This window comes from Salvelinus sp. IW2-2015, linkage group LG5 (genome assembly GCF_002910315.2).
Source record: "Salvelinus sp. IW2-2015 linkage group LG5, ASM291031v2, whole genome shotgun sequence".
Lineage (NCBI taxonomy): Eukaryota > Metazoa > Chordata > Actinopteri > Salmoniformes > Salmonidae > Salvelinus > Salvelinus sp. IW2-2015.
The window spans coordinates 1,608,174-1,718,900 of record NC_036844.1 but is presented as its reverse complement, the minus strand read 5'-3'; the positions used below and the strand labels follow the sequence as shown (position 1 = coordinate 1,718,900).

Here is a 110,727-nt window from a genome sequence, read left to right as displayed (position 1 = left end):
ATCTTTCTTTTGGTATTTTTCAAAGTCAGTAGAAAGGCCTCTTTAGTGTCCTAAGTTTTCATAACTGTGACCTTAATTGCCTACCGTCTGTAAGCTGTTAGTGCCTAACGAGCCTTCCATAGGTTCATGTTCATTAATTGTTTATGGTTCATTGAACATGCATTGGAAACAGTGTTTAAACCCTATACAATGAAGATCTGTGAAGTTATTTGGATTTTTACGAATTATATTTGAAATTTTCTATACGGCTCCCCTTTTCCCGAGGGATCCGTATGTCCTCCACAACGGGCTCGTCAGAGTCGTGAAAGAAGAAAAAGGATTCTGCTCGTGTGGTGAATCAAATCAAATTAGATTTCAATGGTCCATCACCCCAAGGACATCCAACCAACTTGACACAGCTGTAGGAAGCATAGAGCAACACAATATTATGAAGGTGTTCATAATGTTTGGTATATCCAGTGTTTTCATATAGAGTGTATTGTATTGGGGGCACATATTTTACCTTGGAACATGTTTTAAAACCCACATTTAATGTAAATGTCAATTAAATATGAACAAATATGAATCATTGTTAATGTTTACACAATTTTCCATATCATGAATAAATACAGATATTGATACTTCTACTATTACGTGGGAAACTTTTATTTTTAACATTTTCGAAATTCCGTGATCTGTCTTAGTGTTGCTGACGAGACGATGGTTGAAAAAGCGCGACAGCTATTTCATTCCGGGAGGTTGGCCCCGTTTTCGATCCAGTTCTAGAAAGCTACCCAAGCTCACATCACAGTAGAGGTAAGCGTGCTATTTAGAACTGTTATTTTGCACATGGTGGGTTTGAATAAAAACGGCTTCATTAACTTGCACTTTCTGCTTTTAAAGTAACTTGTGTAGGCTCTACTATCTAGCATTTCGTCACTCACAGCTAGCCTCACCATCCCCCTGCTAACTAGCAAGCTACTTGCATCGTAGCTACTTGCATCGACAACATAACTGTCAGGGCACCGTCATCTCCTCCCCGTTTGAAAACAAGCTTGCATATCTTATTGAGCCAAAACCTTATTATTGGAGGAGGCTAGTTAACTAGCTACATTAGCTGAGCCATAAACCATCTCTGGCTAAGTCAACAAGCTTCCTTGCGCTGACTTTGACAGCGCGAGGTCACACAACCACCCATTCAACAGCAAAATGTGCAGCTATTACATTTTTATAAATCAATGGCCCATTTTAATACATGGTAGTATATTCTGTCGAAGGCAGCCATATGTTGTCGGCCATAGCCGAAGGACCCGCCCGGCATCACGGCAATATGATAGTGGAATCACAGACGGAACTGCTAAGAAGGGTTAGTTATTGAATCAATAGGACCCCGGAGGGGTTGTGGTATATAGCCGTGGTTTATTGGCTAAGGGCTWTTCTTAAGCACGAGGCAACGGTGAGTATATTGGCCATTTACCCCTCCCAGGTCCCGTATTGATATTATAAACTGGATACCAACTTAATTATAGCARTAAAAATACATGTTTTGTCATACCCGTGATATACCACAACTGTCAGCCAATCAGCATTCAGAGCTCGAACCACCATTATAAACTGGGAAGGTTGAGCCCTGAATGCTGATTGGCTGACAGCCGTGGTATATCAGACCATATACCATGGGTATGCCAATATCAGACCATATACGGTGGGTATGCCAAACCATTTATTTTTACGGCTCTAATTACGTTGGTAACCAGTTTATAATAGCAATAAGGCACCTCGGGGTTTGTGATATATGGTCGATATACCACAGCTAAGGGCTGTGTCCAGGCATTCCGAGTTGCTTCGTGCATAAGAACAGCCCTTAGGGCCTTATTGCTTAAATATATTTGGTGGAATGCCATTGAACAAATTACCAGTGTGTTGTGAACAGCATTAGCAACAATAGTGGAATGGTGGTTCGCCTTCAAAATAACGGTCCCCATTGAAACTGATGCTAATGGAAAAAATTGTGAAACGTGCCACAATTGGACTAGATAATGTATAGGGCTGACTCCATTTAGTCAACTGGTCGATTGTTTGGTTGATAGGCTGTTGGTCGGCCGATATTTCTTTAGTTGAGCAGCCGTATTTATTTATTTGTCATGGTGTACAAGACACCGGTCTGTTTCGCGACAGTCTCAGTGGACTAATCCATTGCGTAGGCCACGGGGATGGCACAGTCCATCACTCTAAGACATGAAATTGTGAAATTGAAATTGTATATGGTTATATTATGGGAAAATAATTGTGCAACAGTAATAAATCAAATATTATTTTATAACAAATGCTCTTTCTCCCGCGTTGGATATGGTTGCTGTCCATGGTTCTGAAACAATCTTCGGTGCGCCGTAGAATTGGCTCCTTTCCCTATATTGCAATGTACATAATAGCAAAATTAACCAGCATATTGGGATTGAGAACAATGCGGCGGATGTCTTCTTCAATATAAGACGTTTTAGGTTGTAGTTATTATAGGAATTATAGGACTATTTCTCTCTATACCATTTGTATTTCATATACCTTTGACTATAGGATGTTCTTATAGGCACTTTAGTATTTCCAGCCTAATCTCGGGAGTTGATGGGCTTGAAGTCATAAACAGAGCTGTGCATCAAGCATTGCTAAGAGCTGCTGGCAAACGCAGTAAAGTGCTGTTTGAATGAATGCTTACGAGCCTGTTGCTGCCTACCACCGCTCAGTCAGACTGCTCAAACATCAAATCAAATCAAATTTATTTGTCACATACCACATGGTTAGCAGATGTTAATGCGAGTGTAGCGAAATGCTTGTGCTTCTAGTTCCGACAATGCAGTAATAACAACAAGTAATCTAACCTAACAATTTCCACAATACTACTTATACACACAAGTGTAAAGGATAAAGAATATTACATAGAAGATAATGAATGAGTGATGGTACAGATGGCATAGGCAAGATGCAGTAGATGGATAGGTGTACAGTCTATACATATGTAGATGAGTAATGTAGGGTAATGTAAACCATAAAGTGGCAATAGTTTAAAGTGGCTAGTGTATTACATAAAGATAGCAAGATGCAGTGGATGATATACAGTACAGTATATACATATACATATGAGATGAGTAATGTAGGGTATGAAACCTTATATTTAAGTGGCATTGTTTAAAGTGGCTAGTGATACATTTTTACATAATTTCCATCAATTCCCATTATTAAAGTGGCGGAGTTGAGTCAGTATGTTGGCAGCGGCCACTAAATGTTAGTGGTGCTGTTTAACAGTCTGATGGCCTTGAGATAGAAGCTGTTTTTCAGTCTCTCGGTCCCTGCTTTGATGCACCTGTACTGACCTCGCCTTCTGGATGATAGCGGGGTGAACAGGCAGTGGCTCGGGTGGTTGTTGTCCTTGTGACTTTATGGCCTTCCTGTGACATCGGGTGGTGTAGGTGTCCTGGAGGGCAGTTAGTTTGCCCCCGTGATGCGTTGTGCAGACCTCACTACCCTCTGGAGAGCCTTACGGTTGTAGGCGGAGCAGTTGCCGTACCAGTGGGTGATACAGCCCGACAGGATGCTCTCGATTGTGCATCTGTAGAAGTTTGTGAGTGCTTTTGGTGACAAGCCGAATTTCTTCAGCCTCCTGAGGTTGAAGAGGCGCTGCTGCGCCTTCTTCACAACGCTGTCTGTGTGGGTGGACCAATTCAGTTTGTCCGTGATGTGTACACCGAGGAACTTAACTTTCCACCTTCTCCACTACTGTCCCGTCGATGTGGATAGGGGGTGCTCCCTCTGCTGTTCCTGAAGTCCACAATCATCTCCATTGTTTTGTTGACGTTGAGTGTGAGGTTATTTTCCTGACACACACTCCGAGGGCCCTCAACTCCTCCCTGTAGGCCGTCTCGTCGTTGTTGGTAATCAAGCCTACCACTGTAGTGTCGTCCGCAAACTTGATGATGAGTTGGAGGCGTGCATGGCCACGCAGTCGGGGGGAACAGGGAGTACAGGAGAGGGCTCAGAACGCACCCTTGTGGGGCCCCAGTGTTGAGGATCAGCGGGGTGGAGATGTTGTTACCTACCCTCACCACCTGGGGCGGCGCGTCAGGAAGTCCAGGACCCAGTTGCACAGGGCGGGTCGAGACCCAGGGTCTCGAGCTTGATGACGAGTTTGGAGGGTACTATGGTGTTAAATGCGAGCTGTAGTCGATGAACAGCATTCTCACAATAGGTATTCCTCTTGTCCAGATGGTTTAGGGCAGTGTGCAGTGTGGTTGCGATTGCGTCTTCTGTGGACCTATTGGGTCGGTAACAAATTGGAGTGGGTCTAGGGACAGGTAGGGTGGAGGTGATATGGTCCTTGACTAGTCTCTCAAAGCACTTCATGATGACGGAAGTTTTAGACAGGAAACAATGTGGCCCTCTTGAAGCATGTGGGAACAGCAGACTGGGATAAGGATTGATTGAATATGTCCGTAAAACACCAGCAGCTGGTCTGCGCATGCTCTGAGGAGCGGGCTGGGAATGCCGTCTGGGCCTGCAGCCTTGCGAGGGTTAATCGACGTTTAAATGTTTTACTCACCTCGGCTGCAGTGAAGGAGAGCCCGCAGGTTTTGGGAGCGGGCCGTGTCAGTGGCACTGTATTGTCCTCAAAGCGAGCAAAAAMGTTATTTAGTCTGTCTGGGAGCAAGACATCCTGGTCTGCGACGGGGCTGGTTTTCTTTTTGTAATCCGTGATTGACTGTAGACCCTGCCACATACCTCTTGTGTCTGAGCTGTTGAATTGCGACTACTTTGTCTCTATACTGGTACTTAGCTTGTTTGATTGCCTTGCGGAGGGAATAGCTACACTGTTTGTATTCTGTCATGTTTCCGGTCACCTTGCCCTGGTTAAAAGCAGTGGTTCGCGCTTTCAGTTTCACGCGAATGCTGCCATCAATCCACGGTTTCTGGTTTGGGAATGTTTTAATCGTTGCTGTGGGTACGACATCGTCAATGCACTTTCTAATGAACTCGCTCACCGAATCAGCATATTCGTCAATGTTGTTGTTGGACGCAATGCGGAACATATCCCAATACACGTGATCGAAGCAGTCTTGAAGCGTGGAATCAGATTGGTCGGACCAGCGTTGAACAGACCTGAGCGCGGGAGCTTGCTGTTTTAGTTTCTGGTTGTAGGCTGGAAGCAACAAAATGGAGTCGTGGTCAGCTTTTCCGAAAGGAGGGCGGGGGGCTCTATCAAATATCAAATACTTAATTATAATATAATAAACACAGAAATACGAGCCTTTGGTCATTAATATGGTCAAATCTGGAAACTATAATTTCGAAAACAAAACATTTATTCTTTCCGGGAAATACGGAAACGTTCCGTATTTTATAGAACGGGTGGCAACCCTAAGTCTAAATATTGCTGTTACATTGCACAACCTTCAATGTTATGTCATAATTTTGTAAAATTCTGGCAAATTAGTTCACAGTTCACAACGAGCCAGGYGGCCCAAACTGTAGCATATTCCCTGACTCTGCTTGCACTGAACGCAAGAGAAGTGACACAATTACCCTAGTTAATATTGCCTGCTAACATGAATTTCTTTTAACTAAATATGCAGGTTGAAAAAATATATACTTCTGTGTATTGATTTTAATAAAGGCATTAATGTTTATGGTTAGGTACATTTGTGCAAAGATTGTGCTTTTTTCGGCAATGCGCTTTTGTTAAATCATCATCCGTTTGGCAAAGTTGAAGTAGGATGTGATTCGATGATAAATTAATAGGCACCGCGTTGATTATATGGAACACAGGAAAAGCTAGTTAACTACACATGGGTGATGATATTAAAGGTAAAAAAAAAAAAATATTACTAGGTTAATAACTAGTGATTGTGAAGATTGTTTTTTATAAGATAAGTTTAATGCTAGCTAGCAATTTATCTTGGCTCCTTGCAGCCACAAGGTCCTTTTGACGCTGTACTCGCATAACAGGTGGTCAGCCTGCCACGCAGTTTCCTCGTGGATTGCAATGTAATCGGCCATAATCGGCGTCCAAAAAGGCGATTTAACGATTATGAAAACTTTAAATCGGCCCTAAATAATCGGCCATGCCGATTGTCGACCTCTAAACCAAGCTCGAGTTATCAGTGTAGCCCTGTTATCGCCTGGACTTGTTGAAATATCTCCACGCCTAAAAAAAAAACATCCAGGCTTCGTCATAACTGTTCATTTATTGGAATAATTTTTTATTTTATTTTTAATAATCCCGTCTGAATCGTCCTCTGGAATAACGGACATTCTGGGGTAATAATTACATAACCAACGTTCTCTAGTAATTCTAGTCCCATGCGAATAGAGCTTAGCTAAATTGTCAAACCCCAACTTAATTAGATCTATAATCAGTAGCCTAACTGTTACATGTGCCTGGCTTTATAAATCATCCATATGTCTACAGAAACAAAACAGATCTTGCTTCTGTTGCCTGTTTGAGTGTTTGTTTAAAACCTCTTAAGGATCGGACCCTTTTTTTCAATTTTCGCCTAAAATGACATGCCCAAATCTAACTGCCTGTAGCTCAGGAAGGATATGCATATTCTTGATACCATTTGAAAGGAAATGGAAATGTGAAATTAATGTAGGAGAATGTAACACATTAGATCTGCTGAAAGATGGAACAAAAAAATGCATGTTTCTTCTTTGTATTATCTTTGAAATGCAAGAGAAAGGCCACAATGTATTGTACAGTTTAGGCGCAATTTAGATTTTGACCATTAGATGGCAGCAGTGTATGTGCAAAGTTTTAGACTGATCCAATGAACCATTGCGTTTCTATTCAAAATGTTGTATCAAGTCTGCCCAAATGTGCCTATTTGGTTTATTTGTAGCCTACTGATTCCGTGAGCACCAAGCCTCATGCAACGGCAAAACGTCAGATAAAGCAATTTCACAGATTTGGCTGTTTTTAATCTTTGCTATGCTATAATAAAGGCTTTACAATTGTTTTTCGTTAGAACAGACAGGTATTACTTATCATTTATTTAATGTTGTTTACACTGTTCCAAACAGGCATGGCAGTCAAATAATATTGTAATCTAACAGCACCTGTTTGTCTCTCACAGCCTAATATGCACGCAGCTCTCGCTCCTATTCCCTCCTTTGTCTTGATCTCCTTCTTGTTATTATTATGATTATCGTTATAATAAGTGATGTCGTTATCATTAGGAGGCTTTGTATAGTATCCTTGTATAACCACCATCGAGCTGTAGGCCTAAGAACACATCCTGTTTAGTCTTAATACCGTAACTTACTTAGGCCTATATTCGTTCATGCCATCACACAGCATACGAGACATTCATGCTTTGAAACGCAATCAAGCATTTTAGTTGTCAAATTTCATAAAAGGGAGCTTTGAACAATTAGCCTGAACAATAAATAAACTGCAATTCACGAATGCATGCAACAGTTTTTAATCTGCTGTAATTTTTCTTTTAACGGGAAAACCAATAAAAAATATAAAAAATGCAGTTTAAACGTTAAGCAAAATTGTCAATTTGTCACATCCCTTACTGTATAGCCTAACCTATGGATTGTGCACACATGAAATGGGGTATCAGCCTACTCCGTGACACTCACAGAACACAACTGTGAATAGTTTACACAAATATTAGTGTCTTATAATGTGTACACAGAATCCATAGGTTAGGCTGTACATTGCAATATGAATGTTCAATACACAGGTTGACTGGTGAGCTTAATGTTGCAACTCTTTGCTTTATAAATGTGCAATAACCATAAACCACAATTTATATAAGGAATTGGCAACTCGTTCTCATTCTGAGAAATAAGCTAGTCCACTTGATTTCAACATGTAGACAGGCTGGCATGTTGTTCAAACAGTTGGAGACTAGAGTTGGGCAGTATCCAGATTTTCAGACAATCAACCTGGCATATACAGTATTAATAAAGAAATTGCAAAGACAGGCAATTCAGCTCATAAAATTATACATATATAGATAGAAGCTTCCGAATTTTATTTTTGATGAGTTTAGACATTTACAAGCGAATGTGAATCAGACACGTGCAAATGAACAAAGTTTTGGCACATTCTGCTGAAGGAAGAACAGTACAGGCTCTGAAGCACGCTGTGTCTGTGGAGTCTGGAGTTGCTAGGGCAGGGTTCTCCAACCTTTTCTAGCATGAGAGCTATTCAATTTTTTTTTTAAAACATGTCGTGAGCTACTCATTTTTTCCCTAGCTTTCAAATAGGCACATTCTTCTCTTCTCCTGCAACTCTTCCCCAGGTCCTTCGTGCACTACTTTCTCTTTTACACAAGGTTTCTGCCAATATACCTGGTAAAATAATGGTTAATAAACAACTCTAAGGGGAGCCTTATAAAATCAGATGTTTTTTCTCTCCAAAATTACATGTGTTTTTCAGTTAAGTATCACGGTATGCAAAAAGGTTATTTGACGGTATTTTGGGGTTTTTGAATAAGAAATGTTCTAAATTTGCTTTATCCATTCTGTTGTATACTGTTCTATTCAACTTCAATGGGCAAACAATCTAGGCCTTATTTTTAACCAAATGTTGCAATTGCGATTTGACTTGCGATTTAGAGAAAAACACTTGGGTGAATTGTTGGAATCATGGAAATAGAATGATTATTCAAATTTTTTAGTTAGAATATGATAGTGGGCACTTTGAATACAGTGTTTGACATGACAACAAATTAAAAATGTCAGGGAGGAGTTATTGTGAGAGGGTAGAAAACGAGGCCGCATTAGCGGCTAACAAGATTTAGGCCCAACTTGCTAATAAAATACCAACTAGCTGTTTGCAGATGTAAGAAACACAAACTAATAGTGTAGTTATAGAACGCTAGTGGATTTATATTAAGAAGSAAAGTGAAAATCAACATTGTTGCATGTGCATTGTTGCATTTGGGCTCCCGAGTGGCGCAGCGGTCTAAGGCACTGCATCTCAGTGCTAGAGCCATCACTACAGACCCTATGCACAGATCTGAAAGGATTGTAGAAGAGCAACATGGCGGAAGGAAGCTCAATGCTTCAATGCTTCTGGTGGAGCAATCCCAATGCTTCTGTCTGTCCCTATCTCTTCAATGATGTAGTCACTGGACAGATAGCTATTGGAAGGGGTCAGGAAGGAGCCAAAATGAACTCATTTCATTAGCACCTTGTGCATATGTCAAGGTAGTTCATCCACCATCCTTAGTCTGACCGATATGGGATTTTTGGATCCGATTTTGGAGTGGAAATATTCACCAATAACCAATATTTGCTGATTATTTGTTATTATTGTAGCTGGAATAAAACATTAAAAAAATGTATTGGTATTTAGCTATATTTTCATCAATTGTAGGACTGTAGCCACTGAATTCTGATAGTTGTCACTTGAAAGTGAATGGTTCTTACTATCCGGAATCCTTGGGACGTCCCTACCCCGTTTACATTTTAAATGGTGAGGGTTAAGGTTTGGGTTAGGTTAAGGTTAGCTAGCTAGCACTCATGATGGAAATGAGGGAGGCAAAATGTGAATTTGGACCAGTCACTGACTAGTGACAAGCCATACATCAAAATTATTGGGCTCCCGAGTGGTGCAGCAGTCTAAGGCACTGCATCTCAGTGCTAGAGGCATCACTACAGACCCTGGTTTGATCCCGGGCTGTATCACAACTGGCCGTGATTGGGAGTCCCATAGGGCGGCGCACAATTGGCCCAGTGTCGTTAGGGTTTGGCCGGGGTAGGCTGTCATTGTAAAATAAGAATTTGTTCTTAACTGACTTGCATAGTTAAATTAAGGTTAAATAAATGAATAAAAACGTAGCTACAAAGCGCTACTTTTTAACCTGCTATTTTTTTTTATGTCTCTGAAAACATTTGAATGACAGAGGTTGAGGAATAGACTTTGCAAAGAGCAAATTTAACACACCAGATTTGCGGGCTTCACTAATGGGCTGTAACGTTAACGTAACCACAGAGTTGAATGGCACTTGCTTTACATTTGGGCATAGCATCCATTGTTTGAGCTGGCAAGCTTTTATCTACTCAACACTCCCCGTAGAAGCAGTAACAGTTTAGTTCATAGTAGTTCTTTCCTCTCCGACTGGTGTAGTTGCATTGGGTGATCGTGTCCAGTCTTGCTATAGCGCCAAGGCAAAATAGGCTAATAGCCATGTAAAGAGCGCCCTCTTCAGACAAATAATGAAATGCCCCAAAAAATGTCAAATTCATTGAACACATTTTTTTCAGAGCGTTTTCCCCGCATCTTATATTGGTCCTTTTCGGTGGATTAAATGATGACGCAAATACATTCTTAAAAGGCTAATATCTGGCGAATTATTTTTTAAATGTACTATTTTTTTTCAATTTATTTTTAGTATTTAATTATTATTATTWTTTTTTAACTATATATATTTTTAATATCGGTCAACCGATAAATCGGTTGGGCTTTAATGCACAGAAATTGGTATTTTCTAAGCCCATCGACCCACCACCACCCACTTCCCTTCATAGCTGTTGCACATTGTGTTTCTACTGATGGTTGACAGTTTGGGTGTGGCTCGACATCAAACTGCTCCAACCATAAGACTTTTAAACACTGACGTTCCTCCTGGCATGTCTGTGTTTTACATTATTGCTGGTGTGTGTGTTTATGTTTTGCATTCTTGATGGGATCAAAAACAAGGTTGAGGTCATCACTGGTGTCACCAGAGGGAAGGAGTAGGGCTGTTGCAGTGACTGTATTACCACCACACCGGCAGTCATGAGTCATGACCGCAGTTAAACTCCACGTGACCGTTGAGTCATGGTAATCTCTTTTTATGCACTCTGGACATGCTTTGGTAGTACCCAACTTGCTAATGACCATCAGGCCCTAATGGCCTGGTACTCAGGGCTCTATTGTCCCTCTAACCACTCTAACATCAATGCAAATGAAATAGATAATTACATGAAACACTTATCATCGAAACAGTATCCTGCTTTTAAAACTCACCTCAATGTGATGATCAATTTGAAGAAAGAAGTTCAACAGCAGGTTGAAACTGAGTGTAAAACATGGTCATTGTGGATGTTTCAAAGCCTAACACAACGGAGAGCGATTTCTAAGGTGGTGATTAGTTCAAAACACCATACACATATTAGAGCTTATGCATAGGCTTAAGAATGACACAAATATTAATTTCCACAAAGTTTGCTGCTTCAGTGTCTTTAGATATTTTTGTCAGATGTTACTATGGAATACTGAAGTATAATTACAAGCATTTCATAAGTGTCAAAGGCTTTTATTGACAATTACATGACGTTGATGCAAAGAGTCAATATTTGCAGGTTTGACCCTTCTTTTTCAAGACCTCTGCAATCTGCCCTGGCATGCTGTCAATTAACTTCTGGGCCACATCCTGACTGATGGCAGCCCATTCTTGCATAATCAATGCTTGGAGTTTGTCATAATTTGTGTGTTTTTGTTTGTCCACCCGCCTCTTGAGGATTGACCACAAGTTCTCAATGGGATTAAGGTCTGGGGAGTTTCCTGGCCATGGACCCAAAATATCGATGTTTTGTTCCCAGAGCCCACCTTAGTTATCACTTTCACCTTATGGCAAGGGGCTCCATCATGCTGGAAAAGGCATTGTTCATCACCAAACTGTTCCTGGATGGTTGGGAGAAGTTGCTCTCGGGGGATGTGTTGGTACCCATTCTTTATTCATGGCTGTGTTCTTAGGCAAAATTGTGAGTGAGCCCACTCCCTTGGCTGAGAAGCAACCCCACACATGAATGGTCTCAGGATGCTTTACTGTTGGCATGACACAGGACTGATGGTAGCGCTCACCTTGTCTTCTCCGGACAAGCTTTTTTTCCGGATGCCCCAAACGATCGGAAAGGGGATTCATCAGAGAAAATGACTTTACCCCAGTCCTCAGCAGTCCAATTCCTGTACCTTTTGCAGAATAGCAGTCTGTTCCTGATGTTTTTCCTGGAGAGAAGTGGCTTCTTTGCTGCCCTTCTTGACACCAGGCCATCCTCCAAAAGTCTTCACCTCACTGTGCGTGCAGATGCACTCACACCTACCTGCTGCTATTCCTGAGCAAGCTCTGTACTGGTGGTGCCCCGATCCTGCAGCTGAATCAACTTTAGGAGACGGTCCTGGCGCTTGCTGGACTTTCTTGGGCGCCCTGAAGCCGCCTTCACAACAATTGAACCGCTCTCCTTGAAGTTCTTGATGATCCGATAAATGGTTGATTTAGGTGAAATCTTACTGGCAGCAATATCCTTGCCTGTGAAGCCCTTTTTGTGCAAAGCAATGATGACGGCACGTGTTTCCTTGCAGGTAACCATGATTGACAGAGGAAGAACAATAGTCTGATGCGTGAAAATATGATCACCTGATGAGAGAACAGCTGTGCAGCCTGAGGCGAGCTTTTATTACGACTTTTTCAACTCATCAATAGCATATAGTCGCATCATTTAGCCCATTATATGTTTTGATTTCTAAGACATTCTAAGGTTTGTATCATTCACAACTAAAGTTGCCAAATAACTCTTAAATATAGTAAATGGGACCCGTTTCAAATGATACATATTATGCTCAGCATAGCCACTTCATAAGGTAAAAATATCCTTTCTATTTCATTCAGCAAAGTTTAGTTCTATTCTTCTAACTATGAAATGTATATAAAATAATGGCACAGGACTTATAAGCATATCTTGTCTGCTAAATGAACAAGCCTACAGCCTATGGCATGGAACATAGCCAGATAACATACGGTAGGCCAACACATTCTGTTATTCGGAAATACATTTTCTTCATATCATGTTTCTTTAGACCTGACATAAATAAATAATGGATGTCTTGTGATGTATATTAAATTGATTTATTAGACTGTTAAATGTAGATGTTCCAAAGGTGCGCATCAGTGGCTTGTATGCATGGAGGCCTGGAGATGTTAATTAAAGGTCGACACACTGAGGAGTCTCCCTTTTCTGGTTGTCATGACAATGCTGTTACCCTGGCCTCTGTCCTGTCAGGCTGCTGGCTGACTGTCCTAACTCACCTTACACTTTGGGCATGCACACTCGACACAAAGCAAATAACGGACACTTTGTCATGTGACTGAATTCATATTCTTCTAATGCATCACAATTGTCTTTTATCATAATGTCAAGTTATGTTAATTGAATGATCTATTTTTGAATGATTTGAAAGTAACCCATTGATCTGACATGAAACTGTGGTGTATGCTCACTGTTGTGTACTTTAGCACAGACATCTGTCATCATGTCCCAGTTTATTAAAACAAAACTGAAGTTAACGTGTGTCACTACTATGTGTGTGTGCGTGGTGTGCGCATTGCTGTTTGTTTTCCTATCAGAAGGGTGTGCTGGGGTGTTCATCGAAGTTTCTAGAATGCTGAGAGTAGTCAGGGGGACTGTTTGAGAGAAAGGAGGCCATGAGGAGCGAGGGCGGGAGGGAGAGGGAAAGACGCAAGGGCTGGGCGTTATCTTGGCTTGCTCCCGACACGGCCGAGCCACTGCAGGGGCAATGCGTCTGTCTGCTCTGCAGAGAGCGGAAGAGAGAGAGAGAGCGAGAGAGAATAAGAGGCGGTCAGTTTCTCATTCTTCCTTTATCAGTTGAGATTTGTATCTGGAGCCTAGACCGCAGTGACTGCTGCTGGCTTCATGGCCACCATGGAAATCCAAGACCTAGGGCAACAGCGTCTGCCTAGGGAGACGATGGCCACCACCTCTCCTCAGGTACTGATAGGACATAGCAAAGACAGTTGGACAGAACAAGGCTCTGGATAAGGAGCCTAGAATACCTTGACTCGCTGCTTATAACTAACGTTGGGTTTCAGTTTGCTGGTTAGCCTATGTCCTGTCATTTTGAGAATTTCTAATTGAGTATCTGGATATGGTGGACTGTTAATCTAACTCTGGTTAGTTGATTGGTTTTATTTTCATGGTAATTAGTCACTGAATTCCGGCATGCGTTTACTGCATGCGTTGTTTGTGTGTAAGAAAATGTTTTTTTGTCTTGAAGGACTGGGTTAATTTGGTAATTTGATTGGTTTTAACTGGACTCCATGGTAATTGAATCACTGAATTCAGGCCTGTGTACTGTATGCGTTGTGCGACTGGATTTGTGTGCGGTTGCGTTCATGAAACCGAGGGTTTGTGTTACTTGAACTGAGCTGGATTAAATTAATGTCACTGACCGTTATTTATGAAAAATAATACATGCAAGAGAATCAGGTTTGCATTTGGCATGGTAAACCTCCACAGATGTCAAATCTTTTGACACAGGCTTTCCAATGCGTCATTGACTGGATGACAGCCATTTTGATTTAGCCTAATCCAGACATGATTGTTTTGGTAATGTTCCAGAGTAGGATTTGGGACTTGTATGACTGTTGTGTGGTGATTTGTGAAAAAAAGATGAACAATAGAGCTCAATATTTTGTCATGTAGCCTAATCTCAGTCTTGTAGATAGTTTTAACAGTGGATGGTTGGTTTGGGAATGAACTCGAATCCCCCCTTGGGCATGCTGTCGATCGGCCAGGACTCCGAGGGAGCTGTAAGAGGTCAAGGTTCACTCAAGAGGGAAGGGAACTGAAGCATTGTTGGGCCCATATCCTTTTCCTTTCTGCTGCGCTGCTTTTCCTCTTTGCACCCGCAGCTGGAATGTGTATCGTTCTATATGATTTCAATCACTTTCTGACTGCACCCCTTTTGATTTGAATAACACCTTTCAAACATGTTTGCCTATAGTAAAAGTGGTCACGGAGTTACATTTCATGAAGCATTCAGGAGATAGAGGTGCTCAAAGTTGACCAATTTTGCGCACCCCACCCTTCCATGAGACTTCCAATGTGTTCATCACTGAGAAAAATAAACGGTTGAGTTTGATATCATTTGAAAGCTTACAAATATGGTTGTCAAACTATTCTATAATTTCTTGAAAAGTTAATGAAGAAATTGACATCAAGTTTTAATGTCTAAAAATGCAGGGTGTCATTTAAATCATAGAAATATAATTCATAGAATGGACTTAACCCTGCAATGTAGCTGGTTACACCATTTTGACATTTACATTTAGTTGAATCGTCAACATGCAATTACTACCAGTAAAATGGCCGCCGGTCCACCCTCCCTCGAATGTCAACTTGAATGGGTATGTCTATTCTACTATCTGTATTTCTATGATTCAATASGTTTCCTGTGGAAGATTGACAGTTCCATTTATAACAGTGGATATTCCCACTCAAGTCAACATTGTTTGTGTGGACCTCCAACCATTTTTGTGGTACCATTTGAAAGTTGAAATTTCAACTTTATTCACATTTTAGTACAGTGGTGGAACAAACTTTCCCCTTAAAGTCAAAGTCAGGACAGCGGAGTCCCTGCCCATCTTTCGAAAACGTCTGAAACCTTACCGATTTGATTAGTAACTTAAATAACTCTCACGGCGCCTCCAACGACATAAAATGTACATATGATTGTGACGTTGTCTCACCTAGCTATCTTAAGATAAATGCACTAATTGTAAGTCGCTCTGGATAAGAGCATTGCTGAATGACTAAAATGTCAATATTTATCAGCCAAAACATGACACCCTGTATTGAAGTATGCGGTGTCTCCACCAATGGCAGGCACAACACAAACACCTCGGATGATGTAAAATAGGGTCTAAGCAAAAAATATTTTTAATGCAAACATTTTTTTCAATAAATCAGTTTGACAACCTTTGTAAGCTTTCAAATGACAAACTCAACCGTTGATCTTTTTCAGTGATGAAGACATGGCTGTCTCGTGTTAGGCTGCGGTATGCAAAATGGGTTTACTTTGAGTACCTTGTTTTGGCATTCAGGTCCAAAAAGTCCCTTCTGACCACTTCTAACATGGGTAAACATGTATGGAAGGTTTMGTTCAAATTTAAGAGGGGTGCAGTCAAAGTGATTGAAATCATATGGAACGACCTATGTACCAAAGATGATACAGTATGAAGATGGGCAGAATCTGCTTCTCCGATAGAAATCCCTGATCACGCTTGTAGGTGATGTCATGGCAATGTTAGCTCATTCGCAGAAACGTGTTCTAACGACCGGTTCATGCTGAACTGCGCATTTGAAAGCCTTCAAATCAAAGGCACTCCTTTGACATAAAGTTGTTTTTGATGAAAACGTKTTGGTCACTTTCASAAGGTTGTAGTAATGACAGTTTCAGCTACTTAAGACATTGGCTCCAATTTTTAGGTTTTGTATTTAGATGTTGAGAAAGTTACCTAAGGACACATTTTTCACTTCTCCCATTGGCTTGCGAAACCCCAAGTCTGCCGAGTCTGCTTTGCAAGCATTCCTGGAAGTCTCGCGATGTTGCACCTCTGGGTTTAGAAACTCTGCCTGTACTGTGGGAGCGCCCTACCGTTTCCTGTAAATTCTTCCGGCCAGCATCCTCCCAGTTTGGAATATGTTAGTGAGAAGCTATGTTTCCATGGGAACCAGGAAGGGGCTGTTATGTGACTTCATCGGTTTTCCACTGTCTCTCAGGAYTCCCTTTGGGAATGAGACTGGGCCTTTAGGATAGAGTGCTCTACTACTCTACCGAATGGTGCTTTTCTGAGTTCATTTGGCAAGGGTTCTTGTGTTGGACTGTTTATTCTCAAGGTTACACCCAAGCTTAACTTCATTCCTCATTCTGTAATCAAATCATTTGGACAAGTCAGGCCTACATTGTCAAGAATTAAGAAAAAAAAAGATTTTCCATAACCTGGACCTCAGGTGGAAATTTGAACATATAAGGTAGGGATGTCAAAGTGAAACTGTGAAAACAACTTTTTTTTCTCGGTAGAATCCTTATTTGTTCTCCATCAAATCAAAATGTATTAATTTATGCCAGGAAGCCAGCGAGGACTTCGCAGCGCTCAAATTCATTATCTAGGTCGTGGTACTATGTGTGGCAGTAATTCTAATGGAGCAAATCGATACACCTCGCCTCCCCTCCTTCTCATTCAATCACTTTTTTGCATTCTCTCTCCGTAGAGCGATTTCTCGCTGCATACTTGGGCAGCGATGGGAGCCACACAGGGCTCTAAAAATATCTCTGGCCTCCTCAAATGGAATCTGTGGCATGTCTTTTATGAGGAAGACCTGATTTTAAAATGTTGAGAGGGTGGGAATAGATACTGTATTGTCAAAGCATCGCCGCCGTGGTGGGAATATGAGACTCAATTTWWWTTTTTTTCTCCCCAATTTTGTGATATCCAATTAGTAGTTAGACTTGTCTAATCGCTGCAACTCTCGTACAGATTCGGGAGAGGAGAAGGTCGAGAGTCATGCATCATCCGAAACACTGCTTCTTGACACATTGCTCGCTTAACCCGGAAGCCAGCCGCACCAATGTCTCGGAGGAAACACCGTACATCTAGCGACCGAAGTCAGTGTGCATGCGCCCGGCCCGCCACAAGGATTTGCTAGAGCGCGATGGGACAAGSACATCCCGGCCGGCCAAACCCTCCCCGGACCCGGACGATGCTGGGCCAATTGTGCGCCGCCTCATGGGTCTCCTGGCAACGGCCGGCTGCGACTGAGCCTGGGATCAAACCCGGGTCTGTAGTGACGCCTCTAGCACTTCAATGCAGTGCCTTAGACCGCTGCGCCACTCGAGAGGCTCAGACATCTCTATAATACAGAGATAATAGCCAAACCTCATTTGGAGACTTGCTCCTTCCTTGTCTGCTGTCCTCCATTACTAGGAGAAAGATCATATCACTCTAGACCAGATATAGCCCATTCCACCATCTTGTCCTCACCCCAACCCCTTTTCAGCAAGCTGTTTAAGCCTGCCCGATCATATCTTTTATATAATATGCCTTCATAACATTAGCTATGTCTGAAAAGGTAGTGTGTGTGGTGGTTACTTCAGTGACGAAGAGCTATGGCAGACAGTAACTATGTGAAAATATTTGCTTTTGAGTTAATGTTATGAGGAATAGCAAAATAATAGGCTATTCGTTTAGGATAATGCTGATTCCCTTCATTCAGGCCCCGGAGTGAATGGCTGCCGTTTCACGGGCTCCTAACCAATTGTGCTATTTTTATATAATTTTTCCGTATTCTTTAACTTATTTTGTGTTTCTGCTACCGTCTCTTATGACGGAAAATAGCTGCTGGATATCAGAACAGCAATTACTGTTAAAACTTATTCCACACACAGAGACGCATACAAAGCTCTCCCTCGCCCTCCATTTGGCAKATCTGACCATAATTCTATCCTCCTGATTCCTGCTTACAAGCAAAAACTAAAGCAGGACGTACCAGTGACTCCCTCAATACGGAAGTGGTCAGATGACGCTGATGCTACGCTACAGAACTGTTTTGCTTGMACAGACTGGAATATGTTCCGGGATTCATCCAATTGCATTGAGGAGTATACCACCTCAGTCACCGGCTTCATCAAGAAGTACATTGACGATGTYGTCCCCACGGTGACCATATGTACACATCCCAACTAGAAGCCATGGATTACAGGCAACATCTGCACTGAGCTAAAGGCTAGAGCTGCCTCTCAAGGAGTGGGGGACTAATCCGGACACTTATAAGAAATCCCGCTATGCCCTCAAATGAACCACCAAACAGGCAAAGCRTCAATACAGGACTAAGATTGAATCCTACTACACCGGCTCTGATGCTCGTCGGATGTGGCAGGACTTGCAAACTATTACTGACTACAAAGGGAAACCCAGCCGCGAGCTGCCCAGTGACACGAGCCTACCAGACAGGGTAAATACCTTTTTTTTTTATGCTCGCTTCGAGGCAAGCAACACTAAAGCATGCATGAGAGCRCCAGCTGTTCCGGACGACTGTGAYCATGCTCTYCGTAGCCGATGTGAGCAAGACCTTTAAACAGGTCAACATTCACAAGGCAGCGGGGCCAGACGGATTACCAGGAYGTGTACTCAGAGCATGCACGGACCAACTGGCAAGTGTCTTCACTGACATTTTCAACCTCTACCTGACCAAGTCTGTAATACCTACATGTTTCAAGCAGACCACCATAGTCCCTGTTCCCAAGAACGCCTAACCTGCYTAAATGACTACTGCCCCGAAGCACTCAGGTCGGTAGCCATRAAGTGCTTTGAAGGCTGTTCATGGCTCACAACACCATAATGCCGGAAACCCTAGACCCACTCCAATTCGCATACTGCCCCAACAGATCCACAGATGACTCAATTTCAATCGCACTCCACACTGCCCTTTCCMACCTGGATAAAAGGAACTCCTACGTGAGAATGCTGTTCMTTGACTACAGCTCAGCRTTCAACACCATAGTGCCSACAAAGCTCATCACTAATCTAAGGACCCTGGGACTAAACACCTCCCTCTGCACTGGATCCTGGACTTCCTGACGGGCTGCCCCCRGGTGGTAAGGGTAGGCAACAACACATCCACCACGCTGATCCTCAACATGGGGGCCCCTCAGGTGTGCGTGCTCAGTCCCCTCCTGTACTCCCTGTTCACCCATGACTGCGTGACCAAGCACGACTCCAACACCGTCAAGTTTGCTGACGACACAACGGTGGTAGGCCTGATCACCGTCAACGATAAGACGGCCTATAGGGAGGAGGTCAGAGACCTGGCAGTGTGGTGCCTGGACAACAACCTCTCCCTCAACGTGAGCAAAACGAAGGAGTTGATCGTGAACTACAGGAAAAGGAGGGCCGGACACGCCCCCATTCACATTGACGGGGCTGTAGTGGAGCGGGTCGAGAGTTTCAAGTTCCTTGGTGTCCAACAAACTATCATGGTCCAAACACACCAAGACAGTCGTTTAGAGGGCACGAGGAGACGGAAAAGATTTGGCATGGGTCCCAAGATCCTCAAAGTGCTACAGCTGCACCATCGAGAGCATTCTGACTGGTTGCATCACCGCTTGGTATGGCAACTGTTTGGCATCCGACCGTAATGCGCTGTGTAGGGTAGTGTGTACAGCCCAGTACAACACTGGGGCTAAGCTTCCTCCCAGTAAGATCTCTATACTAGGAGGTGTCAATGGAAGGCCCAAAAAATTGTCAAAGACTCCAGTCACCCAAGTCAGACTTTTCTCTCTGCTACCGCTCGGCAAGCGGTACCGGAGCGCCAAGTCTAGGTCCAAAAGGCTCCTTAACAGCTTCTACCCACCCCAAGTCATAAGACTGCTGAACAATTAATCAAATTGCCATCTGAAGTATTTGTATTGTTKTTACACTGCTGCTTCTCACTGTTAATATCTATGCATAGTCACTTTACCCCTACCTAAATGTACAAATTACCTCGACTAATCTGTACCCCTGCATATTTACTCAGTACCGGTACCCCCTGTATATAGCCTCGTTATTGTTATTTCATTGTAACTTTTAAAAAAACCATTTAATTTAGTAAATATTTTCTTAACTCTATTTTCTTAACTGCATTGGGMTTGTAAGCATTTCACTCTAAGGTCTACCTACACCTGTTGTATTCGGCGCATGTGACAAATAMAATTTGATTTGCAATGAAAAACACAGAAGTTGAATGCACCTCTGCTAAATKACTGAAGGGGAGGACTGAGGGAACGAAGAGGCTTCTAGAGAACCTTGAAACAGCTAAGATTACATAACGCTTCAAGTGTGCCGGCCTGTGCTTGAGTACTGACATAATGTCTTTGTTTTTCAAAAGATGTCTTATGAACTTGGTACTGAAGTGGCAATTTAGCCTAGCTACCAGTGTCAGTATTTAACCCATACATCTCTCCTGGTATCTAGGCCTATAGTTAGCAAGACGATCATGTGGTCTAGTACTGTGTGTTTAGTGGCCTCACCACAACAGGATGTGGGTCCACCACCTCAATAAACAACCTCTSTATGTGTACAGTAGGCCAGTCCTAAACACTGTTAGTTTGAAGTCTTAACCACCATGGAGCGTTTTTAAAATAAATTGCTGCTTGCACGGTTTAGAAATCAGGTGGTTGGACTTTGACTAACCTATCGCCATGCGGATGGAATTTGTGCATGGTGTTTCTCATAGTCTCCTCCTCTTAACACTAAAATGGAATGTGCTTGTTGGAGAGAGAGCAAGGGTTACATAAACAGTGAGCTTCTAGGAAGTCTTCCGCTCTGCTGTTTAGTAGTGGTGTGTGGGAGGTGGTTGAGGGAGTTGAGGAGGGAAAGTGTCATAGAGAGGGAGGTGGTAGATGGTGTTGGTGTTATCTACCATTCACACCATTCGGARTCGAGTGCTATCTGCTATTGCAGAAGCACTGTGCTAGAGGGCCTTCTGGCGGTCGAAGATACAACCTGTACTATGAAATGGCCTCCTCCCTCCACAAGTTAATTCATGTAAATCGATAAATACTACCAAATGTATTTTGGTCTGTAATGTAACCATTTACTTGACACCTGGAACTGCACACAGATTCAATTGACTTTTAAGCCACTCGTCRAGAGGCCAAACTCTTTGCAGGTTGTGTGTTTTCAAGTTTACACCAAAGCAGCGAATTTTACAGATATTGTTTTGCGTCACTCCTTCTACAATAACGTTGGCGCATTGTGTCAAAGAGCAGCACAGTCTCTCCCAGAAGAGACCGGTGCCCCAAAGACACATGTTCCAAAGGCTGTTTTCTCATTGGTCCAGAGAGCTGTCCCTCAGCACAGTTAGCAGACTAGTCAAGAAGTGTGTGCATTTATACTCTCAGGCAGATATCAGAGCAGAAYGGGTCGCGGTTAGCTAAATTCTGGGATGATTTAAGCCATCAGTGAATTGGGACTGATGTGGGGGGGATATTAACTAGTCGGTTGGTTTTTTACAGAAAATGGGCCAATGTAGAGAGGCTAGTAATCAGCTTAGTCAGACTCTTGTTGTTTTTCACAATCTAGTCAGTTATTTCTGCCATTTCTATCTCTATGTAGCTGTATTTGTTTCGATGGCAGTGGCAATGCACTCCCAAGAGCTATTCAGAACAATCACCAGTTTCCTATGTTAGCGCTGGTGGTGTCTCCTCCGTGGGTTAGCTTAATGGTGTGATGGATGGATGGAGGTTGTTTTGGGAGAAATGGAATCAGGCAACAAACTGGTCTGTTGTGTGTTGAGGAGAGCTAGCCAGCCCAGAAGCCCCTTTGTGGACCAGACCAGGCAGTTTTTCCTGGATCTGCTGAATGGAAAGCCACCATACTGCTGACACCACTAATCCTACTGTCAGATATGGACCATTTCACTCTTTCACCTTCCATCTATTTCTCATCCCTCTTTCTCTCGGTCTGAATGGGAGCTGTGCTGGCTGTGCTCTAACAGTGGGCCTCTCATCTGGTCTAGCAGTCGTCCCCCGTCCCCATTTGACTGATTGACTGTCAGTGATATTTTGTCTTTGTCTCTCTGTGTGTTCCCCTTTGCTCATGGTGTTCACTGACAGATCAATGTTCTGTCCCTCCTTAATGTGATATGTTGACAATAAACAGAATTCAGTGAAACGTGAATCCTAATTACTTTCRTTGTCTTATTCATGTCTGTTGTGAGACACCATATCTGTATCTTTAATTATGGAAGCAGTTGAGAACAAGCTGGAAGTAAAATGGTTAAGACTATTTATTTTGAGAATGTCTTAAGCCAGTGTATGAAAGCGGTATGAGATGGTCTATTGGAACTGGGTGAGAGATTCATGCTCACACAGTCCTGACCTGAGATGAAGGGGGCTGTGAGTTTTCTAGCTATGGTGTTCAGCTGGACTGGCCTCCCTCCACCATGGCCTGGTCAGGGTGTATAAGAGGTCACAGTGACCTGATAAGCCACAGTGTAGGTAACGCCGCCCTGAGAAAGACTCCAGATTTAGGGCTGGGGCGACATAGAATGAATTTGAATTTACAGTACCAGTCAAAAGTTTAGAGACACCTACTCATTCAAGGGTTTTTCTTAAATAGTAAAAGTTTCTACATTGTAGAATAGTGATGACGTAAAAAAAGTGTTACCTGTTAGTGATCCCTTCGCGCGCCAATCCCTTTAGCGGGATCGATTTGACARCATCCAGTGAAATTGCAGAGCGCCAAATTCAAACTACAGAAATATMAATATTCAAGATYCACGAAAATATARGTGTAATACATCAAAATAAAGCTTAACTTCTTGTTAATCCAGCCGCAGTGTCAGATTTCAAAAAGGCTTTATGGCGAAAGCAGACCATGCGATTATCTGACAACAGCGCCCCGCATACAAACACATGAAAATCATTTTCAACCAGGCAGGTGGCGACACAAAAGTCAGAAATAACGATATAATAAAYGCCTTACCTTTGAAGATCTTCTGTTGGYACTCCAAAATGTCCCAGAAACATCACAAATGGTCCTTTTGTTCGATAATGTCCTTCTTTATATCCCCAAAATGTCAATTTATTTGGCACGTTTGATTMAAAAATAAACTGGTTCCAACTCGCCCAACATGACTACAAAGTATCTAATAAGTTACTTGTAAACTTGGTCCAAACATTTCAAACAACGTTCCTAATCCAACCTCGGGTATCCTAAAACAAAAATAATCAATACAATTTAAGACGGGGTAAACTGTTTCCWATACCGGATAAAAACAACGTGAAGCGCGTTCCAGTTCACACGCACCAAACAGTAGAGTCCACATGGAGTGACACTTACAAAGAACAGCCAYGCTTCTTCATTTCTCAAAAGAAAAACATCAACCAATTACTAACGACTGTTGACATCTAGTGGAAGCCATAGGAACTGCAACCAGGTTCCTATTAAATASGGCTTCTTATAGAAAACCATTAGGAAATACTATGACCTCAATTTTTTCCCCCCCTGGATGGTTTGTCCTCAGGGTTTTGCCTGCCAAATCAGTTCTGTTATACTCACATACATTATTGTAACAGTTTTAGAAACTTCAGTGTTTTCCATCCAATGCTACCTTGCTATAATTATATGCATATCCTAGCTTCTGGGCCTGAGTAACAGGCAGTTTACTTTGGGCACGCTTTTCATCCGGACGTGAAAATACTGCCCCCTATCCCTAAGAAGTAAAAAAATAATTTAAAAAATCTAAATATATTTGAGATTCTTCAAAGTAGCCACTCTTTGCCTTGATGACAGCTTTGCACACTCTTGGCATTCTCTCAACCAGCTTCATGACATAGTCACCTGAAATGCATTTCAATTAACAGGTGTGCCTTAAGTTAATTTGCGGATTTTTTTCCTTAATGCGTTTGATCCAATCAGTTGTGTTGTGACAAGGTAGGGTTGGTATACAGATAGTCCTATTTGGTAAAAGACCATGTCCATATTATGCAAAAAAAAGCTCAAAAAGCAGAAACGACAGTCCATCATTACTTTAAGACGTGAAGGTCAGACAATCCTGAAAATATCAAGAACTTTGAAAGTTTCTTCAAGTGCAGTCACAAAAACCATCAAGCACTATGATGAAACTGGCTCTCATGAGGACCGCCACAGGAAAGGAAGACCCAGAGTTACTTCTGCTGCTGAGGATAAGTTCACGACGAAGCCTACAAGGTACGGTTGGAACCAATGTTTCTTAGCTAGCTACTTTAGCTAGCTACTTTACAGTGGTATACTTTAGCTAGTTAGCTAGCTACTTTTTATAAATGGGGTTTCAATGCTCACATGGCTTTCTCCTAGACTGCTACGAGATCCCATTAGGATGCAGTACCACCGTGACCACACAGATTCTTATTCACAGTACTCTGGCCAAATAGCAACACGTTCCTTACACCATCTCTCTGCTCTCTCTGTTGTCCCCAGGACCGTCCAACCTGCAGGGCAAGGTCCAGAAGCACCAGGCCTTCGAGGCGGAGCTGTCAGCCAACCAGAGCCGCATCGATGCTCTGCAGAAGTCTGGCCAGGAGCTCCTAGACGGGAAGCACTACGCCGCCGACGGAGGTGTCTGTACGCATGGACGAGGTCAGCTCCCAGTGGAAGAAGCTGCTGGAGGCCACCGAACTCAAAGGTGGAGACGACGAGAGTGGAGGAGAGGTGAAAGTTCGGATGAAGTGTGTGGCTATTATTATAGCCGATCGCCATTTTGTGTTTCCCTCAAGTGGAGGTAGTACAACAAATGCGGCAATGCTAGTGAATAGACGCGGTAAAAGGTCAATGGAATGCAGATCGTGGAGGATATATGAAGGACGCCAAGATTGGTGCACATTCAACAAGTCTGATCTAACAAAGTGTTATTTGTCAAATCCGTCGTGATTGATGCCTTGTAACACGCCCACAATGTGGTTATTAAAATCTGGTTTGGATATATTTGGCTGGTTTTATCTGCATAACATTTTAGAAGTAGTCACTTTTCAGGTTTAGAAGAAGTGACTGCTAAATGCTAACACTCGTTCGTATAGCTGGTAGCATAGGTAGCTAAGCTCTTAAGAGTGTTCGGCAGTAACCGAACGTTTGCTGGTTCGAATCCCCGAGCTGGCAAGGTGGAAATCTGCCATTCTTCCCTTGAGCAAGGCAGTTAACCTCCATTAACAACTGCTCCCCGGGTGCCGGTGACATGGATGTCGATTTAAGGCAGCCCCCCGCACCTCTCTGTATTCAGAGCGGTTGGGTTAAATGCAGGAGACCCATTTTTGTTGAATGCATTCAGTTGTGCAACTGACTAGGTATCCCTCTTTCCCATAGCTAGCTTAGAGAAATCGGTGGTGGTAAGTCGCTTTTAACTAATGCAGTTGATTGGTGACGATGACATGAACATGTATTGGGGTTGACATCCATACAAGCATTTACTCCGATTGTTACCTCATATTGTGAAATACACATATTAACAATAGCCTATATGTAGGCTCATTTTTCTGGGGGGGCAATGAGGAGATTTGGATCTTTCCCCACACATTTCCATGGCATTTACATTATTTTGACGAGTTTCATTGACTTCTACCGCATCTATTGGAGAGTAAGCGTTTCAAAGTGAAGGTGCTTTTGTTATCTTGTAATGTGGCTAGCTGTTAGTTACTAGACAAGGTCATTTTGGTGCCCAAGATTTGAAACGAAACCTTTGAATCCGTTTAAGGAGGAAGGGTATTTCTATCTTAATTTCAACACTCCTAACCTCTCCTCACAATGCTCTTCCTCTCCCCAGGCATAAGCTGCGCGAGGCAACCAGCAGCAGCAGTTCAACAGAAACGTGGAGGACATTGAGCTGTGGCTGTATGAGGTCGAGGGCCACTGGCGTCAGATGACTAGGCAAGGATCTGACCAGCGTCCGAACCTGCAGAAGAAGCATGCCCTGCTGGGAGGCTGACGTGGCTGCCCACCAGGTAAAGGGCTTGTTTGACATTGCCAGTCGACAGTGCAGGCAACTGCTGACTGATCTACACGTCGCCTTGCATCATATATAGCTCTTATTATAATTTGTAGGTCAGTAAGTCACAATTTACCCATGATGCACCACAGTTTTGATCTGCTCGAACGCGCTCAGTGACTTCCATATCACCACAAGATAACTGACTGACAGCTACCAGGTAACTGGAGAACAACATCACCAGTAAGCCTCCAGGTCAGATGTTTTCAGACCCAAAAGTGAACTACTTAGACACTGTTGCATTTACCTCTGGGACCAGCTGCTAGACAGTGTATTCTCTCATAAGAATCCCATCCATGCCTGGTGGTTTCAAGCGACAGCTGATCTGTGTGTCTTTGATTGTCAGGCACAAATAAACTCAGATTCTATGCATGGGAGCTGCCCACTCCAAGTAGCCTCCATAGCCTGGTTGCAGTGACATAATTATGGTCTATAATATTCAGGCATTCAAATAGTTGTGTTGACTTATGCGGTCTGGCTGCGCACAAGGTAGAACTGGCTGACTGACTTAAGGCGTCGGCATGATTTGGTTCGGCTGACACCTAGGCAGACTGAAATAAGTGTGCCGCAAACTCCCTTAAAATGACCTTCCCTTTAAAAACGAGAAAAAGCGTCAATAGTACTGTTTCTTCGTCTTGAGACGCCACAGCGTCTCATTCATTGACGTTTTTGGGAGAGGAGATCTTTGTCGCACATTTTACAGCTATGATGGGTATAGTATTTCTCAATTGAAAACAGTTGCATGAGAACGATTAGTCTATCGTTGAATGTCAACATGCTTCATTGAAGTATCCCTACTGTTGACAATCACCGACGAAGGGATGTAGACTTCTGCTACATACTTCGGCATCCCTCAAGAAAAAAAATGTAGTGTGCGAGAACAGCTGAGAAAACCCTTGCCGAAGACCAAAACGTCACAATGTCGTATGCTATATGCATGACCTGTTTCAGATCGGAAGCCTTAACTGCCACCAGGTAGTTAGTTGGCTGACTGACTTTCCTCTCTCTCCAGGACCGCATCGATGGCATCACCATTCAGGCGCGTCAGTTCCAGGAAGCCGGTCACTTTGACGGCGACAACATCAAGCGCAAGCAGGAGGCGCTGGTGGCGCGCTACGATGCCCTCCGCGACCCCATGGCCGCCCGCAAGCAGAAGCTGTCAGACTCCCTGCGGTTGCAGCAGCTCTTCAGGGACGTGGAGGACGAGGAGACTGGGTCCGGGAGAAGGAGCCAATCGCCGCCTCCACCAACCGGGGAAAAGACTGATCGGCGTCCAAAACTTGCTGAAGAAGCACCAGGCCCTGCAGGCGGAGATCGCCGGCCATGAGCCCCGCATCAAGGCCGTCACCCAGAAAGGAGAGGCTATGGTGGAGGAAGGTGAGTTGTTTCGTAGAACGTGCATAGGCCCTACTGTCACCTCTTTTCAACTGTTCACCTTTCACTATCTAGCAGGTTTGGGTCGATTTTAATTCAGTTATTATAGTTTACTTCCTGAATTGACTGAATTGAAACGAATTGTCCAAAACCCTTTCACCATGATGCCAATGGTGACTTTAAAACAGTTAGAGTTTAATGGCTGTGATAGGAGAAAACAGGATGGTTGAACATTGTAGTTACTCCACAATACTAATCTAATTGACAGAGTGAAAAAGGAAGCCTGTCCAAAAAAATGTATCCTGTTTGCAACAAGGCACTAAAAGTAATACATTCAAACATTTGTTAGGTTTGGGGAAAATCCAATACAAAACATTACTGAGTACCACTGTTCATATTTTTAAGCATAGTGGTGGCAGTATAATGTTTATGGTGTATGCTTGTAATTGTTAAGGACTGAGGAGTTTTTCAGGATAAAAAGAAACTGAACAGAACAAGCAGCATGGCGAAATTCTGGAGGAGAACCTGGTTCAGTCTGCTTTCATGGAGACACTGGAGAGGAATTCGCCTTTTTAGCAGGACAAAACCCTAAAACACAAGGGTAAATCTACACTGGAGTTGCTTACCAAGAAGACAGTGAATGTTCCTGAGTGACCGAGTTACAGTTTTGACTTAAATCTGCTTGAAAATCTATGGCAAGCAGTGGCGATTTTAGCATGTAAATCTTTGATGGGGCAATATATAAAAAAATTTTGATGCATGCCAGCAAATCCACTAAACATAATTAATTGCACTATAACGGTGACAAACGGTGGCCTACAAAATGTTAAGGCCTACATAAAGCTGTCCCAATAGCAAAGTCCCAACAGCAGTCCCAACAGCAGAGCTTTCTTTTTCAGCACCATGGAGTGAATCCTTACCACCGCTAACACTGGCTATCAGCGGAGCCTTGTCTGGCAGCGAAACAGTTATTAACCTCATTTATTGCCTTTAAAAAAAACATAGTTTATGCCTCTGACTTAAACAAATGTGGTTTTTACTGACAATTGAGATTGAGAGTTTTTTTTTTGTTCTTTTTACTATATACAGTGGGGAGAACAAGTATTTGATACACTGCCGATTTTGCCGATTTTCCTATTACAAAAGCATGTAGAGGTCTGTAATTTTTATCATAGGTACACTTCACTGTGAGAGACGGAATCTAAAACAAAATCCAGAAAATCACATTGTATGATTTTTAAGTAATTCATTTGCATTTTATTGCATGACATAAGTATTTGATCACCTCCCAACCAGTAAGAATTCCGTCTCTCACAGATCTGTTAGTTTTTCTTTAAGAAGCCCTCCTGTTCTCCACTCATTACCTGTATTAACTGCACTGTTTGACTCGTTACCTGTATAAAAGACACCTGTTCCACACACTCAATCAAACAGACTCCAACCTCTCCACAATGGCCAAGACCAGAGAGCTGTGTAAGGACATCAGGGATAAATTGTAGACCTGCACAAGGCTGGGATGGGCTACAGGCAATAGGCAAGCAGCTTGGTGAGAAGGCAACAACTGTTGCGCAATTATTAGAAAATAGAAGAAAATAGAAGAAGTTCAAGATGATGGTCAATCACCTCGGTCTGGGGCTCCATGCAAGATCTCACCTCGTGGGGCATCATGATCATGAGGAAGGTGAGGGACAGCAGAACTACACGGCAGGACCTGGTCAATGACCTGAAGAGAGCTGGGACACAGTCTCCAAGAAACCATTAGTACACACTACGCCGTCATGGATTAAAATCCTGCAGCGCACACCAAGGTCCCCTGCTCAAGCAGTGCGCATGTCCAGGCCCGTCTGAAGTTTGCCAATGACCATCTGGATGATCCAGAGGAGGAATGGGAAAGGTCATGGGTTGATGATTAAAAAATAGAGCTTTTTGGTCTAAACTCCACTCGCCGTGTTTGGAGGAAGAAGAAGGATGAGTACAACCCCAAGAAACACCATCCCAACCGTGAAGCATGGAGGTGGAAACATCATTCTTTGGGGATGCCTTTTCTGCAAAGGGGACAGGAGACTGCACCGTATTAAAGGGGGGATGGATGGGGCCATGTATTGCGAGATCTTAGCCCAACCCTCCTTCCCTCAGTAGAGCATTGATGATGGGTCGTGGCTGGGTCTTCCAGCATGACAACGACCCGAAACACACAGCCAGGGCAACTAAAGGAGTGGCTCCGTAAGAAGTATCTCAAGGTCCTGGAGTGGCCTAGCCAGTCTCCAGACCTGAACCCAATAGAAAATCTTTGGAGGGAGCTGAAAGTCGTATTGCCCAGCGACAGCCCCGAAACCTGAAGGATCTGGAGAAGGTCTGTATGGAGGAGTGGGCCAAAATCCTGCTGCAGTGTGTGCAAACCTGGTCAAGAACTACAGGAAACGTAATGATCTCTGTAATTGCAAACAAAGGATTCTGTACCAAATATTAAGTTCTGCTTTTCTGATGTATCAAAATATTGTCATGCACATAAAATGCTAATTAATTACTTAAAAATCATACAATGTGATTTTCGGGATTTTTGTTTTTAGATTCCGTCTCTCACAGTTGAAGTGTACCTATGATAAAAATTACAGACCTCTACATGACTTTGTAAGTAGGAAAATCTGCAAAATCGGCAGTGTAATCAAATACTTGTTCTCCCACTGTATATATGTGTATTATGTGTATATATATAATAGTGAAGAAATCTAAACTGAATAATTAACCAAAGAAGTGTTCCAACAAATCAACACACACACACACACACACACACACACACACACACACACACACATCTACTGGAGGCCATGGCCTAAACCATGTCTACAGGACCCTAATAGACAACATGGCCTTACCCTAAATCATGTCCAACAGGAGACCATTGCCATAGGACCCTAAAGACAACCTATCCTAAACATTAGCCTCCCTAAACCATGTGTACAGGATCCTACTAGATAACCTATCCTAATCCAAAGCCGTGTTTAACAGGAGGCCATGGCCACCTCGGAGGAGCTGGGCCAGGACTTGGAGCATGTGGAGGTGCTCCAGAAGAAGTTTGAGGAGTTCCAGACGGACCTGGCGGCTCACGAGGAGCGTGTGAACGAAGTGAACCAGCTAGCGGGCAAGCTGAGCCAGGAGTCTCACCCCGAGGCGGAGCTCATCGTCCGCAAGCAGGAGGAGGTGAACGCCGCCTGGCAGAGGCTCAAGGGCCTGGCGCAGCAGAGGCAGGGCAGGCTGTTTGGAGCCGCCGAGGTGCAGCGCTTCAACAGGTATGTCCAGGACGGACTGTTGTGTATGTTTGGGTGTGAGTGTTTTGGAGTGTGGGTGTCTGTGATAGAGAAGCCACAAAAGACCTGAGAGAATCAAGAAATGTTGATTTCTGACTGGGTGTATGTGCTATGTGGCCTCCAGGGATGTGGACGAGACCATCAGCTGGATCAAGGAGAAGGAGCAGCTCATGGCGTCCGATGACTTTGGCCGGGACCTGGCCAGCGTTCAGGCCCTGCTGCGCAAGCACGAGGGTCTGGAGAGAGACCTGGCTGCCCTGGAGGACAAGGTCAACACTCTGGGGGGAGAGGCTGAACGTCTGCAGCAGACCCATCCCCAGAACGCTTCCCAGATCCACCTGAAGAGGGACGAGCTCATCACCAACTGGGAGCAGATCCGCACGCTGGCCGCTGAGCGCCACGCCCACCTCAACGACTCCTACAGGTTGGTACCACTCTGGCTGCCCTAACAGCGAACACTGTAGCTTTACTGTGTCAACACCGTAACGATACTATGTCACTACCATACCGTTATTGTAACACCACTGTGCTCAACACAGCGACCACCCAACAATAGCATGGTCAAACAACTCCTATATCAGCCATTGGGCCCTGTTTAGTTGAAAGTATGTAGAACCCTCTCTGACTGTCTGTGTGTTTGSCCCCCTGCAGGCTGCAGCGCTACACTGCAGACTTCCGTGACCTGACCAGCTGGGTGACGGAGATGAAGGCCCTGATCAACGCTGACGAGCTGGCCAATGACGTGGCCGGAGCCGAGGCTCTCCTTGACCGCCACCAGGAGCACAAGGTACAGAAACACACTGAAATTAATTAACTTTATTTTAGCAGTTGAAAAGTACATTTTCTTAGATCTTCAATCGGTGATGCACGTTTTTCCTCCAGTGTTGCTGATGTTTACTGTGTGTGTGTGATCCTTAGGGTGAGATTGATGCCCATGAGGACAGCTTCAAAGCCACGGACGAAGCCGGTCAGGCCCTGCTCAACACCGGACACTACGCCTTAGAGGAGGTCAAGGAGAAGGTAGGACTGGTCTTTCTGTCTCCCGTTGTTTCTGTCCTTGGTTTTGGCTTCATACTTTTAACATGGATTTCCACACAGATTCATTGATCCTCCTTTTACCTTGTTTATTTTTATGTGTAGCTGGGTGTCCTGACTGAAGAGAAGGAGTCTCTGCTGGAGCTGTGGGAGGTGCGCAGGCAGCAGTACGAGCAGTGCATGGACCTGCARCTCTTCTACAGGGACACAGAGCAGGTCGACAACTGGATGAGCAAGCAAGAGGTATATCCATCCACACACAATAATAATAAACAATATACTCACCCAAAAATTATTCTCAAATGGTGGGGTGTGTGATCCTAATAAGTAAGTATGCTTTTTTGTGTATGTCCAGGCTTTCCTTCTGAACGAGGACCTTGGTGACTCTCTGGACAGCGTGGAGGCCTTGCTTAAGAAACACGAGGACTTTGAGAAGTCCCTCAGCGCCCAGGAGGAGAAGATCACTGTGAGTACCTGTCCTAGCCATAACCATAGATCTAGAATCCGCTTTCATTCCTCAAATCTTAAACTTAACCACTGACCTCTTTCTCTTTAGGCCCTGGATGAATTTGCCACCAAACTGATCCAGAACAACCACTATGCCAAGGAGGATGTTGCTACTCGTAGAGATGCTGTAAGTACAGACAGGAAACATTCTGCACATACACATGAATACGAWAAGGACCGTAATGTGTCCTATGTTTGCAGCACTTTGAACTCTGTCTGTTTATATCATATTCTGGGTGTTAGGGATGACATTTTATACACATCTGTGTTTCCCCCTGTAGCTGCTGAGCCGCCGCAACGCCCTGCACGAGCGTGCTCAGTCACGCCGCGCCGCTCTGGAGGACTCCTTCCACCTGCAGCAGTTCTTCCGTGACTCGGACGAACTCAAGAGCTGGATCAATGAGAAGATGAAGACGGCCACCGACGAAGCCTACAAGGTAYGGTTGGAACCAATGTTTCTTAGCTAGCTACTTTAGCTAGCTACTTTACAGTGGTATACTTTAGCTAGTTAGCTAGCTACTTTTATAATGGGGTTTCAATGCTCAACATGGCTTTCTCCTAGACTGCTACGAGATCCCATTAGGATGCAGTACCACCGTGAACCACACAGATTCTTATTCACAGTACTCTGGCCAAATAGCAACACGTTCCTTACACCATCTCTCTGCTCTCTCTGTTGTCCCCAGGACCCGTCCAACCTGCAGGGCAAGGTCCAGAAGCACCAGGCCTTCGAGGCGGAGCTGTCAGCCAACCAGAGCCGCATCGATGCTCTGCAGAAGTCTGGCCAGGAGCTCCTAGACGGGAAGCACTACGCCGCCGACGAGGTGTCTGTACGCATGGACGAGGTCAGCTCCCAGTGGAAGAAGCTGCTGGAGGCCACCGAACTCAAAGGTGAGACGACGAGAGTGGAGGAGAGGTGAAGTTCGGATGAAGTGTGTGGCTATTATTATAGCGATCGCCATTTTGTGTTTCCCTCAAGTGGAGGTAGTACAAAATGGCGGCAATGCTAGTGAATAGACGCGGTAAAAAGGTCAATGGAATGCAGATCGTGGAGGATATATGAAGGACGCCAGATTGGTGCACATTCAACAAGTCTGATCTAACAAAGTGSTTATTTGTCAAATCCGTCGTGATTGATGCCTTGTAACACGCCCACAATGTGGTTAYTAAAATCTGGTTTGGATATATTTGGCTGGTTTATCTGCATAACATTTTAGAAGTAGTCACTTTTCAGGTTTAGAAGAAGTGACTGCTAAATGCTAACACTCGTTCGTATAGCTGGTAGCATAGGTAGCTAAGCTCTTAAGAGTGTTCGGCCAGTAACCGAACGTTTGCTGGTTCGAATCCCCGAGCTGGCAAGGTGGAAAAATCTGCCATTCTTCCCTTGAGCAAGGCAGTTAACCTCCATTAACAACTGCTCCCCGGGTGCCGGTGACATGGATGTCGATTTAAGGCAGCCCCCCGCACCTCTCTGATTCAGAGCGGTTGGGTTAAATGCAGGAGACCCATTTTTGGTTGAATGCATTCAGTTGTGCAACTGACTAGGTATCCCTCTTTCCCATAGCTAGCTTAGAGAAATCGGTGGTGGTAAGTCGCTTTTAACTAATGCAGTTGATTGGTGACGATGACATGAACATGTATTGGGGTTGACATCCATACAAGCATTATACTCCGATTGTTACCTCATATTGTGAAATACACATATTAACAATAGCCTATATGTAGGCTCATTTTTCTGGGGGGGCAATGAGGAGATTTGGGATCTTTCCCACACACATTTCCATGGCATTTACATTATTTTGRACGAGTTTCATTGACTTCTACCGCATCTATTGGAGAGTARCGTTTCAAAGTGAAGGTGCTTTTGTTATCTTGTAATGTGGCTAGCTGTTAGTTACTAGACAAGGTCATTTTGGTGCCCCAAGATTTGAAACAGAACCTTTGAATCCGTTTAAGGAGGAAGGGTATTTCTATCTTAATTTCAACCACTCCTAAACCTCTCCTCACCATGCTCTCCTCTCCCCCAGGCATCAAGCTGCGCGAGGCCAACCAGCAGCAGCAGTTCAACAGAAACGTGGAGGACATTGAGCTGTGGCTGTATGAGGTCGAGGGCCACCTGGCGTCAGATGACTACGGCAAGGATCTGACCAGCGTCCAGAACCTGCAGAAGAAGCATGCCCTGCTGGAGGCTGACGTGGCTGCCCACCAGGTAAAGGGCTTGTTTGACATTGCAGTCGACAGTGCAGGCAACTGCTGACTGATCTACACGTCGCCTTGCATCATATATAGCTACTTATTATAATTTGTAGGTCAGTAAGTCACAATTTACCCATGATGCACCACAGTTTTGATCTGCTCGAACGCGCTCAGTGACTTCCATATCACCACAAGATAACTGACTGACAGCTACCAGGTAACTGGAGAACAACATCACCAGTAGCCTCCAGGTCAGATGTTTTCAGACCCAAAAAGTGAACTACTTAGACACTGTTGCATTTACCTCTGGGACCAGCTGCTAGACAGTGTATCTCCTCATAAGAATCCCATCCATGCCTGGTGGTTTCAAGCGACAGCTGATCTGTGTGTCTTTGATTGTCAGGCACAAATAAACTCAGATTCTATGCATGGGAGCTGCCACTCCAAGTAGCCTCCATAGCCTGGTTGCAGTGACATCATTATGGTCTATAATATTCAGGCATTCAAATAGTTGTGTTGACTTATGCGGTCTGGCTGCGCACAAGGTAAGACTGGCTGACTGACTTAAGGCGTCGGCATGATTTGGTTCGGCTGACACCTAGGCAGACTGAAATAGTGTGCTCGCAAACTCCCTTAAAATGACCTTCCCTTTAAAAACGAGAAAAGCGTCAATAGTACTGTTTCTTCGTCTTGAGACGCCACAGCGTCTCATTCATTGACGTTTTTGGAGAGGAGATCTTTGTCGCACAATTTTACAGCTATGATGGGTATAGTATTTCTCAATTGAAAACAGTTGCATGAGAACGATTAGTCTATCGTTGAATGTCAACATGCTTCATTGAAGTATCCCTACTGTTGACCAATCACCGACGAAGGGATGTAGACTTCTGCTACATACTTCGGCATCCCTCAAGAAAAAAATGTAGTGTGCGAGAACAGCTGAGAAAACCCTTGCCGAAGACCAAAACGTCACAATGTCGTCATGCTATATGCATGAACTGTTTCAGATCGGAAGCCTTAACTGCCACCAGGTAGTTAGTTGGCTGACTGACTTTCCCTCTCTCTCCAGGACCGCATCGATGGCATCACCATTCAGGCGCGTCAGTTCCAGGAAGCCGGTCACTTTGACGGCGACAACATCAAGCGCAAGCAGGAGGCGCTGGTGGCGCGCTACGATGCCCTCCGCGACCCCATGGCCGCCCGCAAGCAGAAGCTGTCAGACTCCCTGCGGTTGCAGCAGCTCTTCAGGGACGTGGAGGACGAGGAGACCTGGGTCCGGGAGAAGGAGCCAATCGCCGCCTCCACCAACCGGGGAAAAGACCTGATCGGCGTCCAAAACTTGCTGAAGAAGCACCAGGCCCTGCAGGCGGAGATCGCCGGCCATGAGCCCCGCATCAAGGCCGTCACCCAGAAAGGAGAGGCTATGGTGGAGGAAGGTGAGTTGTTTCGTAGAAACGTGCATAGGCCCTACTGTCACCTCTTTTCAACTGTTCACCTTTTCACTATCTAGCAGGTTTGGGTCGATTTTAATTCAGTTATTATAGTTTACTTCCTGAATTGACTGAATTGAAACGAATTGTCCAAACCCTTTCACCATGATGCCAATGGTGACTTTAAAACAGTTAGAGTTTAATGGCTGTGATAGGAGAAAACAGGATGGTTGAACATTGTAGTTACTCCACAATACTAATCTAATTGACAGAGTGAAAAAAGGAAGCCTGTCCAAAAAAATGTATCCTGTTTGCAACAAGGCACTAAAGTAATACATTCAAACATTTGTTAGGTTTGGGGAAAATCCAATACAAAACATTACTGAGTACCACTGTTCATATTTTTAAGCATAGTGGTGGCAGTATAATGTTATGGGTATGCTTGTAATTGTTAAGGACTGAGGAGTTTTTCAGGATAAAAAAGAAACTGAACAGAACAAAGCACTGGCGAAATTCTGGAGGAGAACCTGGTTCAGTCTGCTTTCATGGAGACACTGGGAGAGGAATTCGCCTTTTAGCAGGACAAAACCCTAAAACACAAGGGTAAATCTACACTGGAGTTGCTTACCAAGAAGACAGTGAATGTTCCTGAGTGACCGAGTTACAGTTTTGACTTAAATCTGCTTGAAAATCTATGGCAAGCAGTGGCGATTTTAGCATGTAAATCTTGATGGGGCAAATATAAAAAAAAATTTTTAGATGCATGCCAGCAAATCCACTAAACAATACATTAATTGCACTATAACGGTGACAAACGGTGCCTACAAAATGTTAAGGCCTACATAAAGCTGTCCCAATAGCAAAGTCCCAACAGCAGTCCCAACAGCAGAGCTTTCTTTTCAGCACCATGGAGTGAATCCTTACCACCGCTACACCTGGCTATCAGCGGAGCCTTGTCTGGCAGCGAAACAGTTCATTCAACCTCATTTATTGCCTTTAAAAAAAACATAGTTTATGCCTGCCTGACTTAAACAAATGTGGTTTTTACTGACAATTGAGATTGAGAGTTTTTTTTTTTGTCTTTTTACTATATACAGTGGGGAGAACAAGTATTTGATACACTGCCAATTTTGCAGGTTTTCCTACTTAGAAAGCATGTAGAGGTCTGTAATTTTTATCATAGGTACACTTCAACTGTGAGAGACGGAAAATCGTAAAACAAAAATCCAGAAAATCACATGGTATATTTTTAAGTAATTCATTTGCATTTTATTGCATGACATAAGTATTTGATCACCTACCAACCAGTAAGTTCGCTCTCTCACAGATCTGTTAGTTTTTCTTAAGAAGCCCTCCTGTTCTCCACTCATAACCTGTATTAACTGCACTGTTTGAACTCGTTACCTGTATAAAGACACCTGTCCACACACTCAATCAAACAGACTCCAACCTCTCCACAATGGCCAAGACCAGAGAGCTGTGTAAGGACATCAGGGATAAAATTGTAGACCTGCTCAAGGCTGGGATGGCTACAGGACAATAGGCAAGCAGCTTGGTGAGAAGGCAACAACTGTTGGCGCAATTATTAGAAAATAGAAGAAAATGAAGAAGTTCAAGATGATGGTCAATCACCTCGGTCTGGGGCTCCATGCAAGATCTCACCTCGTGGGGCATCAATGATCATGAGGAAGGTGAGGGATCAGCCCAGAACTACACGGCAGGACCTGGTCAATGACCTGAAGAGAGCTGGGACCACAGTCTCAAAGAAAACCATTAGTAACACACTACGCCGTCATGGATTAAAATCCTGCAGCCACACAAGGTCCCCTGCTCAAGCAGGCGCATGTCCAGGCCCGTTCTGAAGTTTGCCAATGACCATCTGGATGATCCAGAGGAGGAATGGGAGAAGGTCATGTGGTCTGATGATTCAAAAATAGAGCTTTTTGGTCTAAACTCCACTCGCCGTGTTTGGAGGAAGAAGAAGGATGAGTACACCCCAAGAACACCATCCCAACCGTGAAGCATGGAGGTGGAAACATCATTCTTTGGGGATGCTTTTCTGCAAAGGGGACAGGACGACTGCACCGTATTAAGGGGAGGATGGATGGGGCCATGTATTGCGAGATCTTAGCCAACAACCTCCTTCCCTCAGTAAGAGCATTGATGATGGGTCGTGGCTGGGTCTTCCAGCATGACAACGACCCGAAACACACAGCCAGGGCAACAAAGGAGTGGCTCCGTAAGAAGTATCTCAAGGTCCTGGAGTGGCCTAGCCAGTCTCCAGACCTGAACCCAATAGAAAATCTTTGGAGGGAGCTGAAAGTCCGTATTGCCCAGCGACAGCCCCGAAACCTGAAGGATCTGGAGAAGGTCTGTATGGAGGAGTGGGCCAAAATCCCTGCTGCAGTGTGTGCAAACCTGGTCAAGAACTACAGGAAACGTAATGATCTCTGTAATTGCAAACAAAGGATTCTGTACCAAATATTAAGTTCTGCTTTTCTGATGTATCAAATACTTATGTCATGCAATAAAATGCTAATTAATTACTTAAAAATCATACAATGTGATTTTCGGGATTTTTGTTTTAGATTCCGTCTCTCACAGTTGAAGTGTACCTATGATAAAAATTACAGACCTCTACATCTTTGTAAGTAGGAAAATCTGCAAAATCGGCAGTGTATCAAATACTTGTTCTCCCCACTGTATATATGTGTATATATGTGTATATATATAATAGTGAAGAAATCTAAACTGAAATAATAACCAAAGAAGTGTTCAACAAATCAAAATATATTTTAGATTCTTCAAATTGGCCACCCTTTGCATGGACAACAGCTTTGCTCACTCTTCGCATTCTCTCAATCAGCTTCCTGAGGTAGTCAACTGGAATGCCTTTCAATTATCAGTTGTGCCTTGTTAAAAGTTCATTTGTGATATTTCTTTCCTTAATGCGTTTGAGCCAATCAGTTGTGTTGTGACAAGTTAGGGGTGGTATACAGAAGATAGCCCTATTTGGTAAAATACTAAGTCCATATTATGGCAACAAAAGCTCAAAAAAGCAGAAACAACAGTCCATCAATACTTTAAGACATGAAGGTCAGTCAATCTGGAAAATGTCAAGAACGTCAAGAAGTTTCTTCAAGTCCAGTCGCAAAAAGCATCAAACGCTATGATGAAATTGGCTCTCATGAGGACTGCCACAGGAAAGGAAGACCCAGAGTTACCTCTGCTGCAGAGGATAAGTTCATTAGAGTTGCCAGCCTCAGAAATTGCAGCCCAAATAAATGCTTCACAGAGTTCAAGTAACAGACACATCTCAACATCAACTGTTCAGAGGAGACTGTGTGAATCAGGCCTTCATGGTTGAATTGCTGCAAAGAAACCACTACTAAAGGACAACAACAAGAAGAGACTTGCTTGGGCCAAGAAACACGAGCAGTAGACATTAGACCAGTGAAAATCTGTCCTTTTGGTCTGATAAGAACAAATTTTGAGATTTTTGGTTCCAACCGCTGTGTCTTTGTGAGACGCAGAGAAGGTGAACGGATTATCTCCGCCTGTGTGGTTCCCACCGTGAAGCATGGAGGAGGAGGTGTGGGGGTGCTTTGCTGGTGACACTGTTAGTGTTTCATTTAGAATTCAAGGCACACTTAACCAGCATGGCTACCACAGCATTCTTCAGCGATACGTCATCCCGTCTGGTTTGGGCTTAGTCCCACTATCATTTGTTTTTCAACATGACAATGACCTAACACACCTCCAGGCTGTGTAAGGGCTATTTGACCAAGGAGAGTGATGGAGTGCTGCATCAGATGGCATGGCATCCACAATCACCTGAACTCAACCCAATTGAGATGGTTTGGGTTGGACCGCAGAGTGAAGGAAAAGTAGCCAACAAGTGCTCAGCATATGTGGTAACTCCTTCAAGACTGTTGGAAAAGCATTCCAGGTGAAGCTGGTTGAGAGAATGCCTAGAGTGTGCAACGCTGTCATCAAGGCAAAGGGTGGCTACTTTGAAGAACCTAAAATATATTTTGATTTATTTAACACTTTTTTGGTTACTMCATGATCCCATATGTGTTATTTCAGAGTGTTGATGTCTTCACTATTATTCTACAATGTAGGAAATAGTACAAATAAAGAAAAACCCTTGAATGAGTAGGTGTGTCCAAACTTTTGACTGGTACTGTATTTGTTTAGCACTTTTGAAATGTACAGCGACAGAATTCAGAACATTGGCTGTTCTTACAGTATTCTCCCGTTCAACTGTAGGATAAAAAAAGGGGCCATATAACCAGACAATGAAAGCTCTTACAATATTCAATGATTTCTCTAAAACAGGCTATAGGCTACATGTGCACCACCAAGTCAGAACAGAAGTCTAAGTTTTGAGGGGGAAAGGGACAAAACCCTAATAGTGAGGCACATGGGCAACTAACAGCTTACTGCACAACGTACGCTTAGTATTTCTTTCTTAGCTACAGTATACATATCTCCCTGGTATATTACATCATTTATGCTGCACCACACAATACATTTTTGGACTCCCCTTGTTGTGCTGTGCTCACTTGAACAGGAAGGTGGTGTGGTGGTCCTTCACATTTTGTCATCATGGTCTGACATTCTGTGGATTTATGGTGCTTTCAAGACAACTGGGAACTCAGGGAAAAAAACAAGGTTGAATCATGACGTCAGTGATCTTCAGGTCGGAGCTCTAGAAAGAGGCCCGAGTTCCCGAATTCTGAGTTGGATGAAACTTTTTTTTCCCCAGTCGGAGCTCTGAGTTTCCAGTTGTTTTGAACACGGCAGAAGTCATGTTGGATTGACAGCACGGCCAATGTATTCAACCCTTTCTGGCCCATGGTGTTGCATGTGAATGTGTATCCTTTTTAAGCTTGGAATAGATATCCTTAAACCCAGAATTTGACCACAGACCCACTCCATTGAATAGCAGGCTAGTGATTGCTTTGCAATGCTTCCAGTTAGCCACTGATTCCTTCCAAACCACTCACTGTTGAATTTGCTATTTCCAACTTATTGTGTAATGTAATGGCTGATGAGCACCGACGATACGTTTTATGTAATATTACAGGGATTCAAAAGAATTTGCCAGAAGATTGCCAACTTGTTTCATGATGACTGCATGTCTAGCTTGCTAGCTAAGATTTTGAAAGTATGACGTTAAMATGATCAGTCCAATCAAAGCTATGGTAGATATAACATGATTTGACGTCCATTTGATCTGTGGCCAATGACCTTAAGCGTTCTTGGATGGGCACTTCTAATGTAAATCTATGGCAGGCAGCACCCAAGTGGCTTGAATTTTCAAGCTCTCCCAGTAGATTTTGTGGTGATGTAGTGTCCTCATGAGTGGCACAACTGGAGAACATGACCAATCCCTACACTCCGTATTTTCCACTGGCTGCCCCACCACCACAGAAAGCACTGAGCTAGGCTGAAACACCTGCATTTTGGAGATGCCTTACTCAAGAAAGCAAAAAAGAGACCATGTTTGTATGCGTCTTTATTGACTCAAAGATTTTATTTATTTATTATTATTTGTTTGCTGAACAGGTGGGGCTCAAAACAGGTGGGCTGCCACCAATGGCAAGACCTGAAAAGGGTTGTCTAACAATGATCAACAACCAATTTAACCGAGCTTGAAGAATTTTGAAAAGATTCATGGGCAAATGTTGTACACACCAGGTGTGAAAAGCTCTTTTTAGAAATTGACCCAGAAAGACTCACGGCTGTAATCGCTGCCAAAGGTATTGACTCAGGGCTGTGAATACTTATCTAATAAAGATGTTTTATTTTTCATAAATGTTTTACAAATGTTAGTTGTTGACCAATCCATTTTAATCCCACTTTGTGACACAACAAAATGTGGAAAAAGTCTAGGGGTGTGAATACGTTCTTAAGGCGCTGCAAATAAACAACCCCCCCCTCTCCCTGTGGTCCTCACCAGGCCACTTTGCTGGGGAGGAGGTTAAGGTGAAGCTGGGGGAGCTGAACGGCCGCTGGGACACCCTTAAAGGCAAGGCCGGGCAGCGCAGGCAGGACCTGGAGGACTCACTGCAGGCACAGCAGTACTTCGCCGACGCCAACGAGGCAGAGTCCTGGATGAGGGAGAAAGAGCCCATCGTGAGCAGTCCCGACTACGGCAAGGATGAGGATTCGGCTGAGGCCCTGCTGAAGAAGCACGAAGCCCTGATGTCTGACCTSAGTGCTTATGGCAGCAGCATCCAGGCTTTGAAGGAGCAGGCCCAATCCTGCAGGGTAAGTCTCGAACCCACATTGCATCTTTAGTCTTATCGTGAAATGAATGTGCACCATTTTACAACTTTTATAAATGCCTAAACTAGCTAGCTAACATTCTATGAACAATTCAACTATTTTCCCGTCTTTGCAAACATCTGAGAACCAGAGTACCAACAAATCAGTCATTTCTTTACTACTCCTGGTCTATTATAGACACAAACGGATATTTTCATGTTGCTATTGTCTAGATTGCACCTTTTAAGACTTTTTTCCTTTCCACCTGCAGCAACAAGTTGCGCCCACCGATGATGAGACTGGCAAGGAGCTGGTGCTGGCCCTCTATGACTACCAGGAGAAGAGCCCCCGTGAGGTCACCATGAAGAAGGGAGACATCCTCACCCTGCTCAACAGCACCAACAAGGTGTGTGTGTGTGTGTACAAACAAATTGTATAACAAAAGAAAGTTACCATCTTAGCGAGATGAACAAAAGCCTTGCTCCAAGCAGGGCCAGGTCCACAAATAACTGCTGCTAGYCCATACCCATGATCAGGCACTTGATGTAGAACGGAAATAATYTGATAGGTATAAGCAAGATAGTATGAACTGAATGGGATGCATGTTCATCGCTTATGGGAGACAAAAATAACATGTTTGTCTTGTGTGTCTTCTCTCCTGACCTCTCTCGCCTGCTGAAGGACTGGTGGAAGGTGGAGGTGAACGACCGCCAGGGCTTTGTGCCCGCAGCCTACGTCAAGAAGCTAGACCCCACCCAGTCCTCCTCCAGGGAGAACCTGCTGGACGAGCAGGGCAGCATCGGCCTCCGCCAGGACCAGATCGAGAACCAGTAAGGGCCTCCTTCTACCTAACCCACTTTCTACCTAACCCTTTGCCACTGTAATTTCTGACTTCTGCTCTTACATGCCCCAGTACTCATCTTCAGTACACACCTGTAGTTCTTTACCACCTTTTTACCTCTAACTTAGAACTTAACCTGTTGACCCGACTGGTTTGATTAACTGTTTTTTAAAAACAAATGTACGTTCCTATCTTAGCCTAGCTAATTAACAATTAACCTCTTCAATATCCCAGTTTCTCTCTCTCTCTCCCCCTCCCTCAAATTTTCGGTCTGTTTTTCTTAGTCTCCCTTTAGTCTCTTCCTTATCATAACAGTCCAGTGAGCCAGTAGCACTTCAACTTTTCTGTCACTAACGGCCTTGCCTTTGTCTCTCTGTCTGTTTCTCTGTTTCCCACCCTAACTGCTAATGCCTGCCCGCGCATGTCATGTTTGTGACTGAGTAGGCCGGGGGCAAAGGAGACGTGCAGTGTGTCTGTACGCATGAAGCAGGTGGAGGAACTGTGAGTAGGACCAGCGTGTCCCTCTAGGTGTCGTGTTTGTGAAGCCACCACGCATTCCCACGAGCAACGCAGCCATTGCCATTCCTGCCAGTCCCTCAATCAATACCCATTTCAATGTCGTGGACCTTGTGACTGGTTCCAGTGCTCGCTCTCTCTCTCTCAACACAAAGGGGATTCTAAAATCTCCATCTTKTAATTTTAGGTACGGCACTCTCCTGGAGCTGGGCGAGAAGCGCAAGGACATGCTAGAAAAGAGCTGCAAGAAGTTCATGCTGTTCCGCGAGGCTAACGAACTGCAGCAGTGGATCAACGAGAAGGAGGGCGCCCTCACCAACGAGGAGGTGGGCTCCGACCTGGAGCAGGTGGAGGTGCTGCAGAAGAAGTTTGACGACTTCCAGAAGGTACGCCGCACACAACGTGCCTGCCGGGGAGTAGGAGAGGGCACTAGCTGACTTACTGTACGTCATCCTTTTAGGCTTTAGTAGTGATGAGGGGAAAAATCGATACAGTAGAGTATCAGAATATATCGTCAAAAATATTATTGCAAGTATCGATTCTCTGCTAGATGGGTAATACATATCGTATCGGGACCTATAGTTGAAGTTTGGAAGAGTCATTAAAACTCGTTTTTCAACCACTCCACAAATTTCTTGTTAACAAACTATAGTTTTGGCAAGTCGGTTAGGACATCTACTTTGAGCATGACACAATTAATTTTTCCAACAATTGTTTACAGACAGATTGTCACTTATAATTCACTGTATCACAATTCCAGTGGGTCAGAAGTACATACACTAAGTTGACTGTGCCTTTAAACAGCTGACAGGCTAATTGACATCATTTGAGTCAATTGGAGGTGTACCTGTGGATGTATTTCAAGGCCTACCTTCAAACTCAGTGCCTCTTTGCTTGACATCATGGGAAAATCAAAATAAATCAACAAAGACCTCAGAAAAMAAATTGTAGACCTCCACAAGACTGGTTCATCCTTAGGCGCAATTTCCAAACKCCTGAAGGTACCACGTTCATCTGTACAAACAATAGTATGCAACACCATGGGACCATGCAGCCGCCATACCGCCCAGGAAGGAGACACGTTCTGTCTCCTAGAGATGAACGTACTTTGGTGTGAAAAGTGCAATCAATCCCAGAACAACAGCAAATGCCCTCGTGAAGATGCTGGAGGAAACGGGTACAAAAGTATCTATATCCACAGTAAAACGAGTCCTATATCAAATCAAATGTATTTATATAGCCCTTCGATCAGCTGATATCTCAAAGTGCTGTACAGAAACCCAGCCTAAAACCCCAAACGGCAAGCAATGCAGGTGTAGAAGGACGGTGGCTAGGAAAAACTCCCTAGAAAGGCCAGAACCTAGAAAGAAACCTAGAGAGGAACCAGGCTATGAGGGGTGGCCAGTCCTCTTCTGGCTGTGCTTTGTGGAGATTATAACAGAACATGGCCAAGATATTCAAATGTTCATAGATGACCAGCATGGTCAAATAATAATAACCACAGTAGTTGTTGAGGGTGCAACAGGTCAGCACCTCAGGAGTAAATGTCAGTTGGCTTTTCATAGCCGATCATTGAGAGTATCTCTACCGCTYCTGCTGTCTCTAGAGAGTTGAAAACAGCAGGTCTGGGACAGGTAGCATGTCCGGTGAACAGGTCAGGGTTCCATAGCCGTAAGCAGAACAGTTGAAACTGGAGCAGCAGCACGGCCAGGTGGACTGTCATCATGCCAAGTAGTCCTGAGGCATGGTCCTAGGGCTCAGGTCCTCAGAGAGAGAGAGAGCGATAATTAGAGAGAGCATACTTAAATTCACACAGGACACCGGATAAGACAGGAGAAATACTCCAGATATAACAGACTGACCCTAGCACCCCGACACATAAACTACTGCAGCATAAATACTGGAGGCTGAGACAGGAGGGGTCAGGAGACACTGTGGCCCCATCCGATGATACCCCCTTGACAGGGCCAAACAGGCAGGATATAACCCCACCCACTTTSCCAAAGCACAGCCCCCACATCACTAGAGGGATATCTTCAACCACCAACTTACCATCCTGAGACAAGGCCAAGTATAGCCCACAAAGATCTCCACCACGGCACAACTCAAGGGGGGGCGCCAACCCAGACAGGAAGACCACGTCAGTGACTCAACCCACTCAAGTGACGCACCCCTCCTAGGGACGGCATGGAAGAGCACCATTAAGCCAGTGACTCAGCCCCTGTAATAGGGTTAGAGGCAGAGAATCCCAGTGGAGAGAGGGGAACCGGCCAGGCAGAGACAGCAAGGGCGGTTCGTTGCTCCAGTGCCTTTCCGTTCACCTTCACACTCCTGGGCCAGACTACACTCAATCATAGGACCTGTGAGTCTTCAATAAAGACTTAGTTGAGACCGAGTCTGCGTCTCTCACATGGGTAGGCAGACCATTCCATAAAAATGTAGCTCTATAGGAGAAAGATCTGCCTCCAACTTTTTGCTTCGAAATTCTAGGGACAATTAGGAGGCCTGCGTCTTGTGACCGTAGCGTACGTGTAGGTATGTACGGCAGGACCACATCGGAAAGATGGGTAGGAGCAAGCCCAACAAGCATCTCTGTTTTGTCTGAGTTTAAAAGTAGAACGTTTGCAGCCATCCACCTCCTTATGTTTGAAAAACAGGCTTCCATTCCAGCGAGGGCAATTTTGTGCTTCACCATGTTTCATTGAAATGCACAGCTGTGTGTCATCCGCATAGCAGTGAAAGTTAACATTGTTTTCGAATTACATCCCCAAGAGGTAATATATATATATATATATCTATATATATATATATAGTGAAAACAATAGTGGTCCTAAAACGGAACCTTGAGGAACACCGAAATGTACAGTTGATTTGTCAGAGGACAAACCATCCACAGAGACAAACTGATATCTTTCCGACAGATAAGATCTAAACCAGGCCAGAACTTGTCAGTGTAGACCAATTTAGGTTTCCAATCTCTGCAAAAGAATGTGGTGATCGATGGTATCAAAAGCACCCTAACGTGTAGGAGCACGAGGACAGATGCAGAGCCTCGGTCTGACGCCATTAAAAGGTCATTTACCACCTTCACAAGTGCAGTCTCAGTGCTATGATGGGGTCTTAAACCAGACTGAAGCATTTCGTATACATTGTTTGTCTTCAGGAAGGCAGTGAGTTGCTGCAGCTTTTTCATTTTTTTTGAGAGGAATGACAGATTCGATATAGGCTGATAGTTTTTATTTTATTTTTTCTGGGTCAAGGTTTGGCTTATTCAAGAGAGGCTTTATTATTGCCACTTTTAGTGAGTTTGGTACACATTTGGTGGATAGAGAGCAGTTTTATTATGTTCAACATAGGAGGGTCAAGCACAGGAAGCAGCTCTTTCAGTAGTTTAGTTGGATTAGGGTCCAGTATGCAGCTTGAAGGTTTAGAGGCCATTATTATTTTCATCATTGTGTCAAGAGATTTAGTACTAAAACACTTAAGTGTCTCCCTTGATCCTAGGTCCTGGCAGAGCTGTGCAGACTCAGGACAACTGAGCTTTGGAGGAATACGTAGATTTAAATAGGAGTCCGTAATTTGCTTTCAAATGATCATGGTCTTTTCCTCGAAGTTCATGAATTTATCACTGCTGAAGTGAAAGCCATCCTCTCTTGAGGAATGCTGCTTTTTAGTTAACTTTGCGACAGTATCAAAAATAAATTTTGGATTGTTCTTATTTTCCTCAATTAAGTTGGAAAAATAGGATGATTGAGCAGCAGTGAGGGTTCTTTGATACTGCTCGGTACCGTCTTTCCAAGCTAGTCGGAAGACTTCCAGTTTGGTGTGGCGCCATTTCCGTTCCAATTTTCKGGAAGCTTGCTTCAGAGCTTGGGTATTTTCTCTATACCAGGGAGCTAGTTTCTTATGACAAATGTTTTTAGGGGTGTGACTGCACCTAGGGTATTGCGCAAGATTAAATTGAGTTCCTCAGTTAGGTGATTAACTGATTTTTGTCCTCTGATGTCCTTGGGTAGGTAGAGGGAGTCTGGAAGGACATCAAGGAAACTTTGGGTTGTCTGAGAATTTATAGCACGACTTTTGATGATCCTTGGTTGGGGTCTGAGCAGATTATTTGTTGCGATTGCAAACATAATAAAATGGTGGTCCAATAGTTCAGGATTATGAGGAAAAACATTAAGATCCACAACATTTATTCCATGGGACAAAACTAGGTCCAGAGTATGACTGACTGTGGTAGTGAGTATGTCCGGAGACATGTTGGTCAAAACCCACTGAGTCGATGATGGCTCCGAAAGCCTTTTGGAGTGGGTCTGTGGACTTTTCCATGTGAATATTAAAGTCACCAAAAATGTGAATATTATCTGCTATGACTACAAGGTCCGATAGGAATTCAGGGAACTCAGTGAGGAATGCTGTATATGGCCCAGGAGGCCTTTAAACAGTAGCTATAAAAAGTGATTGAGTAGGCTGCATAGATTTCATGACTAGAAGCTCAAAAGACAAAAACATAATAAAATTTACGACATAACCTGAAAGGCTGCTCAGCAAGGAAGAAGCCACTGCTCCAAAACCGCCATAAAAAGCCAGACTACGGTTTGCAACTGCACATGGGGACAAAGATTGTACTTTTTGGAGAAATGTCCTCTGGTCTGATGAAACAAAAATAGAACTGTTTGGCCATAATGACCATCGTTATGTTTGGAGGAAAAAGGGGGAGGCTTGCAAGCCGAAGAACACCATCTCACCATCTCTCCTGCTTTGCTGCAGGAGGGACTGGTGCAAATGACAGCAAATGTCATCATGAGGAGGGAAAAGTATGTGGATATATTGAAGCAACATCTCGAGACATCAGTCAGGAAGTTAAAGCTTGGTGGCAAATGGGTCTTCCAAATGGACAATGACCCCAAGCATACTTMCAAAGTTGTGGCAAAATGGCTTCAGGACAACAAAGTCATGGTATTGGAGTGGCCATCATAAAACCCTGACCTCAATCCCATAGAAAATTTGTGGGCAGAACTGAATAAGCGTGTGCGAGMAAGGAGGCCTAAAAACCTGACTCAGTTACACCAGCTGTCAGGAGGAATGGGCTAAAATTCACCCAGGTTATTGTGGGAAGCTTGTGGAAGGCTACCCAAAATGTTTGACCCAAGTTAAACAATTTAAAGGCAATGCTACCAACTTCTGAGTGTATGTAAACTTCTGACCCACTGGGAATGTGATGAAAGAAATAAAAGCTGAAATAAATCATTCTCAACTATTATTCTGACATTTCACATTCTCTTTAAATAAAGTGGTGATCCTAACTGACCTAAGACAGGGAATTTTTACTCTGCTTAAATGTCAGGTATTGTGAAACTGAGTTTAAATGTATTTGGCTAAGGTGTATGTAAACTTACGACTTCAACTGTAAGTATTGTGATAATATCCTATTGTGGGGACCCTGGCAATTCCTAGCCCTAGGCTAGTGAACCAAAAAGCATTAAAAAAGCCTGTTAGTTGAACTCTGTTTAAAGTGCACTCCACTTGTAAGAGACAAGTTAGTGGTTGTAGGATATACAGTGCATTTGGAAAGTATTTAGACACCTAGGCTTTTTCCATATTTTGTTATGTTACAGCCTTAGTCTTAAATGTATTTCAATCGTTTTTTCCCCTTATTAATCGACACATAATACCCCATAATGACAAAGCAAAAACTTWTTTTTTTGCCAATGTATTGCAAATTCTGAAAACTGATACGACATTTACATAAGTATTCAGACCATTTACTAAGTACTTTGAAGCACCTTTGGAAGCTTTTACAGCCTTGAGTCTTGGGTATTACGCTACAAGCTTGGCACACCTGTATTTGGGGAGTTTCTCCCATTCTTCTCTTCAGATCATCTCAAGCTCAGGTTGGATGGAGATCATCGCTGCACAGCTATTTTCAGGTCTCTTCAGAGATGTTCAATCGGGTTCAAGTCCGGGCTCTGGCTGGGCCACTCAAGGACATTCAGAGACTTGTCCCGAAGCCATTCCTGCATTGTCTTGGATGTGTGCTTAGGGTTGTTGTCCTGTTGGAAGGTGAACCTTCGCCCCCAGTCTGATGTCCTGAGCGCTCTGGAGCAGGTTTTAATCAAGGATCTCTCTGTACTTTACTCCGTTCATCTTTGCATCAATCCTGACTAGTCTCCCAGTCCCTGCCACTGAAAAACATCCCAACAGAATAAGGCTGTAACGTATCAAATTTGGAAAAATTCAAGGTGTCTGAATACTTTCTGAATGCACTGTACTATATTTTAGACAGTTTGAGGGTATTTTCGCATAAGAATCCCATCCATGCCTGGTAGTTCCTAGCAACCGTTAGACTGCTGATCTGTGAGTATTTGTGCCGGTCAATCATAAAAACTAAAATGTTATGTATGGGAGCTGAATGCCGCCGGAGGAGATGGCTGACTTTTTATGGGCTCCTAACCAATTGTGCTATTGGTATTTTTTCACATTATTTGTAACTTATGTTGTGCATACTGTTTCTGCCACTGTCTCTTATGACCGAAAAGAGCTTATGGATATCAGTACTGTGATTACTCACCTCGATCTGGACGAAGATTTTTTTCTTTAACGAGTCAGACGCGAAAAATTTACTTCAGACACTGGACAAGGCCCAAATCCCCATAATTGGCATGAAGAAGAGAGATATCGGGGATGTTGGTCGGGGTGCTTTGTAAGGATCCGATGGCGAGTGGGTAATCCGTTTCTACCATCAGTCCTATTAGCCAACGTGCAACCATTGGATATTAAAATGGATGCACTCCGATCAAGACTACCCAACCAATGGGACATTAAACTGTAATATCTTATGTTTCACCGAGTCGTGGCTGAACGACGACATGGATAACATACAGCTGGCTGAGTTTTCCGTGCATCGGCAAGATAGAACAGCTGCCTCCGGTAAAGACAAGGGGTGGCGGTTTGTGTCTATTTGTAAATAACAGCTGGTGCACGAAGTCTAATATTATACAGGTCAACATTCACAAGGCCGCAGGGCCAGACGGATTACCAGGACGTGTACTCCGAGCATGCGCTGATCAAGTGTCTTCACTGACATTTTCAACCTGTCCCTGACCGAGTCTGTAATACCAACATGTTTCAAGCAGACCACCATAGTCTCCATGCCCAAGAACAACAAGATAACCTGCCTAAATGACTACTGACCCGTAGCACTCACATCTGTAGCCATGAAGTGCTTTGAAAGGCTGGTCATGGCTCACTTCAACACCATTATCCCAATTGCACTCCAAACTTCCCTTTCCCACCTTGTCAAAAGGAACACCTACATGAGAATGCTATTCGTTGACTACAGCTCAGCGTTCAACACCATAGTTCCCTCAAAGCTCATCACTAAGCTAAGGACCCTGGGACTAAACACCTCCCTCTGCAACTGGATCCTGGACTTCCTGACGGGCCGCCCCCAGGTGGTAAGGGTAGGTAACAACACATCTGTCACGCTGTTTCTCAACACGGGGGCCCCTTGGGGGTGCGTGCTCAGTCTCCTCCTGTACTCCGTTCACCCATGGCCAAGCAAGACTCCAACACCAAGTTTCTGACGACACAACAGTGGTAGGCCTGATCACCAACAACGATGAGACAGCCTATAGGGAGGAGGTCAGAGATCTGGCACTGTGGTGCCAGTATAACAACCTCCCCCTCAATGTGATCAAGACAAAGATGATTGTGTACTACAGGAAAAGGAGGGCTGAGCACACCCCCATTCTCAGCAATGGGATTGTAGTGGAGCAGGTGGAGAGCATCAAGTTCCTTGGTGTCCACATCACCAACAAACTGTCATGGTCCAAACATACCAAGACAATCTTGAAGAGGGCATGACAATGCCTATTGCCCCTCAGGAGACTGAAAAGATTTGGCATGGGTCCTCAGAGCCTCAAAGTTATACAGCTGCACCATCGAGAGCATCCTGACTGGTCGCATCACTGCCTGGTATGACAACTGCTCGACCTCTGACGGCAAAGCACTTTACCTAGATGTACACTACCTTTCACAAGTTTGGGGTCAATCTTCCCTGAGCCTGTTCACTGTATGATGTTGAGACTGGTGTTTTGCGGGTACTATTTAATGAAGCTGCCAGTTGAGAATTTGTGAGGCATCTCTTTCTCAAACTAGACACTAATGTACTTGTCCTCTTGCTCAGTTGTTTACCGAGGCCTCCCACTCTATTCTGGTTAGAGCCAGTTTGCGCTGTTCTGTGAAGGGAGTAGTACATAGCGCTGTACAAGATCTTCAGTTTCTTGGAATTTTCTCGCATGGAATAGCCTTCATTTCTCAGAACAAGAATAGACTGACGAGTTGTAATCAAACCCACAAATGCTGATGCGCCAGATACTCAAATAGGCTGAGGAAGGCCAGTTTTTCAGCTGTGCTAACATAATTGCAAAAGTGTTTTCTTATGATCAATTAGCCTTTTTAAAATGATAAACTTGGATTAGCTGTTTCCAGCTACAACATTAACAATGTCTACACTGTATTTCTGATCAATTTGATGTTATTTTAATGGACAAAAATGTTGCTTTTCTTTCAAAAACAAGGACATTTTTAAGTCACMCCAAACTTTTGAACGGTAGTGTACATATTACCGAAATTACCTCGACTAGCCTGTGCCCCCGCACATTGACTCTGTACCGGTACCACCTGTATTGAGCCTCGCTATTATTATTTTATTGTTGCTCTTTAATTATTTGCTTTTGTTTATTTTAGTAAATACTTTCTTAACCAACAATGCMGTTTTAGGAAAAATAAATGAYAAGGGCTTGCCAGTAAGCATTTCACTGTACACCTGTTGTATTTGGCGCACGTGACAAATAAAATTTGATTTGACTCCAATTAGCTTCCATATTCCGGTTGCAGAGCCATTAATAACGTGTGCATACTAGACCACATGGGAATGTGACGTGCACTGCAGTCCTTCTTAGTTTATACCATACCCATCTCGACCAGTACCTTGGTGAATAAAATGTGTGTGAGTTGTGTAGTGACGGTCTTTCTTCTCCTTGCGTGTCCACCAGGACCTGAAGGCCAACGAGTCTCGTCTGAGGGACATCAACAAGGTGGCATCTGAGCTGGAGTCTGAGGGCCTAATGGCAGAGGAGGCACACATGGTCCAAGCTCAGGTAATGTAGCCCGCTAATGCAGAGATATGTCATATTTCATTGGTCAAAGATGAAAGCCTATAAAGCAATTGTTATTGCGTCAGTATTTGTGTGAAATTATTTTACATTGTTTGAAATATAGCAAAGGTATTCACTTTCCAGGGATACCAGTGTAAAACATTTTTAGCATAACTTTTCTTTTTTTCTCCAGGAACAAGTAATGGTGGGTTCCGTTCCTGGCAAGGTAAAGACGACTCCTGAGTTTCAATACATTTTGATTTCGTTAACAGTATAATGTATCTAGAATGTTTATTTCTGTCACGTATGTAACCCAAATTCCCCTCTTTGTTCCAACAGGATGATACCGACTCCAAAAATGCTTCACCATGGAAGGTAAGAAAGTCTTGACCAATCAACATAGTCTCATGGATATCCAAACAAAGCATTTTGTCTCACAAACTATATCCTTTTAGTCTGACCATGTCTTTTTTTTTTTTCTTCCTCCATATAAGATTGGACAGCATGTAGCTTGTCAATCTGGACTTGTTGTCATTTGAACCTGAGCATGATTGAACTGCATTGGGGTTTTGACACTGTCAAAAATATTTGAATGAATTTGAATCTTGGATTCATGCCCACTAGTTCAGCCCTGTTCATAGGACCTTGCATCAGTTAATGTAAGACATACTTGTTAACAAACAAGAGATAAACAAATGAATGAAAGACCTGGCACTTACCACTCACCATTCAATATATTCTAAGTACTCTACTGTTCACTAGCTACTCTAGTGAACCTGTTTACTTGTTTACTCTAGCTACTTGTTTATAAGGTATTAGTTTCATTGGGTAAACAAAAATGTTAAAGGTAATTTTGACCTTTCTCATTACTGCTAAAACAGGTGAAAACACATATCAGACACATGTTGACACACCCATAGATGGATTTAGCTAGAAGACGGTATTATATGCATCTTTGTTGACGCAGCCTACACATAAACCCAATTATTAACTTTTGCCTTGAGCTGTAGTAACTTAGTCAGCGCTTAAGTTTCCGTCTCCACTGCATGTACGGTGATGGTGGTCCTTTTGGTGGTTTTTGGCCTGCTGGTCTTCTATCGTCATGTTGATGTCTTTTGGGCAACAGTGTAAAGACATGGTCTGTCTTTACCCCCTGCTGTGCTAATATAGTTCCTCTCTTGACTGGTGTGGTGTTTTTGTCCCAATCCCCCTACCTTCCTCCTCCCTTTTCCTGTCCTCCCTTTGTGCTATTTTTTCACCTTTGATTGTAGAATGTACGCGTGGCTGTTCAAACGACGGCTAACTTTAATACTATCAAGGTAAGCTTTTTAAAGACTAGCCCCCCCCAAATCCCGCCCTCCTCCTCCCTCGCATTTATGTCCTCCTGGCTTGTCTCAAACCTGCATCGTGCACGTTCTGGAGACTAACCCTTTCATCAACGTGGTCATCCTTTGGTTCCATTGTCTTGTTCATCATCGGTCTGGACTCTGTCTACAGTCCTTGCGTTGTATTTTTGTTCTCATCATGTTGCCGATGTCATTGGATGGCCTTGTCCCTCATTCCTGTTTTCATTTGTCTCATCCCGCTCTCCTTTAACCATTATTTGTTTTCGAAATGAAGGATGGCTGGTACAAAAGGCATTGAAATATGCCTCAACACCATATTTTGTTACCCTAGCGTTTTGCCATTCCTTTCTCCATTGTTTCTCCATCCTGTGTATCGTCATTGACATTCATCCATCTCCCAGTCTGACTTTTCTTGTTCCTCGTTACCAACCCCTTTTATCCAACCGCCTCCTTTTACACCAGTCTGTCTGTCAAACACACATGGAGCACAACCTGAATCAATSAGCACTTTACTGATTCACAATTTATATTCACAACTGATATCAGTTTAAGACCCTCATTGCTCAAGATTACCAGGATTGGGCTCCATTCCACTGGACTCCATTGTAACTCAGTCAATTCAGAGAAGAGTTAATTTATTAGATGAATTTTAAGTCATTTTGTTTTGATTCATTGAGTTGAAATGGAATTTATCCCAACCTGGAAGGATATGCAACCATGAGTCTATATATCAAATAATATCCTGAAAATAAGTCATTTATCAATTAATTAAAACATTTTTAATTTAAATCTGCTAAATTGGAGCACTGGGTTCAAGTAACCTTGGCAAAGGCCTCATGGGAGTTAATTGTATCCCGGAGAAGCTCTGTCTAGCTCTGTGATTGGGTGATAACGGTGGTGTGTTTGTAGGAGCTGAACAACCGCTGGAGGTCCCTGCAGCAGCTGGCTGAGGAGAGAAGCAACATGCTGGGGAGTGCCCATGAGGTGCAGAGGTTCCACAGGTACACACAACACACATCCACAGAAGGCATTTGAAGTGCACATACACACTACGTTCAAACAGATGCAGAGAAAACTTGCGCATTAAAGTCTTTACACACACATCTGTGTTTAAGGTGACACATGTATTAGCCTATGTAGGTTCCTGATGAAGACCAAGAACACCTCAAAGAGAAAGTTGGTGGACATTAATATTTTAACACACTGAACAAAATGGCTGGTGTGAAATGAAAAACTAAATGGCTGCTTGTTTTCTTCAGGGATGCGGATGAGACCAAGGAGTGGATCGAGGAGAAGAACCAGGCCCTGAACACAGACAACTACGGCCACGACCTGGCTAGCGTTCAGGCTCTGCAGCGCAAACATGAGGGCTTTGAGAGAGACCTGGCCGCCTTGGGAGACAAGGTGAGCGGAAACACACACACACACACACACACACACACACACACACACACACACACACACACACACACACACTTTCAGTTGCCATTTAGATCAGCGGATGGTCAGTATTGATCAAAGTCTTGAAGATGAGGTGAGCAGAAACACACGCGCATGCATTTATCTACTGTGTCGATCGTCCTTCTTCAAGAAGATACTGCGTCTCAGTAAGAGCAGGGCCGTCCAAACACACAGGGACTGAAAAAAGGTTGAAGAATGTAATAACCCTTAGCGGATCTTTGCCTTCCTGTTCCAGGTGAAGTCTCTGGGGGAGACGGCGGAGCGTCTGATCCAGTCCCACCCGGAGGCTGTGGACGACATCCAGGAGAAGTGCACAGAGCTCAACACGGCCTGGAGCAGCCTAGTGGCGCGTGCCGACCAGCGCAAGGACAAGCTGGGCAACTCCCACGACCTGCAGCGCTTCCTCTCCGACTTCAGGGACCTGATGTCCTGGATTAACGGCATCCGAAGCTTGGTCTCCTCAGAGGAACTGGCCAAAGATGTGACCGGGGCTGAGGCCCTGCTGGAGAGACACCAGGTACTGGTATATGAGCACACATAGATGCACACACAAGCACTTGTACCGTCCATCCCCTGTATCTTGTGGACACACCAGGTGAACCCGATTCCACATATGGACACACACAAACATCTAGTCCATCCAATATACACCTGTAATCTTACCATCCTCTCTCCCTCTTTCCAGGAGCACCGTACTGAGATCGACGCCCGTGCGGGCACCTTCCAGGCCTTTGAGCAGTTTGGCCAGCAGCTGTTGGCACGCGGCCACTACGCCAGTCCGGAGATCCAGCAGAAGCTGGAGGCCCTGGACCACGAGAGGGCCGACCTGGAGAAGGCCTGGGTCCAGAGACGCATGATGCTCGACCAGTGCCTGGAGCTCCAGGTTGGAGACAAACATGCGCGCGCACACAGACACAGACAGACACATTCATTCAATCATTAACACTGTAGAACAAACTATGAAATGGTGCTTGGCTCCATACAGGGACACAGCACACACACCAAGCTCGCAAATCGGCAATGTTTGACCGTAATTGAACTATAACTTAATTTAAGTAAATGAAATTACACAGCATAAAACCTCAATAAAAATATATTTTTTAAATGATGCAGTCTTAGAAACCCCCCTGTTGCTTACCTTCTGGGGCACGAAAGGGTGGCAGATCATTCCTTAAGCCTTGCAAAAACAAACACCTCGTCTCAGTGGCTTTTGGTTATTTAAACTTAAGGACATGTTGGTGTGTCTACGTTAGTTTAGGTTCCTTTGCTCCAGACTTGACAGTGTGCCTTTGATGAACTAGGCCTAATCTAGTTTGTGTGCTGCCAACCCATGGAATAAAAGTGTAATAATTATACTACACACAACCTCGAGACGACGTCAATTACTAGCCTAGCCAGTATACAACTTATCCTAGTGAGTAATATCTCTCCTCTCCTCCCTCAGCTGTTCAACCGTGACTGTGAGCAGGCTGAGAACTGGATGGCAGCGCGCGAGGCCTTCCTGGCCAGCGACGACAAGGGCGACTCCCTGGACAGCGTGGAGGCCCTCATCAAGAAACACGAGGACTTTGACAAGGCCATCAATGTGCAGGAGGAGAAGATCGCTGCCCTGCAGTCCTTTGCTGACCAGCTGGTCGGCGCTGACCACTACGCCAAGCCTGAGATCTTCAAACGTCGCAACGAAGTCCTGGACAGGTCACTCTAGCTTTCTCTTTAGATGACCATCTGTGCAACTTTGCATGTGCGTATCTGTTAGCGTTATTCCGTTACCATGGAATTGGCCACTGAGACTTTAAAATATATGGTTTGTTAAACTTTGAAATCAATTGTTTTTGTTTGGCATACTTTTTAAAGTCTCGGCGTAATTCCATTACCATGGAATTGCCATAGTGTAACTGCCTGCCCTAGTGTAACTGTGCCTGCCTGCGTTTGTCCTCCCGGTCTGTAGGTGGCGCCGTCTGAAGGCCCAGATGATTGAGAAGCGTTCCAAGCTGGGCGAGTCCCAGACCCTGCAGCAGTTCAGCCGTGATGTGGATGAGATTGAGGCCTGGATCAGCGAGAAGCTGCAGACGGCCACCGACGAGTCCTACAAGGACCCCACCAACATCCAGGTACAGGATTGGCTAAGATAATCACAATGACGGGCTCCATCCTTGGAGTTTCAAGGCTGAACCATAGATATGGATTGTGGGCACACTTGCCACAAAAGACAGATAGCAATCGGTAGCGCCATGGAGGGCATTCAGCATGGGACGTACACCCTCTAACCATCTCTATGGGCTTCCCCTAAGCCCCCTAACCACTGATCTAGGGTCAGTTTACCCTAACCCATAACCATTAGTAGGATAACAAATATCTGATCCTCTGTCAGTGGTTAGGGGCAACTTTTTTACTTAAAAAAAWAAAATCTTGTCAGATGAAATACTTTGACTTGATCAAAAGATCATGATCAAATAATGACTTGAAACACCCTTTTTTCAGAATTTCTGGTGACCCCACCCCATATCTAATGGTTTAACCTTAAAATTGATAAATGTCGATTTTTACATCAACGAATAACCTTGAATTCATAATTAAAACCAATAAATACATTTACTCAAAAAAAAACAAAAAAAAAAGATCTTTCTCAAACATTTGTATGTTGCCATAATTCTGTACTGTAATAAAAAAAAAAAAATGTTGGCAACCCCACTGTAATTCCTCCACAACCTGGCCTATAAGGCATTTTATTTTGGTTTCAAAAGATGGTAAACCGATTTTGGGGGAGGGTGGGTGAGTGTTTTGTTAATATAAGTTAAATTACATCTAACTTGTCAGTGGTTTCAATACTGCAGTTTAATACTGTGTAAATGTATTGTTGCTCCCTGTTAATGACTACAATGCCCCCTTACCTGTACCTACTGAACCAACCCCCATGTGTGTCTATATGGGACTGAATCTCTCCTCTGTTTTTGTCTCGTTTATAGTTGTCCAAGCTGCTGGTAAGTTGAGTAGTGTGTCTGCTAAACTAACACCCAAAGTAGGTTTTCTGTCGCCTTGTCTGTTGTAGACACGTGTGTAGAATGCCATCCCGTATTTTACGTGTTCATCTGCACTCGCAAGTGCCCGCTTTTTTTTGTTGTTGTATGGGTTTCATACATGTCTTCATTTTACCCCATCTTGTGCCATCAATGCACATGTTTGTATATGACTGCAGTTGTTTCCATTTTAGCAAATGTCACTTCTTTTTGTTGCTGGTTGTGGCTTCTATATTTTTTTTTGTTTGTCTGGGGTTAGGTCATCTTCAAACTTGCTCCACATATTGTTGCTTAAAAAAAAAAAAAAAAAAAAATTGTCCTATAAATCTTGCCAAATGTATTTAGACATGAGAAAGAGAGAGATTGATGTGCCTTGCCTTTTTGTAAGCTCGCCGCATTCATGGTTGTAACCAAAAACCACACTTTAGCCGCAAACACAGTGACATCGAGGATAGCGCCGACACCTCGCATAAGTGTTTGTCTGCTCTCTACCTCTCTCAATCTCCAGTTATGTAAAAACAAAGTGTGGAATTAGTTTTTAAAAGACCCTCTCATCTGGTAGGTATCTTCAAAAACATATTTTGTCGCGGCCCCGTTGTGGATCCGTTCCATCTCCATTTTGTTTGTCACCTTGGTGTGTCTTGTCCGACACATTGTCTGTCCTCATTTGGTGGTGTTTTTTTTTTACCTTGTCAGAATTACATGGCCAGTATTGAATAGAGGAGAATCATAGCCAATTTTGAGTCCTTGAGAGACTTTTTACAACTGGAAAATGTAGCATTGGTTTCATCAACTGCATACACGTATCAACTGCGTTTTGGCCATTTGCTGGTGGAAAGTTACTTTAGGACATCATACATGACAATGACATTAATGCATGCTAATAGTTAACTAACGAGATAACCAGCCAAAACCACACTTTTTTTGAACTGGCTATCTAGTTAGTCTGTTTTACCTGCTGAGCAATTTACTCTCTAGCGTGCTTTTTCTCTCCTGTGGCAACGGCCCACTAGCACACACCATTACTTTTTCATGATTTTCATTGCTGACCAAAAATGATCTATAACTGGGCAAATAACTCACTAGCTATTATTATCAACAAATGTGCAAACGCATCTAAGCTCGCTTTGATCTCAAAAACATATCTCGTGAATGCATGATTGAAAGACTGCTCGTGCCTGTCAATGCAGGCCTACAATAATTATACTCCAATGCGATCTGCAGAGATTGGGAGGACAATGAGCAAAACATCGTATCCAGTTATGATCAGAGTAGCCTAATTGTTTGATATTGTGACTTTTTTAATTTATTTTTTCTGTATTTTTTTATACTTGTTCAAACTGAAATCTATAATCTGCTAGTCCAACATTTTATTTTACTTGCCCCAGGCAAGCGGACAAGCGTTAATGTCGAGCCCTGCATAATCAATAGCCCCAAATAGGAGATATTCACTCTCCAGTCACAAACATAAACATGTGTGAAAAAGGACTGACACTTATGAAGCGTATTGTAAAAAGTGCCATTCTAATATATACAGTGCCTTCGGAAAGTATTCAGACCCCTTGACTTTCTCCACATTGTTACTTTACAGCCTTATTATAAAATGAATTAAAAAAAATATATATATAATCCTCAGCAATCTACACACAATACCCCATAATGATGAAGTGAAATAGGTTTTTAGAAATGTTTGCAAATTTATTACAAATAAAATAAACCAGGCCCTGTATTCAGACCCTCTGCTAACAGACTCAAAATTGAACTCAGGTGCATGTATCCTTGATGTTTCTGCAACTTGATTTGAGTCCACCTGTGGTAAATTCAATTGATTGGACATGATTTGGAATTGCACACACCTGTCTATATAAGGTCCCACAGTTGTCAGAGCAAAAACCAATTCAAAGTAATTGTCCGTAGAGCTCTGAGACARGATTGTGTCGAGGCACAGATCTGGGGAAGGGTACCAAAGCATTACTGCAGCATCGAAGGTCCCCAAGAACACAGTGGCCTTAATCATTCTTAAATTGAAGAAGTTTGGAACCACCAAGACTCTTCCTAGAGCCGGCCAAACTGAGCGATCGGGGAGAAAGGCCTTGGTCAGGGAGGTGACCAAGAACCCGATGGTCACTCTGACATAGCTCTAGAGTTCCTCTGTGGAGATGGGAGAACCTTCCAGAAGGACAACCATTTCTGCAGCACGCTACCAATCAGGCCTTTATGGTAGAGTGGCCAGACGCAAGGACTGTGAGACTAGTCAGGATCGAGGCAAAGGTGAACGGAACAAAGTACAGAGAGATCCTTGATGAAAACCTGCTATGGAGCGCTCAGGACATCAGACTGGGGCGAAAGTTAACCTTCCAACAGGACAACAACCCTAAGCACACATCCAAGACAACGCACGAATGGCTCCGGGACAAGTCTCAATGTCCTTGAGTGGCCCAGCCAGAGCCCGGACTTGAACCCGAACGAACATCTCTGGAGAGACCTGAAAATAGCTGTGCAGTAACGCTCCCCATCCAACCTGACAGAACTTGAGAGGATCTGCAGAGAAGAATGGGAGAAACTCCCTAAATACAGGTGTGCCAAGCTTGTGGTGTCATACCCAAGAAGACTCAAGGTTGTAATTGCTGCCAAAGGTGCTTCATCAAAGTACTGAATAAAGGGTCTGAATACTTATGTAAATGTTGAAATAAAATAAAAAATGTTTTGTTTTGTCATTATGGGGTGTTGTGTGTAGATTGATGAGCGGGGGGAAAAAACAATTGAATCCATTGAAGAATAAGGCTGTAACGTAACAAAGTGGTAAAAGTCAAGGTGTCTGAATACTTTCCAAATTCACTGTATACTTTGCCTCTTTATTTGAATGCACTTATTCTATAGAAGAGCATCTGCTAAATGACTAAATTGCCTTTTCAATTGTACATCAACCCTTACCAAACACGTATCTAAGTAGCCTACCGGATTGTGTTTTCACACAATCCAAGGGAAGATGTCACCCATCCAGCACCAACCCACTGGCTCTCTATACACCATGGTTCTCACTCCCTTGTTCTCCCCCGTCTCTTCCCTCCTTCCCCTGCCTGCGCTCACAGAGTAAGCACCAGAAGCACCAGGCCTTTGAGGCAGAGCTGCACGCCAACGCAGACCGCATCCGTGGGGTCATTGACACAGGAAACGCCCTCATCCAGAGAGGGGCCTGCGCCGGCAGTGAGGACGCAGTTCAGGTACCCACACAGTTTTTAAACATCTTACTTGTCCTATACACACATTATAATTGTAAGTATAAAAATGTTCTTTACATACAAAGCCACTTCAAGAACAAAAGCCTTTGAGAAAAACACGGTGATCACATTGCAAACAAATGTTAAATACATTATCTTTCTATGCCATTCAAGCAACGTGAACTGATTATTGCCTAGTTCAACATCTACTGTTTTTGTCAGTAGTTCAAAACAGGGTATCAAACCTGTGCATGTGTTCTTTAGTCGCGTCTCGGTGCCCTGGATGAGCAGTGGCAGTTCCTGGTGAACAAGTCAGCAGAGAAGAGCCAGAAGCTCAAGGAAGCCAACAAGCAGCAGAACTTCAACACTGGCATCAAGGACTTTGACTTCTGGCTATCTGAGGTAAAAACAAATGAGAATAAAATAATTAAAAAATCTAGATGTAAAAATTTGATCACTTTTGTGAAAGGTTCCCATCCACCACACAATTCTCAAAAGTTAAAGATGCTGATATTTGGTTTATCATGAAATCATGTACTGAAAACCCTGATGTTTAATAGGATTTATCTGAGACCTGCACAGATAGTCAGTAAGATTAGAAAAGGAGAGGTTTGATTTGCTGAACAGACACCCAAAAAGACCACCTCTGAGTTTGTTTCCAGCCATTTAGTTAATGTTAGACGGATTTTAAATGGGCTTAAAATAGTTGGATTTGACACGTTAACTTGTTCACCTTGTGCTATTGAAAAAATAAAAGATGCTGAGAAATAATTTTGGGGAAAATGCTCTCTGAAAACAAAGACGATGAACTACCGTTCACTAAATTATTTTTGTTTCCTCTCTTGTTTTTCTCTGCAGGTCGAGGCCCTTCTTGCGTCTGAAGACTATGGCAAAGACCTGGCCTCAGTCAACAACCTGCTGAAGAAACACCAGCTTCTGGAAGCCGACATCTCTGCTCATGAGGTAATGTATCCTATGTCCACATATCTCACTGTTGAACTACAGCCACCACCATCATGGGACTGAGCTTCTTCAGTTGGACCAGGGGAAGGCCTCGTCTGAAAATGGCTGAATGATAGTCTGGCCTCAGCTGGGGTCCTTGATGTACTTAATGTGAGAAATGCTATATGTGAAATCCGTTATCTATACACTTCCGTGTTAAATGATAACTGGCTGAAGGTGACACTGCCTCAGTTTGGTTCGACATTGAAACCTCTGGTCAAGCGTCGCCTATTGAACTTATCATTCTTACATAACGTCTGTCTTTTAATGTTTTTTGTACAAATCACTAACGATATCCACCAGTACGGGCTTGTGCTTTGCGTTGAATGTCTTTCCGTCTGTATACAGGATCGCCTGAAGGACCTGAACGGCCAGGCCGACAGTCTAACGGCCAGCACAGCCTTCGACCCCACCCAGGTCAAGGACAAGCGCAACGCCGTCAACGGACGCTTCGCCAAGATCAAGAGCATGGCTGCCGGCCGCCGCGCCAAGCTCAACGAGTCTCACCGCCTGCACCAGTTCTTCAGGGACCTGGACGATGAGGAGTCTTGGATAAAGTAAGAGCGCCCCCTGGAGTTGTGGAGGAATGGATGCAAGACAATGTCTTGGAGGGTTGTTGGTGTTGAGACATTGAGGTAAATTACTAACACACTCGCTCTCTTTTTTTCTTTCTCTCTTCGTCTCTTTAATCCCCATTCAGAGAAAAGAAATTGCTAGTGAGTTCGGAAGACTATGGACGTGATTTGACAGGAGTGCAGAATCTGAGGAAGAAACACAAGAGGCTGGAGGCTGAGCTGGGGGCCCACGAGCCAGCCATCCAGTCTGTGCAGGACACTGGGAAGAAGCTGTCTGATGACAACACCATCGGCCAGGAGGAGATAGAGCAGAGGCTGGGCCAGTTTGAGGAGCACTGGACGGAGCTGAAGGACCTGGCTGCAGCAAGGTGAGACTGGACACACACACAGGTACATTTTGATACACATACACTAACACACACACATTCTGACTAACGCGCACACATTCTGACACACACATTCTGATACTATCGCAATACTGGTATCGTCCCAGCACAATCTGATACAAACACAAATGAACATGCACACCACACACAGGTGAAACACCATTATCTTAGGCATTCATTGATAATGTTTTTTTTTTTGTATGTGTGATCAGGGGACAGAGGCTGGAGGAGTCGCTGGAATACCAGCAGTTTGTTGCGAATGTTGAAGAGGAGGAAGCCTGGATTAACGAGAAGCTGAATCTGGTGGGAAGCGAAGACTACGGGGATACCCTGGCCGCCGTGCAGGGCCTGTTGAAGAAGCATGAGGCGTTTGAGACTGACTTCACCGTGCACAGGGACAGAGTGAATGATGTGTGTTCCAACGGAGACGAGCTCATCAACAAGGTACGTCTCAGCCAAACACGGACCGTACAAATTATATGTTATGACTAAGAGACCAGGTACCAACTGAACGTGTTGACACTTTTTTTTAAACAATTTACACTTTCACTAGACTGGCTGTTGTCCCAGACTGATTTTAAATGCATATTGTGTTTTCTGTGTCCCTGTCCCTCAATTAGAACAACCACCACGTGGACAGCATCTCAGCCAAGATGACGTCCCTGCGGGGCAAGGTGTCTGAGCTGGAGAGGGCCGCTGCCATGAGGAAAGCCAAGCTGGACGAGAACTCTGCCTTCCTGCAGTTCAACTGGAAGGCCGACGTKGTGGAGTCCTGGATCGGTACGCGAGGGGGGGTTCTCAACAATACTGTTGTGTTGAGTCTTTAAGCTCATCAGTCTCTTGAGGGTGAACTAACTCGAAGTCTTCACAAAAGATGAAAGGATGTGTGTTTGAGTGCATCATTCAATCTGTACGGTCTGGTTGTTTGTGCAGGTGAGAAGGAGAACAGCCTGAAGACTGATGACTACGGACGAGATCTCTCCTCTGTGCAGACGTTGCTCACTAAGCAGGTACGGTGTAGCAATGTGTATCTCCCAAATGAGTGATGCCACGGCCGCCATTTTCTGCCAGAAAGCTCACCACGCATCACCTAGACACATTCTCCCGTGCCTCATGTTCCTTCTTCCCTCCTCGGGTCTACAGGAGACGTTTGACGCTGGTCTTCAGGCCTTCCAGCAGGAGGGCATAACCAACATCACGGCCCTCAAGGACCAGCTGCTGGCGGCCAAGCACGTCCAGTCCAAGGCCATTGAGGCCCGCCACGCCGCCCTCATGAAGCGCTGGAACCAGCTGCTAGACAACTCACAGGCTCGCAAGAAGAAGCTGCTGGAGGCCCAGGATCACTTCAGGAAGGTAGGATATCTTAATGACTACAATTCATAGATTTTTAACATTGGTGTTCATATTATGGTCCATCAAACCTCACTGAATCGAACCCCCCCCCCCCCCCAGGTGGAAGACCTGTTCCTGACCTTTGCCAAGAAGGCATCGGCCTTCAATAGCTGGTTTGAGAATGCAGAGGAGGACCTGACGGACCCGGTGCGCTGCAACTCGCTGGAGGAGATCCGGGCTCTGCGCGACGCCCACGAGGCCTTCCGCTCGTCGCTGAGCTCGGCGCAGGCCGACTTCAACCAGCTGGCCGAGCTGGACCGGCAGATTAAGAGTTACCAGGTGGTGTCCAACCCCTACACCTGGTTCACCATGGAGGCCCTGGAGGAGACCTGGAGAAACCTGCAGAAGATCATCAAGGTGATGAGGGAAGAGGGGTGGGAGGTAGCCTGGTCCCAGATCTGTTTGTGCTGTATCGCCAACAGGGTGGGAAATTAACACTTGTCAAATGTGGGTAGATTTTCAGTAGCCACTTTGGCGGGTGATCACATAGAGCATTTGGGAAACTTTTATTTTAATACAGGGGGGAATCTGCATTTTGTCTGGGAAGCACTTCATCCATTCATCCATCCATCCATCTATATAGGAACGAGAGCTAGAGTTGCAGAAGGAGCAGAGGAGGCAGGAGGAGAACGACAAGCTGCGGCAGGAGTTTGCGCAGCATGCCAACGCATTCCACCAGTGGCTGCAGGAGACCAGGTAGRGTCTGGATCTGTTGTGCTAGGAAGGCAGTGCACTCGCCATTTGATATATTGGTATATTCTAGGAATAGGATGGGAGACTGTTAATATCATTCCATTTTAAAATCCAAATAAATGTACATGCATCACCTTACCCAATAAGAAATCAATGGAGCTACCTGGACTTTAAATGTGCATGCSCTCAGAAATGTATGTCCTGTCTTTCTCTGCCACTGTTGTTCTCTGGCCATAGAGAACATGGTGCTATTCATCGGAGCGACGAGTGAACAGTTGCAGATAGATTTGTATGAAACTGACGTGATACTCTACTCCACCAGAGACATTTTTTTTTGTCTATTGTACACAACACACTTCTGTCTGCAATGCTCTGAATGTTTTTCCTCACTGAATAGGCCACAGGCAAAGCATGATTTGTGTATTTTGGGTTGTGGGTGGATGGGGAGCACTGTTACAACTTCTACACAACCACACAAGTGATCTGTGAATGTTTCAAACTGAAAACGGATCGTACTGAGGATGTACCTGTGCTCACACTGTATTTCTGTGTGTGTTAGAGGGCAATCACGCAATGACCATTGTGTCCCTGCCTAGTGTTTCTAACCATTGTCTCTTTCTCTCCCCCCCACACCCCTTTCCCACTTTTTCCCTCTCTTGCTGCTACCTCGCTGATGCTTGGGAATCACTTCGCTTATCAGGACATATCTTCTGGATGGGTTAATATCACATTTTATTGTCTCGTGTGTGTGTGTGTGTGTGTGTGTGTGTGTGTGTGTGGGGTCAAATCAATATAATGCGAAGATGATGAAATCAAGATCTGAAAGATGGGTAGATTGGAGTGATGGCGCTTTCCACAAATCAGGTTTGTTGATGAGCCACTGCAGGTTTGGTATCAAGTCGGTGGCAAAATGTTGCATCATACATGTTGTTTACATAGAACCACCAGGTAACTGTCACCACGTGAAGAAATTGAAGGTAAAACTGGACCACTTTCACTTTAGGGAATCTATATTTTGTGTATGCCTTGTCCTTTTTTGTAAAATGTTTTCATCTTTGAATAATTTCCTTGTGTATGGTGCTCCCTTTTCTTATCTATTATTATTTACTCTCTTTTTATATCCTCCTTCTCTGAATAGCATAGCTTATCGACGGGTTGTCCGTGTCTTTCAGTATGAAGTCAGTGATGATCTTTCCGAAAGGTCTTTTCCTTTCTCCTTTTTCTCCTATCATTACTTCCATCATGCACTCTGGATTGCGTGTCTTCATGCTCTTTTAAAACCCACCATTTGGGCTCGGTGTGCTCAGTTTCATCTCTACTAACTTGACTGCAATGTAGCTCGCTGAAACGAAGATCAACCTCATTGGTCTGCATACTCTTTTCAAGTCTGACTACATTGAGCACTGTTTTTAAAGGAGTGACTTTCACCTACTTTTGGGGATTTTTTTTATTTCACCAAATTCAGGGGTGGAAACTGCAAAACGTGTTTTTGGACACTACTTGAAACATTAATTTCTTTCTGAGCTGAATTTGTTACTTCATTCGCAACAGATTCAGAGTAAAATGTTGTTTCCAGCCCTGTGCACTGTAGCCCTAACCTCCATGGTATAGATTACCACAGCTATCAGTTGGCTTCTTTGGCATGGATTGATTGGCTTTGTGCAAAGGCCAGTGTATTTTGGGATTTCTTGTAGTTTTTCTTCGTACTTTTTGAGTCATTTTCCCACCATTTGAGGTAAGTCCAGTGACATTTCTAGGGAAATGGATGGCTTTGAACATTTTGAGTGTAAGGAAACGGTTGTTCTTTTTACTACTGTTTTGTACTTCTGTTTCCCTACTTTTTTTAATTTACCAAATGTTTCCAGCCTTATGTTCTCTGAAATTTGAAGATGGTTTCATAAAAACATTTACTTTGCTTCTTTACAAAAGTCATCGGTTATTTGTTTCAATTAGTAAATTACAAGATTTGTTTGGAATCTCTTGAAACGCCACTGGTATATTCAAATGTATGAATTTGATCTTATTCATAGAGTAGGAATGAAGTTGGATCTGTGGTTAAGAACCCAAGGGTTCCTACCAGTGGTGGAAAAAGTACTCAATTGTCATACTTGAGTAAAAGTAAAGATATATATTTTTTATAGAAAATGACTCAAGTGAAAGTCACCCAGTAAAATACGACTTGAGTAAAAGTCTAAAAGTGTTGAGTTTTAAATATACTTAAGTATCAGAAGTAAATTCAATTGCTAAATATACTTAAGTATCAAAAGTAAAAGTATAAACCATTTCAAATTCCTTATATTAAGCAATCCAGACGACACAAATGTATTTTTTTTTACGAATAGCCAGGGGCACACTCCAACACTCAGACATAATTTACAAACCAAGCATTTGTGTTTAGTGAGTCCGCCAGATCAGAGGCAGTAGGGATGACCAGGGATGTTCTCTTGTGAATTGGACCATTTTCCTGTCAAAATGTAACAAGTACTTTTGGGTGTCAGGGGAAAATGTATGGAGGAAAAAGTACATTATTTTTATTTTTGAATGTAGTAAAGTAAAGTACAGATACCCAAAATAAATCTACTTAAGTAGTACTTTATTTTTACTTAAGTACTTTACACTACTGGTTCCTACTACCAAATTGGTGCGTGTGCATTTGTCTGAGACTGCGTGTGTGACTGACTGGATCACCTGATCTTGATGGCTATGGCATGTTGTTTATCCCAATATTTCATCAGCCTAGAATTCTCCTCTCCCCTGACACTTGTGTATATATATCTAGGTCCTGTATGGTAGAAGAGTCCGGAACCTTGGAATCACAGCTTGAGGCAACCAAGGTAAGAAAGAAACCCTTGTCATTTATGCTGTAGACAATCATTTTGGCGATTTCATTGCATAGCCTCACCTGTGTGTCACTCGCACTCTGTAGCGTAAGCACCAGGAGATCCGGGCCATGCGCAGCCAGCTGAAGAAGATAGAGGACTTGGGAGCGGCCATGGAGGAAGCCCTGATCCTGGACAACAAGTACACAGAACACAGCACGGTGGGCCTGGCCCAGCAGTGGGACCAGCTAGACCAACTAGGCATGAGGATGCAGCACAACCTGGAGCAGCAGATCCAGGCTAGGTCAGAGAGAGGGAGACGCACACACACACACAAAAACATTCTTAYACACTACACTCCCATGTTGATAGCCCTTATAGATGTTCAAGCAGTAAACCTATTTTGGCCAAAGCGTTCCTTCATTCCTAATCTGGTCATATCTGTTTCACTGCAGGAACACCACTGGAGTGACAGAGGATGCCCTGAAGGAGTTCAGCATGATGTTCAAGTGAGTGGCGGCCATTTTCACTGTACCTTTTGGTCATACCAAGTAGCTTAGGTGAAGGAACAAGACAGTGTAGGGGGGAAAAGGAGCTTGCAAGGCTGAAATGCAAAGAAGCTCTCCCTTTGCGCTTAGTTAGGTGAAGGAACTTAATAACCTCAACCATTTTCTCTTTCCCTTTGCTCCCCAGGCATTTTGACAAAGAGAAGTCTGGCCGTTTAAACCATCAGGAGTTCAAGTCGTGTCTGCGCTCGCTGGGTTACGACCTGCCAATGGTGGAAGAGGGAGAACCAGACCCCGAGTTTGAGTCCATCCTCGACACGGTCGATCCCAACAGGTCAGGAACCCGAGCTCTATTCAGATTCAGTCAACTTTACTTGGGGGTTTTCATCAAGCCAATCACTTGTTGGAATACTATTTGAAAAACTATTATTTTGTTCGATAAATTCCGTCGTTATATCTCCAAAATGTCCATTTATTTGGCGCGTTTGATTCAGAAAAACACTGGTTCCAACTCGCGCAACATCTAATAAGTTACCTGTAATCTTGATCCAAACATTTCAAACAACTTTCCTAATACAACTTTAGGTATTTTTTTACGTAAATAATCAATCAAATTTAAGACGGGATAAACTGTGTTCAATACCGGACGAAAACAAAGTGGAGCGAGCTTTCAGGTCGCGCTCCCCAATCACAACAGTACACTAGACTCGACCCTCGTTCTGAACAGCCGTACTTCTTTATTACTCAAAAGAAAAACATCAACCAATTTCTAAAGACTGTTGATATCCAGTGGAAGCGATAGGAACTGCAAGCAAGTGCCTTAGAAATCTAGATCCACATCGAAAACACTGTCACCTCAACAAACAAAAAAATCCTGGATGGTTTGTGCTCGGGGTTTCGCCTGTCAAATAAGTTCTGTTATACTCAGACATAATTCTAACAGTTTTAGAAACTTTAGAGTGTTTTCTATCCAAATCTACCAATTATATGCATATCCTAGCTTCTGGGCCTGAGTAGCAGGCAGTTTACTTTGGGAACGCTTTTCATACAAAATTCAGAATGCTGCCCCCTATCCTAAAAAAGTTCAACCTTCCCAAGAATGTTACTTTATTATTACTCAGAATGGGTGTGTTAGTGGTTTTGATATTTCTTTGATTCTTTGGGTTGTGGTTTTGATATTTCTTTGATTCTTTGGGTTATGGCTTCCTTTCTTCTGCTGCTTTATTATGGCTAACTGGTTTTGTGTGTGTGTGTGTTCCAGGGATGGCAACGTGTCCTTGCAGGAGTACATGGCTTTCATGATCAGCCGCGAAACAGAGAACGTAAAGTCCAGCGAGGAGATTGAGAGCGCCTTCCGAGCCCTCAGCGTCGATGCCAAGCCCTACGTCACCAAGGAGGAGCTCTACCAGGTACTTATACGTCAACCTTCCTTACACCACATTCTGACTCCAGGCTGTTTCTCAGTCACAGTGGCTATGGAAAAGAGGCTATTGAATAGGACCAGCATATTCATTATGAATATGAGCTGCAGCCATAAAAGTTGTGCATTTATAAATGGCTCTTAAATAACTTAAAAGTGCATAAAACCTCTGAGTGAAGAAATACCTGCCCATCTCCTAACTTACAATCTCTTCTTGTTGCTCCCCTTTTTTTAGAACCTGAGCAAGGAACAGGCAGACTACTGCATCTCGCACATGAAGCCCTACCTAGACAGCAAGGGCCGGGAAATGCCCTCTGCCTTCGACTTTGTTGAATTCACCCGCTCGCTTTTCGTCAACTGATCCCTTGCCTGCCAGTAACCAATCGGGATGCGTTTGCCGCACACACACAAATACACGTCTGAAACGGCATGATTCTGACACTTGAATACTCCATAGTTATATCTCTCACTCTTTGTGCTTCGCTGCCTAGTGAATCTGTCTGCATTTGAATGTTTTAGTGCTTTCGCTGGATTTAATAACCCATAGACGGTCTGCTGTAACATCACAATAAGGACTGTTGTGTGCTTAATAAACGCTACTGGTTAGAACTGGAAACGTCTTCTCTGTACCTTTTTATTACAACATGAATTCACTTTTGTTTTAGTTCAGTGTAACAACCAATGGAGATCTGAATAACCAGTCTTCAGTACCTATGAAGTAATAAATAAATACACATTTTGATGTTTCACCATCTCAAAAGCATTTTAACTCATTTAACCAGGAAAAGCCCATTGAGACCCAGTCTCTTTTTCAAGGGAGACCTGGCCAAGAAGGCAGAAACAATCAAACATGATCCAGCCTAAAAAAAAACATTTACACTATTCCATCAAAAAAATGTATTCATTCAGTGGCACTAACATATCTAGTTGTAGACTATTCCATGCCTCTGGTGCACAAGACGAGAACGCAGTCTTGCCTAATACTGTAAATGTCCTGGGGAATATAAGCAACCAGCTAGCAGACCGGGTATGGTAACTGCTGGTGGTGAAGGAGACCAGACCACCGAGGGAGTTTACCCAAAAGGGTTTTGTAGATGAACGTGTACAAATGTAGCTTTCTGTGCATATAAAGTGAAGTCCAACCCACCACTTGGTACAAGGTGCAATGGTGGGTGAGTGACTTGGCATTTGTAATAAAGCGCAAGGATGCATGATAAACAGTCCAGTCTCTGTAAGACAGCCCACCTGCATATACAACAAGTCACCATATTCAATTAGAGAGAAAAGTGGCCCGAACAAGCTTCCTAGTCATAAGTGGGAAGCAAGCCTTATTACGAAAATAAAAACCCAAATTCAATTTAAGCTTCTTCACAAGATTATCCATATGAACTTTAAAGGACAACTTGTCATCCAACCGTACACCTAGGTATTTATAGGATGACACTTTTTCAATGGATAAGCCATCAGATGTGACAATGCTAACCTTCTCTGGCTGAGTGCGAGCTCTGGTAAAGGTCATGAATTTTTGTTTTTTACATTCAAGACCAGTTTGAGACCATAAAGGGAGGCCTGCAGTGACTGAAAAGCAGTCTGGAGCTCTTCAACAGCCTGAACCAGAGAAGGAGAATATATGACTACCAGCTGTACATAGATGCAACTTTGACGGTTGTATCCCATTTCCCAGATCCGTAATAAAAATTGAGAACACAGGAGCTAAAATGGAACCCTGGGGCACACCTCTATTAATCTCAAGAAAGCTAGATTTACGATTGTCAGCATATACACATTGTGTTCTGTCAGAAAGAGATCTCCTAAGCCAATTTACTGACCCTTCACAGAGACCAATGTTACTGAGTCTAGCTAGCAACCATTCATGRTCAATTGAATCAAATGCATTTGATAAAACAAATAGAGCAGCACAATGCTGCTTTTAAGATGCCATTTGCCTCCTAATCGAATGAATTCAGAGTAATTTAGCTTGTGCAGGACATCAGCGAGTTAAGTGCGCAAAAACAACTTTACTGAGACAGAAAATAAACATAACAAATAAAATCACTTAGGTTTAGCTCGGTCTTTCTCCTCTGCTGTGGCTTGGTGTCGGTCTCTCCCGCGGTATGCCACCGTGCTCCTTTTATTTGGCCTCCACGGGCACTTTCCTCTAATTACCTCCACTTAGAGCTGTCCGTGTCGGGGTGCCCAGCTCCCGTATTCCCAGCAGAGGGAGCCAACGTCGCCTCACGTACCTCCCCTCTATTACCATCCCCCGGGGTAGACCTCCTGGGATACCACAATACGTTCACTTTAACCAACAACTGCCCGAGTTACACCAGGAACGCACAATCCCTCCATCAGTGCTCAGACTGTCCGCAATAGGCTGGGAAGGCTGGACCGAGGGCTTGTAGGCCTGTTGTAAGGCAGGTCCTCACCAGACATCACCGGTAACAAAGTCACCTATGGGCACAAACACAGTCGCTGGACCAGACAGGACTGTGACGAGTCACAGTTTTGTCTCACCAGGGGTGATGGTCGGAATCATGTTTATCGTCAAAGGAAAGAGCGTTACACCGAGGCATGTACTCTGAAACGGGATCGATTTGGAGGTGGAGGGTCCGTCATGGTCTGTGGCGGTGTGTCACAGCATCATCGGACTTAGCTTGTTGTCATTGCAGGCAATCTCAGCGCTGTGCGTTACAGGGAAGACATCCTCCTCCCTCATGTGGTACCCTTCCTGCAGGCTCATCCTGACATGACCCTCCAGCATGACAATGCTACCAGCCATACTGCTTGTTCTGTGTGTGATTTCCTGCAAGACAGGAATGTCAGTGTTCTGCCATGGCCAGCAGAGCCTGGATCTCAATCCCATTGAGCACGTCTGGGACCTGTTGGATCGGACAGAAATGTCTGGGAACTTGCAGGTGCCTTGGTGGAAGAGTGGAGTAACATCTCACAGCAAGAACTGACAAATCTGGTGCAGTCCATGAGGAGGAGATGCACTGCAGTACTTAATGCAGCTGGTGGCCACACCAGATACTGACTGTTACTTTTGATTTTGACACATTGTTCAGGGACACATTATTCAATTTCTGTTAGTCACGTCTGTGGAACTTGTTCAGTTTGTCTGTTGTTGAATCTTATGTTCATACAAATATTTACACGTTAAGTGTAAATAAACGGTTGACTGAGAGGTTTCTTTTTTTTTTGCTGAGTTTATGAACTGTAACTCAGCATAATTGTTGCATGTTGTGTTTATATTTTAATTCAGTACATATATCCTATATAAAGGGAGAAGCTTAGGCCTAACCCCAGAGATAGATATATGCCGGTGGCATGCTATGACTCCAACATGCATTTCTTTGTCAGATGGCTACTGCGTCTACTATACAGATATAGACGTACAGAAGGAGGGTAAATTCATTAATTTTCTATCCGAATATTTTGTATAAAGATAAGCATAATATTGTTAGATTATAGGAGTAACTCTGATAGGCTAGAAACAGTCTTCCTCACCTCAAGCTCAACTGTCGGAGTCAGTTGGAGCACCGGGGCACAATGCCTTCATATCATAGGCTGCATTAGCTAAAGCTTAATAATAGCCACACCATACCCTCACAAACTTTTCTAAACTTTATTAGGGTAATATAAAAAGTCAAGCCATTGTTTATAGGGAAAATACGAGCAGAAGAGCAAACGTAAACCAGGGAAAAAACACAATACCCCCGTGTCCCCCCAGAAAACACACCCCCTCAAAGCAAAAAATAAATAAAATAAGTTTAACCCTCTATTCTGGACCCCCCCAGTAAATATTTTTTTGTAGACAAAGATCCTATTGAAAATGAATGATCCCCCATTCAAACCCAGTATTAAAGGTACCCTTTAAAGTGGACAAACTGGCTGTCTCATAACTATAAAATAATGCTTGAAATTGCATTGCATGATCTTGAAAATATATGATTATCAGTAGAAGGTTCTGGACAGTCAGTCACATAATACAACACATTAGTTGAGACAAGCTGCCCCTGTATGGAGAATATGTTGTGGGGTTAAAGTTCACCATGTTACAACTTGATGTTAGATGGTTCCTCACCCTGAAAATAGTCTGAGCCATGAAAAACTGTAATCCATAGTACAGTTCTTTAAACAGCCATTGCTAACTTCTGCAGCCGCTAGCAACACAAAAAAATCAGTGGAAGTGATGGGGGCATGTTAATAATTTTTGGTTAAAATGGCCAGATGACCTTTAACAAACCAAATCTGAAGTTGATTTAAAACATTTTATACATGCTCACATGCCCCACATCACCCACATATTTTTTTGTTGCTAGTGGTAGCTAATGTTAGATGAAGTTTGTAATGGCGTTTTAAAAGAAAACTGGGTGAGGAACCATCCAACATCAAGTTGTAATAGTGAACTTCCCATTTAAGGACCTGGCTCAAGGGCCCAAACGGTAGGGTCAACTTTAAGCCACAGGTCCAACGTTCTTAGCCACTAGGCTACCTACCACCCAATTCTTTCCCGATGAGCGTAAAGTTGATATTTTACTCCTACACAACACAAATTGTCGATACGCTCAGACACTACCCTACGCATGAATGTATTACATTTATTTATAGTTACAAAGCAATTGGTACACTTAAATGTTAACATGAACAGTTTTCCAGTAGAAAAGGCGGAGAAGAACACCAGTGTAGATTCCATATGAGATTATACATGGTCTTTATTTTCTCTATAAATAACCTGTTAATTAGCCAAGCTCAAAATTACAAGAGGAAATTTTGTTTTGTTTTTATTAAAAATTTAATTTTTCAAACCTCATGGGTGTCTGTAAAACATTACAATGAAAAGTCAATCAACAAACCCAAATGTGTCAAATGCCCATTCGACCCACCAAACCCCATTTAACTGTCTACAATAACTGTGTCATACCAAGATATCGACCCCAAAACATTTACAACAGTTGACAGGAAGAAGCTGATGCTTTCCATTAGTACAACACATGACGAAGAAAAAAAGCTGTCAACTCCAGGAGGCCCCCCAAACGCTGCGTTAAAGAAAATGTATATATATTTTTTAAAAAGTGTCTAGAGATGCTATTATCACTGCACCATGACTCCTCTTTATTCAACTCACAACTTTAACAGAAACCTTATTTATATATCATACATATATAAATTGCTATTAGAAATTATTTGTCTATATGACGACGTGCAGAATGCCAGTACTTTTATTTTATTTGTCTTCGGAGACACGTGTAGTAGTTATGACAGAGATTGCCACTAGCTTTCTGATGTGGGCATGGCCTGGAAATTAACGCATCTATAGACATGGTATGGACAGGCGGACACTTGTAGAACAGGAGAGCACAAAATACAAAAATAAAATGAAAACAAATATTCTTGCTCCCAAGGGTTGAAGGATGATTGAAAGGAAAGAACAGGGAATGGTGTAGGTTGGAATGTTCCTTTCAACCTTAATCATCCTCGCCATCATCCTGTAGAAGAGACACACATTTACTCGCATGCCTATAAAGACTAACATTCCAGACAAGTGGCAGACACACCTTACATTACAAGTGGCAGTCTTCCACTACATAAACATTTATAAAAAAGGCAGGGACAGTTTTACAATTGTGGGATTTTTTTTTTAAGGGGGTGACTGAAATCTACCATACCTCTCCATCCTCTTCATCATCTTCCTCGCCTTCATCCTCATCTCCTTCCTCATCGATGTCTTCCAAGCCCTCTTCGTCATCATCATCGTCGTCGCCTTCCCCTTCCTCGTCATCCATGTCAGGGACCTGGTAGAGTTGAGAGATGATATTAATGAGTTCCAAACACAGCACAAACTAACAACGATGTAGGCATGAGCTGATCTTCAGTTTGGAATTGAGGCATCCAGTTGAGATGTCTAGGTGGCTGGATATGGTTGTCAGTCATGTTCATTTGAACCCTATTTTAATATCTATGGTCATTCTATACACTACATTTCTGAAATGACCCTCAACACCATTTATTTATTTAAAAAAATATATAAAAAAATCACCTATTACAGATCACCCTTTGGTCTAATTCCATGGCCCTAATGCAAATATATTTTGGATAACTAAGAAACACAGTGAATACTTTACCTGGCCTACCAGAGCAAGACTAGGTTGACACCATGGGAGTCAACAAAGAACTATAGACAATAGCATGGAATCATACCAGGTAATACTGTAACGGGTTGGGCCAGATGTCATCCTTGACGACCTCTCCTAGTTCGTCTGCCCCTGCGTCGGAGTGATCTGTGAACCAGGTAAAGAAGCTCTCTGGTTCTTCGTGTTGCCTCTTCTTACCCGCTTTGTTTGGCGTTTGGCTGGCACGCTTCGTCAAGTCCTGAGATCAAAGGAAAACACAAAATAATCACAAGCAGCAACACCATACATTTTGCTTTGATTTCCTGCAGCATGACATACAGCAATTGAAATGTACATTTTGTTTTATAGACCATTTACTTTTTAGGTTGCAGATGTGTAAACATACCTTTCCAGCCTTCCATTTGATTTCAGTTGACTTTGAAGATGGGTCCCCACTTTCATTCAAGTGAAACTCTTTGGAGAGAATTTTGTTCTCAAAGTACGGGTTCTCATCGAAGTACTGAGAAATAAACCAAGAACCTGGTTAACTAATGCACTGTTCTGTTTATATAACATGCACAATTCCTACGAAGCTTAAAATACTCACAAAATCTATTCTGTAACCCGACTTGATGTCCTCAAACTCAGTCACCTCCACCCTGGTAAGGTAATGAAGTGCCTCCTCATCCTCCTCACCAAGAAGGGCTGAAACTGACAACACGAATACAACCATAGAACGTTTGTCAGTGGACAGCAGAAGTTTGTATACCAACAGCTTAACCATCAGACTGCGATAATGATGGTTGGTGGGCAACAAAAATGTGTGTGCAGAATCCCACCATGTACAATAAGTCTTCATTCGTCAAGAACATGAAGTAGTAAAAGAGTATAATATCTGCATTTACCTTGTGGATGGTTAACAAATGTTGTGACCCAGAAGTTGGGGATTTTTGCTATGAGTTCTGACCGCTTCTGGAAGAATGGCTGGCGTAATTTATTGTACTTCTGCTCTACTTTTAAAATCTCCTCACTGGCCTGTTCGTTCAATCTAAAGGGGAGAAAATCATGCAAAAAAATATACTTAAGATTATAGTCATAGGGTACAAGGGCAGTCTTGAAAATGTGTGAGGATAATGAACTCACCTGTCAATTTCATTCTGTACTTCGTCAATGTGTTCAATAGCTTCCTGTTGCTCTTTTTCTGAAGAGAGATGAAATTCCGTCTTAATTTTGTTCAAAGACAATGACTAATTTGGATGTGTAGAAAATATTGCTGGCTGTAAATAAACAGTGTAAACACGCAATCTGTCTGGTACATAAAAACTTCAGCATGAGGTACCCATGAGATAAGTAGCTAAGCATACCAACATATTTCGTAGTATCTTGAGCTATCAAGAAGTTAGCTCGCTAGCTAAGGTAGCCAAAGCACTGATGCAGCTTCCTGCAGTTTCTCAAGGCCGCGTGGTTTGAATGAAGGGGGGCCGCACGCTTGGGACTGTTTTCGCCCCTCGCCGACAGCCTGTTACATTCTAGCGGATGATACTAGTATTTTAATAACGCAATATTTAGCTGTTATCTTTAATTCCGTGCCCGTCCTAATACTGCAATTTCTTGATTTATTTCCATTCCTGTGTGCAAACCGCAATGGCGGAGCAACAATGAATGTTGGGCCTCACGAAAACAAACGTTATCTAGTTAGCGCATTTGTTAGTTTACTAACTGGCTAGTTCGTAAACAACTCACGTTAGATAACAAAAAAAACGTGTACAACAATGTAACATGTACAATGTAGTTAACCTTAACAAGTTAGTTACTTTAATTTGTAAGTAAACGCGCGAATCCCTCCCAAACATGCGTGGCACAATGAGCTTGTGCAAAGCACAACATGGCCTCCAACGTTGTAACGTTAGCATAGCGGGCTAGTCAGTAAGCTAACGTTAGGTCGCAGATCCATTCTCACTAGTCCTGTGCGAGCAATCAAAATTATTTGGCTAAAACCTTAATCAAGAAGCATTTCGTTTCAGGCTAACTAAACGAGTGATAGCTAAAACAAATGAATACGCCATGGCTATTGCCAGATAAAAACAACTGAAAATGGCGTTGTAACATTACAGGAGGCCGCCATTTCTTACCGGAGGTCTCGTCCGCTCCATCATGATTCGAGTTCTCCTTTCTACCGACTTTCGCCGCCGAGGCTGACATGATTTTCGAACACCTTAGATGTTTGAGACAGAATATATATTCCCAGTTGTTCAGATGTCTCCTCGGGAAAGAGAAAAGTTACGTTCCACCTTCAATGGTGGAGAGTGCGAATAACGCGCGTGTCGTGAACAAGAGAGGCTTTGCTCATGCACACACACCCTTGCCAGAACGCGCCTTCCGAAAGTAGGGGGRAAAAACTCCGCCCCAGACAGAACGGGTAATCGCATAATTTCCACTCGAGGAAGTGTTTACCGGTTTCCACTAGTTACAACAGCCAAAATTGTCTAGATCATAAACATTTATGAAAACAAAAATGTAGGGTTAGGTATAAGGTTAGAAGTGAGGTTAAGGTTAGACTACTAATAAACTGGGTTTATTACTGTAATTACCGGGCTAGATCACAAAGGAACAATTGTCCAGACAGAGGCTTGAGTTTACGAATTGACGGTTTATTAACCCAAYTTTACACAGGCTACTGTTTGGCCGTTGCCCACGCCAAATAAATGAATGATACCCCACAAACCAGCCGTGACCTTCTATTGTGAAACTCAGACGTAAGAGGAAGAACAATGGCTAAATCTGATCTTAACTTCCAATAGCAGGTTGATTGGCATGTCGGACCCCGTGAACACTGGGTACTGGTAAGTACAACACAACCAACTAATAGCCTAACACATAACACACAGCTGTCTGTGCGGGTCGCTACATTACTTTGTTGCTGGGTGTCCAACTTGGTGTCTGCACTGCTGTAATTCAACTTGTGGACCTGGCCAGAGTGGAAGTGTTGTTTAGAAATCTCAGATGGCGGGTTTCTTCAAAAAACATCAACAAACTTTGATATATCAAGATGAGGACACTGCTCTCAGATAAAGAGTATCCCACTTTTTACAAGCATGTTGAGGCCAGAGATAGCCAGACTAGTAGATTGGGCTACGGAACAGAAGTTGGGTATTGGAGAAAGGCCATCAGTGCGTGTTCTGCAACCAATATAGCGGAAGAATGCGTGGCAAGAGCGTGGTGAACGGATATACGTGGTTATGGCTGGCGTGGAAGAAGAAGAGCCGAGTGCAGAGGAAATATGTGTGCTGAGGAAAAATGGCGCCAAGTATAAACTGTCCTTTCCTGTCTCTGATGGCTAAGAAATTGAACCCGACGAGAGTGATGATGAATTACCTGAGATTGGCGGTGAAGAGTCCGAGCCTCACCCCGATGGTCATGCAAAGGATGATTCTGGACCAGTGGGAGTGACATTTTTGGAGAAAGTGGATCCCTGCCTTTTAGCTGACCCACATGTAGTCTCTGGCTGGGGCGGCAGGTAGCCTAGTGGTTAGAGCGTTGGGCCAGTAACCGAAAGGTTGCTAGATTGAATCCCTGAGCTGACAAGGTAAACATCTGTCATTCTGCCCCTGAACAAGGCAGTTAATCCACTGTTCCTTGGCCGTCATTGTAAATAAGAATTTGTTCTTAACTGACTTGCCTAGCTAAATAATGGTAAAAATGCGGGTACTGTTAAATAGGTGAAGGTAGCTTGAAGTGGACTTGTGAGGATTTTCTGTGTTACTTCTGCCTAGAGGGAGGGGGTTGCACGTCACGACAAGTCCTGTGACGTGCTTTGCTCTACGGAGCAGGGCGCCTTCGAAAGGAGTGATTAATAGGGTGGCGTTGAGGTGACGCAAATGAAATTGAAGATTCCCTAAGACGCCCACTGTTTGGTGATACCCAGACCCAGTGGCGAGCGTGGTAAAACTGAGCAGACACTGTCTGTCCTTTTGAGGTTTGAAGTGACTTTGTCTTTATCTGACAAAGTCATGTTGAGATACAGTGCATTTGGAAAGTATTCAGACCCCTTCAATTTTTCCACATTTTGTTACGTTACATCATTATTCTAAAGTGGATGAAATAGTTTCCCCCTCTCACCAATCTACACACAATACCCATAATGACAAAGCAAAAACAGGTTTTTATAAATTTTTGCAAATTTACAAATATTTAAAAAATGCAAATATCACATTTACATAACTATTTAGACCCTTTACTCAGTACTTTGTTGAATCACCTTTGTTAGCTATTACAGCCTCAAGTATTCTTTGGTATAACACTATAACACTATAACTATCACGACTTCCACCGAAGGTGGCTCCTCTCCCCGTTCGGGCGGCGCTCGGCGGTCGTCGTCGCCGGCCTACTAGCTGCCACCGATCCCTTTTTCTTTTCTGTTGGTTTTGTCTTGATTGTGTTCACCTGTTGCTTATTTTGGTTCATTTACAGTCTATTTAAACTTCTAGTGCCTGCCTGCTTTTGTGCGGGCTTATCCTTACTGTCAGTGGTGAAGTTGTTTTTCGCCTGCGTATTTGTTTTATGTTCTTTTGCTGGTTTTTGGAGACATACGGGATTCATGGTCATTGCCTGATTGTTGGCGAGACCAAGCGCAATAAAGGCATTCATTTGGAAGTATTGCTCTCTGCGCCTGACTCTACACCCACCACTCCAGAAGCCCGCACCAGAACATGGAGTCAGCAGGAGCAGCCGCACCCCCCCTCCCCTCCATGAAAGAGCGTGTCCTCCATCACACAGCCATCCTACACCGGATTGGGACGGCGATGGATCAGATGATGGAGAGAATGGAGAGGAGCGGCCTCCCTACTTCGTCTCTAGCTCCTCTTCAGCCTGCGCTACCTACTTCTCCGGTGTCGTCCGGACCCAGCGCTCTTCGGCTCACGCTCCCGAGGGGGTACGATGGAACGGCTGCTGGGTGCAAGGGGTTCTTGCTCCAGCTAGAGCTTTACTTGGCTACTGTTCGCCCAACTCCCTCGGGAGAGGAGAGTGTGAGCGTCCTCGTCTCCTGCCTGACGGGCAGAGCCCTGCAGTGGGCAAACGCGGTCTGGGAGGGTCCAGATTCAGCGAGGGACCATTACCCTGAGTTCACCCGCCGTTTCCGGGCTGTGTTCGACCACCCACCGGAGGGTCGAGCGGCGGGTGAACGGCTGTTCCACCTTAGGCAGGAGACGAGGAGCGCGCAGGACTTCTCGCTGGAGTTTCGGACCCTGGCCGCTGGAGCGGGGTGGAACGACAGGGCCCTGATGGACCACTACCGGTGTAGCCCCCGGGAGGACGTCCGCAGGGAGCTAGCTTGTCGGGACACCACCCTCACACTAGACGAACTGATTGACATGTCAATCCGGCTGGACAACCTGCTAGCTGCTCGCGGGCGTGCAGAGAGGGTTCTGTTTGTTCCACCCTCCAGCACTCCCGCTCCAACATCCATGGAGTTAGGGGGTGCTGCATCTATGGCGACCGGTGGAGGACCCTCCTCCTGCACCAGTTGTGGTCGGAGAGGGCACACTGCCGACCGGTGCTGGAGGAGCTCATCTGGGAGTCGAGAGGGCTGGCATAGCACTGCTCCGACACCCCAGGTGAGTCAGCACCAGACTCACCCAGAGCTCCCTGTTAGTCATATGTTTGTACTAATCTCTTTTCCTGAGTTTTCCCCCTCTTCCCAGCATAAGGCGCTAGTCGATTCAGGTGCAGCTGGGAGTTTTATGGACCACGGTTTAGTGCATAGGTTAGGGATTCCGTTGGTGCAGATAGGCCAACCCTTCCCCGTGCACTCCCTAGATAGTCGACCATTAGGGTTAGGGCTGGTCAGGGAGGCCACGGTTCCACTGGACATGGTACCGCAGGGGGGTCATAAGGAGCGGATTAGTCTCTTCCTCATTGATTCTCCTGCGTTTCCAGTGGTGCTGGGGATTCCCTGGTTGGCTATTCACAACCCCAAGATTTCATGGAAACAGGGGSCTCTAAAGGGGTGGTCAGAGGAGTGTTCAGGTAGGTGTATAGGAGTTTCCATCGGTGCAACGACGGTGGAGAGTCCAGAACAGGTTTCCACTGTGCGCATTCCCTCAGAATATGCMGATTTGRCTRTCGCTTYCTGTAAAAAKARGGCGACCCAATTACCACCTCATCGACGAGGGGATTGTGCGATAAACCTCCAGGTAAACGCAGCACTTCCCAGGAGTCACGTGTACCCGCTGTCACAGGAGGAGACGGTGGCTATGGAGACATATGTCACTGAATCTCTGGGACAGGGATACATTCGGCCCTCCACGCAACCCGTCTCCTCGAGTTTCTTTTTTGTGAAGAATAAGGAGGGAGGTCTGCGTCCTTGCATTGATTATAGAGGTCTAAATTCCATCACAGTGGGGTTTAGTTACCTGCTACTTCTCATCGCTACGGCGGTGGAATAATTTCACGGAGCACGCTTTTTCACAAAACTGGATCTCAGGAGCGCGTATAACTTGCTGCATATCCGGGAGAGAGATGAGTGGAAGACCGCGTTTAGTACCACATCTGGCCATTATGTGTACCTCGTCATGCCGTATGGGTTGAAGAATGCTCCAGCCGTCTTTCAATCCTTTGTAGACGAGATTCTTAGGGACCTGCACGGGCAGGGTGTGGTGGTTTATATCGATGACATACTTATTTATTCCGCCACACGCGCCACGCATGTGTCTCTGGTGCGCAGGGTACTTGGGCAACTGTTGGAGCATGACCTGTACGTCAAGGCTGAGAAATGTGTGTTCTCCAAACAAGCCGTCTCTTTCCTGGTGTATCGCCTTTCCACATCTGGGGTGGTGATGGAGTGTGACCGCGTTGCAGCCGTGCGTAATTGGCCGACTCCGACCACGGTAAAGGAGGTGCAGCGGTTCTTAGGGTTTGCCAATTACTACCGGAGGTTTATCCGGGGTTTTGGCCAGGTGGCTGCTCCCATTACTTCACTGCTGAAGGGGGGGCCGGTGCGTTTGCGGTGGTCAGCGGAGGCGAGCAGAGCGTGTAGTCGTCTGAAGGCGCTGTTTACCGATGCTCCTGTATTGGCTCATCCGGACCCCTCTTTGGCATTCATGGTGGAGGTGGACACATTCGAGGCTGGGGTTGGAGCCTTGCTATCACAGCGCTCGGGCACGCCACCGAAGCTTCGCCCCTGTGCTTTTTTTCCCGAGGAAGCTCAGTCCGTCGGAGCGAAACTATGACGTGGGGGACCGGGAGTTGCTGGCTGTGGTAAAAGCTCTGAAGGTGTGGAGACATTGGCTTGAGGGGGATAAACACCCTTTTCTCATCTGGACTGACCACCGTAATCTGGAGTATATCCGGGCAGCGAGGAGACTGAATCCTCGCCAGGCAAGTTGGGCCATGTTTTTCACCAGATTTCGTTTTACCATCTCTTTTTGACCAGGTTCCCGTAACACTAAGGCCGACGCACTGTCCCATCTCTATGATACCGAGGAGCAGTCCATCGATCCTACTCCCATACTTCCGGCCTCATGTCTGGTGGCACCGGTGGTATAGGAGGTGGACGCGGACATCGAGCGGGCGTCACGGTTAGAACCCACGCCACCACAGTGTCCAGCGGGCCGGAAGTATGTGACGCTTGGTGTTCGTGAGAGATTGATCCGGTGGGCTCACACGCTAGCCTCCTCGGGTCATCCGGGAGTTGAGAGGACGGTGCGGGGCCTTAGGGGGAGGTACTGGTGGCCCACTTTAGCTAAGGACGTGAGGTTTTATGTCTCCTCCTGTTTGGTGTGCGCTCAGAGTAAGGCTCCTAGACACCTGCCTAGAAGGAAGTTACTGCCCCTCCCCGTTCCACAACGGCCTAGGTCACATCTGTTGGTTGACTTCCTCACCGACCTTCCCCCGTCTCAGGGGAACACCACGATCCTGGTTGTTGTGGATCGGTTTTCGAAATCCTGCCGTCTCCTCCCGTTGCCCGGTCTCCCTACGGCCCTGCAGACTGCGGAGGCCCTTTTTACCCACGTCTTCCGGCACTACGGTTTAGATTTTTTGTAACATTATTTTAACATTATGCATTATGGACAAAGCTGCAAAAATGATTGATTTCTTATCATACACATAGTGTTTTACTTTATTTTATTTTGATGGTAAAATCTGAAAACCAGGGCCTCCCGGGTGGCGCAGTGGTCTAGGGCACTGCATCGCAGCGCTAGCTGTGCCACCAGAGTCTCTGGGTTCGCACCCAGGCTCTGTCGCAGCCGGCCGCGACCGGGAGGTCCGTTGGGCGWCGCACAATTGGCCTAGCGTCGTCCGGGTTAGGGAGGGTTTGGCCGGTAGGGATATCCTTGTCTCATCGCGCTCCAGCGACTCCTGTGGCGGGCCGGGCGCAGTGCGCGCTAACCAAGGGGGGAGGGTGCACGGTGTTTCCTCCGACACATTGGTGCGGCTGGCTTCCGGGTTGGAGGCGCGCTGTGTTAAGAAGCAGTGCGGCTTGGTTGGGTTGTGCTTCGGAGGACGCATGGCTTTCGACCTTCGTCTCTCCCGAGCCCGTACGGGAGTTGTAGCGATGAGACAAGATAGTAATTACTAGCGATTGGATACCACGAAAATTGGGGAGAAAAGGGGGTAAAATTAAAGAAATAATAATAATAATAATAATCTGAAAACCGTAAGTCTTGATGTTTCTGCCGGGACAGTAACATTGCTGCCATGACGTTAATATCTCACAAGCTGTGATTTGTTGGTTCCCACAGTTCACACCTCAGGTTCCCACTTAGTAAATTCCTTTTATCCTCTAGGCCAAATATTATGGATATACTGACAGGATGCATGTCTCTACGCCCTAACAATGGGATATGTTGTCCACAAAGCGGCACGGCGGGCTGTCTAGCTCCCACCTATCTTTTCTTTGGATTGGTGGATACATCTCATTATTGTAATCATTTTTTGAATATTTGATGAGGGTTGTTGACGTCAACCGCCTGTATTCAATAGATAGAGATGCTATGCTACTAGCCTCATGCCATGAATATGCATAGCCATCTTGAGGCGACCCCGATATAAACTATTTTTCTCAAAGTTGCCAGGATGTCACATGTCCTACTTATATCAGTGCACTCCTAACAACTTAATTAAGCATTACAAAACTTCTATTTGACCAAATAAACCTCACATAGCAGATAAGCCATACATTTTTTTGTTGATCAAATTCGACACTCATTGACCTCCATACAAAAACTCCTTGCTCGGCTAGGCTAGTGACAAGGGACACACTCTTGTCACGGGCGGTGCCATACTTCACGATGGGTGTAGATTTCAGAGTGTATATGTGCGCACGCAGCGTCGAGAAGGAGCCAAGCACTTGCTCAAGATTTTTATAACTAACCCATTAACTAGTTCATTGTTTATCTGTGGCCTAACTACAGTCATGGATGTTACCGTTTCATCAGGGAGCCACAAAGATGAAGTAATGTCTTCGCTGAATTCACGTTATGTTTGCTATTTCATGCAGCCACAGAATAGATAGAAGCTAAACCAATGATTTTGTATTCAAATTTGACATTGTTTAAAAATTCGGAGATATCAATTCATGCAAAGTAATGACAATGGGTGTGTTTTGCAATGAAGGTCTACAGTATTCTCAACAGCACTTTGTAAGGTAGCACCATGGTTTAGCCGGAGGACAGCTAGTTTCCGTCCTCCTCTGGGTACCTTGACTTCAATACAAAACCTAGGAGGCTCGCGGTTCTCACCCCCTTCCATAGATTTACACAGTAATTATGACAACTTCCGGACGACGTCCTCAAACGTATCAGAGCTCTTGCAGCATGAACTGACATGTTGTCCACCCAATCAAAGAATCAGAGAATGAATATTGTACTGAAAGCATAAGCTACAGCTAGCTAGCACTGCAGTGCATCAAATGTGGTGAGTAGCTGACTCAAAGAGAGAAAGACAATAGTTGAACAGTTTTGAACAAATACATTTCTTAAAGAATGAAGGAGAAGCAAGCGAGAGAGAGAGAGTTAGCTATATTAAGTTGTATTTTTTTCATTTTCACATTCTTAGCTAGCGAATGCAGACAGGTAGTTTAGCCTACTCAAACACCCAGCTCAACAGAGAGGGATTCTATGTTAGCTAGCTGGCTATGGCTATCCAACACGGGAACTCTTCCTAGTAAAGGTAAGCTTTTGGTTTTATTAATTTATTGCCACCGGTGCCCGCCGGTGTAACTGCTAAACTACTTGCTGTTGACTGTACACTATACTGCATGATTGTAGCGGGTTTACTAACGCGTTAGTTCTAGTAGTATGTTGACCATGACATTAACATGGTGACAACGATGTAGGCTGTGTGTAGCCGTTAGTGGTTATGATATGATAGTTTGGGTTGGAAAGTTTTTTTTGCCTGGTCACAGACAGCTGATCACAGACACCTGGAAGTCCACAAGCTAAGGGAAAAGGTGAGAGGAGGAGAGCGCGTAGATACGATAAGTAATTATACAACGATCAAAGGGATCGTGCTGTTAGTATGTGACTGTTATGAGAGTGAACTGTGTTTTCGTGTGATCAGGGGTGTATTCATTCTGTAGATTCTGTTGAAAAACCTTTCTTAAACGGAAGCAAACGGAATGAAATGGGGATAAACATAACTGAATTTGTCCAATATAAACTCTTGTTTGCAACTGTTGGACTAATGATCACAGCCTCGATCAGCTAGATGCAGGTAAGAGTGTGCAAGAAGGTATTGAATGTTTCAATGTCTGTCACCATGATTACTCAAATTTCTCTCGGCCGGTGCACCTACGTTGTAAACTTTTTTTCATAAGCTAGGTTATATTAACCTCATAATGTGTTTCAGCCTAGCTTAGTGCTTTCTGCAGTGGTGGGGCAGCCAGTGGAATATACGGAGCATAAGGATTGGTAATGTTCTTTAGTTGCGCCATGATTGGCTCAGTGTTCTGTCACTCATGGGGACACTAAGTCACCGCCAAATATAAGGGTAGAGTTATGTTAGAAGTGCCCATCCAAGAAGACTCAAGGTCATTGGCCACAGCTAAAATTATGTAGCAGTCATCATCATGAATCAAGTCGACAATCTACTGGCAAATAATTTAATTCCTGGTCATATGAAGAGAAATAATGAAGAGAAATTATAGATGAAACGTATCGGTGCTCATCGGCCATTGGACATAAACATTACACAACAAGTTGGAAATCGCAAATTCAACAGTGAGTGGTTTGGAAGGATTCAGTGGCTAACTGCAAGCATTGCAAAGCAATCACTAGCCTGTTATTCAGTGGACTGGGTGTGTGGTTCCAAGTCTGGGTTTAAGGGTCTCTTTTCCAAGCTTTAAAGGATAAACATTCAACATTGGCCATGCTGTCAATCCAGTATGACTTCTGCCACGCTCAAAACAACTGGAAACTCAGAACTGGGAAATCTGATTTCAGTGAGTTCAAGAAAACTGGGAACTCACGAAAAAACGAGCTCCGACTGGGAAAATACGTTTTGAACGGTCATCCAACTCGGAATTGCAAGTCGGGAACTCGGGATTCTTTCTAGAGCTCTGACCTGAAGGTCACTGACGTCATCGTGATTCAACCTTTTTTTGTTGTTGTCTTGAAAGCACCATAAATACAGAGAATGCCAGACTTAGATGACAAAGTTTGATGACAAAATTTGCCCATGAAGGACAATTTCATATGATATGTTACAAATTATTATTTGTATATGTTACGGAATGCAATTCGTACAATATGTTATGAATTTGCAAAACATACAATATGTTACGAATTTTCAAAACGTATGGTATGTTACGAATTCCAATGTGTGGCTAACGTTACAGTAGCTAGGTTGCTAGGAGGCTAATGCTAACGTTAGCTAGGTGGCTAATGTTAGTTAGGCTAATGTTTAGGGTTAAAGTTCGGGTTCTGGTTCTGGTTAGGGGAAGGGTTAGCTAACATGCTATGTAGTTGTAAAGTAGCTAAAACGTACATATTGTGAAGTATAGGGAGAGAGAGATGTTCACACACATACAGCTTGTAGCTAGGTCTACTACTGTACAACTCACATATCATACCATATCAATGTATTTAGGCATGATCATTGTTGTATTGGTCTGCATTGTTTTGTAGTACAGTCACTGAAAAGGAGTGAGAAAGGGTAGGCTGGACTCGCTAGTTAATCTGATTTTGTTAATTTAAATGCAAATAATTGATCTCAGTGATAGACAGTATACAGGTATTTTGCATGCTGACTAACCAATGACATGGAAATGAGATTAATACTAGTCATGATCATTTTCATATATTTCATTAAAGTAAACTTAGTAGTATTGGCCTGACAGAGGCATTGATGCTAGTGGCTGGCTAGTAAGCAAAACTTTACGTTACACATCAGTCACTGGGGAAAACTGGTCCAGCCGCTTGGTAGCTATCTATTGTTAGTTCAAATAAAGAAAAATGCTGTACTAATATGAATGTGCAGTTGTAAACTAACTATAGTGATCAAAAATATAAACGCAACTTGCAACAATTTCAAAGATTTTACTGAGTTACAGTTCATAAGGAAATCAGTCAATTGAAATAAATAAATTAGGCCCTAATCTATCCATTTCACATGACTGGGAATATAGATATGCATTTGTTGGTCACAGATACCTTAAAAAAGGCATGCCAATTGCATGCTCCCTCAAAACTGGAGACATCTGTGGCGTTGTGTTGTCTGACAAAACTGCACATTTTAGAGTGGCCTTTTATTGTTCCCAGCACAAGGTGCACATGTGTAATGATCATGCTGTTTAATCAGCTTCTTGATATGCCACACTTTTCAGGTGGATGGATGATCTTGGCAAAGGAKAAATGCTCACTAACAGGGATGTAAACAAATTTGAGCACAACATTTGAGAGAAATAAGCTTTTTGTGAGTATGGAACATTTCTGGGATCTTTTATTTCAGCTCATGAAACATGGGACCAAACTTTACATGTTGCGTTCATATTTTTGTTCCGTGTATAAACCCACCACGTGGATGCGCACCAGACAGTCCTTGCACTTTGAAACCCACGCTCATCGTGACGTATTTCATATTTTATTACGATCCCGAATCAGCAGCTGCAGAGGCAGCGGGTACTCCTCCTGGGGTCCAAACAGGAAACAATACAATAAATAAAACACATAATATACATAAATACACATACATACACTCGGGCTCCCGAGTGGCGCAGCGGTCTAAGGCACTGCATCTCAGTGCTAGAGGYATCACTACAGACGCTGGTTTGATTCCAGGCTGTATCACAACCGGCCGTGATTGGGAGTCCCATATGGTGGCGCACAATTGCCCCAGCGTTGTCCGGGTTAGGGCTTGGCCGTCATTGTAAATAAGAATTTGTTCTTAACTGACTTGCCTCGTTAAATAAAGGGTCAATAAAAATACAAATACATAGCACATTTACATTACAATTTAGCCATCCAGAGCGACCCACGCCTAGTGCATTCATCTTAAGATAGCCAGATGAGACAACCACATATCAAAGTTGTATCCCAACCACGTATCACATACATACTACAATGCAAAATGCACAAAAATATCTGTGCTTCTCTTCACTGTCTCCACTGGGTTGTAAGGTGTTATTTTATCTGGTTTTATTACTAGCTTGAGTTACCTAGGGTGGCAGAGAGTTCCATTAAGTCATGGCTCTATTTAATACTGTGTGTTTCCCAGCCTCTTTTCTGGACCTGGGGACTGTGTGATACCGATGAGTGTCAGTTTGGTACCTTCAACACCTCGCACAAAGACAAATAGTGATGCAGTCAATCCCTCCTTTGACTTTGGTAACTGCCAATCCATGATAAGACAGAGGAAGTTAATCCATAAAACCTACGTTTTTCCAGCAATATGTTATGATCAATGATATCAAAGGCTGTATTAAAGTCTAACAAAACAGCTCCCACAATCTTCTTATTAATCTATTTACATTTTAGTCGTTTAGCAGACGCTCTTATCCAGAGCGACTTATAGTTAATGCATTCATCTTAATATAGCTAGGTGGGACAACCACATATCACAGTCATAGTAAGTACATTTTTCATCAATGATGTAGCTACCAGAAAAATGGGATTATGTAAGATACTCTTTGGGTTTTAGATGTTTTCGGAGGATGGGCAGGGACTCTGCTGTCCTAGCTTCAGGGGGATGTTGGTTCCACCATTGGGGTGCCAGAACAGAGAAGAGCTTGGGAGCTGCCCTCCCGTAGGGGTGGGAGGGCCAAGAGACCAGAGGTGGCAGAACAGAGTGCTCTGGTTGGGGTGTAGGGTTTGAGTATAGTCTGAAGGTAGGGAGGGGCAGTTCCTCTTGCTGCTCCGTAAGCAAGTACCATGGTCTTGTAGTGGGTGCGAGCTTCGACAAGAAGCCAGTGGAGTGTGCGGAACAGCGTGGTGACATGGAAGAACTTGTGAAGGTTGAACACCAGGCGAGCTGCAGCATTCTGGATAAATTGCAGGGGTTTGATGACACAAGCTGGGAGCCCAGCCAACAGTGAGTTGCAGTAGTCCAGAAGGGAGATGACAAGTGCCTGGATTAGGACCTACGTTGTTTCCTGTGTGAGGTAGGGTCATACTCTACGGATGTTGTAGAGAGTTAACCTGCAGGAGTGAGTCACTGCTTTGATGTTTGCAGAGAACGACAGGGTGTTTTCTATGGTCACGCCAAGGTTTTTTGCACTCTGGTAGGGACACACCGTGGCGTTGTCAACCGTGATGGAGAGGTCTTGGAGCGGGCAGGCCTTCCCCGGGAGGAAAAGTAGCTCTGTCTTGTCGAGGTTGAGCTTGAGGTGTTGAGCCTACATCCAAGCTGAGATATCTGCCAGGGATGCAGAGATACGTGTCGCCACCTGGGTGCCAGAACAGGGAAGGAGAAAAGTAGTTGAGTGTCATCCGCATAGCAATGATAGGAGAGACCATGCGAGGATATGACGGAGCCAAGTCACTTGGTGTATAGAGAGAAGAGTAGAGGGCCTAGAACCGAGCCCTGGGGGACACCACTAGTGAGAGTACGTGGTGCAGACACAGATCCTCTCCACGTCACCTGGTAGGAATGGCCTGCCAAGTAGGATGCAATACCAAGAGTGTGCACAGACTGAGACTCCCAACCCTGAGAGGGTAGTGGGGGGGGGGGGGGGGGGGTCTCTGATGGTTCACAAGGTCGAAGGCAGCAGATAGATCTAGGAGGATGAGATTTAGCTTTGGCAGTGCGGAGAGCCTCCGTGACACAGAGACGAGCCGTCTTGGTTGAGTGACATGTCTTGAAGCCTGACTTGTTGCTCTGAGAGTGATAGCGAGAGAGTTGGTCAGAGACAGCATGCTCAGTGTTTTGCAAAGAAAAGAAAGAAGGGATACCGGTCTGTAGTTTTTGACATCAGAGGAGTCGAGTCATCAGTCAATCATCAGTCGTTTGTGTCAGTGCCGAGCATGTTGAGTGCCCTTCCTTATAAGCATGCTGAAAGTCTGTTGTTGATTTGTTTTCTGTAAAATAACATTGTATTTGGTTCTAACACAATTTTTTCCAAACGTTTACTAAGCACCAATAACAGGCTGATTGTTGGTCTGCTGTTTGAACCATTAAAGCAGGTGTGCCCAACCTTCTCCGCTTCAGTCTCTTCTAAGTGAGCATGAAATAGCCTCCACTGTAGGCTTCTTGCTCGAATAGATCACACAATCTTCATCGCAACATCCATCACCTCTTTCATGTTTAACATCTTTCCGCACAAAGATTGCTGATAAATTACGCAGGGATGACTAAGAAAGTCTGGGAAAGAATCATCATGTTTGCACAATGCAACGAACCCACTAATGAGGCCTACCATAGCAGGTGTTCCATCGGTAGTAACGGAGACAAACTTACAAAAGGATAATTGGAATTTGTTAGCAAACTCCATAAAAGCTTGAAAAATATCTTTGCCCCTTGTATGTCCTTACAGTGGCAAAATGGCGAGTAGTTCCTCCATTGTACTCATGTTGTCAAATACCATTCTGATGAAAATGCATAACTGTGCTACATCTACCATATCTGTGGACTCGACAAACTGGAGGGAATAACACTTGCAGTTGTCAATATCATTTTTCAGTTGATCCTCGAGGTTCTCCGCTATTCCCTCACATCTTCTTACCACCGTATTTCTGGACAACTGAATGTCATTGATGGCAGCCATAATTTCGGTCTTATTCTTAAACAGCGAGTGTTCAGCCTCAATAAATGCTTCCTTGATCATCTCCCCATCTTTGAACAACTTTTTATGCTTAGCAAGAATGTGACTCACAATAAGGTGCAATGGTTGCCGCATTCCCTTTGGTCACAGGCATTGTGAAAATTGACTTCTGCGCTGCCAGTAAATTTTTTAGTTATTGTACCTTTCTCCTTTGTAATTCAGTCTTTGCTGGAAAATCTCTTTCCTGGGTTTTGTGTGTGGTTTTAAAATGTTGTTCTATGTTACTTTGGGATTGCGATGCTATTATGGCAGATGAGGCACACACATTTTGAGTTTGACACGAAAAAATAATCCTCCTCTCATTTCTTGTGGAAATTATACATTTTCTGTTTTTTTTGTATCCTTCTCTTCACTCATTATTGCAGCTATTGACTACACAACTTAAGAACAACTTAAGAACGAATCTGGCTACACAGTTAGCTAGCTAGCTACCTGCCTGGCATCACCGTGACTTCGACTTGGAGTTGGCGGGCGGCATCTGACCGCACTAATTAGGAATACGTCAATAAGTGAGCAGGGACTGGTCATATTTTATGTAAATCACGTGACTATCAATCAAAGTTCATTTATAAAACCCTTCTTACATCAGCTGATGTCACAAAGTGCTGTACAGAAACCCAGCCTAAAACCCCAAACAGCAAGCAATGCAGGTGTAGAAGCACGTTGGCTAGGAAAAACTCCCTAGAAAGGCCAAAACCTAGGAAGAAACCTAGAGAGGAACCAGGCTATGAGGGGTGGCCAGTCCTCTTCTGGCTGTGCCGGGTGGACATTATAACAGAACATGGCCAAGATGTTCAAATGTTCATAGATGACCAGCAGGGTCAGCAACTAATAATAATCACAGTGGTTGTCGAGGATGCAACAGGTCAGCACCTCAAGAGTAAATGTCAGTTGGATTTTCATAGCCGATCATTGAGAGTATCTCTACCGCTCCTGTTGTCTCTAGAGAGTTGAAAACAGCAGGTCTGGGACAGGTAGCATGTTCGGTGAACAGGTCAGGGTTCCATAGCCGCAAGCAGAACAGTTGAAACTGGAGCAGCAGCACAGCCAGGTGGACTGGGGACAGCAAGGAGTCATCAGGCCAGGTAGTCCTGAGGCATGGTCCTAGGGCTCAGGTCCTCCGAGAGAGAGAAAGAAAGAAAGAAAGGGAGGAGATAAAGAAAGACAGAGAAAGAGAGAGAATTAGAGAGAGCATACTTAAATTCACACAGGACACCGGATAAGACAGGAGAAATACTCCAGATATAACAGACTGACCCTAGCACCCCGACACATAAACTACTGCAGCATAAATACTGGAGGCTGAGACAGGAGGGGTCGGGAGACACTGTGGCCCCATCCGACGATACCACCGGACAGGGCCAAACAGGCAGGATATACTCCCACCCACTTTGCACAGCCCCCACACCACTAGAAGGATATCTTCAACCACCAACTTACCATCCTGAGACAGGGCAGAGTATATTCCACAAAGATCTCTGCCACGGCACAACCCAAGGGGGGGCGCCAACCCGGACAGGAAGATCACGTCAGCGACTCAACCCACTCAAGTGACGCACCCCTCTTAGGGACGGCATGGAAGAACACCAGTAAGCCAGTGACTCAGCCCCTGTAATAKGGTTAGAGGCAGAGAATCCCAGTGGAGAGAGGGGAACCGGCCAGGCAGAGACAGCAAGGGCGGTTCGTTGCTCCAGTGTCTTTCCGTTCACCTTCATACTCCTGGGCCAGACTACACTCAATCATAGGACCTACTGAAGAGATGAGTCTTCAATAAAGACTTGGTTGAGACCGAGTCTGCGTCTCTCACATGGGTAGGCAGACCATTTCATAAAAATTGAGCTCTATAGGAGAAAGCCCTGCCTCCAGCTGTTTGCTTAGAAATTCTCGGGACGGTAAGGAGGCCTGCGTCTTGTGACCGTAGCGTACGTGTAGGTATGTACGGCAGGACCAAATCGGAAAGATAGGTAGGAGAAAGCCCATGTAATGCTTTGTAGGTTAGCAGTAAAACCTTAAAATCAGCCCGTGCCTTAACAGGAAATATAACTGACAGTTTTGGAGCAGTGGCTTCTTCCTTGCTGAGCGGCCTTTCAGGTTATGTCGATATAGGACTTGTTTTACTGTGGATATAGATACTTTTGTACCTGTTTCCTCCAGCATCTTCACAAGGTCCTTTGCTGTTGTTCTGGGATTGATTTGCACTTTCGCACCAAAGTACGTTCATCTCTAGGAGACAGAACGCATCTCCTTCCTGAGTGGTATGACGGCTACGTGGTCCCATGGTGTTTATACTTGCGTACTATTGTTTGTTCAGATGAACGTGGTACCTTCAGGCGTTTGAAAATTGCTCCCAAGGATGAACCAGAGTTGTGGAGGTCTACAATTTTTTTTCTGATGTCAAGCAAAGAGGAACTAAGTTTGAAGGTAAGCCTTGAAATACATCCACAGGTACACCTCCAATTGACTCAAATTATGTAAATTAGCCTATCAGAAGCTTCTAAAGTAAATTTCCTAACCGACTTGCCAAAATTATAGTTTGTTAACAAGAAATTTGTGGAGTGGTTGAAAAACGAGTTTTAATGTCTCCAACCTAAGTGTATGTAAACTTCCGACTTCAACTGTGTATACAAATACAGCCAGCCTATTTATGCAAATAGGTCATATATAATTTTCTTTATTTGAACAAAACATTTAAAAAATACCTGATCAAATAAGAACATTTATATATGAGTGTATTCTAGGAAGAAAATGTATGTAATACCTGAATTCCCACCAAAATCCTTGAACTTATTTTGTACATGCCAGTAAAATGTTTTTAGGTGCTATAAGTCAATATCTGATGGATTATAAAAATTCTAAAAGTTTAGAGCATCTTCATCCATTGTTCAACTGTTGCATTCATTATGATTGTTTTTAAAACCTTTGAACAATTTTGATGACTGTTGCTATGTTTTGTACGTTGAATGTGGCAAAAAGTCCTGCAGGTCACGTCCTACATATTTCTTTATATTCCTTTCGAAGTCGGGTAGGATGATCATTTGGCCAATATTATCTCTGGGTGGTTGGCATTGATAATGGACTGGGGCACGCATGCAGGAGTTGTAGAGAGTGACAGAACCTGTGAGGGTGACTTCAGGTTAGTTAGTGTAGCTAGGTCATAGACTATGACTAAGAAGCATTGGTTGTGAGGGACATAGAGGGACACACACATCCTTGGGCTTTGATGGACAGTAAAAGGGTTGCAGAGGAGGTAGAGCTGATCAAGCATGGTGCACAGAGACCACTATCTAACAGTCAATCCCCAGCCACCATAAACGATCACATACAGCAAGTTTTACCATCCTAAGGTGCCTTTTGTTTGCCAAAATGGCATATGTCCTTATAGGGATGTATTAGCACAATTTCCCAGACCAATGCATGAGTCACCCCAGCTTGTCATGTGTGGTTGCATCCTCCCCATACACCATAATGTTACCAAGTCAACATACACTACATGACGAAAAGTATGTGGACACCTGCTTGTCGAACATCTCATTTCAAAATCATGGGCATTAATATGGAATTGGTCCCCCCTTTGCTGCTATAACAGCTTCCACTCTTCTGGGAAGGCTTTCCACTAGATATTGGAACATTGCTGTCGGGACTTGCTTCCATTCAGCAACAAAAGCATTAGTGAGGTCGGGCACTGATGTTGGGCAATTAGGCTTGGCTTGCAGTCGGCGTTCCAATTAATCCCAAAGGTGTTCGATGGGGTTGAGGTCAGGGCTCTGTGCAGGCCAGTCAAGTTCAGCCTCAGAACATTATTCTTCCTCCACCAAACTTTACAGTTGGCACTATACATTGGGGTAGATACCGTTCTCCTGGCATCCGCCAAACCCAGCTTTGTTCGTTAGACTGCCAGATGGTGAAGCGTGATTCATCTCACCAGAGAAAGCGTTTCCACGGCTCCAGAGTCAAATGACGGACGAGCTTTACACAACCCCAGCTGACGCTTGTGCATGGTGATCTTAGGCTTGTGTATGTTATACACCTGTCAGCAACGGGTGTGGCTGAAATAGCCGAATCCACTAATTTGAAGGGGTGTCCACATACTTTTGTGTATATAGTGTATAAGGCAACTTCGGAGCAGACAGCCAGGATGGTGGACATGATTGTCTGGAAGAAGCAATGTGCCAGCTCAACTCAAATAGGACAAGAGTGCACCGGAACATCCCAATATGCATCACAAATACAGTGATCCAGCAGAAGGTTATTGGATTCAGGCAGATGTATTGGACTAGCAATGAATCAAAGCTTACTTTGATAAGGAGGTGACTGAAGAGCCCAATCTTTAAGGCGCAAGTTATACCACAGTGGGGGCAAGTTGTAGAGCTAGAGAGAGGGTGAATTTGAATTCTTGGTGTTGCCAATCCAAGCAGTCTGCTGCCTTTTTATATATCCAGACAAAAGTGTTCTAGTGTATATGGTGAGCACATTGGATTCCTCACATAGTTGAAGTACACAAAAATAGCCTTGAGTACAGGTCGTAAGTGCAGTACACACATCTGAAAAATGTATTTCACTTAAAGTGTGTACATAATACAGTTTATTAAACCACCATTTAATTGTACTGTGGCAGCCATATTGGATTTGGAGTCAAATCTAGGGAGGAGGGGGGGTAAAGTAATTGCAACGGTAGAGGCTGAACATATAAAATCCACAGAGAAACCTTTGACTGGAAAAAATTACAGTTTTCAGTGTCTGAGCCCAGTTGCCTTAGAGCTGATTACAATGGCCACAACATTTAAAAAAACTTGTAACTGTATGCATTTTTGTCAGGCAGGACCATACAGCACTGAATGAGATCAAATTTGACTTGGAAAGTTATCTATGTAACAGCTACCAAAAAGTGAAGATATTTCTGCCTATTGTATCTGTGTGTTTACAGGTCTATTTTTCCAAGATGCATGAAGATATCCTAATGCTGTTTGTTTGTGTATGTAAAGCAGACAAGTGACTACATGTATTCCACATTTTAGTAATATCAGACCGTGCAATTTTGGGTTACATGAGCTTACTGTATGTGGGCCACCTCCCTCCAGCCAGGCATTATTCTGTTTTCCATATAGCAAATTGCAAGAGCCACATCATCAAGAAACATGTTACTGTTACTGTTTACATACACAAACAAACAGCATTAGGATATCTTCATGCATCCTCACATGGTCTCTCCTATCATTGCTATGCAGACGACACACAATTAATCTTCTCCTTTCCCCCCTCTGATAACCAGGTGGCGAATCGCATCTCTGCATGTCTGGCAGACATATCAGTGTGGATGACGGATCACCACCTCAAGCTGAACCTCGGCAAGACGGAGCTGCTCTTCCTCCCGGGGAAGGACTGCCCGTTCCATGATCTCGCCATCACGGTTGACAACTCCATTGTGTCCTCCTCCCAGAGTGCTAAGAACCTTGGCGTGATCCTGGACAACACCCTGTCGTTCTCAACTMACATCAAGGCGGTGACCCGTTCCTGTAGGTTCATGCTCTACAACATTCGCAGAGTACGACCCTGCCTCACACAGGAAGCGGCGCAGGTCCTAATCCAGGCACTTGTCATCTCCCGTCTGGACTACTGCAACTCGCTGTTGGCTGGGCTCCCTGCCTGTGCTATTAAACCCCTACAACTCATCCAGAACGCCGCAGCCCGTCTGGTGTTCAACCTTCCCAAGTTCTCTCACGTCACCCCGCTCCTCCGCTCTCTCCACTGGCTTCCAGTTGAAGCTCGCATCCGCTACAAGACCATGGTGCTTGCCTACGGAGCTGTGAGGGGAACGGCACCTCCGTACCTTCAGGCTCTGATCAGGCCCTACACCCAAACAAGGGCACTGCGTTCATCCACCTCTGGCCTGCTCGCCTCCCTACCTCTGAGGAAGTACAGTTCCCGCTCAGCCCAGTCAAAACTGTTCGCTGCTCTGGCACCCCAATGGTGGAACAAACTCCCTCACGACGCCAGGTCAGCGGAGTCAATCACCACCTTCCGGAGACACCTGAAACCCCACCTCTTTAAGGAATACCTAGGATAGGATAAAGTAATCCTTCTAACCCCCCCTCCCCCTTAAAAGAGTTAGATGCACTATTGTAAAGTGGTTCCACTGGATATCATAAGGTGAATGCACCAATTTGTAAGTCGCTCTGGATAAGAGCGTCTGCTAAATGACTTAAATGTAAATGTATGTATTTCTGTCAGACATGACCATACTGCACTGAATGAGAGAACATTTGACTCGGTAAGTTGTCTGTTAAACACAAATATTCATAGATGATATACACTGTTTGAGTTAAGGGGGGGTCACAATATCAATTAACTTAACCACTTTTACAGTCAAATGGTTTTATACAACCATCCATTTCATATATGGGTGACCTTAGAGATACCTCCGGTAGGGGTATCTCAAGAACTAAAACCATTTGAGGATTGGCCATTATCATTTTAGATAGCATCCCATGGCATATGATAAAAAAATAAAAACATTGTGGACAATATTGGTCCTATGAATTGTCATTTAAAAAAATTCACACTACTGTTCAAAAATTGATCAGAAATACAGTGTAAACATTGTTGTAAATGACTACAGAGATAAAATGTAGCATAGTCTTGTTTGATAAAATCTATTTTTATTTTCAAATGTAGGAACTGGGTTCTACAGTTTGAACCCCTGCAGTCTCTGGCTCCACACCCAACCCGCCCGGCCATCTAGATGTGTGAAAGTTAGTGTATAAGCTAATGTTCCATCATGTATGACATTCCTGGGAGTGTGTAAACTGAAATGTTTTACCATATCATTTTTGTATGTTTTCTATAGTTATGTCCTTGAAAATGTATCAATTGACCAATTCGGCACATTTTGACAGACTTTATACAAAATACTGTGCAGTATTGTAATGCTCCACTGGATCAATCTGAAACTTTACGCAAACACTGCTGCCACCTAGTGGTCAAAATCTAAATGTCACCCAAGCTGCAATATTGTATTATGGCCTTTCTCTTGCATTTCAAAGATGAAAAAAAACAAATTTGTTTGTATCATCTTTTACCAGATCTAATGTGTTATATTCTCCTACATTAATTTTACATTGCCACAAACTTCAAAGTGTTTCCTTTCAAATGGTATCAAGAATATGCATATCCTTGCTTCAGGTCCATTTTAGGCAGAAATTGAAAAAAAGGGTCAGATCATTAAGAGTTTAATTGACAATATAGTGAAAAAAAAAAATCTACACGAAAGAGTAAAGCAGAGCACACAAGATTCATTACGCATTTCTCTTCTTTCAATATTCTCACTTGGATACCTACATGTTTAATTTCTCTCGTCTGAAGCACTTCATTCCAAGGGTCATTTTGAGGATGGACAAGCAAACTATTTAACCATCCTTTAGGTTGTTAAACGTGACAGACAATAAAAATGCTGAACAGAGGAATCCAGCAGAAAGTAAATAGCAGCTCTTTATTTCACAATCTCATATACATTACCAAAAAAATTATAATAAATCATACATTTCGTGACATATCAACAGTGAACAAACATAATTTCTTTCTTGTTACAGTGGAGAGTTGAATAGAGTTTATTTCATGACCGAGTGGCACATCTGATGTGTTTATCTGAAAACAGTGTCTTGTTTTGACTCCTAACATCTTTGATCAAACCAGTGATGTTATACCTGCAGGAAAAACAAGACATGGTCAATTGATTCATAAAATAACTATCTGCAAATCATATTCTAAAAACAGTCAGGGCTCGGAAAAGGATAAATACTAAAGAATATACACAAACGAGAAAACAAAGCATTACACTGAACAAAGCATGCACATCCATGTATTGTGTGGTGTGTTGAAATATGCATAGCCAAGTCAAGTAAATGTGCATAACCAAGCCTAATCTTCTAGATCTGATAAATATCAAAATGGCATTTCCAATAGCATAATAAAAATAGAACAAAAATGTAAATATCTTCTGGTTATACCACAGAATTCTAGATCACTCCCTTGAGCAGAAAATGTGTAGACATTCATGAGCTGTGTTTGAATACCCATACTAACATACTGTATACTTAATGAGTATATACACTACATACTATTAGTTCATTTTAGTATACTGTAAAGGAACAGTATGCTTTCAGTTGAGCGCACTAGCTCTTTGCCTGTCTTCCGGAAGTTGATGCTGTTGCTATGCAACCTCTTGCTAGCATAACAAATGACTGGTTAGACATTTTAAGACGTCGGGTGTGTTCTTAAATTCAATCTGGAGTGCCAGAGTGTGCTCGTAAATTCAGAGCGTTTCGCTCTCGGAGCGCACACTGGACGTTCGGGCCGAGGAGCAGGGTTGTTTTGAGCGTTCTGACCTAACAACGGCAGTCAAGCACCCAAGCTAACGTTGGCTAGCTACTTCCAGACACAAATGAGACCACTCTGACCATTTTACTTGCCCTAGCAGAGCTGGTTAGGCTGTTTTCATGTTATCCAGAGCGTTGGTGACTAACTGCTGCTGGCAACAATTTAATTATGCTTTTTTGACGACATTTACTGATACCGGCCATATTCAATGGGTGTTGAGCGCTYGTAAATTCATTATTCTGCGCTCTGGTACACTCAGACGATAGTGCTCTTAAATCGGAGTAGATAGCCAGAGCGAATTTACGAAAGCACCCGAATGTCCAGCTAAGCTAAGAATGGCGAGAATAATCAAGTCAATAAACGTTGGGTGGTTCGTTAGATAGCCTATAGTTAATATCCTGGCAAGTTTGATGTATAAGTAGCTAGCTAACAACATACCAGTACATACTGCTGTAATGATACGCTATGTGGTTCGTAAGGACAGCGTAGCTAACAAATTGTCAGCCAATAACGTGTAAGGTAACTTATTTGAAAAGTCATTACTTTATTACATTGCTCAACATTTTCTTAACATTTGTCAATTAGTTAAAGGAATGAATTTGTATCTGCTCTAGTTGTACTTCGACTGCATATTTTCCGCCATTTCCTTCAAATCTGTAAAAGATGTGAAGCCACTCCCATTTCCTGAAGAATTGCATTTTGGGCCCTAAAGTACAAGAATAGTGTCCTCTGCGTGTATACATCATATTTTGGCGAATTTAGTACGACATCCGGGAACTTTTGGCATACTAACTATATCCATACTATGACCAATAAGCATACTATATAATCAATTCCCGTCACAAATAGTACGAGTATTCGAACACAGCTATGGTCTATTTATTCTACATCACTAATTTAACCCAGTGATACAATTGGGTGTTCATAACTACCAATCATTAATGAGTACCTTACCATGTGAGCCTTTGCACTGTTTGAGCGCCTCGTTGAAGCCCTCACACAAGCTGAGGTCAGCCTGAGTGGTGGCGCAGTCCAGGAACTGTCGCACCTCAAACATGCATGGGCCCGGCTGGGAGGAGACAGGTCGAGCGGCGGCCTCCTGTAATGGCACAGACACACACACACACACTTGTCAAATATACTGTAGACATCTGCACTACTATAAACAAGTATTGATTTGACTTCAGTGTGACAGTCATTATCTCCATGCTAGCTCAGATACATTATGCAACATTTCCACCTGTCCTTTATATATCTTTGACATAACAAATCAAATTTTATGTCATATGTGCCAAACACAACAGGTGTAGACCTTACAATGAAGTGCTCACTTACAAGCCCTTAACCAACAATGCAGTTAAGAAAAAAAGTGTTAAAGTATTTACTAAAATAAACTGAAGTTAAAGAAATAAAAATGAAGAAAAATAACTAATAATTAAGGAGCAACAATAAAATAACAATAGCGAGGCTATATACAGGGGGTACCGGTACAGAGTCAATGTGCGGGGGCACCAGTTAGTCGAGGTAATTGAGGTAATATGTACATCTAGGTAGAAGTAAAGTGACTATGCATGGCTAATAAACGGAGAGTAGCAGCAGCGTAAAAATGGGGGTGGGGACAATGCAAATAGTCCGGGTAGCCATTTCATTAACTGTTCAGGAGTCTTATGGCTTTGGGTTAGAAGCTGTTTAGAAAGCTTTTGGACCTAGACTTGGTGCTCCGGTACCGCTTGCCGTGCGGTAGCAGAGAGAACAGTCTATGACTAGGGTGGCTGGAGTCCTTTTTGGGCCTTTCTCTGACACCGCCTGGTATAGAGGTCCTGGATGGCCGGAAGCTTGGCCCCAGTGAGGTACTGGGTCGTACGCACTACCCTCTGTAGTGCCTTGTGTCACAGAGGCCGAGCAGTTGCCATACCAGGCGGTGATGCAACCAGTCAGGATGCTCTCGATGGTGCAGCTGTAGAATTTGAGGATCTGAGGACCCATGCCAAATCTTTTCAGTCTCCTGAGGAGGAATAGGCATTGTCGTGCCCTCTTCGACTGTCTTGTTGTGTTTGGACCATGATAGTTTGTTGGTGATGTGGACGCCAAAGAACTTGAAGCTCTCAACCTGCTCCACTACAACCCCGTTGATGAGAATGGGGGCATTCTCAGCCCTCCTTTTTCTGTAGTCCACAATCATCTCCTTTGTCTTGATCACGTTGAGGGAGAGGTTGATATCCTGGTAGTAAAGGAGTGCAATTTCTTGATAGAAGATTTCAAAGTTGCATAATGTTGCTTGTTTACTGACGAATGTCTGGTTTGGCCATTCCAAGTACCGTGCTGTATACTTTCATGGAAATTCAAGGCAAATTTAAATTATCGATACATTTCTGCATAATGCACCTTTTGATTTAGTTCTGCAGAGATTTCATAGAACAGTATCGACAAGCTATCTTTTATGTTCCTTGTTTACTGCATCTAGGGCATTCTATTGCTATGGCTAGGCTACATGATCTTCTGCTTTCAAAACCTCAATGGCATGCTTACATGATATAATACTAAGTGATCAAATTAATCAACCATAATTGTATAAATACCAGAACTAATCTTGTTGGAGTAATGCCACTTTTCAGACATCCCATGGGCCAGACAATCCTTTAATAGAACTCTTTCTAGCTGTTGTAATACTGTCAGCGCTAGATTAAATTGCCTCAGTCATCGTGTAGAGTCAATGTCTGACATCAAGGAGTATAATGTGACACTTCTTAGTGAGTGAATGGGTCGCTTGCATGACCTCACTTAGCTGAAGGGAGGAGTTTGGGCTTTCTAGGACAGGTCTAGTTCCATTTTCAGAAAAGCTATCAAGAAATCAAACTGTGATATATCAAACTGCGACGTCACATCTGTAAATACCCCAAATCCGTGCCTCTGTGTTTTGGTCACATAACAGAGAGAGTTCCCTGTTTTTCAATGGCACAATACTGAGTGTCAAACAATGTCGTTAGGTCCAATTCTGTTTCCTAAAATGTAAATTTGAAAGCTGAGAAGTCAAACCCCTTAGGGCAGTAGCTTATCTCTCCTGTGCTGCCAAAGTCAGAGACATCCTCTGGTGTCCAACAATCCTCACCAATTTAGTACTGTCAGAAGAACCTATCTTTCTTTGGCTGTTGTTCTTTTCAGACAAGACACTCATTGTCAGGTGAATCGAATTTAGGTAGGAGTTCAGGTAGGCTTTGCCAGTACAACGGCCCAACATAAATCACCTCCTTGTCCACTGTTCTGGTGAATGGAATAACCTATGGTGAAAATCTATCAATCCCTATCACCTGTCAATGTTCTTGAAGAAGAGGAAGCCATTTAGAAGTATTGGAAAATTGACTATTTCTATTCACTGGGCCCCCTGCCCTGCTCACCTGATATGTGCTGGCGGCAGGTGTGGCTGATTCAGCGCTGCTGCCACCACTGAAGGCGCCTGTGAGGGCACTGCCCATGACGTGGCCCATGGCAGAGCCCACTGCAACCCCTGCTGCGGTGGTGGCCATCTGGGCCATGAGGCCGGGCCCTTGGGGCGTGGCAGGAGCGGCGAGGGCTGACGGGGGTGGAGCAGCCGGGGCATGATGGGCCGGGGATGAGCTGGAAATATAAAAGAGCACACAATGAAGAGAACATGGCCTCTAAAATGGAACATCAACATACCTAAGGGGGAGGGGGGTCAGACTGATGTAACATAATTTTGCTCTGACATCACTTGCACTGACTACAATTGTTATTTTGTTAAATCAGACAGCCTTGCATTACCTGATACATTACATTATCTACATCAGGGGTTCCCAAACTTTTTCACCCGGGGCCCCCCTTCAGCATTGGGGAACATGCATTCAAAGACTTGGCCTCTATTGGTTAGTAAATAGCTGATCTCTAAATCTTATACCTCCACATAGATTATTATCACCAAGAACGAATATGCGCAGGAAAACAGTCTGACTGACAATAAGAAACAGCAATTATTTAAATTGATGGCATAATTTGTTCTTTGGTTTATGCTAACTTTTCTAGCAAATGCTGACCTTCTACCCACTGCCCTTGGGGTCAAGAACTGAAAAATGACCCACAAATTTAGCTAAGGACCTTTGTGATGCAGACAACTATTAGGAAAAGTGTCAGTCATATGGCAGTAGTTTTAGGGCTGTGTTTCTAAAACAGCCGTGTGTCATTCAATTACAATTATGCATATGAGCACTATAACCAGTTAACTGCTATGCAAACGAGGCTGTTAACATTTTAATAAACCGGCATCTGACCTAGTTGCATAATCGTTCAAAACACATTACCTAGTTGGTGGTGCCGAAGAACGACTGGCACTGCGACTTCCTCTAGCCATTTTCTATGCAGATAATATGTTCTTTACAACTTCAAACTGTTTCTGCCAGGATAGTCTTATCCTATTCTGAAGCCTCTTGTAACGCAAATAGATCGTATGACAGCACGCACACGTGCCAATGACMTTGTGTGGATTGCGCATGCGCAAACATACCTGTAACTTCTCACTCATGCGTAGAGGCGATTACCTATTTACTGAAGTTCAGTACGTTTTTTTTTTATCACATAACAAACAAAATATGTAGTTTGTTCATTCTAAAACTGACATCAGTTTTAGAGAACGGTAAACAGATTATGAAAATGTTTTACTAGACATTTCTCTGACTAATACGATGGCAAGCATGACAATCTTTCAGTGACGTTCCAGTGTCCCCAAATATCTGTTGGACTGCCAATGGTCAACATTTTATTCCGTAACAAACAAAGTATCTTGCTACATGTAACATTTCAACAGATAAATTGTAGAAAAATATGACAATGTTCTACCAATATCTGTCGGTCACTCGCTGATGTATTGCCTTTGGCCACTTGATGGCGGTGAAAGTCCATCAGAAAATAAGTCAACCCTCAGCAATTTATCGAACTATGGTTAGAATGAAGATTACATTTCAAAGTTTTTCTGTTATATAATAACTCCCATCAGTTGTTAATTATCATGTATTTTTATATAGACAATTAATTAACTAAACAATTAAACAAATCTGTGAGTTCTGTAAAACCCTAATTGAAAGGAATATCATCATCATGCAGAGGCAGTCGAGTCAACAATCAGCACGTGGTGGCAAGAATACTTCAACTGCACAACTTTAATATGTCCTGACATGTTCCCCAACTTTGCGACTACTAAATATGTTTTTTACATTCAGAACTACCGACTAAAAAGTTTACAAAAGTACTGGAGAACTTGTCTTGTTTATAGAAACCCATAGAATTATATTGTAACATTTTGTATAATGTATAATGTATAGTATCCCTCGATCATGTGTAGTACTTACTATATAATTTTGTAGTTTAATGTAGAATACCAGAGTAAATAGTACCTTATTATCCAAAAAAAACACTGAAGTAAATACTACAGTAATGTCCGCAAAAACACAACACTTTTTTAACTATAATAAATACTACAGTATTTCATTTGCATATACCTCCCCTCCCCCATATCAAAATTTGTGCCACCATTAAGTGAGAAACCTACAGGTAACTGCCAAAATAAAGGAAAGACCACCATAACTGGCAGCTTCATTAAATAGTAGCCGCAAAACACCAGTCTCAACATCAACAGTGAAGAGGCGACTCTGGGATGCTAGCCTTCTAGGCAGAGTTGCAAAGTTCCATATTTCAGACTGGCCCCCCAAAAATTAAAGATTAAGATGGGCAAAAGAACACTGGACAGAGGAACTCTGCCTAGAAGGCCAGCATCTCGGTGTTGCCTCTTTCCTGTTGACGTTGAGACTGGTGTTTTGCGGGTACTATTTAATGAAATAATCATACAAATTATGGATATTAAACATTTAGGTACATACAAGTGTCTTATATCGGTTGAAAGCTTAAATTCTTGTTAATCTAACTGCACTGTCCGATTTACAGTTGCCATTACAGCGAAACCATGCCATGCGATTGTTTGAGGACGGCGCCCCACATCACAATATTTTTCCACCGGCACAGGTTTCATAAATTCACAAATAGCGATTAAATATTCACTTACTTTTTGAAAATCTTCCTCTGATTTGTCATCCAAAGGGTCCCAGCTATAACATGTAGTGTCGTTTTGTTAGATAAAATCCTTCTTTATATCCCAAAAAGTCAATTTAGTTGGCACCATCGATTTGAGTAATCCACTCGTTCAACATGCAGAGAAAGGAATCCCAAAATCTACCGCTAAACTTTGTTTCAACATGTCAAAATACATTTCTATTTACTCCTCAGATACCCTAAAATGTAATTAAACTATAATATTTCTTACAGAAAGACATATGTTCAATAGGAAACCGGTTTTAGCAGGTGCGTCTTGTCTTCATCACACGCCCAAACACGAATTTCCAAGACTGTGTCCTTGTACTAAAACTCATATTTCTTATTTGTTTTGGAAGTTACAAGCCTGACCTTGAACATAGACTGCTGACACCCTGCGGAAGCCATAGGAATTGCATCCTGGGAGCTAGACTTCCGAATGCACCTATACTTTCCATTGTAAGAGCACGGCCTCAAAAACAAAATTCTGTTTGGTTTTTATTTTTATTTTCTCCTACCATATCTATTGTGTTATAGTCTCCTACATTATTTTAACATTTCTACAAACTTCAAAGTGTTTTCTTTCCAATGGTACCAATTATATGCATATCCTGGCATGAGCAACAGGCAGTTTACTTTGGGAACGTCATTCAGGTGGAAATTGAGAAAAAAGGAGCCCTAAGAAGTTATTGAAGCTGCCAGTTATATCGGTCTTTCCTATATTTTGGCTGTTACCTGTAGGTTTCTCACTTAATGGTGGCACAAATGGTGATATGGGGGAGGGGAGGTATATGCAAATGAAATACTGTAGTATTTCTTATAGTTTAAAAAGTGTTGTGTTTAATCAGAACAACAATTTTCAGCTGTGCTAACATAATTGCAAAAGGGGTTTCTAATGATCAATTAGCCTTTTAAAATGATAAACTTGATTAGCTAACACAATGTGCCATTGGAACACAGGAGTGATGGTTGCTGATAACGGGCCTCTGTACCCCTATGTAGATATTCCATTAAAAATCAGACGATTCCAGCTACAATAGTCATTTACAACATTAACAATATCTGCACTGTATTTCTGATCAATTTTATGTTATTTTAATGGACAAAAATTTTAGCTTTCCTTTCAAAAACAAGGACATTTCTAAGTGACCCCAAACTTTTGAACAGTAGTGTATTCATATAGAAACTGGGTGGTTCCAGCCCTGAATGCTGATTGGCTGACAGCCGTGGTATATGAGACCGCATACCATGGGTATGACAAAACAGAGAGATCCTTGATGAAAACCTGCTCCAGAGCGCTCCGGACCTCAGACTGGGGGCGAAGGTTCACCTTCCAACAGTACAACGACCCTAAGCACACAGCCAAGACAACGCATGAGTGGTTTCAGAACAAATCTCTGAATGTCCTTGAGGGGCCCAGCCAGAGCCCGGACTTGAAACCTATCAAACACCTCTGGAGAGACCTGAAAATAGCTGTGCAGCGACGCACCCCATCCAACCTGACAGAGCTTGAGAGGATCTGCAGAGAAGAATGGGAGAAACTCCCCAAATGGCACGGCTGTCAATGTTTTGGTCCTTAAATTAAACTGGTATACTTTTTTATTTATCACAATTTTCTTTAACCAATTTTGGTCTTTAATGCAGGGCCCGCCAGACAAGTTCCTTACTTTCCCCCACCTCCACTTGCCTCTTCCATTTTTGCGGTAATACTGCAATTAGTTGATTGTAACTTTGGGAGAGCAGATATTTCCATATATTTTTGTTAGCTGCATGTGTGACAACTACACCAGTCCTATTTATGATATAATTTACAAAGATTATACCTTTTTTAACCTCTTTCAGCTAGGGGGCACTATTTTTATGTTTGGAAAAATAACGTTCCCAAGGTAAACGGACTATTTCTCAGGCCCAGATGCTAGAATATGCATATAATTGACAGATTAGGATAGAAAACACTCTAAAGTTTCCAAAACAGTCAAAATATTGTCTGTGAGTATAACAGAACTGATTTTGCAGGCGAAAATCTGAGGAAATCCAACCCGGAAGTGCCTTTTATTTTGAAAAATCCCTGTTCCATTGCTTGCCAATCCTTGCCCATGGTGTTTATACTTGTGTACTATAGTTTGTACAGATGAACATGGTACCTTCAGGCGTTTGGAAATTGCTCCCAAGGATGAACCAGAGTTCCACAGGTACACCTCCAATTGACTCAAATGATGTCAATTAGCCTATCAGAGACTTCTAATGCCATGACATCATTTTCTGGAATTGTCCAAGCTGTTTAAAGGCACAGTCAACTTAGTGTATGTAAACTTCTGAACCACTGGAATTGTGATACAGTGAGGTATAAGTGAAATAATCTGTCTGTAAACAATTGTTGGAAAAATTACTTGAGTCATGCACAAAGTAGATGTCCTAACCGACTTGCCAAAACCGACTTGCCAAAACTATAGTTTGTTAACAAGAATTTTGTGGAGTGGTTGAAAAACAAGTTTTAATGACTCCAACCTAAGTGTATGTAAACTTCTGACTTCAACTGCACATTCAAATTGGAACTGACCGCGTTTTAACTACTTTGCAGATATGAAACAAACAGACAGTCATAATATCAGTCAAAATATCAAATTCCCACATTATGCTAAAATATCAACTTCATAAGAGGTTTTAAAAATAGGTTATATTTGACTCAAAATTACATGTAGAGTAATGTCACGACTTCCGCCGAAGTCGGTTCCTCTCCTTGTTCGGTCGGCGGTCGACGTCACCGGTCTTCTAGCCATCGCCGATCCACCTTTCGTTTTCCATTTGTTTTGTCTTGTTTCCCCACACAACTGGTTTACATTGCCCTCATTACTTGTCATGTAATTAACCCTCTGTTCCCCCCATGTCTGTGTGTGTAATTGTTTATTGTGTAACGCAGAGTGGTTAGTGTTAATTATTTAATGAAAGTCAACAAAACACTTCAAAATACAAAACAACCAACAAACGTGACAAAACCGAAACAGTCCTGTGTGGCACAAACACTGACACAGGAACAAACACCCACAAAACACACGTGAAACCCAGGCTGCCTAAGTATGATT

At 43.6% G+C, this 110,727-nt stretch overlaps 3 protein-coding genes and 2 non-coding genes across 6 annotated transcripts; 3 read left to right on the top strand and 2 right to left on the bottom strand.

Annotated features, from left to right (window-relative positions):
• The first annotated feature begins 26,626 nt into the window (after positions 1-26,626).
• Positions 26,627-26,751, top strand: LOC111964551 (small nucleolar RNA SNORA84). The gene has a single exon (XR_002877407.1). It is a non-coding gene; the product is annotated as a small nucleolar RNA SNORA84 (small nucleolar RNA).
• A 3,964-nt stretch (positions 26,752-30,715) lies between these two features.
• Positions 30,716-71,426, top strand: LOC111963777 (spectrin alpha chain, non-erythrocytic 1). Of its 2 annotated transcripts, XM_023987280.1 has the most exons (45): positions 30,716-30,992; positions 31,135-31,434; positions 31,662-31,797; positions 31,929-32,030; positions 32,151-32,288; positions 32,401-32,511; positions 32,602-32,679; positions 32,834-32,989; positions 33,239-33,443; positions 34,580-34,761; positions 35,818-36,184; positions 42,147-42,457; positions 42,726-42,860; positions 43,136-43,284; positions 43,740-43,796; positions 43,999-44,197; positions 52,871-52,975; positions 53,166-53,198; positions 53,312-53,347; positions 54,244-54,291; positions 55,228-55,319; positions 55,578-55,722; positions 56,015-56,296; positions 56,465-56,662; positions 57,224-57,474; positions 57,728-57,890; positions 58,746-58,760; positions 61,889-62,020; positions 62,282-62,419; positions 62,876-62,980; positions 63,368-63,576; positions 63,720-63,962; positions 64,193-64,424; positions 64,601-64,760; positions 64,914-64,990; positions 65,124-65,333; positions 65,433-65,729; positions 65,956-66,068; positions 66,766-66,783; positions 68,845-68,899; positions 68,992-69,188; positions 69,340-69,393; positions 69,578-69,724; positions 70,652-70,799; positions 71,046-71,426. In XM_023987280.1, exons 1-45 carry the CDS (start codon positions 30,718-30,720, stop codon positions 71,169-71,171), a joined length of 6,930 nt encoding a protein of 2,309 aa, XP_023843048.1. In that variant the 5' UTR covers positions 30,716-30,717; the 3' UTR covers positions 71,172-71,426. The 2 variants fall into 2 exon arrangements, with proteins under 2 accessions (XP_023843048.1, XP_023843049.1); XM_023987281.1 differs by lacking the exon at positions 58,746-58,760.
• Positions 35,104-35,227, top strand: LOC111964552 (small nucleolar RNA SNORA84). The gene has a single exon (XR_002877408.1). It is a non-coding gene; the product is annotated as a small nucleolar RNA SNORA84 (small nucleolar RNA).
• Positions 71,427-75,578: 4,152 nt separating the features above from the next.
• On the bottom strand, positions 75,579-79,295 carry LOC111963776 (protein SET). Its single transcript, XM_023987279.3, has 8 exons — positions 79,056-79,295; positions 78,067-78,124; positions 77,829-77,971; positions 77,531-77,634; positions 77,330-77,443; positions 77,012-77,182; positions 76,480-76,605; positions 75,579-76,299 (listed from the first exon to the last, which is right to left on the bottom strand). The coding sequence occupies exons 1-8, from the start codon at positions 79,123-79,125 to the stop codon at positions 76,279-76,281; spliced, it is 807 nt and encodes a 268-aa protein (XP_023843047.1). The 5' UTR covers positions 79,126-79,295; the 3' UTR covers positions 75,579-76,278.
• Positions 79,296-100,388: 21,093 nt separating this feature from the next.
• On the bottom strand, positions 100,389-106,037 carry LOC111963775 (coiled-coil-helix-coiled-coil-helix domain-containing protein 10, mitochondrial). The gene is made up of 4 exons (XM_023987278.2): positions 105,865-106,037; positions 104,947-105,166; positions 102,506-102,650; positions 100,389-100,878 (listed from the first exon to the last, which is right to left on the bottom strand). Exons 1-4 carry the CDS (start codon positions 105,912-105,914, stop codon positions 100,859-100,861), a joined length of 435 nt encoding a protein of 144 aa, XP_023843046.1. The 5' UTR covers positions 105,915-106,037; the 3' UTR covers positions 100,389-100,858.
• Between the last annotated feature and the right edge of the window lie 4,690 nt (positions 106,038-110,727).

What these genes read in the sequence shown, in the direction of transcription:
- LOC111963776 (XM_023987279.3), bottom strand. Translation starts at nt 79,125, where the DNA reads ATGTCAGCCTCGGCGGCGAAAGTCGGTAGAAAGGAGAACTCGAATCAT. An exon ending in GTACAGAATGAAATTGACAG is followed by an intron (nt 77,972 to 78,066) that starts GTGAGTTCATTA and finishes TCTCCCCTTTAG; the next exon opens with ATTGAACGAACAGGCCAGTG. An exon ending in TCAAATGGAAGGCTGGAAAG is followed by an intron (nt 77,183 to 77,329) that starts GTATGTTTACAC and finishes CTTTGATCTCAG; the next exon opens with GACTTGACGAAGCGTGCCAG.
- LOC111963775 (XM_023987278.2), bottom strand. Translation starts at nt 105,914, where the DNA reads ATGGCTAGAGGAAGTCGCAGTGCCAGTCGTTCTTCGGCACCACCAACT. An exon ending in TCTTCGGCACCACCAACTAG is followed by an intron (nt 105,167 to 105,864) that starts GTAATGTGTTTT and finishes TTATATTTCCAG; the next exon opens with CTCATCCCCGGCCCATCATG. An exon ending in ACAGTGCAAAGGCTCACATG is followed by an intron (nt 100,879 to 102,505) that starts GTAAGGTACTCA and finishes TTTTTCCTGCAG; the next exon opens with GTATAACATCACTGGTTTGA.